The sequence below is a fragment of the Diadema antillarum genome, unplaced genomic scaffold (assembly GCF_040938485.1).
Source record: "Diadema antillarum isolate AM-2024a unplaced genomic scaffold, OU_Dant_1.0 scf00000028, whole genome shotgun sequence".
In the NCBI taxonomy this organism is placed as follows: Eukaryota; Metazoa; Echinodermata; class Echinoidea; order Diadematoida; family Diadematidae; genus Diadema; species Diadema antillarum.
This window is the reverse complement of record NW_027270917.1, coordinates 856,338-998,801: the sequence shown is the minus strand read 5'-3', so window position 1 is coordinate 998,801 and position 142,464 is coordinate 856,338. Positions and strand designations below refer to the sequence as shown.

At 39.0% G+C, this 142,464-nt stretch overlaps 2 protein-coding genes across 2 annotated transcripts; one reads left to right on the top strand and one right to left on the bottom strand.

Moving 5' to 3' along the window:
• Positions 1 to 42,640: 42,640 nt before the first annotated feature.
• On the top strand, positions 42,641 to 114,985 carry LOC139735587 (multidrug and toxin extrusion protein 1-like). The gene is made up of 15 exons (XM_071646347.1): positions 42,641 to 42,943; positions 44,024 to 44,125; positions 53,774 to 53,842; positions 73,771 to 73,919; positions 75,317 to 75,359; positions 90,130 to 90,272; positions 95,889 to 95,986; positions 99,822 to 99,935; positions 103,835 to 103,902; positions 106,895 to 107,003; positions 108,074 to 108,149; positions 110,827 to 110,896; positions 112,294 to 112,426; positions 113,137 to 113,231; positions 114,368 to 114,985. The coding sequence occupies exons 1-15, from the start codon at positions 42,641 to 42,643 to the stop codon at positions 114,983 to 114,985; spliced, it is 2,190 nt and encodes a 729-aa protein (XP_071502448.1).
• Positions 114,986 to 125,559: 10,574 nt separating this feature from the next.
• LOC139735577 (uncharacterized) lies at positions 125,560 to 135,983 on the bottom strand. Its single transcript, XM_071646337.1, has 12 exons — positions 135,963 to 135,983; positions 133,871 to 133,952; positions 133,097 to 133,218; positions 132,550 to 132,738; positions 131,703 to 131,781; positions 130,860 to 130,908; positions 130,341 to 130,433; positions 129,325 to 129,461; positions 128,753 to 128,898; positions 127,027 to 127,546; positions 126,166 to 126,620; positions 125,560 to 125,640 (listed from the first exon to the last, which is right to left on the bottom strand). Exons 1-12 carry the CDS (start codon positions 135,981 to 135,983, stop codon positions 125,560 to 125,562), a joined length of 1,974 nt encoding a protein of 657 aa, XP_071502438.1.
• Between the last annotated feature and the right edge of the window lie 6,481 nt (positions 135,984 to 142,464).

Below are 142,464 nucleotides of genomic sequence, written 5' to 3'. Positions count from 1 at the left end.
GCAAAGCACCGCATGGCTGAAAATTAGGACAAGATTGACAAATGAGGAATATATTGATATCGTATGAACCTTGGCAAGTCATCCTCATCCTCTTATACCATTCTATGTATGCGGTAGCTGTTTTGGTCCTGTGACTTAGTTATCTGTCATGTGGACCTTATCATTTGCAACATACAGAACTATTAAAAATATTTTCTTCGAGCATCTGGTGTAAAAGCTTTGGCATCTTGTATCTTTGAGAATATGTCAGAATGTACCATCTTTGAAATTACTTCATGTAGAGTCTTAGGAAGCTAGGGGCGATGTTTATTTCAGCTACTTTTCACCAACATTGGAAGAGGAATAAAGACACACAGAGTGATAAAAATGTATTACTTTACTAATGATCTAGTTTTCAGTCGACTTCTTTTTTCTCAATGCTTTGATCTAGTGCAAAACTATTTTGTAAGGTTTCCATACAGGATTAAATTTTGCGAAAACTCCTTTAGTTGACACCTTCGCTGGAATAATTTATGGATGTGATGACATTTTGACAATACTGCAAAGATTATTACAGTGTACCATGTGAATCTAAAATACAAATTGGAAGTGTTGGATCACCTGCATGAGAAGGTCATCAAATCTCTATTAGATATTTATGGAAGGGGGAAAAAAAAGTTTGGCCATCAAAGATGTCTGTCACATGCTATTCATTGTCTTTGTACTCCACAGAACACAAATCAATTGCCCGCATCTGGACTCAACATAAGCAGTGGCCTGGGGGGAAGAAAATAAATAGATAAATCTTGCAGGCTACCAAATTTCCAAAAAGGCTATACGATTGTATTTTGGTGGTTCAGTCAAGCTCTTAACATTCAAAATGAATTGTTATGTTTCCTTTTATTTCTGGCCACTACATTTCTTTTTCAGGCCACCAAAATTTCAGATTTAAAATTCTTAGTGGCCAGAATGAATTACCAGATTAAAAAGATGTAGTGTCAATGCCTTGGTATATGTGTGAATGTGAACTCTCATGTTTAGGAAAACCGGTTGTACCAATTGTTTTTTGTTTTGTAGGAGCTGTTTCCATGTGGAGTGTTTACATGAAAAATTTCTGTGGCTCTTTTTTTTTTTTTAAATGCATTTTATCAATAAGCAGCATTGTTCAGTATAATGTTTCTTCAAATGTTCTGGAATAAGTTCTGTGTATGTTGTGTGAATCGTCTGTGCTACCAGCAATTACTTTTGTTTGTGCACACATCAGTCCATGTGCTAAATTTGCTACTTAAGATATAACATATCTCCAAACATTTACCACTTGGGCTTCTCAATCCACAAAGCTTTATTCCAGCTTTCACACTTGACGATGATACCTGTGTATGTTTATTCTAGATGAAAATCAATGACTGTCAGTACATATGTGGGAAAAAAACACAATTCTAATACAATGTATTTGAGGTATGTGAAATTACAGATGTCAGTGTACATTATGTATTTTGATTTTGATGATAATTAGATTTTCTAGAATCATTGCACAAACATTGTGGAAGTGATGCGATTTCCTAACCTATTGAAATGCATCCATGCAAAGTTGTTGCCCAACACTGTGTTAAGACCAAACACAGTGTAATGAGTACAGGTTACTCCCATTATATCAAAGTCCTCAGGACCAGCAGTTTTCTTTTGTTTTATCAACATTTCTTTTTATTGGAAAGGAATGTTGCACCATAGACTTTAATGATTGTGATTTTGTGACCTGAATTTTTACATTGTTGTAACAAAATGTCATTATTACTGTCTTAGTTATAACAGGAACGCCCTGTATTGTACCAGGCAAAGGTCTCAGCATCCTTTTGTTATGTGTCTGTGCATGGGATTGTGTATGGTATACTACATGTAGTGTGAATTAATAAATGCCATACTCTAGTATGGATCCTCCACCTGCTGAGTGAACTTCGCATAGACTTTTTGTGAATACAGCTGTATCAACAGAGTAATAGATAGTTTGTTGGATCATGTAAGATGCAACGCAAGTCTTTGTGAGGATATTCAGTGAGTATGTTGAGTGTTTAAATGTGTATCTGTAGTTGTGTCACATTATTCAAAATGGATTTGTCAAGGTGAATTGAGATGTGTGAAGTGGTACAATGGTTAATATCTGATAAACCTTTTACTGTACAAGGAAAACTTGTTCATCCAGAAAAGTGCAGGCCACGTGTCACTCCTGTACATTGTCGTAATGAAATAAAGAGCTAAACTATCTGAGAACAATCAAATCATTGGAAGTCATTTCGTACTGTGCTAATAACGTCTTAATACCAATATAGCAAATATGAAAGAAGTCACACTCTGTCAACATTTTCTTCATTTGTTTTGCCTCCACAGGTAATTCTGTACAATACAATGCAATGCAATACAATACAATACAATGCAACGCAATTTATACAATACAATATATGCAGTACAAAACAAGTGCATTCTCCCTCCTATTGGAATGACTTTCATGATTTTGCTTATATAGTTGTGAACTGGATCCTTAAAGGTGGACTCTTATTTAGATTTCCCTCAATGATGAATGGGGGGGGGGGGGGGACACTGTACATGCGCCCCTTTAATTTTTTTTTTGAAAATAAAAGAAATAAAAAGAAAAAATAGGGGCGCATGTGCCCCCCCCCCCTTTACTAAATTCCTTGATCCATCCTGACCATTATATCACTGGAGATACTGACACATACAAAACAATATTGTTTTCAGGGGAAGGCAATGAATTTTTTTTTCTTCTATGTTTGGAAAATCTACCTAACTTATCATATTATTCATAACATTGAACATGCTTACAAGATGTGTAGCTATGGTACCTTCAATAAAATGAAGGCTGTCTGAGTTGTTCTGGCTATGTAGAAACTCAACTGCTTTACTCATAAACGTGCCAACAAGTTTGCTAAACCCTATTTGATGAAAGGAAGGATGGCCGTCAGAGTTATCATGGTTATATGGAAATTAACTGCTTGCCTCGGGCTTCACGTCCAACACCCTATGAGTAATTTCAGGGCATCCATTTGGAGCAGAACCCGAAGAAAGTATATAGTCAAAGATCCTAGAGTAAGATCTTTGGTATAATATACTGTAGTATACATGTATTATGTTTCCCACCCCCCCCCCCCCCCCCCACCCCCGAAAACGAACGTTACCATTGGGGAAAATGAAACCTGGGAGGAAAGTCCAAAGTCTCCGGTCAATGACCAGCGAGTAATTTGGGTCGTCCAATCAGGCCTGTGTATCCAGAGGTCAACCATATCTGATCCAAAAGATGACTTGCGTCTGCCCTTGTACATTAAATGATGATTTATCGCGATGGTTATGAAGGCTAACTTTAATAGTGGCGATCAATCTATTCTCTCCGGAATTCGAAGTTGTGACGAAGCGTTGAGAAAACACTCTCGGCCGTACTTTTCAATACACTTTACTTTACACTCGTGTCTTTGAACCTCCAAGCATTTTGGACCAAGTTTGGCAGGTGGTCTGCCTGGGATATGAGGTGATGAAAGTTCTGTGTGTGTGCGTGCGTGCGTTTGTGTGTGTGCGTTAGTGTATGTGTGTCTTTTTGTTTGTTTGTTTCTATTTGATTTGTTTAACATACATTGTAGGTCTTCCAACTGCAACCACAGAGGATCAACCCAAGACTCATCACTCTGTTGTACCAAAGATACTAAAATAAATCGGGGGAAATTCAAGCAGTAATTATATGCAGTTGAAGTAATGAAGAGGTGATTCGTCTCACAAAATCCAACTCATTTGGAGACTGGACACGGATTCTTTAAGAAATAACGGGGACCAAGTTTTTTTTTTGGTGTAGACAGAAAAAACAAAACAACTCATATTCTGTAGAGTGGTGGTACAGAAACCGCAGTTTTTCTTTAATCATCTCTGGGCTGGGTTTGAGCGTTGTAAAATAGAATTCTTTGCGAATTTAAGTACTAAAGCGAAAATGGTTTGATATGTGAAACACGAAACACTTTGATTGTATTGTTTATACACATTTTGTTTTCTGACAAGACCCGTGCGTATTGTCTATCAGGCCTTCCTTGTGTTGATCGTAGAGGACGCTATTCCACCGATTGTCAATAATGATTGTCAACTTGGCGTGGCATTTATTATAACACATCTCTCTTATGAATAATAAGGGCCATCTCTATTATCATATCCTTGTTAAAAACACGACCTACTGTATTTCCAAAAGGAGTCAGCTCTCTCAACTGCATACTGGGATCTCTGAAATATTATACAGCCGTAAAAGACGTTAAATGTAACTCCAGTTACTTGCTAAAACACACAAACATTAACTTGAGAATAGAATTAATGAATCAATAATAAATAATCATGTTTACATTGTATAATGTATTTTTGCTGTCTTCCAAACCTTTTACTCCATCTACACCGACCTCCGAATCCTAAACCGTCCCAGTCTTATACCGTCTCCACGTTAATAGTGCAATCTCGACTTCCATCTCACCACTGCCCTATCAGTGGTGAGACTGTCACTATTTTCCTTCCTTACAAACTACCTACATCGCCTTCCCTCCTTCATTTTCCGTTTGGGGTCTTCTTTCACAGAACAATCGTCAGGTGATGTTACCGCAGACCTCTCTTCCTCAATATTATTGCCGTCGCCCGCCATTTGAAAACAACCTGTCAAATTTAGGAGGGAATGATCCATACATCGAGAGAGTGATTACTATAACTGGCGTTAATCGAACCGGACCGAGTAAATCTGTGACACCAGGGGCGGATCTAGCTTCTTTCCAAGGAGGGGGTTTTATGGGCTGAGCTGTGTATTGCGAGGGGGGGGGGGGGGGGGGAATGACAAATCTACGGTAGAGATTTTTCATTTTTAGAGCTGCCAGCTTGCATGCTCTATTTTTTATCTTTTTTTTTTTGCCCAAATAATGGGGGGGGGGGGGGGCTGCACGCCGGAACACAGCTGTGTTTTTTTAATGGTTTTTTTTATTTGTTTGTTTGTTGTTGTTGTAGTTGTGGTGTCTTTTTTGGGGGGTGGGGGTGGGGGGGGGGGGTAAACCTCGACGAGGGCACATTCATGTGACTGAGGGATACTCGGCGAGGGAGCGAAGCAACCGAGCCGGGGGGGGGGGGGGGGGGGAGGGTGTGGGGAGGGGGGATACCCCCTCCCACGGTAGGGACTTTTTTAAAAAAAACCGGAGAACAAAAGTCGCGTTTATAAAGCATTTAAAAGCAAATTTCTATATAGGGAATTAAACAGTGGAAAGAATCATTGCGAAGGACTATGATTATAACATACGGGGGTACATTATGTTTTGTGGCGGTGTGAGATCCTCGGCGAGGGGAGCGAAACGACCGAGCGGGGAAGGGTGTGATGGGAGGGGAATACCCTTCCCACGGTACGAGGGCCTTTTTGTAAAGACAGAGTATAAAAGTCGCGTTTATAGAGCATTTAAATCAAATTTCTAGGGAATTTAACATAGTAAAAAATATCACTGCGAAGGACTACGATCATAACTTATGCAAACTATTCATTTTACTATTTGCCATTCGTCTGAAATGTATTAATTAAAAGCTAAAACGTAATCTCATTGTTCGAGAAATAAAAATCATTCTTATTTTATCCTAGAAAGCAGAGAAGAAAAGGAAAATGTAGGGTTTACTGAAATTGTTCCACGTGGCACACTCGAGGACACGTATGAGGCTACCATCTTGATATAGGCCTATACTAAATTTACTCAAAAGTAAATATTAGTGTATAGATATAATAATGTATATTGTTAGAGTATTTGCATTTTCAGTTATGAAATTGACAACTTTTTGACAAGAAAAGTGCCTCTATGTTCATTTTGGTCTTAAAATAATTGATTATTTGCTGTTTGTGTGTTCTTTTTTTCACTTGGCAACCCAAGGAGGGGGTTTAAACCCCCTAACCCCCCCCCCCCCCCTGTAGATCCGCCACTGGACACATAGAGTGGAAAGCGTGCGACCATATCTAATGCTCAGTTTATTTTGACGGCTTATCGTGCTTCACGCAAAACATAGCCAACATCATGTTCAACTTCATGTTTTATTAATTGACATTACTGAACAGCATAAAGTAGCATCAAATTACTATAGATGGAAGAAACATTCAAATCAGACAAAACGAAGTTCTAGTTGTTGTTTTTTCGCCATGCACACAATGTATGATCATTCACACTCACGTGATGTGTATAATAAGATGAGACGGTAATGTCAATCCCCGCAAAATGTCCTTTTATATAAGATTATAAAAGAAAATGCAATGTTGTAATGTGATAACCTTGCGTGCAACAAAGACTTTTAGGAGGTCGAAGGGGCTGATGTCGTTGTTTAGTTATACAGACAAATGATATCATGCAAAACATAATTTTATAATGCATTTGTATCAGGTGCATACAGACCGGCGGGAAATCTCTGAGATCACGACATCATGGAAACTAGTATTTGCAATTATACTGTTCATCGTGACAACACAGCAAACCTTAGGATAAAACGCCGTGACCTTCATTCAAGATGGATTTAACATAGGGCCCCTATATATTTTTCTCTTTTAAATCATTTGGTTAACTTGCCCTTCTCCGTACTTTACTTCATTTATTTTAATGAAGTCAAATAACGGAGCTACACTACCAGGCGTTTATAGGAAATTGAATTATTTGATGACTCTAACTTTAATTTAATCGTGCAGCTTTTGACTTCTATATAAGTATCAAGAAATTTGTTGTAGGGCCTACGTCAACAGAGTGACGGATATAAAATGAAATAAAGATTGCAATCTCGCATTTTTATGACAAGCTTTGGTCGTTATCAAATTGGTCTCTTGAAAACGTTATAACATTGTATTTCCAAAAGTTCCAGTTCCGTAGTTTATTTAGGCCTATTTCATTCATTTTGTTACTCATCGTGTTGATTTTGCCTTTGCCAATGTGTCTGCTCCTGAAAATAGTAAACTGTTCTTCGCATGGCCGGCGCAGCCGTGGGGGCCGGGGGGGGGGGGGGGGGGGGCGGGGGGGGGGGCGTGGGGGAATAAAGGAATACATAAGGTGTCATCACTTCGGGCCCCCACACCTTTTTTAACCCGGAAGTACGCAAGTGGCACTAAAATAGAAAATAGATAGGGATCTTGAAGTATGGCGGCGGTAAGGTTATGTTTTTTTCTCTGAAGACCTCTTTTTTTCGCTTGTCAGGTGAAAACACCGGGAGAGAATGAGCTGAGGACTTTTTTTTTTTTAGCTTGTCAGCTGAAGAAACTCGGACGTGGACGGGTAGAGATGAGCTGAGGATCTAGTTTGATCTGAGAGAGAGAGAGAGAGAGAGAGAGGGAGAGCATGCGACAATGTTGGTGGATAATTTTTGTTTCGACTTCCTAGGGCTTTTTACACTTGCAAATCTTTGCTTAGTCCCGTACCAACGGTGGGGCTAAGGGGGGGGGGGGGGGGGGGGCTTAGCCCCACCGTTGGTACCGGACTTTCCTTAGCCCACTTTCTGTTTACACTCGTTTTTGCCAAAGTGGGTTAGCCCCACCGATAGTCCCGTACTATCTGGCCCTGCAAAATAGCAGGGTTAGCACCGCAATTGCGGTGCTAACCCCGCAATTGCCGTGCCAAGCAAACGAGTGTACAGAACGAAAAAATAATCCGGGGCTAAACGACGGAGACGAAGTCCGACCCCCACTGACCAATCAGAAACGATGATAATCAAGTGCTGCCGGTGCGCGCGCGCGTGTACGTGTACAGTGCACAGCGTAATCATGAATATGCATGTGGTTTGGATAGTATTACCGGACTAAGAAATACGAGTGTAAAAAGGTCAATTTTCTCCTTAGCCCCGGACAAGAGCTATAGCCTATAGTACGGGACTTATTGGCGAGTGTAAAAAGCTGAAAAAATTGGTACGGGACTAACGATAGTCCTGGGTCAGAGAAAGTACTGGGTCAAGAAACACAAGTGTAAAAAGGGTTTCAGATGGCGGGACTGCGTTTTTTTAAGCATTGTCATCATGGAAAGTCAATTGTAAAGCGATGGAGGTAAAAACAAAGCATTATTCCGCTGTTATGACATTGATGTAGGCTGTGAAGCTAAGCTGAATATGAAGTGATTGATGCGTCTGGCTCCCATTGATAATATAGTCCCATAAATATCATGAAAGTAGAATAGAATTATTGTACTGTTCAACATTGACGACTCCACTGGACAACAACCAACTTACGTCTAGTGTTTAGTCTGTGCGCGTGATATTATGACAACTGCTGTGCAGGACGTTCGACTCAAGTTTCTTCTTGAATACTCTGCCCAAGTTATTGTTGTCTGGGTTATTTTTCTTCCGCAGCGTGAATACAATCACTCCCCGTGCCGGATTTTTGCTTATACGTATACCAGGTACTCGCAGGTACATTGTATCTAATCTTCCGTCACAACGCTGCGGCGTGCTATTGTAGATACTCGGTGCATCGTTCGGGGCTCCCCAGTGCATCCCTCTGTCATGTTGCCTAATTCTGATTGGTTGAAAGTCAAGATGTGGCCCGCCTGCGTCTAACCCTCACCTTCATTTCCATGAAATGGTGCCCATGTACTTAGTATTATCTCGTCCATTTAGTGACCCGTTTTAGCACAGGCGCGCCTATGACAAGCTCCCTCGGGTCATTGTCCTCTCCATGCCCCTCCCCCCCCCAAGTTCTGTGATGCCCCCGCCCATCTACCATGTTGCCTAATTCTGATTGGCTGAAAGTCAAAATATGGCCCGCCTCTATTCCCCCTCCATTTCCATGGTATGGTGCCTGTGTATTACTAGTTGATTGGTTAGACCACTTTAGACCCGTTGATAGATTAAACCCATTTTCGATTCTTCTTTCTGTTGAAATAAACGAGTGAACTATTGAATGAATGAATGAATAATTACATTGATAAAAACTAAGCAAATGTGTAAATGTATACATGAAACAATAAAAGAGTAAATAGATTCAAATCTCTGAGTACATGCGCACAGACATATACATCAACATCCAGTAGGCTACCCCGTTTCTCACAAGAATGACGCTTGATTTCAACTTGCGATCAAATTAAAAATATCTGTCCTAAAAAATGTCAAGCTCAAACTCAAATTACAATCAGTCCGAACATAATGAATTCTTTCCAAAAACCCAAATAATATGCGTGTCTGAAAGCGGAAGAAGAGCAAACGAAAGAAAATAATAGCATGGTGAAGGACAGTGATCACACTATAGAGCTTTTCCAGAAATGAATTACATCTCATCTATATGATAATATAATGTTCATAGTTATACATGTAGGCCCTATACGATGATCGAGCCCCGCTGCATACTATAACCTTATCCTTGGTTTGTTTTGATTTTATCACAACTTTATTGCCGCTTTCCAAAATGAATGGGCACTGCGTCCAGTCTGAATATCATGGTGCTACATGAAAAAAAAAAACACCTGAGTTTTATTTTTTTTTTCATTTCCCAGAAATTGCTAAATTGTAAAAATTTACAGGTAGTTGTTGTCCTTGGGAGCAACGCAACAGATCTCCGTTACTGGCAACAAGAGAACAGAACGTGGTGCTCAATTCGTCGCCACTTGCCATCGCCCCTTTTTATTTGACGATCGTCTTGTTGTCCATTGAGGTACAGTCATTAGCTGCTTGTCACATACTTTTCGTGTGCTGGCTTGTAGGCTGACGAATACTATACACTGTACTACTAAGCGAAGGCCAGCTAGCTACGCACAATTCCGGAGCCACGGTACGGAGAGTCTTTCGTGGTTATCATTATCGTGTTTTGGGATCGCTGCTATCCAATCGGCGCCGGCGGATCAGCTGTGTGAGCACTGTCGTGTGTCGCTCGCGGGCCCTGGTTCACGGTGTGTGGAAGAACAAGAGCAGGAGGAGAGAGACTCTTTTTATCATGTATATTTTTGTCAAACAAATGCTACATTGACAGGCTGCATCGACTGCTCTTGAATTATATCATTGTATGGAGCACCAAGCAAGGTAGGTTACCTTTATTTACGTGTGTATTGTAGGTATACCAAGTTCAGTACTACCCCTAGTAAAATGTAGCTGCCGGTTCCTCTCGTTCATCATACTGCTGATTTGTGACCGGGAGAGACTGGGCAGCGCATCGTTTGTGATCAGGGATCAGCTTTCTGGCGAAAAGATGAGCTCGTGTTGGCGTAAACCAGCCGCCGCGCCTGCGGTTCTGCATTGAGCACCAGTGCGATTTCGGGGTTTTGCTTCTCCTTTGCTTGTTTGCTATTATCTGACAAGGATGTATAACGGCGATTTGATCATGACATTGTCATTGATATGTAACTGTAATGAATTCACAGCACAGGTTCTCAGTAGAGGCTCTAATCCCAGCACCGCTTTTCTTTACCGGCTGAAATCGGTGCACAGTGATGAATTAGGTAGGGGCCTACTCAACAATCTCACGTCTGTGACTGTGCCATGTGGTGATTGAAGAACAAGGCCATTCATTCAAATGTGTATGATAGAAGCGAGCGTTGATCACCAAGCTAATTGAAAAGCGGACAGACAATAGCATGAATGCTCTCTTTACTCACTTAGTTTAATGCCAGTGGTATGCTTCTCTGATACAATGAACAGAATGCCAGAAAGGGATGGATCGTTATCAGGCCTGGTGGTAGATCGATTTATCCCCTGAACAGACTGCAGTCACTTTTGTTTCTTTTCTCTGCTCCATCGACCATGTTATGTAGGCTTACAGGCTTCAATGATATAAAAAGGGCTGTCGAATGTCCCCAGGGAATATGTGATCACCCTATGAAACTTGTTACTTTGTCTTTGTAAATAGCAAGATACTATGCACTATGGAGAAGGATGTAGCACTTTCTGGTACTATTACCAGTTTGTTTTATATACCTGGTAGTTAAGGTATGTAGTATTACCATATTAAATGACTAGACTCTACTTGCCTACTTATAAGTTGTAGGCCTACTTCCCAACTCTACAGATTTGGGCAGTAGACTGATTTTTAACTCTAACTACCTATTACATGATTTCGTTGCCAACCTTCCATAATTTAAAAAAGATAAGAATGAAAATTGTCTCAATTCCCCTCCTTGTTGGTTGATTCTCTCAAAAACAGCTAAATGTTATGTTCATGCACCAAACGAACCGCATATTTTGAAGTAAAAAACAAACACCCCCCCCCCCCACCGCCACAACGATAATTTCAGATGGTCAGGGATTGCGCAAGAAAGTGCCATTTTTTGTTCCATATGGACTTTGAGTATAATGTACAATTCTTGGCGGAATGTATAAATTTTCATTAGTTTTGTAGTTGTGTTGTGGTTTTCACTGTGATGGTGAGGCCTCGTTTGTCTGACGCCGTGCTGGTGCACAGAAATGCTGCTCGTCGTCTGGTCAGGCTATTTGTACATGTGTTGGTGTGGGAGGGGTTGGGATAGCATCTGGTATGGATTGGTCATGGAGTCAGTGTTGGGGGGGGGGAGGAAATAGCATTTGGTATGGAATTGTGCTGGGGTCAAAGAGGTCATTGAGTGTTCGAGTGTTATTCTTTTAAACAATTAAGTTGAAATTTACTTTCTAGAAAAAAGAAACGCTATCAGTTGACCACACTTTGTTGATTTGGTAGCTGAAAGCAGGTTCCAAATTCCATCCTTCCTGCAAAGAGGATATTAATCATATGATGTACTTCTTTTTTAACCATCAGTTTTACCAATTAAAAGGGACTTAACCTGTCTTTATTCAACAGTAAATGTCTATGTTGTATCAAAATACCATGGTATGATTCCTGTGCTCTTTTCATCGGCGTGTGTGCAGTCCCCATCTTTCTTATCTGGAGTCAATCATTCTATTTACACTTGCTTGGGATACTTCACTGAGTGCCGGGTCATTCATCAGCAAACAGATTTTATCACTTGTCACACTATCGATAACACAGTAAATGCAATCAGATCTACAGGTCTACAATTGATTCAAGGGCATCTCAGCTTGCACATGCACAGGATGGGTTCCATGCTATGTACAATGTAATATGAAGCCTGTAGGCAGTGACATTTGTGCTACTGAACAAACGAAGAGTTTGTTCGCAAAAAACGATAAGTGCATATTTGCCAAATGGAGATATTTGCGATGAAAGGGCAAGAAAAATAACTTCAAAAAAAAAAATGATATTATACAAATGATGCACAGGATAGAGTGCGTTCGCCTCGTGCATGTTTCACAATTGTAAATACCCTCGAGTGCACTATACGCCTCCACTAACGCCACGAAATAATTCTGTGCATCATTTGTTTTATAAAATGGGTCGAAAATTCGAAAACTAACAGCATTTTTCGGCGTTTTTCACGAACCTTTGTGGGTCAAGACGTCCGAAGATGTTCGTCCCAAACATTTACGCACGTCGCACTCGGAAATCCCGCACATATAAGTATGATGGGGGGTTGGATTCCGGACACATAAGTTCCCGCATGAAAACTTACTTATTTTACATAGAATATGCACCCTTTACCTTAAAGACTTGGATAGACTCCTCATATAGGCCTACTAGACAACATACTTTGAAAACGGCGTGAGAATGAACCTGCTAAATCGTTGGATTTGCCCTTCAAAGTGACCCCATGTACGCGTCCGGTCCCACAACGCTTGGTCTACTGTACTGTACGTATAAGAGTATACGTACGCCACACATGTTATGCACAAGGGAAGAAAGGCCGGCCGCCGGCCGCCGGCAGCCCGAAGTAGAAGTTGTTTACAGGATTGACAGCGCGTATGCATGCAATTCAAAGGAGCCGCCGCGCGCACAGACGATCGGCAATAGGATTTAACACGCAGTGCAATGGGACTGAGTAACCAAAGCACACGTGACTCATTTCAGCGCTTCCTATTGGCTACATTCTTGAACCCATTTTATAAACCGGTATATCATTTAAAAGGTATTATTTTGTACTTTATGACAGAGACCGTACTTATCGGTTTTTGCAAACAAACTCTTCAAACATACTTAGACCTAAACACTTCATATTGGATGCATACATGTTATGACAAAAGATGTTTGTGACAACTGGAATTACTTGCCTGAGGCTTGCAAAAATATGTGGCAACAACTCGTGCATGCAAATGCAATTCCAAGGAATTTGTGCATTTCATAAAAATGATCACAATGATAATTTTTTCTTGTTCACACAGATGAATGAATGTTTTGTTTTTTTTGCAACACGTTGCAAAACTGGAGCTTTAAAAACATGATTTCAAATGAGTGTGAATGTGACTAAATATTGTTTCTTTGAATTAGCCATGTTTAGGTTTTGTAACTCCTGACAAATAGACACTTTCAGGCTTCATTACTTTGTTTCACCATTGAGAAAAATGAGAGAATGATATTGAAAAAAAAAATACATTGGAGATCATGCGAACTTAAATAATGAACAGCTAAGAATCACAATCCGTAAAATTTGCAGGCTCCTGTGCCAAAAATGTTCTCTCAACATTGCCCCCTCCAAAAATTAAGGGAAAAAAAAGAAAATCACATTTAAAGTGTGATTTTTCTAACTTTGTGTGAAGTTTACTGTCATGATTTGCTATGTAAACCTTCTGTCCAGAAAGCTTATTATTTTAGGGTAATATTTCCATTTAATGTTTTCCTGTACATTGTCTTCCTCTATGTAACACAAAATATGTACGGTACCATATAAACCTACATGTAGTTAGCGCTGGTGAGGCTTTTGTTCATTCACTTTGTGTGCAGTGGCAAAATCCAATTTTTATTATTTTTTTTAATGTAGAGTAACTGCGGCAGTAAGCAGCCGTGCAGCCGTTCGCGGCAGGTACAACATACACGGATATACCGCTAAACACAGCATTGCACTGTTACATGGACACTACACATATACTAACACACTAGCAATCAACAAAAACCAACCGATAAAATAGGCATGATCTCTGACGAAAGTGAAATTTTCTCACCTAAATGACAACATATCGCATCCAAAATAAAATTTTCGGTACTTCTTACATAACAATTAAGAAATAATGGTCTAAGAAACTTGATTTTTTGTCGTTTTCCCGATGCTCATGGATTTTGAAAACATATCCTCACATAAGACAGAACTTTTGCGTGCCGATGTGGGCCGCCATTTTTGTTTGGAAAGTGGATGTTACCATCGAAAAAATTCAGAAACACACGAGAAAGACATCATCAACACCGCCAGAATTGCGATCTTGTTTGCGGCCAATGCATGTGCGCCCACTATTTTCACGTGCTTTCGCAATGTTCACGAGACATATGAAGGCGTTCAGCTAAAGATCACGGAGCACACGCGTATTGCATAGGGATTGTACATCGTGCCACAAGCCGAAATACTACGTCGCATATCGCCCTTATCGGCGAAAATTGTTTCGGGTTTTGCCCTGGTAAATCATGAAAACTGCGTTGGTCAATGGTAAATTTCTTTTATGAAAACAATTGCATTAAGTTGGAAAAACCCTTAACAATGCTTAAACTGCCGCAAACGGGATATTTTACTCCAGTAGTGTTGGTGTAATTTCCCCTAAAGTTGGCCATTAGATAAGCAGTTGGACCCAGGTTGAGTAACAGCTCACGGTCCAACCCTGATGCCATTATGACGCAATACAGTTCAACTGAATTGCATAATTCCTGTTCCTTGACAAATTAAAGTTTCAGGATATTTGTGCCAATGAGGTTTAACAAAATTCGATGAGCAGTTGCTGTGATGATTGAGTGATTTTTGTCTGTCTTTTAAGATATCTGCACTTGGTTCTCACCCAAGGGACTGTGGGAGTAGAGCAGCAATTGATTTGGGCATTAGCTGTTGGCATAATGGAAGTTTCCACTGTAGTAGTCCAAATGAAAACGAAAGTATGTTCAGAATACGTGACAAGCTCCACCTAAACACACAAAAAAATATTCAGGCACATGCCTGTGAAGGGCTTGGGTTCAAACATTCCCCTAGCCTACAGTTGTAGCAAATGACTATATCACGACACAGAATACAAGTTGATAAAGCTGAGAACTCTGAGCTGCCATGCAGCTAAATGGTCACTTTCTTTTCTTGGACTTACTTGTCATAAAACTTACTGATGGAATATAATGAATATTCATGTGGTGAATTATCCTAATCAAACATCTTATGCAACAACAACACCAGCAACAACAACAAAATAAAATGAAAAATAAATAGATAAATGAATGAATGAATGAATGAATAAATAAATAGATAAATACATAGAAAAATAAATAAATAAATAAATAAATAAATAAATAAATAAATAAATAAAGTAATGACTAATCACCAAATGCTGATTTCATTATACAGTTAGGGTTGTGTAAGCTGGGTGAGTTTTGTATATTTCTGATATTATACAGACCAACTTTGAACACCCAAATAATTGTACCTTCTAGCATGACAAATGATGAAATGATCAGATGAGTTCAGTTTATCGTACATGCACAATGTAGTCTGAAGTCAGACAGTAGAATGAAAGTTTGTTTATTATAATGTCTTGTGGGTAATTTAAAGGGTATGGCTAGTAACTGATCAGTGGGAATCAGTGGGAAGGCTGGGGGATGATTGTCCCATCCTTACGGGATTCATTTAAGGGTACATTATATATCTATTGTTGTGTGAAAATTATTTGATTCAGAACAGTCTCATATTCAAAAATTTGCATTTCAATGTTTCAAGATAATCATTCCTGTACAGTAATGGGGCACTAAACTGCACATTACTTGAATATGAGACCATTCTGAAGCAAATAGTTTTTACAAAACAATAGATCTATAAATAATGTACTTTCAAATGAATCCCACAAGAATGGGAACAATCATCCCCCAGCATTCCCACTGATTCCCACTGATCAGTTACTAGCCATTCCCTTTAAATTACCCACAAGACGTTATAAACAAACTTTCATTCTACTGTCTGACTACATTGTGCATGTACAATAAACTGAACTCATCTGATCATTTCATCATTTGTCATGCTAGAAGGTACAATTACTGGGTGTTCAAAGTTGTTTGAACAACCTAAACATGTTTAGGTTGAATCCTTTGATCATTCCTTCAAGCCGTACCAAGCATTTGAATAACAGAGTTATTTATAGAAGATTTCAGAGAGGTCGTAATTTATTGTATTCCTATATATTGCTCTTATTCTATAAACATAGTTCATCTTCATTTGTATATATTGGAAAAAAAGGCCTGTTAAATTTTAGAGTTACTCATAATGAAATGAAATACCAGTATATTTGGCATTTTATTGTTGTACCCTATGTGTGTTTATGTGTGTGTGTGTGTGTGTGTTGTGTGTGTGTGTATGCTTGTATGTATGTGGGTTCCATGAATCATTGGGAATGGGGTTAGATAGGGAGGAGTACATGAGATAATACTGGGGAAAAATGAGAATGTGTACTGGTAGTCAGAGCTTTTTGTTTGGTGACTCAGTCATAGCTCACTGCTGAAAGGGTCAGCTGGATTTGTTTACTATAACTCATGAGTGCATTCATGTTTAGGTAGTGCTATGTGCATCTATGCCTACAATGTAGGGATCTATGTATTCTATAACCCTCAACCCTAGAAAGTCCAAAAATATAAGAAAATTATATTTAACAAAAACACTAAGTCAAAAAGGCTTGATAAAACACATTCTTTAGAATAAACAGCACTTGCTGATTGACATCGGAGTTACAAACTTGGTTCAATCAAGCGTTGGTGTTTCATTGCATTGGGTCTTCTTCAGGTAAGTGTTGGAAAGTTGCTGAAATGAAGTGAAAGTGCCTTGAAGCACCTAACAGTTATTATTTTAGGGCTTCTGTATGGCCGACTTCATGGGTGTGTGGGGGGGGGGGGGTTGAAGAAAAAAGGTGGCATCAAAACTTTTTGCATGCCCAATTAATACATTGTAGAGCAAACTTTTTTTTTTTCATTGTCTTAAAACACTTGCTCGACTTTGATTTCCACTTGCCTCGGGCAAGTGCCTGCAACGTATGTAGCACATTGGGTCAAGTAGAGCTCTATAATCCATATATTTTCTTTTCTGGAATCCCTCATAATTCTATTGGGATCTGCAGTTGCTATTTTATGAAGATGATATGACTTTTGTTATCTCTAACTCAGTTGCAGTTCTGTTGAGATGTTATACTCAAAGAAATCTGCTCACAATGTTAGGAAGTGAATCCACTTTTGTTTTGCTGATCTGTAAGTTTGCTTTTGTAAAACAGTTTTCTGCTTTTCTTATTTATATATATCTGTTGAAGAAGATTTGAGATAGACTTTTGGTCTATGTCATTGTATTCTGTGAGGGAAAACACAATCAGGTCTGTGTTTATTTTGTCTCATAGAGACAGAACATCTATATAGTCCCACATCTTGTGAGCTGCAGTAGGCTCCTTCACCACATAAGGGCCATTGTGAAGAGAGACAGTGTAGGGGGGAGATGTCTCTCCCACAGACAGTCATGAGATCCTTCAGTGTTCTGAAGTGGGATAGGATTGATGGACACATAATGTCAGATGCTCGGGGATCCATCCCCAGATTTTGTGTGGAGGCGCCGCATTGGTGCAGTAGATGTCAAATGATCTACAATAGAGTTGAGAACGGTGATTGGATTGAAGCCTAGTCACTCTTTGTCTCTTATCATCATGTGGCAATACATGTATAGAGGGTAGGGTAAAATATTGTCAACTAGCATTCGAAGCTTGAGTCTGCCTTCTATTCCTTCATCTTTGTACCATAAGCTTTTGTATGTTTATATCATAAAGAGTTTGAATGCAAATACGGTACAGATATATACATCATTTTCATTTCTTTTTTAAGTGAGGCTGTCATCATCAATAGGGGGAAAAAAAATTAAATCTTTTCAATGATACTGCACTCCTTCAATAATAAGAAATATTTTCAATATAATAATAAGCTTATCACATATTATTTAGTAATAATTGTTTTTCAGCAGTTTTAGTGTACATGTACTCATACGTTGGGAAATTTCTGCTTGTCATTTTTTTTTCTCCAATGGACTTTCACCTCCCAAATCATTGTCTCTTCTCAGTATGTCATGCTGTAGAGTAGGAAATGAGAATTCCCAGGGGATTATGTGAAATCTGTAAAAATGTAGACTTTATCTTTAAAGCTGCATACTTTGTGAAGATGAATTATACAGCCAGTCACACTGAGTGGTAATGGAATTTTGTGATGTTAGGAGAGTTGCTAATTCATGGGGAAAGTTTGCTGAGACTTTGTTTCACAAAAACAACCTAGAATGTTGACAAAAAAAAAAAACAAATACAAAAAGAGCACACCAAAACTGTTCCAGTAGGTTGTGATAAACAATACTGGAATGACGAAGAAACTTAGATTTCTATGTACACTAGTCCAGCATGTATGGCTTTTTTTCTTATTTTGTTCCCTTTTTTTGTTCTAATTGAAATAAAGAAAATGGTTGGATATTTCTTAAATTGCATGTCATTGAATGGTATTGAGTTGGGTGTTTTGGAAGTCATCCTTGACGAGAACATACACGTGTATGTCATGGATCTTGGTACCGGTATTCTGAGTTCAGTTGCAGACATATGAAATGAGAACAGCAAGGTGAAAATCGAGGTAGGTACAATGTAGAATTTGGAATAGTCAAAATCAAGGTAAAACAAATTTGTCCTAATATAAGGTGGGACCCATCTTTTATTAGAACCATTTCTTTTTTAGATATCGTAGCCATTTCTAAACCAAATTTGATCAAATAAACTTTACATTCCTTTTAGAATTGACTGCTCTTTGATATACAGCTGTATGTCATGTAAGTAGTTTCCAATTATCTCGCAAAATGTTAAAATCTGAATCCTCATCCCAACCAGAACTATGCCATCCATTTAAACCAGTAGCAAAATCATCTCACACTGATCAAAGCTAGAATTCAGTGATACTTCATATCTGAGATACAGTCTTCAGACTGTACATGACAAGATCACTCCCAAATCAATAGGGAAATGTCACAGTTCATCCGCATTACCTGTCTGCACTCGCCGTTAAAGGCAATCTTCAGTGTATGCATCTACAACCTAGCCTTCATATTGAATGTAAACACTTACCTTTATACACTCAATATGGTGCTGTTGTAATAATGACTGGACTGGCAAATGAGCTAACACTATTTGCACTTGAATGTCACAAGCATTTCATCCAATAAGGTTGACCTACAAACTCATACTTGTAGATGGTAATGAGATAAAATATCCTCCTCCCCCCCCCCCCCCATGCTCTTGATGGAAAACTACATGTACTTTAGTACATGTATGCAATGACACCAGGTTAGTATTACTATTAGAGCAGTTGTGTGACTAATTCCACCTTTGTCTTCACTCACTTCTCTCTGTATATCTGTTGTTACATAGCAAATCTTCCCCATCACATTTAATTCCGTGAGATAATTGTCTCAAGGATGCGTGTTCTATTCTCTCTTTGTAATGTGTGACATTCTCTTCCTTAGCAAAGCGTGTCGTATCTGCCTTTTCACCCACCATAGACTGTCAACGGAGCGATGCTACTTTGTACTTCTTCGCACTTTGTGAGAAGCACCGAGGCTGTGCAACAAAAGTGGGAACACTTATCGCCCAAAAAACTAAAAGCCCTTGCTTGTAAAACAGCTGACGATGGCCTTTGTGCTCTTTTTAAGCTCAGATGTATGTATACAGTGACGCACGTTACATAGTGTATGTCACTCGGTAAAGCCTTTGCTTTTTCTATGTCCCATCTGCGGTATGCCATTACTGGTAGCCTAGCAGGAAGGTAGGGATAATTCAATTTACTTCAAATCTTATTGTGTGAGGTACAATTCCTTGAATTATCCATCTCTATTTGTGAAATTTGTGGCTGCACTCGTGTGTCAGATTTGCAGGATTATGTAAATGTACAAGAGTAGCAAAATCTAGGAAGCCTTGCCACAGCTTTTAAGTCTGTGGATTAGAGTTGGTTCGATGTGGTTTAACAGTGTGGAATATTGCCCATGAGAGAAAAAGAAGAAAAAGAGAAGATCACCCCCAATTATTGTGTTGAGGCTAAAACTTCATATTTCTTTGAAATGCAACCCGTTTGTGGACTCTATTGAGAGGAGTTTTTGTGCTGCCAGTGATTGCCCTTTTTATGCCAGCATTAAGATGTCCCTGCAGTTAGAGGGTAAATCCAGCTTAAACTGGTAAATGCAGAAGATCAGAGCCATTTTAAGCTGCAATTAGACACCAACTGTTCAAATCCAGTGCTACACATGTATCTGAAGGACCCTGTTCCACTGGGATTGGCCTTTGTCATTTTTTTTCTATTGTTGCATTAAGTCGGCAGAGTTGTATGTCAAGAAAATACATTGTGTTAAATGGAAATGGGGACTGGAATCCATACCGTTGAAGTGCCAAGTTTTTGCTGACATGGTACATTTGTATGTAAAGAGTCAGTTTGGGTCAATTTATCTACATCCTGTTGCATTGTCAGTTAAATGTTCAAGACGTGACCAAATGAAAATTAACAAGGTCTTTTAAAAATGCTTTCATCTTGAGTGGCTGAAATTCAAGCTTTGCTTGGAGGCTTGTAGTTGTTTGCACAAGAAACAATAAGTTTTGTGCAATGATTTGTAGGTGACAGTGGTAACTAAAACAGCACTACACTACAGCATAAAATTTGAAAAAAAAAAAGTATTTGCTTAGGTGAACATGTCACTGTGCTCTGCTAAATGGATGTGAAAGTGTAAATACTTTTAGATACTGAAGTATACAGAATAACTCATTTGTGAATTCATAAACAGGTGAAGTGCACTTCTACTGTCCTTGTATGAAAAGTAATGCCAAAATTCCTGGTTGTTACAGTGTACATGACATGGTTATAATTAGCTCACCTGAGCCAAAGGCTCAAGTGAGCTATTGCGATCGCCCCTCGTGCGTCGTGCGTAAACTTTTTACATTTTCATCTTCTTCTTGAAAACCCCAAGACCGATTTTCATCAAACTTGGCAGGTAGCATCTCTAGGGGGTTACGAACTCAATTTGTTAAAATGGGCACCATGCCCCACCCAGGGGGCCCCCAGGGGGGCCCAAACCCCCCAAAATTAAGGAATCTGTGAAAATCTTCTTCTCTAGAACCAGAAGTGATAGAGCTAAGTTAATACTATGAGTTAGTACAGTGATGACTGTAGTTTCAAGTTTGTTCATGGCAGAATCAGGGGTGCCCCCCTTGGGACCCAGGGGAGGGGGGGGGTGGGGAGGGGTTCTAATGGGGCCTAAATTGTACATTTTCATCTTCTTGAGAACGCCATGACCCATTTTCACCAAACTTGGCAGGTAGTATCCCTAGGGAGTTAGGAACTCAATTTGTTAAAATGGGCACCATGCCCCACCCAGAGGGCCCCAGGGGTCCCCAATCCCCCCAAATTAAGGAATCTTAAAAAATTGGGCCCTTATTGTACATTTTCATCTTTTACGTGAGAATGCCTGGTCAAATTTTTTTCGCAGAAACCGCATGAACGCAACCGTGATTTCAATCATGATTCTATGACGTCATTGTGCGTTGTGCGCATGCGTGTCTCGAGTGGTATCCCACAGCTTCTTGCTCTGTTCGCGCGCTTGTGTACGTCTTATGAATCGTGTGTTTCGGTACCATACTTGCACTTATTTGTTTACATCAACGCCATACACCGATTCTATGCTAGTATCTAACGTTAGCTGTGTAAAATAATACATGTAATTACTCTCCGATTGAGTTGATAAAAGTAATGGCTGCAGCGCTGTGTCTACCTAAGGAAACAATTGGAGAGACGAAGAATTAGGATTATTCCCTTCTGTGGGAAGAGCCAAAATGTTACACCTTAGTACTGGAAAGTATTCACCGAAATTAAAACGTAAAGGCCTATAATAAACTGACTGATCAGTTGGCATTTAGGAGGTCTGGCTCGAGTTGCAGAAACTGCGCAGTGCGCTGCGCAATGGCAAAGGATGAGCAGAGCCAGAATCAGCGTTGCGAAAGCCCGCATGAACGCTCTTCCGCTGAGACCGTGATTTGAAACGCCGTTTTGAATCATGATTCATGTTTGTGATTCTGGCTACGAAATTTGCATGAACGCGGCCTTAATCCAAAAATGAAATTAGGTTTGTAAAGCTGGAATTTTCATATTACCAGTATTGAACCTTAGGAATAGCCAACCTTATTCCATTGTCCTACCAACAAACCCTATTTCATTCTTTGGATTGACAAACCTTTGGAATAATGAACCTTTTTTTTCAAATTATCATGAGGGTTTGTAACAAAAAATTAACATGAACAGATTCTTGCATTCCTCTGCTCTTTGGATCAAGATAGTGATTATTATTATTATTTTTGTGTGTGTATGTGTATGTGTGTGAACGTGCGTCCACACACCAGAATTTGAAAAATTTTGACTACTCAGACATGAGTGAATGGTGCTACTGTTTGGCTCTTTGCAGTGAGAAAAACGATTTTGTAAGGTCACAGTTGGGAATTATACAAATTGCACCGGATGTGATGGTCATAGGCCTATGTAAACTGAGCGAGTAGAAACTGGATTCAAGTTCATTCACGGTAAAAATATACAGTGTATGTCTGTAGATAAAGTTCAATTGCTGGTACTGAAATGGTTTCTAAAACTAAAGGGACCTGCAGTGGTCATGTAAAGGGCATCAGCTGGATGGTGGAAATGAGATTTTTAAAGTCCATGTGTCCCATTTCCAACCCTAAGAATTATACTAGATTCCTTTCATAAGCTGGTGTCCTGTAGGTAATTCAGACCTTTGCACAGAATGATTTACAAATTGTAGCTGTAAACTTGTTTTTGTTCTGTTTTGTTTTTTAATGATGGAGGAGGAAACAATATAGATTCCCAGTGACTTTCTTCCAACCCTGAACAATTTCCAATCATTATTTTTGGTACAAAAGAGGAGTGTATTCTCAAGCAGCATGGGGTTACTTTTCACATCTGTCTTTAAGTCTGTAAGATGTATTATTGAATGTAAGATTTCATACATGAAATTGGGGGACATTATTCTTCAACCATGCAAAATTTTGTGATGTTTGCAAAAGGGATTACCATGACTTTTAAAGGACAAGGACACCCTGAAATATTGTGGATTGAGTGAATGTAGCAATATTAGAGCATGATAATGAAAATTTGAAGAAAAGTAGACAATCTGTTAAGAAATTATGAATTCTTCAAAGTTTCTGTGCAGCAATTGCTGGACAAAAAGACTACTACAGTATGTGATGTCACATCGATATGCAATGATATGAAGAAAATGTGAAGAGAATTCCACAAAATTTAATTTTTTGATGAAGAGTACACATTCCCTCGACTTGTTACTGACACATGTTGAGGGTAATACTGTTCCCCTACTTTCTGAAAGAGGTAAATCAAGCACTCTTTCATTTAACTAGAAATATGAAAATATGTTAAATATATTTTATATTTATTTTAAGACTCAAGAGCATGTTGCCAATTCTTGAGAATGTTGCATAGTATGTTGCTGGCTTTTTGAGGATGTTGCACAAGAATTTTAGTATGTTACAGCTATATGCTCAAACCCCTAGTGGACCACCCTGCATATATATTTTGATGAACTTGTCACCTAGGGCAAAGTTTTCTCTGTGAAGCATTTTATAAGCTTATCAATGACAGGAAGAGAGGAGGAAGTTATTTGAGAGGGCACTGCACGATTGACTGTCCCTACAGCCTGGAAACAACCCATGGCCATTGTCTGCTTTCGGTGTTTTCTCCACATTGGCTCTTCCTTGCACAAATCGGTGGTGACAGTGAACCACATGCGCAAGTCATCGTTAATTTCATGCAATTACAGCGAGAGGGGTCGAGGGGGGAGGGGGAAGAGGGCCCATGTCAGAATTGGAGTAGAATGTCTTCGGTGAAATGTGTCTCTGTGTGTGCATGCTTGGATGTGTGTCTGTGTGTTTGTGTGTTAGGAAGAAACACAAAGCAAGAGATTGAAAGAGAGAGAATACTTTTCAGAACATTAAAAACAGATACACAGAGATATAAAGGAGAAAGATAGGGAGAAAAAAACCAAATATATTCAGTGCATGGTCACTAACATGCTCATCCAAATTTATTATCTGATACTGTTACAGGTCATTGCTGTCACGCTGTCAGCCTTTCAGGAATACTTGAACAGTACCTGGATGTAGCATTGGTAATTTAGTCAAGTACTGTATTCTGTCTGATATACCTGAAATAAAAGTTTTTTTCAATCATAATGCTAATGCATCAATTCAGAGCAATTACAGCATCACCAAATGCAACTTTGTCCTAGTTCTCAGTTGGCTTTATTTTAACACCATCTTTGTTGTAAATCTATAGTACTCTTTTATGCGTTATTATGACTTTGTGTCAATTCTATAATTTCAACAAGTGTTTGGACTTGTTTCTGTAAGAAGGCATACCACTGCTAGCTCTGAAACTTTGTTCAAGGACATCTGTTGAAAGGCAAAATTGCAAGCTGTGTCCATGTTCTGAAGTACATATGTAATAGTAGGGAACACAAGTTGAGGTTTCACACAAGAAGACAATTCAGAATTCAGATGTTTACTTCATATACTTGATTCACCTTCACTAGGAAAATTGATGTCCAAGATCGAGAGAGGTTTGATGATAATTCCAAAACCTTCAAACAGAAACCAAGCACTGCCCGACAATTGACTGATTAAGCTTAAACTGTGGTTTATTCCAGAAAGGTGTGCACACCTCAACAGACATGGATGAGATCCAGCAGGTACTAGGCAAGTATTTACCTCCTTGATGAGATGATGTGGTTTCCATGGAGACATAGTTGTGGGGATAATGAGATTTGATTGGTTTGTTTTGTCTGCAGTTGATTTCCTGTTCAATGATTAAAGGACAAGTTCACCTTCATAAACATAAAGATTGAGAAAATGCAACATTGTTAGTAGCACACATCAGTGAAAGTTTGAGGAAAATTGGACAATCGATGTAAAAATTATGAATTTTTTAAATTTTTTTCTTGGAACCGCTGGATGAGGAGACTACTACAGCTTGTGAGTCATATGCGTACAACAGTATAAAGAAAATGTAAAAGAAAATTCAACATATTTTCACTTTTTTCGCATAATAAAAGAGCACTTGACTTGCCTCTTTCTAAAGGCAGGGGGAATAATATTACCCATAACATTTGTCGGTAACGAGTCAGGGGAATGTATACTTTTTTCAACAGATGGAATTTTGTGAAATTCTCTTTATATTTTCCTTATATTGTTGTACACATGTGACATCTAAGTTATTCATACACTGCAGTAGTCTTCTCATCCAGCGGGTACTGCACAAAAACTTCAAAAATTCATAACTTTTGAATGGATTGTCTGATTTTCCTCAAACTTTCAATGATGTGTTCTACTAATATTGCTACATTCTCTCAATCCTTATGTTTATGAAGGTGAACTTGTCCTTTAAGGTATCAGTTAAGAGATACATTCATACTTAGGCTTATCATTTTAATGATAGCATAATCACTACAATGTATCTCTTAAAGGATGATCTTTCCAACCATGGAAAGCATGTACATGACATCTTATCATTCTGATTTAACATTTGAAAGAAAGTCCCATTTGATTGATACCACAGAACCGGAAGAATTACGTACAAGTTGTACATGCTGGCACCACTAGTGATAACCCTTGATGATTTGACAAAACAGAAGTGTACTGCACACATGTGTATTGTATTTTACATTCTGGACATTCACATAGAAGCTGATGGGGAATGGGGTTCATGGAGAGACCACACACTACAGTATGTCCCCCCCCCCCCCCCCCCAAAAAAAAAAAAAAAAAAAAAATTACAATGGGACCCCCCGCAATGATATCTTTAATGATAGTGAATCAATCTAAATACAAATTCAGGGTATGAAACTCATTGCCCACATCTTACAGAAAACCCCATTCGATTTGCTTCAGTGGTCAAAGAGAAATGATTAATTTTGTTGAGGATGTCGGGAATCTCTTTTGTCCAAGTTCTGTCTATTATTCACGCACTAGAGCACTGAATTGCTAAAATTGGAAAAAATTGACTAATGACATGCTTTACAACAATCTGCATTGCTCTGTGACCGCTTAACCAAATTGAATGAGGTTTTCTGCAAAATAGAGCTAAGATGTTATATTTTAAGGCCCCGAAGTAGCACTTAGACAGGTTGGTCATTTTGGATGTTATCAATTTGAAAATTTGATTGTAATTTTTGAGGGACATACTGCAGTATGTCCCACAAAAATTACAATCAGATTTTTGCATTGATAACATCCAATATATGATTTTTTTTTTCAATGCTACTTCAGGGTCTTAAAATATAACATCTTAGCTCTATTTTGCAGAAATCCCCATTCAATTTGGTTAAGCGGTCACAGAGAAATGGGGATTGTAGTAAAGCATGTCATGAGTCTGATTCTTCCGAGTTTAGCACTTCGATGATTTTATGTGTGAACAATAGACAGAACTTGGACAAAAGAGATTCCCGACATCCTCTACAAAATTCCTCATTTCTCTTTGACCAATGAAGCAAATCGAATGGGGTTTTCTGTAAGATGTGGGCAATGAGTTATAGTTTCAAACCCTGAATTTGTATTTAGATTGATGCAATATTTTTAAAGATATCATTGCTTAGGGTCCCGCTGTAATTTTTTTTGGGACATACGGTACATGTAACTCTAGAGTTTGTGCCACGAGTTCGACATGACATCCTGTCCGTGCATATTGACAAGATAGTGTGAACAGAGCAACTCTTTCTGGGCATTTCCTTTCTTCCTGAAGTCCTCTCTTTCGATGCTACAAGATACTTTAACCATTTTGTGCTGTTACAGAAATTGGCACTACATTGCTCTGTTTGGGTAGTGTTTTTGAGAAGGAAAGGGGGCATGAACTTCGTAGACTTTGATCAGTAGCATTGCTCTTAACCCTAAAAAGACTGGGCTATTTTGGTAGCTCGAAAGACTGGGGGGGGGGCCTAAAGGGCCCCCCCTTAAGATCTCGGCCGTGGATCGCGCGATCGCCGCGGAAATTTGCACAATGGTAGTGTGCGATGTAATCTACAAGATCGTATATTTAAATTTTAAAAAATAGTCTTCTTTTATTTCATTTTGATTAATTATGCTAATTTATGTAAGAAATCAGACTCTTTGATCTAAATCAGTAAATAAAGCTCGAAAAGTGCTCATTTTTGGTCTAATTATTCTTTGTGGCATTCTTAGCAAATGCACTTGAAAAAAAATTCGGTATCAAAATTAATTTCTTATGTATTTTATTGTTTTATGAATTTCTTATGTATTTCTCTGTTTTTTCGACCTTTTGTTTTTCTTGTTTTTTTTAACAAAATTTGTGGCAAACACTTTTTGAAGCATAATACTCCTAAAACAAAAAATTTTAGCCATTGAGAGTAAAAATAAGCATATTTATATGAACCATGTGAAAAAACTCAATTTGCATTGACTTTGTACACAAAATCACATTTTTGAGCCATTTTCGGCCTCACGTGCATGTACAAAAAGTTATGTAACTTCAGAACCGTACCCCCGGGCGTCACAAATTTGGTGTCAAAATGTGCGGGAAACTCGAAAGAAAAAAGTCATAGAGCATCGCTGCGAGAGCATTGCGCGTTGCAGAGTAATCGCGCGAAATGTCGAGGGGGGGGGCCTTTTAGGCCCCCCCCCCCAGTCTTTTTAGGGTTAAGCTTCCCCTCAAGGCATATGACTGAGGACGTACTACAGTCTCCTAGTACCTCCTTGAAATGACAATGGGAAGTACTTCCAGTTTGTTTGTTTTTTTCATGTCTCAGCCTCAAAGGGTGCCAGAGGCAATGCGATTTTTTGCATTTCCCATCCCACATCACATTATTGTGATGCAAGGAAAAATCCTGAATCAATTATCTTGATACCTAGCCCAGGTACGTACATGTAAGAAAAAAAAAAAAGACTACTTAAAGACTTGGCAAAGACCCTTATTAGGGTAAACATCCAAGATCCCCTTATGCCTCTTCCCTCCTCAATTCTCCTCTTTCTAGGCTCCTCTTTTGCCAAGCAATGATCCAGATAAGGCTACAAACTACATACACATGGTATTACTGCAAACCTTTCTCCCTCGTTTACTTCAACATGCAAACCTTAACAACACATAAACATCCAAGATCATGGAACTTTAGTAGCAAAGCATGGCATATTCTATCTGGCAAGGTGTGAATGCAGACATCTTCAGTTTATAGTCTTGTGCTGATCTTTGATAGCTTTTTGATAGCCATGTAAGATTACTTGAAAGAATGAGTCAGTTGCGAAGGCAGGTAATTATTAAAGGGATCGTATAGTTTTGGTTGAGACTTAACTTCAGGTTTTTATCATTTTTTGGTGAGAAAGTGAGAAACCTCTTATGAAATATGAAAGAGCATGTAATTCCATGAGGATTTCAATGTTTATTTGATGAAAATTGATTTTGAAAGGCTGAGATATCCAAAAGAGAATGATCCTACTAAAGTGTGGGACCCACATTCTATTACGATCGTTTTGTTTTACTTTGTTTTTGGATGTTTCAGCTATTTCAAACCAATTTTCCTCAAATAAACTTTGAATTCCTCTTAAGATTTTATGCTCTGTACTATTTTATAAGTGTTTTCTTGGCATCGCAAAAAAGTTAAAGCCCAATTTTCATCTCCACTGATAATGTACCATCACTTTAAAGGGCAAACTCTAGCCATTGCATTTATATGTGATTATTGTGTGTCAGGTCATCATGTTTGACATGATCTAGGCAGGAACCGTCAAGCATAGGTGATGAAGAAAGGGTAGGCCTATATCTTTTCCAAGTGATCCAGATACCCTGCTGTGAGCTGAGTTATCTGTGGCTCTCGAGTACCTCGATCAATGATTTCTTTTACGATATGCGGTGTCACCAACTCTGGACCCTGCCAACTTTCGGTTGTTGGCATTTGTCAGCTTCTAGAACCTCGTCCAGCTCCCACCTGTCTCCAGCCTGCTTCATTTCCTGTCTTCAAGATGCCCTGATTTGACTGTTCTCCTCCCACCCCACCCCACCCCCATTCTACCTCATTCGTTCCTCATCAGTCTGATAATTTTACCTCCTTGGTTTACACAGATATCCTATCATCTTTAATGAATAATAGTACTGTCCAGTCATAGACGAAATGATGCCCCATTCACAAGATCTGTCTACAGTACACATTGCTTATCATTAATAATATTAAGATAAGAAATATCAAGATAAGAAGTTTTTGTCAATGAGTACCACTCTAACAGAAGTGGTGGCTGGTGATTATGTTTCCACTCACAGCTTGTGTTCCCTGGAAAAGAAAGAAAAAAAAAAGATTCTTTGTGGCAAGTGCATTCACCTTCCACAACTCACAAGCATGAACAAAAAAAAACAAAACAAAACAAAACAAACAATCAAACAAGCAAACAAACGAACTAACTAATTAGATCATTTACTATGTAACTAGCTAACTTACTAACTAACCAACCAGCTCATTTACTAACTAACTAATTCACTAACTTAATAACTAACTAACTATCTAACCAACTCATTTACTAACTAACTAACTTACTAACTAACAAATATTTACACACGTTTCTCCAATCATAAAGCACAACAATCATGTAAGTATATAGTGTCAGCATGTGTACAAACATTTTATTGGTATTTATTTATCAGGATTATAGTAGTATCCAAAAAGCTAGTCATGTATTATGTTCATATGAACTATTAACCACAACGCTTTGCAGCATACTGGGTAGCTGTTATTGAGCTATCAACAGCTTTGCCATGAGACTTTTGTGATTAGTAGTATATAGTTAACTTTAACAGAACTTAAAAGTGAATGGTACAGGACAAGAGTGTTCCAGGAGGCCCTGTAACTTAAGTTTTAATTCCCTTTGGGCTCCATCAGCCATTGAAATAAGCTAACCTTGAGATACCATCATGGAGTAAAGCTTGCTTTAGTACGCTGAACCTCATTATCCATTGTGATTATAATGCTTTCGATTTGGGAGGGGGTATATATAGAGGAGTGTATATGAGGAAGGTACATGTAGACAGAATGGGGAAGGATAAAAACCCAATTGCCAATATTTTTATGTCTTTTTCTTTGACCTGTATTTGCTTGTTTGTGAGTGGCTGCAATCCACTTGTGAAATGCCTTCTGTTCTGGCATGACTCTCACGTTCTGACTAATTTTGCCATCAGTCTTATGTGTGATGACTCAAGGGGTAGACCTCCCTGAAAAGCCAGTTAGTTTCATGCAAAAGCTGTGGAGACATCACTCAATTATCATCATTAGATATAAGTTTAGCCTGCTTATTAAGCAGGTACAAATGGGGATTTAGACCCCTTCCAGTACTGTAAAAATGAGGAATTTTCGTGTGCATTTTAATTTCGCTAATTTCGCGAGCGCCAAAATTCGTGAACTGAAAATGCACGCGAAAGTTTTTGTTTACACTACATGCATTGAACGCCAGTGGCAATTCGCGAAAATTTCATGCCACGAGAAAGGCTGTCAGCTCCAATTCGTGAAAATTTCATGCTGCGAATATATCATGTTTTACAGTATCTCATACATTTTTTGGCCAGCTCCTGGCCCGAACTAAATTAGCCCAAACCAAGCAGTAAAAATTGGGTTCAATAACTTAAAGGACAAGTTCACCTTCATAAACATAAGGATTGAGAGAATGCAGCAATATTAGTAGAACACATCAGTGAAAGTTTGAGGAAAATTGGACAATCGATGCAAAAGTTATGAATTTTAAAAATTTTTGTGTTGGAACCGCTGGATGAGGAGACTACTAAGGCTCGTGATGTCATATGAGTACAACAGTATAAAGAAAATGTAAAAAAATGTCAACATATTTTCACTTTTTTCGCATAATAAAAGAGCACTTGACTTGCCTCTTTCTAAAGGCAGGGGGAATAATATTACCCATAACATATGTCAGTAACGAGTCAAGGGAATGTGTACTTTTTTCAAAAGATGAAATTTTGTAAGATTCTCTTTATATTTTCCTTATATTGTTGTACGCATGTCACATCATACACTGCAGTAGTCTTCTCATCCAGCGGTGACTGCACAAAAACTTCAAAAATTTGTAACTTTTGAACGGATTATCCGATTTTCCTCAAACTTTCAATGATGTGTTCTACTAATATTGCTACATTATCTCAATCCTTATGTTAATGAAGGTGAACTTGTCCTTTAAGCAGAGCCCCGCCACTTGTACAATGACCCATTCACGAATTCGGCCACACGAGGGATAACTACCATGGTAACTGAATGCATGCTCAGGCAGAGGCACAGCCAGGTAATTGTGACCTTTGACTGTGCAAGGAATTTTGGCCAGAGCCTGGCGCTGCTGTCGTAGTATGATTTTAATGAGTACCATACAATTTTTTTTCAGATTTCAGTCATGTGAGGGAAAAAAACTTCTTCATCACATTTTCCTTCATGTCTCTCAAGCTCCAGACCATAAACCTTCCTACCAAACAAGTATTTTATGTTGTAACAGAGTGTCTTGCCACAATTTCAACACATAAGTTCAATGAAATTCCCACATCAAATAATGCCTCGCCAGAATGCTGTTAACGTCCACCCACAAATAGTTTTGAATGAAGTGCTCCAGATGGTGGTTTTTGTGATATTTGAAAGTCAAGGTTGGCATCTCCGTGATTGTCCCATGTAATGTGAGTATGGCAACCTCTCCCCCACCCCCCCCCCCCCTTAGGTTTTCCTGATTTCTATACCAATTGTCAGAATTTGACCTCCCAACCATCCCTAGGTGGTCCTTTCAGCTTACTCCTGTTAGTGTTTCCATGCAAGGCTTTGAGTGTAAGTCTAGTTAATGCAGAAGATAAAATACTGTAAATGCAGAAAAGAAATAATGCTTGCATGTTTTATCTAGGCATGTTTTTTTTTTTTTCAAAGTGCCAGATAATAGATCCAGCTTTATGTTTGCTAGCAGATTATAGGTTTGCAAGGCTGGCTACAGCCCAAAAGGCAAAACCAGTATAAAATTTGATGGAGTGAAAAGGGTGGCACTACCTGCGTGAACTCGGGGAACATGTGATTTATGCGCACGCAGCACAAAAAGTGCCTGGGGTGTAATTTGTGAAGTGGAACATCATGTGAGTGTGCTACAAAATGGCCACCTGTGTTATAGGGGGGAAATCTGTCTTTTATTTTGCAGTGACCATGGAGGTCACACTCCTGTACAGGTATTAATTACGGGTACACAATAATCATCAAAGCTCTTGACCACGGTTTCATGTAGTATGGGGATTTACATGTGGCTCAATTCATTCACTGCCCACTGGGATACATTAAAAAAACACAAATAGCACAGGTCAGCGAATACAGTGGCGGATCCTGGTGGGGGTGCACCGGGCACACCCCCTCTTTATTTTTTGTTTAAAAAAAAAAGGGTGGTGCGCATGCCCCCTCTTAATTTTTGTAAAGGCACCCCCCCCCCCCCCCATTACGGAATTACTGGACCCACCCCTTGAATATTATGGGCATGACATTGAAATGTACGTTCATTGGTAATGGTCAATTCCAGTGGACACTATTCTGCTGTGTGTGTGCTTACATGAGACATCAGTGATAAAGCTGTAAATAATTTGTTACAGGGATATTTAATATCTATGTCCAAGGGTGCGCTCGAGCGCTCTCCTACAGCGAACTGTACCGTACCGTACCCGCGCCAGAGGAGCGCTCGAACGCTCCTAAAGTGTACCGTACCGTACTGTACCGAGCCAAAAGTGGACCACTTCCCGATGTGCTCCAAAAGCGTACCAAAAGCGTACCAAAAGTTCGCTGTAAAGCATGCACGTATCATGCGCATACGTCACAATGCAAAGACATCATTCTCTTTGTTCGGGACAGCTGTAAGTAGTTCAAGCGCCAGGTGCATGACATTCTTGCTACAAAAATGTGTGACCTTTTCTAAAAAATAACTTGTGAGGTACACTTTCTCGACAGAGCACTCGAACGCTTCAAATCTGGCACAGTACGGTAGGGTATGCTTTGGTTCAGTTTGCTTTGGTTCGCTTCAGAGCGCTCGAACGCATCCCAAGTCTGGCTAGCCTTCCCACTCCATGGTATCCCCACACTGCAGAGTCTTTAAATAAAGCACAGTGCAGCCATGATCTGTGTTATTCATAACTTTGTGTTTAGGTACATATCTAATATTTATGGGCATTCCAGTGTCATCTTTGTTGACATTGTGTGGAAATTCAGATAGTTGATAAAAATGGGATGCTATTGAACATGTAAGGAAGGCAAATCACTGCTTATAGTGACCTCTCAGTCTACTTGTACCTCACCCCCACCCCCCCCCCCAAAAAAAAAAAAATAAGAAGAAATAATTGGATAGGTTTGATGGTGCAGCACTGGTTTGCCAGAATTTTGTATGAAAATAAACATCCTGAACATCGTGGAATTGTGAAACAATAAATGTATGATTTGATATCATCAGATGAGCTTCAGATAATGGTCACTGGGGAAAAGAAGAGGGCTTCCCAGCATAATTGGTTTATTTGATGTGATGTATAAATGTTGGTGGAAATTGATGTTGTCTGAAGAGAAGTAAACTGCTCGAACTGTTGTTTGGCATTGTGTTGTTCAAGAACTGACTGTGTCAGTAATAGTCTTGGAGTCTTTAAAATCAAGCCAGGGTACTGTATACGCCGAATATTTCATGAGGTTTTTATTTTCGCAAATTTCGCGAGTCAGCTGCTATTTGCGAATTAAAAACAGGCGAAAATATTGACTCTAATGCCGATATGAATGTGACGTATGCATATACATTTCTCCATTCAGTACAGAACTCCACGATCGCGAATTTTACCACTCGCGAAATTGTCGGGAAGTCCCGTTTCGCGAAAATTTAGACTCGCGAAATTTATGGCGCATGCAGTATTCTATCACAGTGCTTATACCCTCTGTTGCCAGGAAGTATCATCTGCATTTATTCAAGATCGGTAAGGAATGCCGAGCAATACCTTGTTTAGTTATAAATTAATTTCTTTCAGCTTTACTTTTTAGAGTAAACTGAAACAAAATGAATGGCAGAGGTTTCATCTAATTTGAATTAACAGTTCATAGCAATCAAGTTTTAGAAGTTTTTTAGTTTTTAGAAACAGTGATAACAATAATATGCGCATACATAATTATAGGTGCATTTAGAAATTATATGGAAGGTGATGATGTCACAGCCTTAAAAGTTCCCATTGACCTGAACACAGGTCTTCACTATCATTTCCTTATTCATCAAAAAATTGTATTCTCTACATCAATGTTCTTTTCTTTTTGGCAAAAACATGAAAAAGTACACTTGGGTTTCATAGAGGAAAGGGTGGTAGCTGCAACATTGTTGACCAGAAACATAATTTTTATGATATTTCTGTGAATGAAGGAATGGGAGAGTTATGACTAGATCACACCTTGATGACAACATGAACATGGTGTGGAATTTTACCAAGAGTACATCATGGTGTGGCTACAAACTGTGCATTATCTAGGGGCACCATCAAAATTAAGGGAAGTAGAGTATCCCTTGCTTAATTAGGATAGGTTGATAAAAAACCTCTTCTCTTTATAGTTTTTACCTTACCATCAAAGTAAAAAAAAAAAAAACCAACTGTAAGGGCGTTGCCCCACTTCTGAGTCATACATGTCTCTTTAATATTCCTTGTTGAACTAGATACATGCGTATGTTGCAAAGTTCATAGAAGTGAAGCCGCAACAACGCATTATTGGGCGTCTTGCCAGTGATGTTGATGGCAACAAAGGCATGCACTTTCATGACATGTATTTGATACGCCCTGGAAACGTCCTGTTCTGCGAGATAATCCCAGTCTGAGCTGGGATAACTGTTGTGGTAAGTAGTTGCGTGAGCTGTCAAAATTAATCGAACTCCGGAGAGGGAGACATGCATTGTACAGCAAATGCATCCTGGGGAGTGCGCTTTTTGCACATTAGCCCTGTCAAAGGCCCTCATTTTGTTGTAGTTGTTGTTGTTGTTTTTATGCCTCCATCAACGAAGTGGCCGGAGGCATTATGTTTTCGGGTCGTCCGTCTGTCCGTCCGTCCGTACGTCCGTCCCGTTTTGTTTTTGTCGATATCTCAAGAACTGTGTGGTGGTTTTACATCAAACTTGGTATGAGGGTATATCCTGGGGGGATAATACTTTGTTTGGATTTTAGGGTCACGGGTCAAAGGTCAAAGGTCACAGGTTATTTTGTGAAAAAAGTTAAAAATTCATGTTTTTCTGCGTATCTCGCAAATGGTTCAAGGTATCTTCATGGAATTTAGTATATATGCTTGTTCCAATGGGCAGTGATTATCTAGGGAAGTTGGGGGTCATGGTTCAAAGGTCAGGGTCAAAGGTCAAGGTCAACTCCTCAAAATATCACTACTTTCCTTATATTTGTGCAATGCCTGAAGGTTTTTTTTTAAAACTTGATGTATACATGTATTATCTGATATATATTCTGTGGGAAGTTTCTTGCCAAAAGGTCAAAGGTCAAAAGGTCAAAGGTCAAGTGAAAGTGTTGAATTGCACTTTTCCTCCATATCTCAAAAGTAACTCAAGGTATCATCATGAAACTTACATATTTATGCATGTTCAACCTAACAGTGATTCTCTTTGGAACTGTGAGGTCAAAGGTCAAAGGCCAGGTTTAGATAATGCTATTTTCCCATTTCATACTGAAATTATACTTTTTCTCAATACCTTGAAAATTACTCAATGCATAAACTTATAAAAGGGTCAAAAGTCCATTAAAAATCTTCAGTTCCCCAAATACCTGCACTCTGACATTTTAATCATTCATCCAATTGAACCTAGTTCTAGGAAAGTGAACATTCAGCACATTTGTGGCAAACCTGTCATTTTAATATTTTGCCAATTGTGTGAAACTGTCAACACACATTGTCAAGACATTGTACTATAGACCTATTAGGAGAACCATGCATTATGGCGGGGAGGCATATCAGTCGCCGTAGCGATATATCTACTGTAGTTTATTTGTTGTTGTTGTTGTTGTTGAAACACTGAATAATAGCGGAAGGTAAACACAAGGCAGTCTATGGTAGGAACAAATATTAAGAAATACTAAGATACGCCACCAATCATACTTTACACATACACACACACACACACACACACACCTATCTAAACACACATGCAGACCAACTATCTTCTGAGATTTTACTATTACAAGCTTTTAGAACTCTTGGCAGGATAAAGTTATGCCAAGACCAGATGTCTTACAACTCTGTGGTCCATTTCTTAAAAATGAACATTCCATTTGTTCTTCTTTTGAGCTACAAATGTACCTTATACCAGATATTAAACTTTAAAGGGATCGTGTAGTTCTGGTTGAGACCTAATTTCAGGTTTCTTACATTTTTTGGTGAGATAATGAGAAACCTCTTATGAAATATGAAAGAGCATGTAATTCCATGAGGAATTCAACATCTATTTGATGAAAATTGATTTTGAAATGGCTGAGATATCCTAAACAGTGCGATTCTAATAAAGTGTGGGACCCACACTTTTTTACAGTCGCTTTGTTTTACCTTGTTTTTGGATGTTTCAGTCGTTCCAAACCTGATTTTCATCAAATAAACGTTGAATTCCTCTTAGAATGGTATGCTCTGTGCTATTTCATTTATAAGTGTTTTCTTGGTATCCCGCAAAAAGTTAAAAGCCCAATTCTCATCTCCGCCAATACTGTACCATCCCTTTAAAGTCATCAAGCTGTTGTTGATACTGAACAATTATGGATGGTGAGCTACAAAACCACAGTTCAGCGCATTGATCAGCACTAGGGACTTTTTAGATATGCGGTTGTTATTATCATTCATGACTGATAGAAGGCCTGTCCTGGTCACCACTCCTGATGAATAATTCAGTTAGTCACTTCGACCAACAAAATTGATTTTTATCGCCTTTAGACCATTGTAACGTGAGTGATTTTTGTTTCTTTTGAAAAGAGTTAAAGCTGTTATTCGGTTGCATTTACAATTGCTGTTGAAAAAAGAATATCATGATAATTATACTAGCAAAATATATGGCATATACAGTATGGTGAATCATGGGTTGTAGAATGTACGCGTAAATGTAAATGAAGGAGAAATGTTAAGCACCGAGCTGCACATGGGGATAACAAGACAACACATCAGCGATATGAATGGCGAAAGTGAAAAATGAAAGCAATTAAAGGGAAATTATGGTTGTTGAGACTCAATTGGATGTTCATTCTGAAAACACGCCTTTCATGAAAAGAGAATACGATACCCCCTGGATATTTAAAAAAAAATAACATCTGGAAAACCAAAGTGAAAGCCTTGTGAAAATTTGAGGAAAAATATCCAACAACTATGCAAGTTAACACCACTGATTTCTTAGATATCTCTGTGTTTGATCAGTTTGATTGGATGTCATTTCAATGTCTTAATTCAGCCATCTTGCACCTGATCTGACTCTTGATATTCCCTGCAATGTATTCTCAAATTCTTCTTTTTTTCCCCGTGATCACGGAGCTCTGTGGAAAGAGATCTCTTCCCACCTCGCTGCCGTGATGTTGCCCATTGTTTCCACTTCTAGTTTGTTACATAGCAACTTAAAGGGATGGTACAGTATTGGTGGAGATGAGAATTGGGCTTTTAACTTTTTGCAAGATACCCCAAAAACATGTATGATATAGTACAGAGCATACCTTTTTAAGAGGAATTTAAAGTTTATTTGATGAAAATCAGGTTTGGAATGACTGAAACATCCAAAAACAAAGTACTGGTGAAACGAAGCAATCGTAATAAAGTGTGGGTCCCACACTTTATTAGAATCGCTGTTTTTTGGATATCTCAGCCATTTCAAAACCAATTTTCATCAGATAAACATTGAATTCCTGATAGAATTACATGCTCTTTCATATTTCATAAGAGGTTTCTCATTATTTCACAAAAAAATGTCAGAAACCTGAAATTAGGTCTCAACCAACACTGCATGATTCCTTTAAAAGTGCAAGTTTGTGATAAGGTGCCCAAAGCTCAAGTGAATTTGCAGACTCTTTTGTATCCTAGATCTCCTTGATATATGAATGGGATTCTGTTTTAGACCAAGCATTGTTGGCTCCACTATTTATCTCAGCAGGACAGGGGGGAATCCCCCTCAAGGTGTATATCAGCTAACTGTCAACACACATGTGATAACCTCTTGCTATCGTCTATTCTTTTTTCTTTTTTTTTTTGCCTGCTTAGATTGTATGGATTTAGCAAATTGAACCATTGAAGCAAAGTCTGTAGGATATCATCACAGAAAATATTGACATCATCATGTTATGCACATGGATACTATTTCTTTTATTATTTCTTTTCAAAGAGGAAGGCATTGTAAGTTGATGCAAACTAATTGGATCAGAGAAGAGTGAAATGGTAGATTATAGTAGCATAAAGGAGGACAGTCTGACAGTTAGAGTGTTGATGAATTAAGTAACCTGTTATCATACTTCACGTTTGTAAAGTTGCCTTCTTGTGCAAGTTTCTTTCTTTCCTTTTTTTTTTTTTGTTGTTGAAACGGGACTTCCTGACAATATTGCGCATGGTTAAACTAAATTTGTGATCATAGAGTACAATAATGAATGGAGGAATACATGCTTGCATGTTGTGTTCATATTTTATAACAGGTATTATTTTTGTATTTTGTTAGATTTGTGAACAGCACCCAAATCATGAAATTAATGAAAATGGAAAGCCAGTGAAACATATGGGCTAGATCTCTACTCTGCTTTGTGAATAACTGAGCTCTCTCAAATTCCCTTAGAAAGTGGGCTTCTTATCGCAACTGATTGACAATTTGCCTTTCATCAACGTAAAATAGCACCAATTATTCAGTGTTTTAGGTGCAGCCAAGATAAACAACTTGATGCAAGGATTCATGAATTTGAATGAATGTCCTTCTCTTCTATGTTCCTGATATGTCTTGAGCTGAATCATGCAAATCAATGGATGTGATTAACAAAATTTGATGGGAGAGATATCAGTTGTCTGAGGCACATCATAAAACTTCCTTTATGGCTGCCATCAAGGTGCCTCGAAGGTATCACTCACTAACTTTCAATTCACAATCACTATATCCTACTCTATGCACCTGATGTGTTTGGATGTCCTAGGTCTGTGTTTGTTTAGGTGCTTTCACGCCATATAATTTTATTCCTGTACCTTATTTCTCTCCTAGGGATACTCCATTCCGTTAATAGAGACAAACGTCAAAGCTGTCTAGTCAGTAGTGGCTACACGGAGGTTGTTAAGCTGAGAGGTCATTGCAAGGTGTCCCAAGAGAGAACAACTCAGATAATTAATTGGCACTCGCACAGTCTTGAGGCTTTCATTTTCATTGTCTGCGTCCTGCTCAGACCATTTCTCATTAGGCACATTCACATTTGATTTTTTTTTTTGAACACTTCTCAGTGGCAAAATAATATGGTAATAGCTAGTGCGATAATCCACTTGGTACCATTCTCACTCATGAAATATCTATGGTAGGTCCTATATCTGGTATGCACTGCAAATGGGCATATCTCCTACTGTGAGGACATATGACAGGAAATGTGTCAGATCACATCACCGTTTTACAATTGATGGTATTTCTTTAAATGACTTACACCTGATTCTGCTTGTGTATTTTGTGCAAAGTATGAATTACCACTCTTGAGTTATGCAGTTTATTGTGATGTTTATTTCTGTGGTGTATTTGCATTCACATTAGGAATTACTGCACAGAATACTGCAGTATACAATGTATGATATATCATATATGGTAGTATCCCATCATCAATGTGAATGTACCTGTTTGCTGCCCTATTTGATGGCTGGTCAGAATTAGCAGGCGGGTAAGGAAATGTCCTTTGATAGACTCCGCAAGGTAGGGGCAAACTGCACAGCTCAGTCAGCAGGCAAACAACACTGTGTAGTCCAGTATTAAAGGTTCTATAGTTGAAAGCCCAGTTTAACCCTGTTATCACCGATGGCATTACATTGCATTCAAAGGGAAAGGCCATCCTAATATTATGTTCCTCTGCATGAAAACAGAAAAATCAATGAAGTAGATCAGTGAAAATTGTGGGGGAAAAAAATTAGGCACATAGAGAAGAGTTATGAATTGTAAAAGTTTAGAGAGTATAGACAAATTGGCTGCTCTTTTCGATCTTGGTGGTGAGCAGCTCTCCGTAAATTTGATCTGTACACAAAAATTCACGAATTTTCTCTTTTCTCCTGAGAAGCTATCAGCCCTGTCTTGCTATGTATTCTGAGTGGAATGTTTTTGCATGTCTTCATCGGCAGAAGAAAGGAAAACATCTGAAAAAGACAAAAATTCACGAAATTTTGTGTGCAAAACAAATTGAGATCTGCCCAACAGCAGTATTATACAAAGTTGCCACTTTGCACTCTACCTCTTCATAATTTACACAACTATTGTGCAATGTGTCCGATTTTTCTCAATAATTCACAGTCCTGCTTCTCTGATTTTTCTACTTTCAAACCAAGCAACATTACAAGTGCATACTATTTGACCTGCTCTTTAATTTCTTGGTTACCTCTGCGTTACCTCTGTGTGCTAGATTTAATGCAAGACTCTCACACTCATCTTTTGTGTGAATACCCCAAGATTGAAACTAGCAGGATTCCACTGCTTTGTTGACACTCGTATCAAAAGACTGTAATACCCCAGAATCTCACGGCATCACAGTCTAATCCTCTCTGTTACGCCCTGCGCTCAAGAAATCTCTATTTGCTCTGCATTGCTGAGAATCATCTAATTCTTGCTTTGCAAAGGCCCTAAAGTGCTGCCATGCATTGTCCCAAACAATGGGGTTTCATACAAAGTTCAAATTGACCGAAAGTTATCGAGTGTGACCCATAAGCTCTCAATGACAACTGGGGCACTACCTGGTCTATCATTGAGCAGTAAACTGGAGTACTCAGATTACCATAAACTGTACCACACAGGGCTATAAAATACAGTGTACCGGTACATGTATGGACACGTGTTGGTTGGTTGAGGAAGAAAAGGAAAAAGAAACAGGGAAAGAAACAAGAAGGAAGAAGAAGAAGAAGAAGAGAAAGAAAGAAGGAGGAGGAAGAGGGAGAGGAGGGGAGGAGGAGGAGGAGGAAGAGAGAAGCAGTATATAACTACATGTACAGTTTTGTGTGAGGTGTTCTGATTGGTTAGGAGGGCATGCAACAGTTGCTTTTTTTTTAGGCTTTGAAAGGAAAAACAGTATTTATCCTTTTCTTCCCCTAAATGTTTGGTGGGTATTGACAGACCTGAATGATGCCAGTCAAATACACCTCAGACTGCATGCCATTGGCCCTTTGATTTATGCTGTCTTGCGTGTTTGGCTTTTATACTGGTATCTGTCTCTATGCAACAGTATTGTATACGCCGTTATTTTCGCGTATAGATATTTTCGCGAATGAGGAGGTCACGGACATTTTTGCATGAGGAAGTTTTTCGCGAATCGACACAGAGGCCTTCATAAGCGCACTAATACCTCAGCGCATGGTGACATTTTCGTGTGTTGTTAAATTCGCGGTCCAACCGTGATTCGTGAAATTCTTGAAAAATTAAACCCTCGCAAAAATAACAGCTTATACAGTAGGGCCTATATGTTATGAGTCACCTTGTTTTCAGACTGCCATCCTTACTGATCAGAGAACAAAAAGACACATAATCTGTACACAATGTCGCTGTTGCAGACAGAAACTAGACATAGTGGATGCACATTTGAATGCACACATTTCTGTTTTGCTTGCCTTGATTACAGCTGTGTCTTTCCTAATGTGCGGTTTCGGAAGTTGTAATCAAGCCCTTTTCCCTGTCAGAACAGCACAGAGTTTGCTAACCCCTTTTCAGACCAATTTTCACCTGCTGTGTGCCCATTAGACTCAGAACGGTGATTCAATATGGTGAATTCTGCCTGTCATCAGCTATCAATTTCTTCACCTACAACACTTGTCAGACGAGAATTGTGACCAAGGCCCATTTTAGAATGCAAAGATAAAAACATAAATGGTCAGTCTCGGTTATGAACAGTCTCGGTTATGAACCCTTTGCGCCTCATCACATCAACCACCCTGTACTGTATGCATGAAAGCACCTGTCTGTAGTACGTTCCTTGCATTTCTGATGAGGGTTACCCTGGGACCGTAGAGAATGCTCTGTTTACTCAAACTCTGTGGGCATTTCATCACTGTTTCAGCAGATGGTTACTGGAGCATGACTCCCATGCCAAAAACAAAAACGACAACAACAACATAATTTGGAGGGCCTGGTTGCACCAGCTAAAATTTGTCCAGTTTGTAAAGGGGTAGTCATGCCCTAGAGTACTGACCAGTGGTGTGAAAATATCGATGAGGAATAAAGATTTTATGATAGATGTTGACAAACCGAGCAGTGATATGATCATTTATGCCTTTATCTTGCTCTGTACTCATCCAGGTTGACAGCATCCCATCTCTACCCAGAAAGCATCTGTCAAAAGTCCATTTGACGCGGAATCATGGATGGATGCCGTCCAGCTGAGGCGGAGGAGGCGAACGAGAATGCCAACTGCCTCTCATCGATGTCGCTGAAGGACGGAGAGGAGGTGGACGACTTAGAGCAGGGACAAGAGGCCAAAGATGATGTGGAAGCAGGAGGAGAGCTTGGAGGAGAAAGAGGAGGTAGGGGGGAAGGTGATGAAGAGACTGATGAGGCTGCAATGGAAGTGTCCTCCGGAAGAGCCTGCTGCCACAAATGTGACTTCACTGCCCGCGAGTTCCTCGGGGAGATCAAAGTGATCCTCAAACTGGCATGGCCAAACGTGAGTCACAAGAGTCACCTTCATTCAATTCAATTCAAACTTTATTTTCATTATTTCTTCACCAGAATGTGTAGAGCAAGGGCAAGTGACAAAGTTTTCTCCATCACTTGAAAAGGATATTAAAGCATCCTCTAGTATTTTTTTTTCACAGGAATCACAGTGTTTTTGTAGTTGTATATGATTCAATCACTGACAATCTGATGTTTCATGTATAATCTTTGTAAACCTCTCTCTTCCTATGATTGACACACATGCTGAAGTGCTTCCTGTGCTTTTTGGCAAAGATTTCTGGAAACCAGTTGTCAATTAAAAGAAAATACCTAATTCCCCTAATCCCTATTGTGTCACCATGGCCTTCCTGTTGGACTGGGGCATTGCTGCACCTACAAGGACTTGCTCAGTCCACAACTTCAATAGGTCAAGTTTTGATGGCTTACTAAATGCTGATGAAAAGCTTGGCAGATGAAGCCAGGTGCCCGGATACATAAGGGTCAAACAAGCAATTTTTCTCTGGCAAGACTTTATGGCACTGTTATGATTTAAAACAGTTCAGTCGTCCAACATTCAACTGGTCAGTGTGTTATCAATCAATTTTTAGTATGCTTCAACTCTGAAAAAAAAACAAAAAAACACCACCAACTAAATTCAGTAGCTCCAAACAGATCATGAAAGAAGAATATCACATGATGTATTCTGGTAACCTGGAATATTTGTCATCATCTGGTACAATGATACAATAGGCCTGTTTCATACATTTAGCCTGCAAGTAAAGGGGAGACTTGTAAGAGCTGCAAAGATTTCACTTTATAGAAATTGCATGCATGTGACTCTTTACCACTATCACTCTCCCTGAAACAAATATGAAACTTTCATGAAATTCAATTCCTTTTCCATGTTCGTTTTAACTTTCCATGATTCATTTGTCTCTTTTCTCTACCTGGAGTTTATCATGGTCAATTGTAATATGGAATGAATTTTTGTTTTAAGTTGTTTTAAAGTAGTTGTCTTAAAGTATGTGCTTCTGATAGCGGCTTACATTTGTATCATCTCTGCATTTATTACCATTTTACGTCTTTGTAGGTGGTGTATATGCTTCTGGAAGCGATGATGACGATCCTGGCTGTCCTGTTTAGTGGTCACCTTGGCAAGAACGAACTGGCCGCCGCGTCTCTCGCCAACTCAGTGAGTAGATTCGATTTATTCGTAAAGTCTGGCTTGAAGGTACGAGCTAAGAAAGGAAAAAAAAAACTGTGTTGCTTATGAGGAGAATGGCCTTTGAGAAATGCAGAATTTCTTTTTTTTTTCTCTTTGTTGCGATCAGATTATAAAGAGACTAGTTTGCTGATATATTCATTAAAAAAAAAAAGCAAACCAGTTTTCCATCACTATTGTCTGATCTCCATGTTATCTTTGTAAACTGATTGACAAATTGCTCTACATTGACGTCGATGTACAGTAATTTGTCAATCAGTGAGCAGTGAAAACATCTCAGATTTAAATGAATTTCCTGAATTTGAAAGACCATGTTATCTTGCCTGATATTTGCCCTTCATGACTTACAATTGTAAAAATAAAACTTAATTTCAGTCTGGATTCCAGTTAGTCAGATTTTTTCTACAATATTTAACAGATTTTGTACATACATTGTTTAGTAGGTACTTGAGCAAAACAAAAAGACCTCCCCCCCCCCCAAAAAAAAAAAAAAAAAATAAATAATAAAATAAATAGTTGAAAACAATTATTAAAAAGTTGAATCCATTATACTGTAGATTTGGAAATCAGTTGATTGGGTCATGGTATATTGGAAGTTCTGAGAAATTCTTTATCCTGATGTTGATTTGAGGAGACATAATGTTGGTATTTGTGGTGAGAAGGACAATTGCCCTCAAACTTCTCTTTGGCATTGTCAGTTCAAACGTGACCAATCATTCAAAGAAAAGTCACGAAGGATTTCCTTGTAATGACAAAAACAAAAGGTCAGCTTCTCACTAGATGATGGCCAATACACCACAAAGTGTTGTGAAGTGTTGGTCAAAGCAGTGTCAGATTACATAAGTCTGGAGTACCTTAAGACATTATGGCATGTTGAGTTTATGTATGCATGCATGCATGTCCATTTTTTTTTAATGATGCTGGTACAGAAAACACCTGGTAATTTCTCAAGACAGGTTTCAGTAGTGTGCAACATATGTTATGCTGACCTTTGGATGGGGTTACATAGCCAGATTATGTGACATTCTGCATTGCAGGTAGTAGTGGCCTCTGTTTTGTGGCACTTTCTTGGAGATGTGCATCTCTCAAAACAGGAACCGGTCAGACAACACTGGAATCATAGCTGACCAACAAAACATGCTGCATTAAGAAAGGGGTCTATGATATCACCTGACTATTTATTTATTTATTTTTTTTTTTGGGGGGGGGGGGCTCTCTGTATTCTCGATTGTCACTTGAAGAATACTAAAAAAAACCCAACAAAACAAAAACAAAACAAACTCTTGAGTGTTTCATGAGCACATGCATGACTACAATGTATATTATCTGAAGATTTCTACTTCAGCAGTTGAAGTCATGAACTGGATGGTGATTTGGCTTGGTCAGTAACGTGTCTGCCTCCAGATCCAAAAGATCTAGGTTTGATTCTTGCGTCTCAATGAGTAATGTTGTGTGTAAGCATTATATTACATCTAACTAAAGAGGCAAAGCACTTTATAGACAGGACATTGAATGGAAGTCCTGTGTGTGAGTTTGCCGTGATTCACGTAAAGATCCCACTTCATTCATTCATCGCAGAGAGCAGGGTGTCAACCCGCTGAAGGGGTCCAGCAACCTTCCCACACAAGAAAATCGATGCAGACCCCATGTGGTTTGCCCCAGTTGACTCTAGCAATAGGCCGCAAACAGTATCAATTAGGCACATTGTGCCATACGCTTGAATGAATGAAGTCATATAATACCAGAGGTATTTTTCTGCTCTACACCTTTCATTGCATTTTACAATTATACAGGCTGCTGCCCATGATGAGTATTACATTATTCTAACTGGCAGATTGGCAAAGTGATTAGGAGTGATAAATGCTCGTAGATTAATCATTCTATTTCCTCATCCATTCAACTGCTTTCCCATCTTCCTTGGAAATCTACAGAAGTATATATATATTTTTTAATACTCTGTCTTGATCCTCAGTAAATGATTTTGTAGCAACTTCTGTGACAAGAAGTAATGCACAGTATGTGTTCGAAAGAAAATTGAGGGCATTATCTACATCATGAAGACATACAGCCACCAATATAGTCACGATTATTTGTGTCTTGATTCAAATCATGACACAAAAATCTTAGTCGTTGTTGTTGTTGTGTGTGTGGACATGCTAATCGCGACTGTTATTAAAATTCAAATTGCAATCCAAACACCACTATTTCAGGCCAAACTCCGGGACTCAGGCATTATGTGCATTTTGGCCTTGCTTGAATTGGTGCAAAAGAGCATGATTTGAATCTGGATTAGAATCAAAGTGTGAAGCACACTCTTTCATGGTGTGCATCACCTTCTTTTCTTGTCCTCTGGATATGAAACCCTGATTTATTGGAAGTAAGGTGATATCAGTAGCAGTGGCGAGGGTTTTGGCTAATACATGTAAGTGATGGCCATTTCGGTGGCTCAACTATTCTAGGTGTATATGATTTGAGTCTGCAATTGAGAGCATGTTGGAAAGTGTTCTTTAAGGACAGGAATGGTAGATCTGAGAAATCTTTACACTTCCAAATGGAGTAGTCATGAAAATGAAAAGACACCCCATTTCCATGAATCATAGCTTTTATAAAGGACGAATTAAGAACTTTACACAGAAAGGATGTGTTCTGTTAAACCTGTTTTTTAACTTTAAGCAGGTGTCACATACTGATCAAGTTATTTTTCTAAGTCTGGAAACAAAACTTAGTCATGAATGCCTCTCTGTGAAGCATGTTCCTTAAATCATGCTTGGCCATGTTGTCCTTCTCTTCGTATCAAGTAATATGCTTGATTCTGGGCATCCTCCACTTCCACCATAGCTCATGCATCATGCATGCATAGCAACTTACAGACAGTTGTGCACAGGGGCCCTGGAACGTTTTCTTTTAGGGTCAGAATGTTCTTCTTTTACCTTTAAAGATATAATATTTCTCTGCAGTCAATGAGCTGTCAATTAGGAGACTAAATACTGTAAAATGAAGAATGTTCGCGCGTGCATTTTAATTTCGCGAGTGCCAGAATTCACAAAATTAAAATGCATGCGAAAATTCTTGTCTACACTATATGCATTGAATGGCAGTAGCAGTTTGCGAAAATTTTGTGCCCCAAAAAAGGCTGTCGGCTCCATTTCATGATAAATTCATGCCGCGAATATATCATCTTTTACAGTAGTGTATCTGAGCACTGTGACTCTTAACAAATTGTGCCAAAAAGACCTTATTACAAAACAAGTTCTTTTGAAATTGTGACACCCCACATTGTAGTGATAACATCAATCAGAACTTTGCTATCATAGAATTCAGCAGTCATTACCGGTCATAAAAATGTTCAATGTGCTACCACCTTGTGGGACTCGAATGAAGCCTTGTGTGTGAGTGTTTTTCCTGTACCTGACAGAAGTGCCGACTATCAGTGCTCAATGGTCCATGAGATTCCAACATTAAGGCAGTTAGCTGTTCAATGACTCGCAGTATACATTTATTAGGAGCAATTTCAGCTTTTATTGTGCTTTCAGTTGACAATGTTAACTTTAATGAAAAAAAAAAAATTAGTTTATAAAAGTCATGTGGTTGAAAATATACAGGGCATGTTAAAACATTATTTACAATATCATGTTTTCACTGAACTGCCATTGGTACCAGTCCCTTTCTGCATCACATCAGTACGGGTTTGGGTGGGGTCTAAAAAACAAAAGATGGTGTCTTATATCATCATATGAATACAAATACATCAGCAGTGTCACATAATGTTTCATTACTACTGGGCCATTATCACACTGGCATACAGTGTACATATTAAAAAAAGGTCAAAATTGTTGTTTTATTCGTCAATGTGCAGTGGAGCCCAAAATTCAAGCCCGCATTCAAACAAAAATCAATTTTAGTGGAGGGGACAATTATAGAATATAATGGTTTCATACAACTCAGTTTCTACCAAAGTTACTAAAATCGCAATACACGGTACCTTCAGCATTTTGGAGATCGTTGAATTTGCAAAACTTTACTAGTGAGAACTTTGTCCCATTGGCAAACATTTTTATCAGTGTGATTTCAGTGTCATTTAGATCACGTATTGATGACCTTACTTGAATAGAGCACATTGAAATTAATTGCAATGGAGTGTTGTTATAGATAAAATCTTGGCAGCTGCTTTTAAACAGCCATTCTGCCATGAATGATAAAAATTGTTACCCTGCACAAACTACAGTCGGTGATTTTTTCTGCAAACCTCAATTCTTGAATCAGAATAATAAACTGTTACCACGACAAGACCAAGATGGAAGAAAGCAGTCAGCAAAGAGACTCATACATAAAGAGTGTGTGAAGACCATGTAGTCTAAACACAGATGTGAATGTGTGTTCAAAAATTTATTACTTGTAAACATATTCTTCTTTGTTAAAGGACAAATTTACCTTCATATACATAAGGATTGAGAGAATGCAGCAATATTAGTTGAACACATCAGTGAAAGTTTGAGGAAAATTGGACAATCCGTTCAAAAGTTACAAATATTTTAAGTATCTGCGCAGTCACTTCTGGAAGAGAAGACTACTACAGTGTATGATGTCACATGCGTACAACTATATAAGGAAAATAAAAAGAGAATTTCACAAAACTTTACTTTTTGAATAAAGTGCACATTTCTTCGACTTGCTACTGACGTATGTTAAGGGTAATATTATTCCCCCTGCCTTCTGAAAGAGAGAAGTCGAGTGTTCTTTTGTTATGCGAGAAAAATGGAAATATGTTGAATTTTCTTTATTCTTTCTTTATATCGTTGTACTCATGTGACATCACAAGCTATAGTAGTCTTTTCATCCGGCCGTGACTGAGCAGAAACTTCAAAAATTCATAACTTTGGAACGGATTGTCCGATTTTCCTCACACTCTCACAGATGTGTTCTACTAATATTGCTGCATTCACTCAACCCACATGTCTATGAAGGTGAACTTGTCCTTTAAGTTCTTTTCATACAGCTGAGCAATGTCAGAGCTGCTTTAGGATTCCGCTCTTATACATCTCCTCTTTCCCTCCTCTCCTCCGCCTGTCTCTTCTCCTTTCCATTCTCTGTCCTCCCTTCAACCCATCCCTTCCCACCCCTTCCTTCTCTTATTCATCCTCTCTTTATTGATTCCCTCCCATTCTTTCTTTCTCCTTTCCCCTTTTCCTCCACCCAATTTTAAGAATACTCTAAATCATGGAATGTTGGGGTGCATTTTATTTTTGTAAATTTTGTGAGATCCAGGTTTCGAAATTAAAATATGTGCAAAAGTTCTTTTCTACACTATATATGCATTGAATGTCAGATAGGTACTTCCCGAAAATTACAGTAAGCATACCTGGGATCGAATCTCACTGAATCCCTTTCTGTGCTACGGACTATTGACAGTGTGTAGGCCCTACAAGGTTATGGGGTTTTCTCTGCCAGTCAGCACTCAAAGTAGGCAAACTATAAGGGTTAAAAAAAGGGGGGGGGGCATCCTACCGACTGTCTGTAAGTAGCCACAGGCGGATCTGTCATGCAGTGAAATTTTGGATGTCTGTGTCCATTTATACCTGCCCTTTGCCCATGGATCCATTTATTGCATCTTGTCCCATTGTGCCCATTCCATTGTACTGCAATTCCTCACTGAATGAGACGTTCTTGATTCATGGCTTCATCCAGAAAATAAAAGAAATTACAAGGCCATAAAAGTGTGTTTGTTCTCTCCTGCAGCTTGTGCTAACCTCTGCAATCCAAGCTGTAATCTGCTGTTATTTTGGACTTCAATGACTCCCACATTGTTGTGTATTCTTGTAGGGAGATGAACCTGTTAAAGGACAAGTTGGCTGGTTGATTGAGTGTGAAAGGGGCTGGTGGATCTGTACATTTAAAAGGAGAATGACACCTATGATGATTTCACCGTCGCGGAATCAATGTGGACTTGTAGCTAAAGTTTCCCATGTTATTTTGTAATAGATGATTTGTTAAAATGTTTCAATAAGTTCACAAGTCTACTATCCAAGGATATTTGAAGTTAGGAACTCACACATCAATAATGTTATTTACTGGAGAAAGTTAGAAAAAGAAAAGAAACTCAATTCTGAATTTGCCAAGACTGCAAAAGAATGTTTTTTTGTGTGATGTAATTTGCAACTCATTTGTAGGCCCTAATACTTGCAGGCAATAACTTTTTGTAAGCATGCATTTCTTCTTTTTTTCTTAATGAGGGGAAAATGCCCCAGATCCATGCATGTCTAGATGGTATACATAAGTTTATAAAAATGTGGAAAAAGAAAAAGAAAATCCTGTCTGGCACTCTTCCAGTTACCACTGCCACTACCCTGTAAGAACTGAGCTTTTCATAACTATTGCCCTTGGTGCAGGATATGTTTCAATTTTCTCAGCACACTTTATATACCAAAGTATCACTCCCTGGAGATAAAACATTATTTTTGTTTTCCAGCTGCATAAGGACATTAACCTTAGAAGCATTTGGCCATAGCTTGCAAAGCTATGGCATTCTGGTAATGTCATTCCAAAGTCATCCATGAAATTAAAGTTTGCCAACCTACTTGGGTGTTACAGAGGGTTTAAAAGGATTAAAGGGCCAGACACTGCCAGTGGAAAAAGAAAAATCAGCCTCACCAGAAACATCATGAATGGACCAGTGCAATTCTAGAAATGTGTGAATAAAGTTTAGTGTTTAAAGGGATGACATAGTTTTGGTGGAGATGAGGACTGGGCTTATAACTTTTTGCTTATGAAATAATACAGAGTATTCCAGTCTAAGAGGAATTCAAAGTTAAAAGATTAAAACTCTGATCGGTTTTGAAGGGCTATGACATCCACAGATTAAGTAAAATAAAGCAATATTTGTAATAAGAGGTGGGTCCCACCTTTTATTAGGATTGCACTGTTTTGGATATCTCAGCCATTTCCAAACAAATTTTCACCAAATTAGCCTTGAATCTCTCTTGGAATTACATTCTCTTCCATATTTCATGAGAGGTTTCTCATTATCTCACCAAATAATATTAAAGGTCGATCTCAACCACAACTATACAATCCCTTTAATATGTTTCAAAACATACTTGTAAAACTAAGTTGTCTGTGAGTGTGAAACCCTTCGTTTGACAGCTGTAGTCAGCTGTGTAGTTCCTGGCAGTGTTGCCTGTCTGATCTGTTTTGGAGCCCTGTCTTTAAACAGGGAGGTGTCGTCGTCTCACCTCCCTGGTTTAACCCGTTGAGGACAAGTCCCGAGTATACTCGGGCAGGTGTCTATGGAAAATGCGTGGTGTAGCAAAATCAGTCTGTTCTCAACAGGTTAAAGACCAGGTAGCGTAACAATACCATAGAGTGGGAAGGCTGGCTCGCTAGGACATAATTATGTGACCTGCCACAACAAAAGGATCCTAAAGTCTCTGACGACTGAAGCGAGAAAATTGAGTTTGAAGTCAGATCATCAAAATCGGTCAAAACGATAGGATTTCTGTTTTTGCCATAATTTTGTAGTCTATTTATGCATCGTCTATCTTCTGCTGAAGTTTCGAAGCTAAGAGATCAAAGGATAGGCAAGAAAATTAATTTATAGCATTTTTCTGGTCCGTGATTTTCTGACTTTCAATGGCACAGAAACATGTCCGAAGATTGAGATTTGGCACCGCAGATAGACCCCGCCCCTAACAACGAGTGAGTGATCTTATTGGTCAGTGCATGGCACCCTGGTTACTGATTGGTTGTGCGTAGACCGCTGGCACTAAGCTTGAATGAACATCGCGGCGGTTGCTATGAACAGACCTTCTATTGTCAAGAGGTGAACATTGTCTTACCTCCCCTTGATCGCGATTGCGTCAGAAAGACAACTTTGAAGGTGGTTTTCCCGAAACACTGATTTCCTAGACCACTCAACATGGTCTCATAAAATCACCAATATCTCCGCAACTGAGAACTTTTATGAATTGTTTATTTATACGAAATTAAAAAGGAGGAGAAGGGGAATAATATCATGTCATTTTCAGAAAATTGTCCTCCCCGACTTTCCGATCCTTCTGTTGTAGCAGGTCACATATATTTCAGAATCCCCGTAACGGATTGAATACAGCTTTGTCATTGATCTCTATTACAAAACAACTTGTAGGGCCTATAGATGCAGCTGAAGATCTCTACTGGAGTAGACCTTTCCAATGGGCGTATCTATATCTAGGAAACTAATATCAATCTTCCTTCACTGCTCACCAGGGTACATTCCAAAATCCTCTATTAGTGCCCATCAGCAAATGTGTGCATCAAAGCATAGGTTCCTAGATATATATATGTTTTCCACGCTACGAGAGAGTGTGTGTGTGTGTGTGTGTGAGTGTGTGTGTGTGTGTGTGCACATGTACAACTTTTATTCTAAAACATGATATATGTGCAACGCATCTCATTAGATGCATTTAATTTGTTTTCTCACTTTAATATGTTGTCACAAGTCACTTTTTTGCACTTTCACAAACAATGTCTCCTGTTCATCCAAGTGTGAACACATACACAAAAATAATACCAAATGATTCCAGATAAAACACTCTATCAAGTCATGTATAATCATTCTTTTATGACTCTTTTTTTTTTATAGAGTACTTGACCATTCTGTGAGTGTAACCTTTTTCTTTTTTTGACTCACCCTGTAGAATGCCATGTAATATGATTTAATATCCTAGGGAATGCTTTTTGAATGTTGTGGTTGTGACACATTAATGTTCAGATGGAGTTCATGTTCAGATGGAGAGGTTCCAGGAATTTAAACAAGCAAACAAGCAATCTATGAGACAAATGTTACAGGGTTGTGTAGCAACCAAGGTTAATCAAGAAAGCACCTGACACACTGGAGGATGAGTAGCTCTGCATTTTGATAGTTCCTCCATTTCTGGGATCCCATCAGCAAATCTGAACGTATCAATGCACTGCTATTAGTAAGGTTCACACAATGTTTGTAATCTTAAAAGATGAACTCAAAGTTTTAAACTTCTATGGTTGGCTCGTAGTTTAGAACCTGGCGGACACACTCAAAGGTGAGATAGCGGTGATGAAGATTAATTAGCAGAGATGATTAGAACCACAAGACATCCTAGGGTTTATACTCTGTCCAATTAAAAGGGGGGGGGGTGGGGGGAGTAGTTTAGCGTTGTGTGGACATGATTGTTACAAACTCTAAAGTTAGTGCAACCTCTTCTTTAACCCTATTCTCCATCATGGGGGGGGGGGGGGGATCAACCTCCAGTGCATGCTGTACACTATTGTTTTGTTGCACATTAATAATTGAGTGGGAATCTTGCTCAAAAGTACATTAATCTTCAAAATTAGGTGTCGTGTTGATGCGTTTCATAGTTTAAAACTGCAAGCTAATCGTCAAAGTTTAAAACTTAGTATTAATTCTAAAGATCAGAAGCATTTTGCGAACTTATCTTTTGATTAAAAATCATATTTCTCTTGATATTTATACAATGGAAGCAGTTTCTCACAGGTGATACAATACAGCTTTACAATCATATAAGCCTATGTGTATGTTATGTGTGTGTGTGTTTTGTTTACGAAACAGTTATAGTCTTTGTCAATTTATTTTTCATCATTCTGCAGATAACAACAGTTTTCACGAGATCCATTGGACTTGGATTTGCCTCAAGCTGTGACACTTTATTTTCTCAGGTGAGCTTCAGAGGCCAAAGTTATCACATAATAATGATGGTGATAATGATGCTATTTGCTCCTGATAATGATGATACTGATAATGATTGTAATTATGATAATGATAATGATGATAGTGGTAGTAGAGATGATAATGTCTTCCATGATAATGATGCTGATATTGGTATTGATAATGACAATAATGATAACATTGAGGTTTTACGATGGATTGCTAACTCCACCCATAAAGTTGCTGGAGGTACATGTACATGGATGCATAGAAATGGAAGTGTAGGCCTATATTTGATAATTCTCATCCACACTGCTGTTGTATGAGATGCTCTGTTTTGTTTGTGTGTGTTATGGCTTCCTTTGAAATGTCATGAATATGAAGACTGCTTCCACAGACTGACGCTATCTATAGAGATGTTTTATTAGTGATTTTAAATTGACCTGCTTCATTCTCTAGGGAAGTCCACTAGAAGTACAGAGTATCCAACAGATTGAGTTCAAATATTTTTGCCTTTTGTGAGTAGTTAATTTGGACCTTGGCTCACTTCCCCCTTCTGACCCAAATAGACAGATTTGTGTGGTGGCCAACATATAGCTTGCAACAGTTTTCATTTTTTTTTTTTTTAGATTTATGTGATGCCAGCTGTTATTGTTCTGTCTTGATTTGTTTGTGCAGTTGCCACATGTTGAGTGAACTGACTGGAGTTCCTCCTAAACAAACTTCGCATAATCTTTTGATGAAAAAAAAAAGATGAAATTATGTGTATCTAGGGACGTCTATGTTGACAGGAAAAAAGGAAATGGTTGTGATTTTAGGAAATCATGACATTCCAGTGAAAATTGTGAGACAACTCTGACAAAAGCCACCCAGACTGCTACTAGAACCTCTATGTCTATGTCTATAATGTACTTTAACTTTGCATGAACTTGAAATTTGGTGTAGCAACTTGCAGTGAGAACCTCCCTGTAGAACACTTACTATTTTTTGTTGTTGTGTGACACCAACCTTTACCAGAAAAAAAGTCAGCTAGTATATACTCAAGGAGGTACTAGGTGAGTTTAGTACATGTACCTCCTTGGTATACTCTGCTCAGCCACACATACAAAATGTCATTTGTAATAATTAAAGTTTTCTCCAGTGATTTAACATTTTTAATTTTTATTGGGAAAGATCAAACATTTTCTATTTTATATCCCCATTTTTCCCATGAGTGAAAGAGCCTGTTGAAGTCCTTTCACTCAAGTGTCTTGATTCAAATTATGTCCTTGCCGAACTTCTGTGTGCCATAATCATCATTTTGAAAGATGATTAATGCAAAACATGGTTGCATCTGATGTTGACATAAACACTGTTTCAGAATGCACTACAGGGCCGGCGGAGCGTTTTCAAAAGTGTGGGGGCCCACTTCCGGGGTTTCATGAGCTAACAAGCAAAAAAAAAAAAAAAAAGGTCCCCAGCTCATCTCTACCCTTCCATTTCCAAGTTTCTTCGGCTGACAGGCAAAAAAGAAAAAAAAAAAGGTCCTCAGCTCATCTCTCCCCTTCCATTTCCAGTGTTTTTTTTCAGCTGACAAAAAAAAAAAAGATTTGTTTCTATTTAGTGCCACTTACGTACTTCCGCCGGCCATGCACTAGAAGATGCATTAAGGATCTTTCTTTTCATGATTACTGCAGAGAAATAAAATCATGCTTACCATCAGTGATTCTCTTTATTGGTAATCTCGTTGACTAGGGAAGCATTTAATGAAAAATCAGAATACTTTTTCAACAATGATTATGTAGTGCATGTTCATGAAATCGGATTGTTCTAGAGCTAAAAAAAAAAAAAAAAAATGAGCATAACAGTACCCAGGTGAATAGTGTTTTTGGATCAGCATTTCAAAATTGATGCTGATTCTGCTAATTGAGCATAAATGCACCCATTGATGTGAGAGTGCCATAAGAATTTTTCCCTTTATGTCAGCATTTTGGATAGAATTCCCATGCATTGAAAATATTGATATTGATTGTAATTATCAGTTATTTTTACAAATCTGTTTAAAGTAAAGCGTGAACAGCGTGACAGTCCAAAATAAAGAATATTGTGATACATCATCATCATGTGGTAGTCGCTTTGCGATCATGTCTGCTTTCATTTCTCTTTTATCCAACTGCTGCTCTCCATTCTGGGGGGCATTTCGTGATGCATTTTGGTTGGATATTTTTCTGACAATCTGTTACAATCCACTGAAATCCTTGCATCGGATTGGCTGAGAGCAAATTTGTCCGACAACTTTATGGGACAAAATGCTTCATGAAATGCCCCCCCCCCCCCCCCCCCCCCCCCCCCCCCCCCCCCCGATCTCAGTTGTGAGAGTTTTGTCCAAGACTCTGTCTTGATATGTGTCACCTTCATACAGGTCTCTTTTTGATGATATATTTGAACCAGAGGCGAGGACATCCTTTCCTCCTACGTATGACCAAAAGGCAGTTGAGAGTTTTAGGATACAGCAGGGGATGAATAGGATGGCAGTGATCCCAATTCATTGCCAATTTAATTGTTTTTGAGATGGCATTACTCATTGTCCGAAAAATAAGGCCAGGGGATGTGTCAAACAGCAATGATGGCACTGCTAGGGCTGGATGATTTGTCATCATAGTTTCCCTTTCCTATTTTCCCCTGGACTCTCAGGGATTTTCCCTTTTGTCTGCTACACTTTGTTTGTTTGTCTTAATCCAGCAAGTGATCCTCAGGCCTATGCCAAAGGCCATGAGTTTGAAGTAATATTGCATTCAAAGTGACCAGTAAGTCATCATGAGATGGAGCCAAACAGCTGCCAGTGGGAATCAAGTCCCAGTGAAAGGACTTTTGAATGACCTGTCTGATTTTTGTGACCGACACCAGTAGGCTTACTATTTCAGCAGAAATTTTCATGATATTGCACAGAATAGAGCTAGTGTGAAAATAAAAGTGCATGAATTTCTTTGTGTACTGTAATAGTGTTATTTGATATCTTTGATTCAAGATCCATGTGGGTATGTCATAGGGCTATAGCTGTTTTGTTTTTGTAGTTTTCTTTATGATCATATGAAGTCCTGTAGTGTGAGGGAATTTGCTGTGGCAATGTGAACTACTTACCTTTACTTTAGTTATATGCTGCCAAAACTCTTAGCCACCATGGCAGAGGTGAGCTGTTTGGAGTGCTTGCTCAATTCTCATGATTCTCTGCAAAATTCAAAACATGCAAAAGTCATCTTACCTGGTCGAACTGAAAAAAAAAGAGAAAAAAAAATACGAGCAATTTTTTTTTTCACTTTACCAGCACTGTAAACAATTAAAGAAATGCTCACATACATTTTAATGTCACAAATTCCGAATAAAGAGCCAAGATTCGCAAAATCGAAATGCACGCAAAAGTTCTTGTCAACACTATATGCATTGAATGCCATTGGCCATTTGCGTAAATTTCATGCCGTGAAAAAGGCCATTGGCTACAATTCGCGAAAAATTCATGCCGCGAATAGGCCTATGTCATGTTTTACAGGTACCAAATTTTGCTTCCAGCCCTCAAGTAGCAAAAAAAAACAGCCAGTCAACTCATGGCTCAATTTGAAGAAGCTTTGATATGCATTTGCATTTCACCCTCATGGACAGTGGGCGAAGATAGCAATTACCAATAATGTTGGTCAGAGTAACTGACCTATAGGTATATTCTGGACCTAGGAATGGTGTGCCAGCAAATACAGATATAGGCCTAGGTTTAATGACCGCATTTGTCGATCCTGAAAGTCCAACTTGCCAACTAGCTGTACAAGAAGCTTCTACAGCTCGGTCTACTCGTGATTGTCAACACCAAACAGCATGCGTAATGTCCTTTGCAAGAAACTAAAAAATCCCAGTTTACCAAATCCTGCATACCAATGGTGTCATACTCATATCCATTTTCTGACAAGTGTTCCCGTGATGGATCACATCTGGTATCAATTTCCAGAAATGTCGTGAGCATTTCTTGTAACTCTCCATACAAGCCTTGCTGTCAGTGTGTCATATCCATTGAGAGTTTTTGCCACAGGTGCACATCTTTACTCTTGCTATAAATGTAGTTTCGACTGTCATTTTCAAAATGCTGGATTTCTTGGATTTGAAGAGTTTGATTTTGTAATATTGTTTGAGGCATTTGCCAGGTATGCCCCTGAACACATGCTGTGTGGCTTTCACCTGCCACTTTCATGCCAAGGTTCTAAAGAAATTTCAAAGGTGACTGTTAACCCGACTTGTCCCACTGGTACCTATGAGGTGAAGCTCCAATTTATTTTGTTTCTAGTTCTTTTAACCAGCTGGGACACCATTAACCCATTTGTTACTGAACCACCTGTCTTATTACTCCCTAAAATGCCTGAAACCATCAGTCTGTTTTTTCATAGTTTTATGCTTTACCATTTTTATTGTTTTCATCTGAAATATATACTAACATAATTTGAAAGAGGTCATAAGTCAACAAAAGTGTGTCAGAATTTCTTCTGTGACACACCATTCTCCTCCTAAAGTCTTACTTGGCTTTCAATTAAACATAGTTTATAATAGACACAAATAAACATGCAGTGAGTTATTTTACATAATATAGAAAGTTGTAGAAATGAGAATTAAATATCGCTGTACCTTCTAGGGAACAATAGCCATTAGGTCGTTATGTATAGAGTCTTCAGTTGCTAGAGGGTTAGCCTATGTAAAGGATCAGGTTTTAGTAGGTTTGGGTCAAAGTTTCAATCAGTCTGTTTGTCGTAGGTGTTTGGAGTCAGGTACAGTTGTAGGTCGGAGTTACTGAGTGGTAATGACATAGGCCTAGTTGTCAGTTTTGTGGCTTCCAAGCATGCGCTATTGTATCTTGCTTTAAACGATGATTATTGACTTGTAGACTTAATAAAGGTGCGGTAATGTGGTTTCAGAGTTCAAAGAAAGGGGATAGGGTGTTATTTATCCTTTGATTTTGGGATCACCAGAGGATCCTGTTCAGAATGTGAGTTCAGGGAAAAGCTTTGTGGATATCTTTTTCAGATGAACAATACATTATTTATGACACTGTGCATTTGGTCCCATGTTGCTATTATATCTTAGAAAAGAGTAAATTCCAGAACTATGATAACAGCGTGTAGGGGCCTACTTTCATTTTCCACTGATTAAATTGAATTTTGTGAGGAGGTAAATGATTGAAAGCAGATTTTGAACTCAATTCATGATATGCTTCATGTGCATTTGTATTTTTATTTTCATTTAATTCTTAAACTCGTATAAATTAGGATTCTGTAATAGGAATGCATGTTATGAATAGAGTGCATAGAATGAGCTATTTAGCTGAGCCAAAGTACAATTGAAAAAATGGTAAAGGACATGGAATCAGAGCAAGAAGAAGATTGGATCATGTAGCCACATTTAGAGGGTTTTTTTTTTAAGGGATCATATAGTTTTGAATGAGACCTAATTTCAGGTTTCTAACATTTTTTGGTTAGATAAATGAGAAACCTCATATGAAATATGAAAGAGCATGTAATTCTATGAGGAATTCAACATTTAATTGGTGAAAATTGGTTTTGATATGGCTGAGATATCCAAAAAAAAGAGCTATTTTGATTAAGTGTGGGACCCACACTTTAATTACGATCGCTTTCTTTTACTTTGTTTTTGGATGTTTCAGTCATTCCAAACTTGATTTTCATCAAATTAACTTTGAATTCCTCTTAAAATAGTATGTTCTCTACTATATCATACGTGTTTTCTTGGTATCTCACAAAAAGTTATAAGCCCAATTCTCATCTCCACCAATACTCTACCACCCTTTTAAAGCTCCAGTTTCTGTCTAGCAGTGTCGTCTAAAAGTGAAGGACAAATTCACCTTCATATACAACATGTGGATTGAGTGAGTGCAGCAATATTAGTAGAACACATCAGTCAAAGTTTGGGCAAAATCTGGCAATCCGTTCAAAAGGTATGATTTTTTTTTTTTTTTTGTGCACACATATTCACTGCAGGAAGAAGTGACTATTACAGTTTCTGATGTCACATGCATAGAAGAATATAAGGAAAATATAAGGAAAATTTCACTAAAATCACTTTGTAAAAAGAGTACACATTCCTGCAATTTGTTACTAATATATAATAAGGGTAATATTACCTCTCGGTCTTCTGAAAGAGGCAAGTCAAGTGCTACAGAATGTACTTCATTATGTTAGAAGAGTGAAAATATGTTGAATATTCTTTAGATTTACTTTATGGCAGTCAATATGTAAAGTTACAAGCTGTAGTAGTCTTGTCATACAGCAATGGTGGCAGTAAAATTTCCAAAATCATAACTTTTGAATGGAATTTCTGTTTTTCCTTAAATTTTCACTGATTCATGTTCTATTGATATTGCTGCATTCCCTCAATTGACATATGAAGATGAAGGTGCCCTTTAAGTTGAGTCTGCATTGCTTGTCCATCATCCTTGGGATCCAGAAGGATCTCTAAATGTCATTTTAATGACTATCCCAAGAGAGAAATTGTAGGCAAGAATGATGATGTACCCTGATTGCAGAGTCATTGATAAGGTTGTTAGAAAGGCTGGAGTGTATTAAGTGTTTTGGATGTTACGTGTATATAAGGGGATAGTATAGTTTTGGTTGAGATGGGGATTCAGCTTTCAACTTTTTCTATGATGATAAGGAACCACTTATGAAATATTAAAGAGCATACAATTCCAAGAGGAATTCAAAGATTATTTGATGAAAATCCATTTTGAAATGGCTTGAGATATAAAAAGCAAAGTGAAACAAATCAATCCAAATGAAAAGTTGGTCCCACCTTTTGTTAGAATTGCTGTGTTTTTGATATCTGAGCCATTTAAAGACCAATTTTCATCAAATAAACGTTGGATTCTTTGTAGAATTGTATTTGTATGCTCTTTCATTGATATACTTAATCTAAAGGATGCCGTCTTGTTCTCAACATCAGTTATACTTACATGTATAGCAGTCTCGTTGTTGGTGTTATTTTTATCACGGGATATGCTGCTTGTGTATTTGCTAGTGATATTCAAAGTTGTTCATCCATTTGAATCCTTAGTCTAACTAAAGATTACATTTTGTGATGTAAATATTCATGTAATCCTTAGAAATGATGTTTGCCAACACATATGCCTGATAGCAGCAGAGTGCTCGTTGAGCCTCTGCTATTTGGTATGTTTGGCAATATTAAAAGAAAAAAGTTTTTATTGCATTTAATATAAAACAATGAAATACTACGTGTAGATGCCCACTAAAATGTCAACTGACAGACTATTCTGGTCACCTGGTCTAAACCAGGGAGGTGAGGAATCACACCTCCCTGTCTAAACACAAGTTCATTCTTTGTTTGAACACGAATGCCATAAATTTTTACGTCAGGTAAGCTTATGCATTATGCTGCTTTGAAAACGAGTGAAGTGACTAACCAACTGAGAAAAAAAGAAAGGTCATTTGTACCAATGTGTACATGAGCCAATTACGAACTGGCTTATTATTCCGGTAACCCTGGGCTTCGTAATGATTTCTCATTGCCACGGCCGCATCATCACAAACGACCTACATTGTAGCAGTGTAGAATAACCTGCAGAGAAGCACCCGTAGCTGTGTACACCATTGATGACAGATCAATATCTCTCCGTCAGTGCAGATCAGCCTATAGTTACCACTTATTATGCAGTGTGTGTGTAATATGCATTATTGAAATCATGTGTGTGTGTGTGTGTGTGTGTGTGTGTCTGTCTGTCTGTCGATGTGTGTATATTGTCCTTGGTAGTGGCTTTGATAATGCTGTTTATCTAAACATAATGCTAAAACTACACTACTACTAATGATAATGATTAAGATAATGGTGATAACAGTAGAAATGATAATGATAAAGAATAAAATTCATATAGCACTTTAAACAGGCAATACTAAGTGCATTGATACGGAACAGAAATAGTGAAATTAAAGTACAGAATATAAATAGGACATTCTGATATAGCAAAAACAAAAGATGCACGGATTGATTGTTATAAATGAGTTTTATGCATGTCGTGAGCAATAAACAAGAAGATCAACAACAAAAACAAACAAACGAACCAACGAAAACAGAAAAGTGAGAGAGGAGAAAAGGAAGAGAAAGCAGCATTTGCATTGGATGGCATTACTTTTCTCATGCATTTCATCTGAAGTTGGAGTACATCAATCCTATGTGTGCTCTGAGTGCTACTTGGCACAGAAAACCCCATGGTAGCACTGTGTACACTGTCCAAAGTCCCTGGTGGAGAAGGGGTTAACAAACTAAGGTATATCAGAGCTTCATGACCTTGTATCATAAAAAAAAATAAAAATGTGAGAAAATATTGCAAGGCCTTCATTTGTGCATATGAATATCATGTGACTATGAAGAAGAAATGTAAATTATATACATATTAACATATTATATAGATATGAATGTATAATTTTTTTTTCCTCTGGGGAGAGGGAGGGGATGAAAGCCTGTCTGCAATGATCGCCTGTGTTCTCATACTGTATTACATATTCTGTTGGGGAAAAAAAAATATTACGATGAAGGAGACGTCATGGCACCTCATGACTCAAAAGACAAGAAATGACTTGTACTCTCACCAAGAAGGTGACTCCAGGGCAATGTCCAAGACATCTCCAAACAAGGCTACAACTTATTTGCCAGGAAGTGTTGGAAATGTCACCATGACATCTACGGCAGTCGCGGGGACTTCTCCAAGACGTCTTCTCAGTTGCAGAGACATCTCCGGCAGTTTGCAGAGACTTCTCTGAGATGTCTTGGAAGTTGCAGAGACATCTTTGCGATGTCTCCACATTGTTGCTAGTATGTTGCCAGGGGTGACGTCATATCTAGAACAGCTGGAGACTGGAAAAAAGTGTCTCAAAGACATCAAACATGTTCCATTCTTCCTGCAGAGGCACTGCTAGCCTCCAGGAGACATCTCCGCAACCAGTGGAGACTCAAGTTGCCACCAGGTTATCACCCAGTCTCCAGGCCAATATGATACCCATTTTACAGCAGTCTTTGGAAAAGACCTGTGTGCAAAATATCGTGCACATACATGTACACCTGTGTGTAATAATGTGTTAAGCACATGCGCAGTTCACGCGCATGTCATTGTCAATATGCGCCTCACTTATATACGCAACTATGGTAACGCGTATTGTGGAATGTTATAAGATCTTGCAATGCCCTTGGGCCGGCAGTTTGCAGTATGGCAGCTGGGAGAATAAAAGCCATTGTATCATTCACATTGAATGTTGTTATCTCAAACTGACTGAGTCATGACTGGTTCTTTGAACGCTTGTTTGACATGGTGGCAGCGGCTAAAGACGGAACCAAAGAAACGTAATTTTATCATGAATTGGACAGATTTGTCTCATTAACTTCGCGTTAATTGCACGATAAATTACAGCTGCATCTACGGAGGACTAACGTTACGTGTTTATGGATTTACGTAGACTGTCTACAGTGCCTACATGTGAGACGGATATGGATCGGGCGAGTCTACGAATAGATTCTAACTATTACTTCGAGTTAGACCTAGCCTAGAGGTCTAAATCAGAACTAGATGTCAACATCTACCAGAGATGATTGAGGACAGAACCGGATGTTCAAACTACCGTAGCTGATCGACGTCTGGATCAGAGCTGAATGTTGTGCTGACTCCTCGGAGGCGACCGGGAGTGATTTTTCTTGCTACACATCACACGTTGCAGAAACGACCGTCCGCAGGCCTACTACAGTAGTGACAACGGTGACTGGGCGACCTAGGAGGATGTGATGACCTATCTACTCAATGCGATAAGTTAAATTGCAAGAATTAAGAGCCTGATAACAAACAAGCAATCTAGAGTTACATGAGTTATTGAACTGACTGATTAACGCTAACCATTGCATTATAACTCACAGGTTGAATATCAAGTTCATCAGAAATACAAGCTGTATTCAGTCTGACTCTGAACTAAATAGGATCGTGTTAAACCTAGCTTAGAGTTTATTTTCGAATGAACGCTATGCTGTGAAATCCAGAGCAGTTCCAGGAACTAGCAGCAAAAAATCTGGATAGTTTATCGGCGATGATGGACTGAGTGATGAAACTGGGCTCGTGAAGAATCTCTAATTCTACGAACTTGAGTTTGATTTATTCATTTCATATGTGATTGCCATGTTTGATGCTATTGTATTGTGAATTGTCGATACATGTGATGCAAATCTGGTTTGTCAAGACTAAAGAATCCGAAACTAATAGTCTAGAGCGTATTTATAGCTATCCACTAAGGCTATGCTATGGTCGTATGCATAATTGTTGAAGAAATGTTCTAAATGCATAGATTTATTGTGGAATTTACGCGTATACGTAAATTGGTCTACAGCTATATGTGTAAACTGAAAAATGTTTACTGTACGTTCGATTTGCATGACAATTCAGGTATTTGCACATGATCTGTAACATATGTAACAAGTCAAAATTACTATTGGAGTAATAGTATGACATTTCTTTAGAGAGATAATTGTTACAGGATTTAATACACCATGGCAAGTGGGTCTATACCGTGTCCCAGAATGGACTGGTCCAACCCCGACCGTTCCCAAGCATTGCGAGAATTCAAACAGGTTGCTGGTTTATGGTTCGCAATTAAGAAAGTTCAAGAAGAAGAACAGCACACTTACATTATCCTGTGGTCAGGAACAGAAGGTCTTCGCATGTTCAACACATGGAAGCTGTCTGAAGAACAACTCAAGGATTCAAAGAATATTTGGGAGGCATTTTCTGCCCAAATAGAGCCCCAGGAGAATTTTCGGATCCACAGGTTAGAATTCCAAAGATACAGGCAGGGGGCAACAGAGACCGTAGATGACTTTATTCTCAGGTGCCGCACGAAGGCAGCAAAGTGCAATTTCAAGACTGATGCAACAATCGAGGAGAGGATTATTGAAGTCTTGATTGCGGGAATCAGACATCCCGAAGTACAAAAGGTACTACTCAGCAAAGACGAAACATTGAAGCTAGATGAAGCTGCAACGATTGCCAGGACACACGAGGCCAGTGACTCTCATATGAATCAACTGCACAGTCTAGATAGAGCCTCGGTGCAAGAAGTGCACAAATCAAAGCCATGTAGGAATTGTGGATTGCGACATCTACCAAAGAAATGTCCTGCATTCAAATCAAAGTGTCACAAATGTGGTAAGACAGGACACTGGAAGAAGCAATGCAGATCTTCACAGCCGAGACACAATAAACAGGACAGAGCACACACAGGTAGCTCTCACAAAGGAGGTTTAAGGGGACGCAGTAGAAGCCGTAGCCCAGCCTCAACAAGGGATCTCCATCCTATTGCAAGCCAAGATGATCTTGAGAGAGGGTTTGAGGAAATGACATTTGAATCTATCACAGTCGGCGATGTGCAGGTTGACAATGTTCCGGTGGAACGTGATGAGATTTTTGCCACTCTAAACATTCACTTGAAGGACACTCCAGGAAATCATACCCTGAAAGTGAAGGTGGACACAGGAGCACAGGGGAATGTGCTACCACTTCGTCATTTCAGGCAGGCTTTTCCTAAACTTCTTGATGACAAAGGATACCCTCTAGAATATGCTGTTGGACAGCAGCACGTCAAGTTGTTTGCCTACAACGAGACAGTAATACCTCAGTATGGTTGTGTCGACCTTCCCTGCAGGTACCAAGATGGAAAGTGGTTCCGCAATAGTTTCTTCATTGTGGACACAAGAGGACCTGCTATCCTCGGACTACAGAGTTCAGTCAAGATGCATCTAGTCCAGGTGAACTGCGAGTTGCACCAGAAAATTGACAACTTGATTCAATCCAAAGATGATCTGACGAAGCAATATCCAGATCGATTTGACGGCATTGGACGTTTCCCAGGTGAATACCATATCACTCTAGAGGAAAACGCTGAGCCTGTTGTTCATCCTCCAAGAAAGTTCCCCATCCACCTAAAAGAGGAACTGAAAGAAGAATTGGACAGGATGGAAAAGATCGAGGTCATAGAAAAGGTGACCAAGCCTACCGATTGGGTCTCATCACTTGCTTTTAGCCGAAAAAGCAATGGAAAACTACGAGTGTGCCTTGACCCAAAGGACCTCAACAAGGTGTGTAAACGCACATATCACGAGACTCCAACACTTGAGGAGATTACCCACCAGTTACATGGAGCCGAGGTGTTTTCGAAGCTCGATGCCAGACATGGATATTGGAGCATCGCGCTTGACGAGGAATCAAGTTACCTGACGACATTCAATTCTCCTTTTGGCAGGTATAGGTTCAAGCGTCTGCCATTCGGAATCAAAGTGGCTCAAGACATATTCCAGGAGAAGATGGATCAGATCCTTGAGCAGTGTCCAGGTACTATCGGCATCGCTGATGACATAGTTGTCTTTGGGAAGAATGAGGCAGAACATGACAAAGTCCTCCACAATCTCATGACGGTTGGACGGAAGTATGGACTTGTCTTCAACGCAGACAAATGTGATATAAAGATATCACAGGTGAAGTTCTTCGGTTGTCTCTATGACAAAGAGGGTGTACACCCAGATCCTGCAAAGATTGCAGACATCACCAACCTTCCTACACCTAGTTGCTAAAAAGAGTTACAGCAGTTCCTTGGGATGGTGCAGTACATGTCTCCCTTCATCCCAAATCTCGCAGAGAATGCTGAGAACCTACGAGCGTTGACTAGGAAGGACAGTGAATGGCAATGGACGCCATCACACCAGAAGTCGTTCGAGCACATGAAGTCTCTAGTGTCATCCATGTGTACTTTGACGTACTTTGACCCCTCGAAGCACACTACAATACAAGTAGATGCCTCCACCAGAGGACTTGGAGCCGCTTTACTCCAGGAGGGGAAACCAGTTGCTTTCGCAAGCAAAGCATTGACAGAGACCGAGAGTCGATACGCAAACATTGAGAGAGAAATGTTGGCAGTTGTGTTTGGCTGCACAAGGTTCCACACATACGTGTACGGATCACGATTCACAGTGGAATCTGATCACAAGCCATTGGAAAGTATCCATAGGAAGAATCTGGCCAACACTCCACCTAGACTGCAACGGATGCTTCTCCGTCTGCAACCGTACGACTTTGAGCTCGTGTACAAACCAGGACCACAAGTTGCCTTGGCAGATGGTTTGTCTAGGATCAATCCAGAGAAACAACCAACCATGGAATTCGACAAGACAATTCATGCAATCTATGTGTCTCCCACTAAGCTAAGACAGTTACAAGAAGAGACAGACAGATGCAGTGACCTCAGAGCACTGAAGGAAGTCATCCATACAGGTTGGCCTGAAGATGTGAAGAAAGTCCCCAAAGAGGTGCGTCACTACTGGTCGTGTCGGGACTCCTTGACAGTAGAGGATGGTCTCATTATGAAGGGGGAAAGAATCTTCATACCCAAGCCTATGCAGCAAGAAGTTTTGCAGAAACTTCATGCAGGCCACCAAGGAATGACAAAGACACAGCTCAGAGCAAAGACATGTGTATACTGGGATGGACTATCCAAGGACATTGAGAATATGGTGAGGTCTTGCAGAGCATGCAACGAGCTACAGAATGCTCAACAGAAAGAACCACTCCTTCAACACGATGTTCCCAGACATCCGTGGGAAACTGTTGGAACGGACCTTTTCCACTTTGACGGTGATGAGTATCTCATAGTGACAGACTATTGGTCGAAGTTTCCTATCGTCCGGAAGATCAGTGGTAGCTGCAATAGCTCGAAAATTGTTCAGATCACAAAGAGCATTTTCAGTGAGCAAGGCATTCCTATGAGAATTGTCAGTGACAATGGACCCCAATTCTCCAGCAGAGAATACAAACAGTTCACCGATGAGTGGAACATTGAACATGTAACATCAAGCCCACACTATCCACAGAGCAATGGATTTGTGGAAAGAGCGATACAGACAGTCAAATCGACACTGGGGAAAGTGAAACTGTCTGGAGGTGATCCACATCTTGCCCTGTTGTGTTTGCGAACAACATCAATTGACAGTAGTTTGCCTTCACCAGCAGAATTACTACAGGGGAGGAAATTTCGGAGTGACCTACCCGTAAAGATGAGCAACTCATCGTACCATCATGAGGTCAGCGAGAAACTTCGAAATCGACAAGAGAAACAGAAACGAGACTTTGACTCCAAAGGTGTTCGTGAATTACCACCACTCTCTGTGGGTCAGAAGGTCACAATGCTTGATCATGGATCTGGAACATGGAATCCTGCAACAGTAATTGGACAATGCCAGGAACCCAGATCATACTTTGTGCAAACTCCCAACGGAGGTGTTCTACGTCGCAACAGAAGACACCTGCGTAGTCTTGGAATGCAACAGAAGCGCGTTCGATTTGCAGATCAATTTCCAGATGATCAGGAAGATAGCAGACTTTTGCTTCCACGAAGCAACATGACAACACGTGAAATTGACAAGCAAACAAACAAAGCTTACCGCACCAGATCAGGACGCCTGATCAAGAAGCCTGATCGTCTAATTGAGCATAAATAACTTATACACTGGTTAAACAGTGGTAATAACTCGGATTAGACATTGTATATGATGAGTTTGTACAATTCTGCACTTATGGTGTTCATCCATTAGACGTATAATTTACAGGTATTGGTTTAGCAATTGACAGGATTTGATAGAATACATTCTGTATCAGAATAAGTAATATGGATTGCACAATATTTACAATGTATAACTCACAGAATGGTTTCTCAAACCACATATATTGAAATGTCTGACAAAAGCATGTGAAAACATCCATGATTAAACTTGCGTGTTAATTTCAAATAAAGCATGTATTCACACAGTAACTGAAAGAAAAAATGAAAGAAGTTCAAAAGAGTGAATTTAAGTCATATGTAATTATTGAAGATAACTGTGTGCATGCTATATTGAAATTCTGTACATTTCCAGTATGGTTGATTATATTCCTGCTCAAGTAAACACGTTGTGTGATAAAGATTTCTCATGCACAGTGTTAAAGGCGTTGTTACAATTTCATTGTACATAGTTAAGATTTGCATTTGTTGCACGAATGCTATTCCAGTACATGCATGCTAAATGTTCAGTGCTTATAACTGATATGATTGTATTTACATACATGTATAATCTTTTTGGCAAAGGCTTTGAATTTTTCGATATCCAATTCAAAGTTAGAAATGAACGTGGTAGAAAGGCTACAAGTGATGTATATTTCTGAAACGCCTCAGGTACACTTTCTTTTTTATATGAAAGGAGGGATGTAATAATGTGTTAAGCACATGCGCAGTTCACGCGCATGTCATTGTCAATATGCGCCTCACTTATATACGCAACTATGGTAACGCGTATTGTGGAATGTTATAAGATCTTGCAATGCCCTTGGGCCGGCAGTTTGCAGTATGGCAGCTGGGAGAATAAAAGCCATTGTATCATTCACATTGAATGTTGTTATCTCAAACTGACTGAGTCATGACTGGTTCTTTGAACGCTTGTTTGACACTGTGCATTCATTCAAAGTACATGGAACTTTCGTCAGCTCATGAAATGTCTGATAAATTCAGAGGAAATAATAGGCACTTTGACAATTCATCAGTGAATATTTGATATGTGGGAAAGGCTACATTTATGAAGCGCCAAGGTGTTTAAGGCCCCCCCCCCCCCCCCTTAAATCACGCATACACATCACACTATGCACAAGCAGACAACTTGGCAGGCATCAGATACAGGTTCATTTAGAAGGGAAATGAATGTAATTTTCACTTGCTGTACCTTGTCAGTTTTGGTTACCTCAAGGCAAGTATAGGTATGTTGGTATGTGGTTTACTGAGAGCTATCTTTTGTTCACCTGACAACATGTCTATGTTCGAATAGAAATGAACTGGAAATCATTCATGAGGCAGAAATTGATCGTAATGTCAATACTGTCATAAATGCTTACTTGATGTGAAAGAGGAAAGTTCAGCAAATATGCCCTTTTTCTTGCTTCCTATTGTCTTATTCGAAATGCCATCTTCAGAGCAATTCCGTAATGGTTTTGCTGGACGATGGATCAGTTTTGATGCATTTGACCATACCATACTTAGGATGGAAAATTGAGTCTTCTCATCATTCAGCATACCCAAGTACTTGAAAAAGACGCAGAGATCTTGATATTATAAACGGACCAAAAAAATGGGGGGGGGGGGGGGGGGGGGAGCGCAAACACAACCCTTATAGCTCTTTGAACCCTGATGTCCCATACCAGTAATGTCTCAACTCTAATTTGCTCTCACCTTGCTGATCATCAGGGAGGTGTTACTCATTCTCAAAGCCCTGAAAAAGGAGAAGAAGATGGAAGGTGACTTTGATATGGGGGTAGCAGGTGAAAACTGGGAATGGGGTTCATTCATAGTCTGCATTTCATGTGCTTTTAGAGACTGATGGGAAAGAAAGTCAGAGACTGTTAAAGTAAGATGTATGTGAATTGAACACAATATGAGTATTGATGAAATAAAAACAGCTTCCAGCCTGGAAGGCAGACCATTCACACTAGACATCTTGTTTTCCTTTTGTTTGTTTGTTTGTTTGTTTGTTTGTTTGTTTGTTTTTTTTCTTTACACTTACACACAGTCATAAAGACACTCTCGTCTGGATTTATACACAGCTCAAAGTAGTAAAAAAAATGAAACATTATTAACCTTTGAAATCACCTGAAGTGTAAACACCTGTCTCTTGATCTTTAGGTGAACTCTATCTTTACAGTCTCACCTGTTACTTGATTCCTTAACCCAATTCTGTTTTCCTCGTGTCAATTTCCATGGGAAACTGATGGGAAACTGACATCAGGAATTGCCTGGAAAAATGTTTTCGCATACTTGATCCCAGAAAGAAATTTGACTGAGGTACTGTTAGGGATCAAACTCCTGCTTTCTCAGATGCTCTGCCAAAGCACCAAGATTTAGACCACCTGGCCTGGCACTTTATGTTTTAATTTCATCTATTCTTATTTGTGTATGTGTGTGTGTGTGTGTATGTGTGTAGAAACTTCTTTTATTTTCTTAGAGCATTTTTTCCCTATGGTATTCTAAGAATACAGGAGGTGCATATCCTAGAGCCAGTTGGGATGGAACATTCCAGGAGTCCTGATTGAACATTTAAAGCAAGCAGTGGGCTTCGAGTCTGAGCAAGAATGTCATACCTTGTTTATTTTTTTTTTTTATTAGAGTACTTTTGTTATATACTTTAGATGTACTAATGAAATAAGAAAATGAGAGAGTTTTGTAGTACATAGGGATGTTACACTCACTTGACTAGGACTGCACACATATCATGCATTTTCACCTGAGAGCTTGTCAGATGTTCTTTCTGTTGATATTTAAATTGTGAGAACTTTGTTAAGACTTCTCTGTCATGCTTATATCAAGTCTCTTTCTGGATCTTTTCCCTTGTGTGGGACAGATTTTCCTTTGAAGTAATACAAGAGTTGACTTCCTCTACAGTAAACATGCTGATCTGATTTCCACATTGCCTGTGCATCAAACTATGAAGTTGTTGGATTGCGAGGTCTCTGCAGGTCAGCATTGGGCTCTGCGTGATTGAATGCAGTGTTCACCGATATTTCTTCCTTTTTTTAGGTAGTTTATACCAAGACATCACCAGTGTTGCTTCATTGGAATACACCTTTTCTTTTCTTTCGTTCTTTCTTTCTTTTTTTGGTGTGTGTTAGGAAATCATGGCAGTAGAATGACATAGTTGTCATAATTTTAATGACCTTACGATACAATACAAATATAGTTAATTATTGTTTTAATGTTCACTGCAATGTGACAGAACGTATCTTGATTATATGCAAATTTAAGTAGGGCAAAATTCAGATTCATTTTCAGTCAGCACATTCAATATTACTCAAAAGAAAAAAACAACAACAGAATTTCCATACTAAGTTATACTTCTGGTGTAATATAAAAAGGGGAATGTCTGTGTGATCGTGCTTTTTAGTGCAAGGGTGAGTCAACTAAAATCCGCTTGTATCAAATTTTGTGGATTGTCGACACACTATTCTTTGACAAAAAGTCATTTAGACAGTATACTACACTTTAGTTGTTGCTTTTTTGTATTTGTTATTTCATTAGTTACCATAAAATGTGTGAATAATTTCTGCACTGGAAGATATACCGCATTAGTGGCAATGGAAGGTGTGAGTTATTGCCATAAAGTTTGTTTGCGATTTGCTGTTTAGTCTCATCAAACTGGAGAAGAACTTGAGTAAGCGACCAATCCAGCAGAAATTTGGGATCTATTTTGTAAAATAAAGAGAGTATTTAAAGAGATGATAATGAGCCGTGACTTTGATGGCCCATTAAATAATAGCCGGCAATTGTCGGGGGAGGAAAGGGGATATTGCACAATGTCTCTGAAGTCTAATCCCTTGCCTTCACAAACCTCCGAATATGGTCGTGATGGTCACAATTTTTTAGCAGACAGCAGTGAAGAGCTCGTAATGGAAAGCTTTCGATAGTGCCTCCCAAGGGAGGTGTTGTTGATATAGTATAAGGATAATGCACTCTCTCTAGTTGTGCTAGCTGCTTTCCAAGGTTCTTGCATGCATTTGATAGCACTGAGAGTTGTGAGTGAAGAGCTACAGAGCCAAAGCTGAGTGCGCCGGTGCAACGCAAGGGCCTTTCGTGATATCTGCCATTTTAATTATTATTCATGATGGGAGAATGCCTGTAAACCATGCATGCACCACTCTGACAGAACAATATATATCACCAAATTAGTCAGTTAGTCGCTTTGACCAATTAGATTGCTCTTCTCGCAAATTGGTCATCAGTGCAGGCTTGTATGCATGAATGCCCTTGGATGATTGTTTGAGATTTTTGCTACCAAAGGCTCGTAGCAAACGCACATGATCTTTTTATCATCATTGCCAGTAGGTTATTAAAACTGAACTATTCATAGACAGTGAACATCAAGATCCAGTGGTGTTAATATACAAATGATGCACAGGATAGAGTGCGTTAGTGTAGGCGTATAGTGTACTCGAGGGTATTTACAATTGTGAAACATGCACGAGGCGAAGCCGAGTGCATGTTGCACTACATTGTAAATACCCGAGAGTGAGCTACGCCTCCACTAACGCCACGAAATAATCCTGTGCATCATTTGTTTTATAAAATGGGTCGAAAATTCGAAAACTAACAGCATTTGTCAGCGTTTTTCACGTACCTTTGTGGGTCAAGACGTCCGAGGATGTTCGTCCCAAACATTTACGCATGTCGCACTCGGAAATCCCGCACATGTAAGTACTGTACGTATAAGCGTATACGTACGACACATGATTGTTGTGCACAAGAAAGGCCGGCTGGCAGCCCGAACGAGAAGTTGTTTACAGGATTGACAGCGCGTATGGTAGCGCGCGACGCACTTGTAACAACTGATTAAGTGCGCACTGCTAGTGTAAACATTGTGACGTCAGTGACTTTACGCTTTTGCAAGGCCGTGCATGATAGTAAAAATTAATGCACGCACACGTGACTCATTTCAGCGCTTCCAATTGGCTACATTCTTGAACCCATTTTATAAAGATGTAATATGTCATGCACTGAGATACACACACTGCTGCTGATAGTACTGATCATATCATTATTACCCTCATCACAATTATCATCCCAATCATCATTATCGTTATTCTGATAGTGATTAGCACCACCATCATCATCATTCCTATATCACCTCTAATACTCCCCATCATCTTTGTTATCCTCACTATAAACATCCATATCATCATTCTAATCATCAGAGTTATGGTAATTCTAATAAGTAAGATATGAAGAAGAATGTTAGAGAATGACAAAAAAGTTAGGATTGTAAATGATGATTTTTTTCCCCTCCCTCCATCTCTCTGATTCTACAGTTGTATGGGAGTCCAAACAGACATCACATTGGGGTGGTCCTCCAGCGGGGGTTCATCATCATGTCGCTACTCTGCTTTGTCTGCTGGGGCATCCTCATCAACGCTGAGACCATCCTCCTCCTTGCCCAGCAGAACAGCGAGGTTGCTAGGTAACGCATCTTGTTAAGTGGTCACCGTCTCGCTGGCCGCTCTACATTTTAGTAGTAAATGCGATTGATGGGAGAGAAGTGGTGCGTCAATTAATCGGGGTGCCCTTCATGAGTCCAATTTGGTCGGGATTTTCCACGCATGCTGCCTGCCGATTAAATGATGCGGAGGATCCTGAGGGAGGGTGCAAGCATTTGAGAAATGATCTCTAATGACATGATTAAATGGAAATCTGGTAGACACATCAAGGATGTGTGCAGAATGGGGAAATGAATCCTCTAATTAGCATCTTCGTCAAGTGTTGAAAAACCGCGACATCTGCACAAACAGTATAATTCGTGCGAGCTCAATTCATCTCTTGCAGGTGGTTTTGTTTTTGTTTGAGAGTTTTATTTGATTAGCATTTCCATAAAAAAATGCCTTGATTAATGAGAAGGGCTGTGGTGATACATCTATGCAAGCATTTGAAACTTGCAGGACTGGTGTGGTAGTGTATTGTCTAAAGGTTAAACAGTAGTGGCTTTATGTATTGCTATAAATGGTATAAAAGTAATGTTTTGTAAAGGGGTTTGTCAAAACAGTGAGTTGTGACACCATTCAAAAGGATAAAAGTTCCATGCACTCTAGAAATTAGTGTCAGAAGCACTTTGACTTGATGCATTCATTTTCTCATATATGATGTGTGTTGCAACTTCTGGTTTGCATGCCTGTGATGGCATATCAGGCTTTTCACTCAGCATGCTTTAGGAACTTTGAACCAAACAAAGCGTGTGAAGAATTTCTTTTTAAGATGACAAATTTGCCAACTTGATGCGAGATGTGATGTATATATCAGTTCTGTGCCCGTTGTAGTAAAAACCTGAATAAGAATTTTCTTCAGCAAAGTCAGGATTAAAGGATGTGCCAAACTACCAAACCGAATTTCATGAATCCCGGAGGAGAGTCGACGAGACTGGATGAAAATGTCATAGATGACTTCATCTGCAGACAGGAAGCTATCTGTCACGATTTATCCCCTCTTTGAATAAGAATAAGTCTCATTTCGTGGAGATGATATAATTTTGATATCATATAATAAGACAGGTAAGTTGCCAATGGGGTCAAATTACACTCTTGACGCATTTATGGTGTCATTTCAATGCGAATTTGTTCAAAACCTCAAAGGAGATTTATACAAAAACTTAAGGGGGGGGGGGGGAAGGATCCTTGTCATGGGTTTGGAGTTTACCGACCACTTGTGAACTCCAGTTGCAGAGTCTGTTCTGATCTCACAAGTCACAACTTTGGGGTTTTTTCACTTATTAACTTTTGTGTGCTTAAAAAAAAGAGAGAATTTATGGATATGGTAGCAAGTATACTGGGGTATCGTTTTTATGATATTTGTATTTTTCATCCACAGACTTGCTGGAGTCTACTGCCTCATCTACATACCAGCAGTGCCAGTAAGTTCAAATCTCTGTTTACAACTTTTCTTTCTTGTCATCATGCCCTCCCCTTCCTCATGATTTGAGTTCAATGAACTGTCAAAAAAGAAAGAGAGAGACCAAGTCAAGGCATTTATTTCTGTCTTTTCTTTTCACGGAGAGTAAACCTCTTGGCAGAGAATGAAATGTTGTTATCTTACCCTTGTTTCTCCTGTCTTTTTATTTCACTGTTTCTCACTGTCCATCTGTCGGAATGTGACATTTGCCTTCCCCAATGTTTCCTATGTGTGTATTCAGTACCTGATGCAGTGCTTTTCCTGTGGTCTACTGCAATGCAATTGATTTTTTTTTCTCTCTATAATAAGAGATTTATGTTTCAATTCCTTGCTGTCCTACAGTTTACCAGCCAAACTATTTTACCTATTGGTTCGTATACATCGCAGCCATGTTTTGAGGTAGCCAGAAAACAAAGAAATGCACCCAACGATTTAAACATGTCATGTGTTTTTTTTCCTATTTAATAGTCAAATACCTAGAACTGTGAATTTCAAGTCTCTTTAAAAAAGCACAGTAGAAGCTAACAAAGTTGCAATATTGTGATTTTTTAAATGTTGTTAGGCATTGCATCAAAATTATGACCAGCAGGATCCTACCAGCAGGATCCTGAGGGATCCTGCTGGTCATAATTTTGATGCAACGCCTTATGGAACTGGGATAACAGAAGTAACTATAATGGATTTTAAATGGTTTTAAATTTGAATGTGAAGGCATGTTGATAGAAGTTCATAAACTTTACTAGTATAATTCCATACCATCTTCAAGGTGCATCTGTTTAAAATAGAGTAATATCAAATGCATATAATTTTTAAAGGAAAGAAGGAAAAATATTAAGATTTTGATCGCAAACAGGTTAAGAGCCATTTTAAACATCTTAAAGTAAGGGTATCATCACATAGAGCAAAATAAAATCTTTCTAGTGATATTCTTCAATTGTTGAAAGCAAGAAAATTTTTTTGAAGTGATAATGAATATCCCATATTTTCTCAATACTTTCATTGCTCTTAGCAGGTTTAATCACAAATATCTTAAATTGAAAAAAAAAAAGAGTTGCAAGTACTAACTCATTTTTCGATGAAACCCTTCATATCTCTTGAAAGCATACAGTGAAATATATGTTTTTATTTGCCACATTTGATGGCCAGAGACTCACAGAGAGCATTATTACTGAAAAATGTGAGTTCTGTATGGTTTGTGGTAAATGTATCTAGAGCTTGTCCCCTCCCCCCCCCCCCCCCATTATTTCAAGAGTCTGATTTAGAGTTATATACTTTTCTTTAGTTATGTCTGAAAGTAGGGTTTAGGAGCACATTGAAGTAAAGGAACAGTCCATGTCAGCTTTGCACTGCTTTGGCAGGAATGGTGTGACACAAATCTTTCACAATGAATGAGGAAGGGGTTTTGACAAGCCGGAAAATTTTAGATCTACAGAATGTTTCTAGTACTGCTTAAGAAATCAACAAACAAAATGATCTTACCAAGATAAAGGCTTTAGATATCTTGCTTAAACTTCCCTACGGCATTAATGCAAAGTAGTCGGAAAGGAGGATCTTCATGTAGAAATCCCCAGCGGCAATTTTAATGTATTATTGTCAACCAGATTTCTGGACAAAAACAGGCACAGCAGATAAAGAGAATGTTTCGAAGAATTCAATGATGTAGTTTGAATACCCTATGGAAGTATATCAGTGAGTCACCCATTCTTTTCGTGGCCCCCTGGTAATGCCTTTTTACAATAGGGTTTCTCCTTCTCACAAAGAATGTGTGGGAGTTTTGCATGTTTGTCTCAGTCCTCTTCTTCTTTGAGAACTCTGATCTTATAAAATTTCTTCTGAGATCCACTTGAAAGAGAATGGAAGTGAGAAAGATGTGGCCTTTTCTCTGTGATCAATTGTGGCAGGGTGGTCTAAGCTGCAGCAGACATGTGTTCTGTAGTGTTTTGTTGCAGTTTGGTTTAGTCAAACTTCAAAAGATTTTAAAAAAAGGAGGGGGGGGGCGATGCTCCAGACGAATTGATCTAGATTCTTAGCGTAGCCTTCGCGTGTTCTGTCAATAACATTTATCCCCTTCCCCATATCTGCAGCCCAGTAGATTATCTCAAGTAGGTGTGTTGAATACGTATGCATCATCCCTGCCAATGCACAAGGTCTTTTGATTGCCCTGTGAAAGAAATCAACGAAAATGTTCTCTCCGTGGGTGTGACATTCCAACATATCAGCAGGCAGTATACCCATGTGTATGGACCTGATTTGCCTTTGAGCTATATGATTGCCCAAGTTAGCGATCTTACAAGATTCTACTTATTTTCTTTTCCTTTCTTTTTGACAGTGATGGATTAAGGTTTGGAAACCGTAGTGATCATGGTTAGATGGTGATCATGATGATGGTTGCTTGTTTGTTTGTTTGTTTGTTTGTTTGTTTGCTTGTTTGTTTCATTTTATCCATCTGAGAAGATGGCTGGATAGCCCATATTCAGCTGCACTAAGCTGGTCTTCCATGGGGTCCAGTTTGATGTGAGGCAAGATCACTTCACCATGTTATGCACCCTGCTCTTTTCGATGAATGAATGAATAGGAATAGTTTTGACACACGGGACCTCCATTTAATGTCCTATCGGAGGGACAGAGTGTTTTGCTAGAGGGGATGGTATGATCACACATCGCTCAGATAGACTCACGAATCAAGCCCAGGTCCTTTGGATCTGGAGGCAGACCTCGCTACCAACTGAGCCACATCACCGCCCTTGGTGTTAAATAATGTTCAGAGTTGTCATGGTAGCAGTGATTTAGCTGTTGCTTGTGCAGGATACATGCTTGGATATGGTTAAAATCAAATTCTGAATAATGTTAGTTTCATATTAAAGAATAATTCTAACCAGTAATGATGTGTGTCAGCAGAATGGAAGGTATAGTGAGAAGATATCGTTGGTTTTGAGTTTTCCAGTGGTAGATATTTCAATATTCTGGGCATTTTTTTTACTGCTTTTATTTTTTTGGCAAAAATAGCAAGTCAACTGATATTTACAGTGAAGAACATGCCAAGATATTGCATCACCAAATAGATTGTGTTTACACTCATCTTTTGCAATAGTTTGAATTGATGAATTAACTTTACGCTGTTCAAAAGTCACAGCAGTCAAAAGTCTCATTCATAGTACTAAGACTTGTTTGACTATTGCTGGTGAGTCTTCCAAGCAGTGATCAAGCACATGCAGAATTGAAGGAGGCAAATTGCATGTGGACATGCATGCTTTACCATCTGGGCCCGCCATGGCAGGCTAGTTTTCTCTCAAAGGCTTTGCATGCCATTATCAGCACTAACATTCTTGAGGGAAGGGAGCTGGACCTTGATGCTTCAACCTGATCTTATGGCATTTTAAGGTTACACTTACAGGAGAGATAATCATGAGTCTGACGAATTCTAACCCAGCACCACTCATATGTACTATTAAAGCAATTCACCTCTGAATAATTCAGTTGGTCACTTTGACCAATGTAATAGCTAGATTCACGTATTGGCCATCAAGTACTGTGTGCCATGCAGTATATGCATGACTTCTGTGAACAGAGTTTTGCAGATTTGTTACTACTCAGTGATGGGAGCAAAAATGGGTAATTCAGAGGTGCAAGTTAAGAAGTTTGGACAGGTCTCTAATACCCCTTTCAGTAACTCTCTGGCGCGGGCCAGGCGCGGGCTAAGTCGTAAAATTTTGAGTTTATGAATGGGTTGGGCCAAAGTGGTCCGCGCCAGGAGCGGGCCAGGAGCGGGCTATTTTGGCGCTGCTGCAGCTAGCACCAGGTGCGGACCAGGCACGGGCCTGGCGCTGATTGAAGAGTTTATGAACGATAGCAGCGCCAGGCGCGGGCCAAAATTCCTTTCACAGTCAAAGGTCACAGCTTACGCTGCTCAGCTCATAAGCACGCGGTATGCACATCAAATATCACGCAAAAATGCACTTCCGCTCTTTCCATGACGTGTTCAGTTACCATGGTACTTATCCCTTACGTGGCCGAGTTCGTGAATGGGTTATCGTAAAAGTAGTGCGGCTCTGCTGTAGTTACTGAACGCAATTTTTACTGCTTGGCATGGGCCAAATTAGCTCAGGCCAGGAGCTGGCCAGAAATGCATGAGTTACTGAAAGGGGTATAAAAGACTTCTTGCTGGGGCTTGCCTCTTACTGGTGGCTTTTGTATGTCTGACAGTCTTCCGTATCAGCTCTCTGCTTGCTTCTCTGACAATTATTACATCGAGAGAGTCTTTAACAAAGACTAGTGATATTCCTACACCTCTGTTTATATGTGTTCAGCTAAGTTTAGTGGCATACTTTCTTTCTTCTTGTTTTTTTTTTTTTTTACAAGTGTGCCACTCTTTCGGCATGTGACTGGTTTCTGTCAACGTGTCAAATTGCCTTTCCACGAAATACACATTTCATCAGAGGGTCTCTTTAGTTGTGTCTGTATCAATGATAAAGGTTGCACAGATGGCTCTCCTTGACAATTAACCCTTCCCCCCCCCCCCCCCAGTTAAATTCACGCTTGCGAAGTACAGTAACTGAATGGAGAAATGTACATGTATCCGTGCACGACAAATTCACGTCTGGACCAGAGTTGATATTTTCTCATGTTTTTACATTTGCAAATAGCACCTGACTCGTGAAATTCATGAAAATAAAAACCTCGTGAAATTTTCGGTGTATAGATTTGTATTACTTTCTATACTGGTATAGGCCTATAATGTTATATCAAAATTATATATATGCAGTTTAAGAAATTTGTGCACGTATTGGAGGAAATTCTCTGATGGAAAGTTCAGACTTGGTAGGTAATTTTTTAACCCCCCCCCCCCCCCCCCCCGGGGGGGGGGGGGGAATGCTTATAATGGCTTTCCAAACTTTTTCTGCAGTTTATCAGTGGCAGAAGTGAGATTGTGTGGAAAGCTTTAGGGCGTGTGATTTTCCCAGTGTTCCAAGACAGAAACAGAACACTGCGGCATTTGTTGTGGAGGCATATGACAACGCTATGGCAGGAGTGCTGTAAAACGATCCCTACTTGGGATTGCCCTGATACTTGGAAAATTGAATCATACCGGTGGGACAAATGACTCCTCCAGTCATTTCATTTCGGTCAATTCCAACTTCATCAGCTTTGAAGTATCCCTGGGGTTTTCTATAACGAGATCTCGCTCAAGTGGTAGTCTACATGGAAAAGACTCCACACAACTGCCCATGCTGAGGATTAGGAGAGCAGTCCTGGCATGTATACCAGAGATGTGAAAGTTCAGAGTTTCATCTGATTTCAGACTTTTTATTTACTCTGCCCAAAAAGCACTTTTCAGACTTTTCTTTTTGCAATTCAAATGTATTGAAATGTTTACAGTTTAATGCACTTCAGACTTGTTTTTTTTTTTCCAGAAATTTCAGAATTTTTCAGACTCTTTTCTGCAAGTACTCTTTCCCACCCCTGGTAATGCACAGGTATACATTGGTATTCATTGGTAGTGGTGTTGCAAATGCCATGTGAATTAACATGTGTCTCTCTTTCCCTTTATTCACTGTCACATGACTTCAGCTGAGAGTCATTGTTTCAATATTTCCTTAGTCAGGAAAGGGATAAAAACGTATGAGGGTATATATCACATGGGTACATTAATAGCAGGTCAGAGCCATTTGTGTGTGTGTGTTTGTGTGTGTGTTTCCTATAACAAATGGCAAAATTAAATTTGCAATGAAGACTCCATAGTAACTCACAAGGTTTACTGAGCAGCTGTAGAGCCCATTAAGTCTTTCATGAGAGGTCAATGTTTAAGTCTGTGTTAAGTCCTGTCAAAAGACCAGGTCCATGAAATGCAGCGTTTGCACAAAATCCTGTACTTTTCTTTTCTATTGAAAAAAAAAAAAGTAGATGAAATACGCTTGAAAAATGGAACACTTGCAAAATTGAAGCATGATGAATCCATTGAAGACAGATCAGTTTTCCTATTTATTTGTTCATCTATCTATCTGTCTATCTCTCTCCCTCTCTCTCTCTCTCTCTCTCTCTTTCTATCTATCTATCTATCTATCTATCTATCTATCTATCTAATCTATCTATTCAGTATTCTTTACCCAGGGTAGCCCCATCAGTGCATTATACACTGTTATTCTTGGGGGCCCGGCAACATGCATTTCCCATTTACCCCAGCCCAAGAATACACAGGACTAGGCTTCAACAGGTTAAAAGCACTTTCAGACCCACTGAGTTATCATACAGCTGTATATTAATATGCTGTGTGGATACTTGATACTCATTCTGCAGCATCAGGCTTTGGATTGTGCCTTGTCATTTGTCATGAGAAGCTCATAAATATATCACTTGTGTCTCTCACTTGCACAGTCCCTATGCATCGTGATTTTACATTGCGTTTTATTCAGTTGGTGGTCGCAAAAAAACCACACCCATTTGAAATACGATATGTGGATACAAGAGCATTCAGACATGAATGTGCATTACATGCATATCAAAACAATACTCGAACCATTTTGTCGATATCTGATGTATATTCGTATGATGTATTAGTATAGGACCATTCAGACACTTGAAAAATTATATCCATACAAGAACTCTATAGTCTGAAAGGTGGATATTAAAAAAAGTTAAAGTAGCCAGGCAATTAACAGTCAATGGTGCACCTCTCCATCTGAACCTGGTTTGTTGTGGCACAGAATTCAAGCATAGAGGGATGATGAGGTGAAAATGTTCTTTATTCTTGAGAAGCAAACAAACAGACAAACTACCTTATCAATATTGAATCCTACAGCACTAAAGTCTTCCTCTGTAAGTCCTAATCTATTCAACCCTAAAAAGACTGGGGGGGGGGGGGGGGGAGGGGGAGGGGCTTTTTGGGCCCTCCCCCCTCGACATTTCTCACGATAAATCTGTAATGTAAAAATCTTGTGCCACAACGTTTTATGACTTTTTTCTTGTAAGTCTTGCGTAACTTTTGAGACCAAATTCGTGACGCCCGGGTACGCAGTTCTGAAGTTACACAATATTTTGTAAGTGCATGGCAGACCCGAAATTGCTCAAAAACATGATTTCATGTACAAATCCAATGCAAATTTTGTTTCTGACCAAAATTCATAAATGCATCATTATTTATACTTTTACTGATCAAAATCAATTAATTTCATGTTGTTTATGATTGGAATAGTGTCGTCGATGATTTCCATAGAAAAAAACAAACAAACAAAAAGTAAAAAACAATGAAATACATAAGAAATTTTTAAAACAATAAAATACATAAAATCTTTGATACCGCTGTTTATTTGATGTACATTCAATAAGAATCCTACAAAGAATACGTAGACCAAAAATTAGCAGATTTTGACCTTTAATTACAGATTTACAGTCATTTTGTAAAATTTCATGCATAAATTAGCTTAATTAATCTATAGAAAATAAATTTGAACTAGAAAAGCACTCTGAGAGCGCAGACCTCTGCCAAGCATGCAACTCATGTCCACCACTGATCTTGTTCTTCCATAGAGATATCAGTGATTTCTACCCATAAGTACTTACTGTATAGCGTTGTGTGCTGAAAGTCGCCCAATTTCCCAATATAGAAGCCTTTGTTACGTCATAAACCCTCAGCTGCACGGCGCACCTCGCCCTAGCAGAAACTAGAGCATGCACTTTAGTGCACGCATGCAAACCTCAAATACGCGCAGCCTGAACTCTCAAGTTCATTGACCCTACCTACCAAAATGTCAAAAATCCTTCATAAATTCCCCCAAAATTCTCGGATCACTACCAAAAGTTAATCGTTTGGTACTTGTGTCATTCTAAACCTTTCCTGCAAGTTTCATCCCAATCCGTTAACTGCTTTTTGAGTTATTTTGCGCACGGACAAACGAACGAACGAACAAACCAACGGTAACGAAAACATAACCTCCTCCCTTGGCGGAGGTAATAATTGTGAAATAATTGCCTATTCAGTTTTGTAGATTACATTATTGGTGACGCGCATGCCAATTTTCCTTGCGATCACACGGTCAGCAGCCAGTCCTACGAGGCATCAAAATAGCCCAGTCTTTTTCGGGTTAAACAGAAAAAGAATTGTCCAAGTGTTGTCCACCTTAGAAGCTTGCTGCCATGTCTAAAATGGGCAAAGTATGAAGCAGTTGAACGTGCTTTATTGGCTGGTGTCTTGTCTTGAGGAGAGGAGGCTATTAAAGGTAAAGCTTAGTTCTGGTATGCCTGCAGAACTGTCAAATTTTACTCCAAAATGTACATGTATGCCGAAGAAATGTGTGGAATAACGCTGTAATAACAAGATCATTCGTTGGGTAACATCAGAAATGCAAAATATCAACCAAAAAGGTTAGCTTGAGTCGCAATCTCAGAGTAGGGTCAGGCTAACTCGGACTCTGGGACAACTCAGCCTCGCTTTGACAGTGGGGCGGAGTTGTTCCGCTGGATTGTAAAGTGTTGTACTGTGGGAGCGCTTCTTGTTTTGGCTGGTCGCAGTTATGGGCAGAGTTGATAACACGCACGCATCAAAGAACCTCTTTGACGTGAATACAAAATGACTGTGTGTCTATGTATAAAATATGGCAATCACAAACTTTGTGTAAATTGTCTGAAATAGGGCAGAGTTGTCCCTGAGACCAAGTTAGCCTGGATCCTTCTGGAATAAAAGTCGATATATCGACTTTTATTATTGTATACTTTTGATCTCAAAATACTCCAAAACAATTCATCATCCTGGCAAATCCCGTCAGCCAGCTAAGTGTCTTGGTAGACTCTTTAGATAAACATTGCAAGCAAATATGAAATGGTGCCAGACGGGTTCTCACACCCTTACCAAAACTATGTTTTCACTTTAAAGGGGAAGTGTTAGACCAATTAAAAGTTATTGTGATAATAAAAAAGACAGAGTAAAATTTTATAGGCACAACAGTGAAAATTTGAGCCAAGTATATACTGCTGCCCCATGTTCTCTTTATGAAATCAAACATCACATTTTGGTTGATGTGTGCTATTGTGCGCCATACTGTATAGAAAGTTTGTGATAAGTGTTATTGAAATTTTGTAACCAGGAGTATGTTGGTCGATTCTAGACTCTTGTTGTTTTTTGATAGTGATGCTTCCCTCAGTGTTCCATTTTTTAATGGGTCAAAGGTCATACGTAGGTTGCTGATACTCTACTGGCATTTTGACTGCTTTGTTTTTCTCTATTAAAGTATGCAGGTCCATCATGATATATAGCTTTATAACGACCCGCGGTCTACATGTAGTTTACAAATTGCATAGCAGCAGATATTTCTAGGTTTATGGGGCTTCGAAAAGAATCTCGTCAGCATTTGGGAGCAGCAGAAATTCATATTTCGACCTTGACCTGTGTTCAGTTTCAAATTTTCTAGATGGACAAATGGTAACTGCCAGCATTGTACCTATATTCCCACACCGGAGAGGTCACTTTCAAGTAACACAACACCTAATCAAATTAGTTATTGTCATGGATATTGTGATCCATATTCCGTGATTAAGTGCTTCATTAAAGTGATACACTTACTGGTCTGCACCATTAAAAAAATTTGCAGCGACCATCGCCCTTGCATTTCTTATAGCGTACAATTTTCATATCATTTTGCTTTGATGTTGCTGTATCATAGTAAACAATTTTCATATTATTTTGTTTTGATGTTGCTGTATCATATCGATTCACTATCTACCCTGTAGGCCCTACTTAATAGTAGTTGTTGTGTTGCACGGAAGCACTAGAAATGTATGTGTCAATGTTAGGGCATCATATACATGTACTAGTAGATGGAGATCTTTGTAAGTGTTCTAAAAGCATATTTTTAAGCTGTTTAAGTAATTCAGTATTTAAAAGCTCTTGGGAATGCATCTGGAATTTATTCATATAGTCTATTCTTTTATGTTCCTATAATGTGTTTCAGTTCTGTGTGTTAAAGATAATATAAAGTTTTGGTACCTCAAAAGTTTCCCTGAATTTCCTTGTCTTAGTTTGTGTTTCAGGTTAAATTACCTTTCATGTAACTAACACTGTGAGACTTACTCGCCTCAAAGTGCTCTCATGTCTTAGTAATCATGCAATTAACTGTGACCAGCAGCCCCATACGCATAGCGACCAGCAGCCCCATACGCATAGCGTAATGGGGCTTTGCATTGTAGCATTCAGGATCATGACAGATTTAGTATGGCGGGTAAATATCAACTTAAAATCAAAAAATTTCTTCAATTTGAAGACTTACCAATTAAATATTTAAGTTGAAGTATTGAAAACAGGCTTTGGGCAACGTTTGGTTCTGCCAGTAGTCACTTTCTGTTCGAATTGATGACTGAATGTGACTCGGTCGAGAGGACCTTGGGAGAGCTATACTGAATACTACGGCCAGCGCATGCCCACACATCACATGCGCACAAATTTCAAATCCATGAACGGATAAGATGTTTGTGTGTGCATGCGCTGGCGGTAGTATTCAGTGTATGTAGCTCTATCTCCCAAGGTCCTCTCGACGGAGTGACATTCAGTCATCAATTCGAACAGAAAGGGACTATTGGCAGAACCAAATGTTGCCCGAAGCCTGTTTTCAATACCTCAACTTAATTGGTAAGTCTTCAAATTGAAGAAATTTATGGATTTTAAGTTGATATTTACCCGCGATACTAAATCTGTCATGATCCTGAATGCTTCAATGCGAAGCCCCATTACGCTATGTGTATGGGGCTGCTGGTCGCAGTTAGCTACTGTATGCATATGGGGCTGCACGCTGCTGGTCGCAGTGATCATGCAATAATGGTTTCGTACAATATGTGTACTACCTCGCCGCCGTACGGCGGCGGCTCTGGTACGAAACCATTATCGCATGATTACTAACACATGAGAGCACTTTGGGGCGAGTAAGTCTCACAGTGTAATAGTTATATGAAAGGTACTTTAACCTGAAACACAAACTAAGACAAGGAAATTCAGGGAAACTTGTGAGGTACCAAAACTTTATATTATCTGTAATTCATTTGTTTTTGTATTCATTCATTTCATGATATGATAGCCTTTTGTTTATGTCATTAGTTTCCAGCTGCCCGGCACCTCGCTTGAGCAAAGCATACATGTATAAACTTTGGTGCGCGTATGCAAACCTCAAATACATGAAGCTACAACTTCCAAGTTCATTGACCCCATGGATACTTGTTTGCCAAAAGATGAAAAAATCCTTTAAAATTCCTGGATCACTATTAATCATCTGTACCTTGGGTCATTATCAACTTATCTTGTAAGTTTCATCCACATCAGTTCACAACTTATTTTATATGTTTCAACTTATCTTGTAAGTTTCATCTACATCAGTTCACAACTTATTTACTTTATAATAATATTATTATCATTGATGAGTTAGTTTGCAAATAGACAAACAAACAAACTGACGCTGACTAAAACATAACCTCTGTGGCAGAGGTAATATTACACTTCAGTGTACTGTGGGCAGTTATCTCTTGCTCCAAGTACTTCCAGTACAGATTTGCCTACATGCATTATGTGCTGCCTTCCATAAAATCTATTTGCTTGACTACTGGGGTATTCCTGCCCCTTTCTATCTTGGTTTGTACTCTAATAGCTGTAAACTGTGATTTTGATCGAGTGACTCCACACCATTACACTTCAAAGTCTTGCAGGGGGGTTCGGATGCCTTTCATTACAGCACGGTTCAGTTACCTTTATTCACATGCATTTTTTTCATTTCGCAGCATAGAAGCAGTCTACCCTTTTCCAATCCCAGGTTAGATTGTTGAGACAAATTGGCTGGATGCATGTGGATGCTTTCAGGTGATTCCAGCAGGCTAGGAGAGGCTTTTAACTGATAAGATCGAGTTTGGCATAAATCATCTCGATCCCTTTGGAAAAACAAGAATGCGAGCGGCCTGGAATCCAGGCACGCATATACGTCTACCCTCAATCGAAAATAGGACCATGAAAACTGTGAAAGGAAGTAGACGATATTGTGTCTTAAAGCGATGAGTTATGCCGTAAAGATGTTAATGTTCTGTAGGTATTCTTGGTAACAATAAGCAGGTTCTTTGTGAAATTGGCCTTTCTTTCTTTTTTTGACAATGAGATCCTCACTCATGAAAGAAATTATTCTTCATTCTCATTTCCTTCATCTTTTTTTTTCTAATTTCCTGCTGCCAAAACTATTGAAGCTGAAATCTTGATATGCCACTGGCTATTGTGTCAGCAAATACAATCTGATTCCAATGAAATCTGAGGGATATGTGGATATTTACTTACAGATACGGACAGAAAACCTTTTCCTTTAAAGGGAAATGAAACCCAAATGTACAGCACTGGCTGTACAGTTTAAAGGAGAATGAAACCAAGTGTGGACTGAGTGAATGCAAAAATATAAATGGAACACAACGGTGCAGAAGTTTGAGGGAAATCAAACAGTCCTTTCAAAAGTTATGCGTTTTTAAAGTTTTCTGGCTGCCATTACTTGATGACAAGACTACAGCAGCTAATGATGTCGTGTAGTGCAGAACAATGATATGAAGGCAATAAAAAGAGAATTCCACAAAATTTCATTTTCATGCATAGCATGCCTTCTATCGCCTTGTTACTGACATATGTTAAAGAGTAGTGGATCATTCCCCTGGTTTCTGAAAGAGCTAAGTCCAGGATGTGCCCTTTCATTGTTAAAAGAGATAAGGTTTTTATACAATATTCAATGTTTATGAGTGCGATGGTTCCAAATATTACATGAGCATGCAAGTTTAGCCACTCTTATTCAACGAGGCGAAGCAGAGTTGAATAGAATGGTTAAACTCGCAACAAATGTAATATTCAAACTGTCGCACGAATGATAAAACATTGAATATTTGTGTTATACAACACATGATATAGCCTGGTCTAGACCAAAATAGATCTAGTGTTAAGCTTATATTGGAGGAGGATTAACAGTTAGGCCTAGATCTACGTAGATCTGGCTCTAAGTCTTTTTAAAAAAGGTCTAAAGATTCAGATCTATGGCACATCTGGCTTGCTTGATTTACCATTTAATAGACTTATTAAGAGTGAGCGTAGAATAGCTGATTCTTCTGAATGTCATGTGACCAGCATTCATCCAATCAGATTGCAAGGATCAAAACATGTGTTGTATATTAACATGTATATCTTTTTTTTTAATGTATAAACTACAGGGGGAGATGGAAACACTCGTCTTCATCATCTTATTTATCTTATACCGGGTGTCCCAAAAAAAGCGGAACGGTGGATTTTCAGTACCTTGCGTTCTAAAAGTGATAGATTTTTTGACATTTTTAGAAAGAGCATCTTCCGCAGAAGACCATGATACCAAAATCATTAAATTTGGTTCAGTACTTTTTATTCTACGCTAATTTCTGTAAATGCAGTCATTTTCAATTTTTTGCGACTTATGAGATAATAATTTGGGCGCGACACGCGTTCCATACGGTGAATTGTGTAAGCTCGTTGATCCATGTCAACAAAAGATAACGCTTTCATATTGGGAGCGCGCACACACACACACACAGACACACACAAACACGGTTTTTTCCTGGCCCGTGCCTAATGTGAAAGCTGTATCTTTTGTTGACATGGATCACCGAGCTTACACAATATTCACCGTATGGATCGCGTGTCGCACTCAAATTATTATGTCATAAGTCGCAAAAATCCGGCGAAATTTGGCAATGACTGCATTTTCAGAAATTGGCGTAGAATAAAAAATACTGAACCAAATTTGATGATTTTGGTATCATAGTCTTCTGTTGAAGATGCTCTTTCTAATGATGTCAAAAGATACATAACTTTTAGACCGCAAGGTACTGAAAATCCACCGTTCCGCTTTTTTTGGGACACCCGGTATATCTGGTTTTGATTGTAATATTCCTTTCAGCATATCATGTATAGGTTTAGAGTTTTGCCACTTTCTTGGTTTATATTGAACTCTAAATGAAACCGCTGTTGTTAACTCTCCATTTGTGATTTGCTCTGGTTATTTAAGTCAACTGAACATGAAGTGTCCTTTTCTTGTGAGGCTATTTTGACTCTCAACAGTTCATAGGTATATTGATCTGTTTCCAAGTGATTTTTCTTTTTTCTTATATCTTGCGTGTTTAATGCATTACTTAGGCTGCATTTATCTAACTCGCGAGAGAGAATCACATTTCAAAATGTGTTTCGAATGGCATTTACAAACGTGGTTTGAAACGCGATTCTAGGGTGCCGCGTTTATCTAACCGTCATACAATTGCGATTCAAGTGTTGTCACTGAACAGCTGCTTTGCGGCGTCCGACCCAGGAAGTGGAGGTCAACTGCGTACCACCAAACATGCCTTCATCATTCATGCACAAGCAATGGGTGGAAAACTCAAATGGCGCACGATTTTCTCTGCAACCAGAAACAGCTGGAAATTGACCTTGGCAGGTCAGAGATATAAGTGTATTTTAAAACGGCATTGCATTTATCTACTTGCAGAAAGGCAATTGTGGTCTCAATTTTCCCTTTGAATGGCGTTTCTAAATGCATTTGAAAACACAGTTGCATTTATCCATCACCAGAAAATGCTTCATATGTGTTTAGGATTGTGATTCTGCCTAGAAATTTTGTTAGATAAACGCACCCTCAGTTGCATGTGTACATCATGTGAGTCACTCTACACATTGATTTTCATATTTGCATTCTCTCTTGGTCTGTGTGTTCTCCTAGGCAGACTACTACTCCATGCTCCTCATCAAGTACCTGCAGTGCCAGAGCACACTGATGCCCGTCGTCATAACAACCTTCATCACCAACCTCATCAGCATCGTCATCTACTATGTGCTGATATATCCTTGCAAGTTGGGACTTGTGTGAGTAGTATGAGTTGTAGTCTTAATCCCTAACTTTGCCCTTTTTCCCCTCAATCCCTGTGCCCCTCAGTAATAGTGATTATAGACTTCAAAAGACCAAGTTAGGACTTTAAAGGGAGTGTACAGTTTTGGTTGAGACCTAACTTCAGATTTCTAACATTTTTTTGGTGAGATAATGAGAAACTTCATATGAAATATGAAAGAGCATGTAATTTTAATTACATTTACATTTTAATTTTGAGTGAAAATATCTATTTTCACTCAAAATTAACTCCAATTTCACTCAAAACTCACTCTTTTCTGTAATTCACTCCTTCAAGAGTGAACACTTTCACTCTTTCTTTTTTTAGAGAGTTGTGCAGCATAAGAGAAATAAAATAAAGAACAACAAGAAAGGAAGAAGAAAAGAAAGAGAGTCAGAGAGTGCTTGTTGCAGAGGACAGACTTTAGTCAATATGAAAAGCTTTTGAAGCAATTACAATCATGATGGAGATGTCAAGAGCTTCAAGAACTTTCTTAGAGTGGAACCTTGTCTGTTTCAGAAGCTTTTATATAGGAACCATGTGGTTACTTGTTCGCTAGCAGTGGCGAATCCTATAAAAACGTTAGCGACACTGTATTACGACCGTTTGCGAATTCTTACGAGTGTTTTGCGAATGTTTGCGAATGTTTGCAACTGTTAGCGAAAATACAAATTCGCAAAGGTTCGCAAAGAAATTTTGAACATGTTCAAAATTTCTTTGCGACAAGAAAAACTGTTTGCGACAATAAAAACCGTTTGCGAACTTTCTTGCGAATGTTAACGAATCTTTTGCAACCGTTTACGAACCCTGGCGAATTCCCAAATTCGCCATGTTCGCAAGCGTTCGCCGCTCAGTGAGATACCCCCTTTAGGGGGTTAGGAACTCAATTTGTTAAAATGGGCACCATGCCCCACCCAGGGGGCCCCCAGGGGGCCCAAACCCCCCAAAATGACGGAATCTTTAAAAATCTTCTCTAGAATCAGAAGTTATAGAGCTAAGATAATACTATGAGTGAGTACATTAATGACTGTAGTTTCAAGTTTGTTCACAGCAGATCCAGGGGTGCCCCTCTTGGGGGCGGGGGTGGGGGGGGGGGAGGTTGGAAAGGTTCAAATAGGGGCCTGAATTGTTCATTTTCATCTTCTTCCTGAAAACCTCGTGATGGATTTTCGTCAAACTTGGCAGGTAGCATCCCTAGGGGGTCAGGATCTCAATTTATCAAAATGGGCACCATGCCCCACCCAGAGGGCCCCAGGGGGCCCCAATCCCCCCCAATTAAGGAATATTTAAACTTTGGGCCCTTATTGTACATTTTCATCTTCTACTTGAGAATACGCGGTCAAATTTTAGTAGAGCTGTGAATAATTGTCCCCGCCGAACGAGTTCGAGCAGGGGACTATGAAACGGGCTCCGTACGTGTGTGTGTCCGTCCGTCCGTGCGTCCGTCCGTGTGTCCGTCCGTGTGTCCGTGTGTGCGTCCGTGTGTGATCAAAATCTTCAATTTGCTACTTCTCTGTCATTTATGAGCCAATTTTGATTCTGTTTGCTTTATATCATAGCACTACATGGGAGCTTTGAAACTTCTACACAGAATTTCAGTCGTGACCTTTGACCTTGACCTTTGACCTACATTGTACATTTTGCTACAAAATGCTACTCCTTCGCCATTTCTAACTCAATTTCGATTCCGTTTGCTTTATATGATGGCACTAGGTGAGGGCTTCAAAACTTCTACACAGAATTTTGACCTTTGACTTCTTTGACCTTTGACCTTGATTTTTGACCTGTATTGTACATTTTGCTACAAAATGCTACTCCATCGCCATTTCTAATCCGATTTCAATTCAGTTTGCTTTATGTGATGGCACTAGGTGAGGGCTTCAAAACTTCTACACAGAATTTTGACCTTTGACTTCTTTGACCTTTGACCTTGATTTTTGACCTATATTGTACATTTTGCTACAAAATGCTACTCCTTCGCCATTTCTAACCCAATTTCGATTTCGTTTGCTTTATGTGATGGCACTAGGTGAGGGCTTCAAAACTTTACACAGAATTTTGACCTTTGCCTCCTTTGACCTTTGACCTTGATTTTTGACCTATATTGCACATTTTGCTACAAAATGCTACTTCCGGCGGGGACATATATTACGCACCGCGTGATTTCTACTTTTCCTTGTTTTGATTAGTGACTGCGTGAAAGGTGAACTTGCGATACTCAGGTGAGCGCTAGACCCGCGGGTCTCTTGTTTGATGAATTTTTTTGTTGAAATGGCTGAGAGATATTAAAAAAAGAGCGATCCTAATAAAAGGTGGGACCCAGCTTTTGTTACGATCGCTTTGTTTTACTTTGTTTTTGGGTGCCTCAGCTGTACCAAAACCGATTTTCATCAAATAAACTTTGAATTCCTCCTAGAATGGTATCCTCTGTACTATTTCTTAAGTGATTTCCTGGTATCTCGAAAAAATTTAAAGCCAAATTCTCATCTCCACCAATACTAAACTATCCCTTTAATCTTGGAGTAATGCATGTTGAATGAAAATACACTCTTAAGGTAGCAGCAGCATGAAATATGAAAATGAATGCATGAATGTCTTCTGACTAACACTGAATTATTCAAAAAGAAAAAAAGCAGAATTTAAGAAAGAAGAAAGAGTTGAAATGCAAGGATATTTTGTGCTTGCTGCATATTCAGATGCAGTCACTTTCTGGTGAAATGTATGAGCTCAATAAAATGTCCTTCCATCAAAAAATTAAGAGATTGAGGTCATACACCCCACATGTGTTTTCACACTTTCAGTAGGTTTTGATTGCTGTCACAGCAACCGTTGGGATCAAATGTCCCTTACACTAGCCGCAAATACCTTATGGTTCTATTGTGCATTGCCATATCACCAAAATATAGATGGATTATTGCCAATTTCCAACGTGATAATGAACAAAATGATGGACTACCTAGGTCAGCAGTTCTGGACATATGATATTTTCATCGTAAGAGGTTGTCAGTTATTAGATCCCGCCAGAATGTGTTAGGAGCTCATGGACAGATAAATATGTTAGTAATTATCAAGTGTTTCATGAAAAGTAAAAAAAACAAACAAACAGGAAATTGATTGTCTTGTTACTTGATGATCCATCATCTGGCAGCTTTTGGCTTTGGGCTGACACAGCAGATATCAAAGCCCTGGTATGGTTGAGGTAGCACAAATATCTTTGACAGCAAAATGTCTATCGTTCATGCTTGAGAGACAGAAGCCCTTTTTACACTGAAAACCCCGTACTTTCTCTGACCCAGGACTATTGTTAGTCCCGTACCAATTTTTTCAGCTTTTTACACTTGCCAATAAATCCCGTACTAAGCTCTTGTCCTGGGCTAAGGAGAAAATTGATCTTTTTACACTCGTATTTCTTAGTCCCGTACTTTCCAAACCACATGAATATTCATGATTACGCTGTGTACTGTACAAGTACACGCACGCACCGGCAGCACTTGATTACCTCGTTTCTGATTGGTCAGTGGGGGTCGGACTTCGTCTCCGTCGCTTAGCCCCGGATTATTTTTTCGTTCTTTTTACACTCACTTGCTTGGCACCGCAATTGCGGTGCTAACCCTGCTATTTTGCAGGGTCAGATAGTACGGGCTTATTGGTGGGGATAGCCCACTTTGGCAAAAACGAGTGTAAACAGAAAGTGGGCTAAGGAAAGTCCGGTACCAACGGTGGGGTTAAGGCCCCCCTTAGCCCCACCATTGGTACGGGACTAAGCAAAAATTTGCAAGTGTAAAAAGCCCTTATTATTATTGAGCTGAAGGTAGAAAAACCTCCAGGATGTCACTTTTAGTAGTGAGTGCCATTGTCAGTGTAGATTTATGATTGTTTGCTGTTTATGGTCAAGACTGTGTCAGACATTTGATCATCAGTGAGTTTTGTACATCTGTATCTTGCTGTTGCAAACTCACAAAGAAGGCTTGATGCATTCTATTCGGGAGGCCATACACAGAATGTGTTTATTTTCCTCCACAATCATATTTACAAAATGATGAAGCAGATCCTAATCAGATGATTGGTTATGAGAGCATAGTTGTGACCAGACATTTAGTTTGTCCAGCACTCAATTTTGATAAAGATCAATCATTAGCACTTTTATAGTCACCATCGCATTGGTGATGGTGTGCGATTTCATCATTTTATTTACTTGCAAAAATGGCTATTTTTGAAATTCTTTTGACTGAAGAAGTAAAAGTGCTGTTAAGTGGGACTAATGCTGCTAGTAAGTGAGAATTAGATACAGATCTAGTAACTTACAGACTTACGGAAATGAGGGTGATTCACCAAACAACAAGGATCTGCTTACTCAATTTATAAAACAGATAATACACATAATTTTAATTGAGCTTTTAACAGTATCATTATCCACACTTAATAACTTTGAAACAGTCCAAATGCCATCGACTATTGCATTGGGCGTGTTGGACTGCTTCAAGGGTTTCTTGTGTGGGTAATACTTATAAATGCCTTCACAAATGTGTAACATTTGTATATCATTCTCCCAAGTGTACATTAAGTGGTTACATAATAGGCCCGTTCACACACAACGGAAATCGAAATTACAATCGCGATCCAAATTTCGATTTTTTTTTTTGACCGTTCATACACAGGGAAAAATCGCACTTCGCAGCAAGGAAAGAACAATCAGTGGCCAAATTGCGCATGCGCGAAACTTGCATGACCGAAGACTGACCCCTCAGTCCCAATAGAGTTTCGCGCACACGCGATTCAAAGAGACTCGATTTTGTAAACAAGCAAAATAATCGCGATTATTCTGAAAAATCGCACTAATAGTGCGAGTTGGATCGCGATAAGGATCGCGGTAATTAGTGAGATTTTTCTGTCCACACAAAAAAAAATTTCGAAATTTTGATCGCGATAAGAAAATCAATTTTTAAATCGCACTTTTTCCCTTGTGTGTGAATGGGCCTAATAGCACATGTTGGCATGGGAAGGAGGGAGATAATGATGAAGGTTAAAAAAATGACCACAAATGATGGCTATCATAAGAAGTGGTAATGAGTGAGTAAGAGGGTGGAGAAAGGAATGTCAGTTGTTGACCATGGGAAAGTAATAAACAGGCTGATTACCCAGAATGACAGGGAAGTATGCTATTTGACCATCCACAACCTTGTAGTTTTAAATATTCCTATAAAACCAGAAACATAGGCATGAAACTTTTGCAAATTTGAGCCGAAGGCTTTTTTCGCAGCATGAAACTTTTGCGAATGCCCACTGGCATTCAGTGCAATGTGTAGACAAGCACTTTTTCTTGAATTTTGCTGTCTTCTCATGAAAGTTTTATGCATGCAGAAATTTCTGGTTTAAGAGTTATGTGAAATATATTTAGAATTTATATTCACATAGTACATCAGACATACACATTGCAGATTTGGTTTTTATGATGATATGTGTGTTTACTGCCCTGTTTCTTTTGATTGTATTGAAAACGTGTTGCATATGTATGTCTGGGTCAATTACACATCGTGGCTAACTTGTGTCCATCTCTGTCTCTGACTCTGTCTATTTTTTTTTTTTCTCCCAGAGGTGCTGTGATTGCACAGGTGTTATCTCACTACATTCTCAGCCTCCTGATCACCATCTACATCTTTTGGAAGAAACTTTACAAGGACACTTGGACAGGTATTGAAAGATATATATATATAAATGTACAGTAGACTCTCCATAGGGTGAAGTCGCATTAGTCGAGTATCACCTAAGTCAAACATCTTTTACCGATCCCATTCCTTTATTTTCTTTTGTTTTGTATCCTACATTAGCTGAAATTTCTCAAAGTTGAAGTTTTGTTTTCATTCCCAACAGATTTGTCTTAAATAGAGTTTATAGTATATATACACTCATATATTTATATTGTTTTGTTTTTAAAGAACATATTTGTCAAGAGTCTAGTTCCCTATGTAAATCTCTCAAATTGAAATAACATACATTTCTGTCTTGCACAAAAAATTAAAATGACAAAATTTTGATTTAGAGGTTATACAAATAATTGGAACATTAGTGCATTATCATATCCTCATGAAACCAAACATGAAATGTCACTTGGATGTTTACCTCTAGAGAGGGAGCGAGTTTCACTCAGAATGTATCATACCAATCAGGTTTTAAATGCTATACAGAGTAAATGTTTGATAGAGATGTCAGTTAGGGATGAACATAGCTTCAAAAAAAAAAATGTCTGCAGTGTAAACTATGGGATCATAACTCTGTGTGATATACTCGACATCTAGGGACTATTTTCCCATTATTTGATATGCAGTGGAGTCTGTATGAAGTCTGTAGAGCATTTCACAGAAAATGGCCTATATGAAAGAAGAAAAGTCTTATCTACTTTGATAATAGGTTTTAGTTTGTGAGCCTGGCAAACGTATATTGTAAGGAAAATAGGTCATGTGAACAAGTTTTAATTTGCCCGTTTGACAAACATGAGAGCAAGTGGAAAGTTCCTGCTCCAGATGTGTCTCTTCATGACATTGAGATTGTGTGCTCTCACAATATTAACCAGAGGAATGTGGATTCTCTGTCAATATGAATAGCTTCTTGGTGTATGCCTTCAAGTAGAACAGTGCACCGTTTCCCTCATGGCCACAGACAATATTCAGTGGGTGATAAGTCCTGCCATTCTTTCCCATACATTTTATCAAGCAAACAATTTCCCCATTTTTTAGATGAAATTTGGCACATATGTTGGTTGTAAAGTCTTGATGTGTGAGACATTCTATGATAGTGGCAGAAAGTGTGTTGCAATGGTAACAAGACATTATGGCCAACAAATCACAGAAATGTCTGTGCTGAAACAGCCTCCTCAGTATCAGAGCAATACATACGAAGTTTGGGACACTTATTGGCCCTGATGTATTAATGTGCGAGACAAATTTAAATGGGTGTCAGAAAGTGCATTGCCATGGTAACATCATATCATGGTTAGAATTCGAAGGAAGGCCCTTGCTGAGAGAGACGGTGCTATGCCCTGAGTTATTCCACCAAGGTGACTCTGCAGGGAAGGGATATTACTCATCACCTGCAATGATGTTTCTTATTAGAATGTGTTCATGTCTCAGAGTTGACTTTTTACTGACAAGGACATCTCACAGTTTTCAATTTTCAGCCGAGAATCTCCCTACTCCCAAGTGGCGGATCCAGGAGGGGCGCACGTGCCCCCTCTTTATGTATCTATTTTTTTGTGAAAGTAAAAGATATAAAAAGGAAAAATGGGGGCTGTCCTCCCCCTTTGATTTTGTAAAGGCACCTCCCCTTTCCTGGATCTGCCCCTGCTCCTGTATTTTTTTATTTATTTTTTTTTACGGCTGAACATGTATTGAAAACAAACTGTGAGTTCATGCCTTTGAGTTGATACCAAACTGCTAAAGTGGTTAATTTGTCTGCTATCTTCTTCTTTTTTTGTTGTTGTTGTCCTGCCACATATTTCTGCACATACCCACAACTTTGTATTTTATCATTTACAAGTAGGTCTCATTTTTAACTTTTATAATCTACTGCTCAATATACTTAGACTTTCTTTGTGTGTCTGTCTGTCTCTGTCTGTCTTATTTTCTTTCTCTCTCCTTCATACTTTGTAATGATATTCTGAAAGACTTTATTACCCCCCCCCCCCCCCCCCCGATGATTTTGAGTACTTCAGTTTTTGCCATGTGTGCTTTGAAGTAAGCCAGACACTTGTGGATTAGCAACCAGGGGTCCATTTCATGAAAATCTTATTAAAGACTTTTTGCTCAGAGGACACACTTTTGATACATGTATGAGAGACTTTGTGAAATGGACTTGAAATCACACATGCAGTGACTTCCCTATGAGGGACTTTGGCCATTCTGAGATTTATGTCAAGACTTTTATATGATGACTTCATGAAATGGACTTGTGTTGCTTGTGCCATCTGTATCCATCAGATGATCCTGTTTCAGATTCTGATTCATCGGAACCTGCGACGGGGCATCTATAAATGTTGATACTGCTCTTTGATGAGACAAGAAAAAAAAAAGAAAAGAAAGTGTGGAATACTGTTGGGAATTGGAGCATGTTTGTGGTACTTTAACCAGTTGAGGATGGACTGATTTTGCTGCAACATGCATTTCCCATAGACACCTGCCCGAGTACATTCAGGACTCATCCTCAATGGCTTAATAAAGCAAGATAGCCTTCTGTGCTGGGACTTTAACCAGACTGCAATTGCCCCAAGAAAGGCTTGTCTTTCTTGTGTTGGCAAACAACATTCTTGGAACCTTTGAATACAGCAGATTGAGCTGAATATCTATCCCTGGAAAATCACCTTTTTCTGTTGACATGCCATGAATAGATCATGTATACGTCGATGAGTTTGAGTGCTGCGAATGTTTAGCCTCAAAGAAAGGGCTGCCATTGAGCACCAGCCAGTATTCCATTGATCGGTGGAGCTCGGAAGAGACAAATGCAAAGGGAATAATGAGAGGAGGTCAGAATAGGAAAGTCTGCAATAACAAGTTGATTGGCCTCTAGGTATCCCTCCCCTCTCCCACTTCCATTGAATTCCATCTGTTTAACACCCCTTTGTCTCTGACTCACTCTTTAAGAATTCTCATTCTTTGCCTTCCATTTGTTTGATTGCTTGTTTGTTTGTTTGTCTGTTTGTGAAAAGTTTGTTTATTTGTACGGATAGGTTACTATTTACCAGTCTAATGACAGGTTATGTCTACTTTCCAATGGAGGAAATCAAATTAAGTTGCGTTCTGCATTCATAACTAGTCACCATACACAGAGTTTGGGGTCACTCTTAAAAAAGGCAAGGAAGGACATTAGGACCCATCTTTTCCAAACACCACTCTCCCATGCATGATGGCTGTGGTATATCTTTTGAAATTGGTCCTTAAAAGCAGATTCATAATTCTCGTATGCCATGCAGAACTAGTGATTGTTGCTCTGAATGTACATATATGCCAAAGGAATGTGGTAAATAATGCTGTCATAATACAATGTCAATCACATGATGGCAAAAATGCAAAATATTAGCCAAAAAAGCTTCGCCGTAAGTACTACAGTCTCGGCGCTTACCTGTTCATGGTTGCTTTGTGATTTTTTACATTTGATTACACCAATTGTAATATCAGGCCACAGCGGTATCCATTGCAAGTGAGACTACAAGCAATTCATTACGTGGACGTGATTGGATCATCTCATACTAGTACCATTCTTCATACCCACTACTTAATGGGGAGGGCGCTTTAGGAATAATTATAGTTGGTAAAGCGACTTTTGTCATTTCACACTTGTGATCTCAAAATACCGCAAAACAGCTCATTATCTCGGCAAATCGCGTCAGGCAGATAAGTTTTTGGTAGGACTTTCCGATACATTGCAAGCAAATTTCAAACGGTGGAAGGGGAATTTGTGAATCTTTTCCAGTACTATGTTTTAGCTCTAAAATGGTTAATCTTCATGTGTACACCTCTCCTCTCTTGTGATGCAGGCTGGACCAAGGCGTGTCTGGACGATTGGTCACCCATAGTGAGACTGGGCATGGCCGGCTGCCTGATGGTCTGCCTGGAGTGGTGGAGCTTTGACGTGGGATTCTATCTGGCAGGTATGACCCTTGACCCTTGACCCTTGACCCTTGACCCTTGACCCATGTCCCACACCTCTCAGTTCCACTATGGAGTATATCTGCTACCCTGGGCTTGGAGAAGAAATTGTGAGGGACAGACTTTCGCATGCAGGCTCTTCCTTGATTCTTGTGTGTTAAACAACAGTTCAGCTTTTACGCAAAAACTTGCCTGCAGTGTTGTAATGTCAAGAGTTTTTTTTTAAACTGTACTTGTGATCATTGCTGCTCTTTTTTTTACTACAGCTCTTGTTGTAAAGATCGGTGTAAGTTGAGTATAGCTTCTACACTTTAGTTTTCAAAATATGTTTGGATGGTTTGAAAAAAAATAGGCTCATTTTGTAGCTTCAAATGAAGACTCCTTTCAGCTATCCAAAATTCCATTCATTAGCGGATGGTCATATTATGATATTTACTCAAGAAATACATATATTTAATCTAAAATCTGTGTTTTGACGTGCTATTAAAGGGATCGTACAGTTCTGGTTGAGACCTAATTTCAGGTTTCTAACATTTTTAGATGAGATAATGAGAAATCTCTTATGAAATATGAAAGAGCATGTAATTCTATGAGGAATTCAACGTTTATTTGATAAAAATTGGTTTTGAAATGGCTGAGATATCCAAAAAAGAGCGATTCTAATAAAGTGTGGGACCCACACTTTGTAACGATCGCTTTGTTTTACTTTGTTTTTGGATGTTTCAGTTATTCCAAACCCGATTTTCATCAAATAAACTTTGAATTCCTTTTAAAATGGTATGCTCTGTGCTATATCATAATTGTTTTCTTGCTATCTCGCAAAAATTTAAAAGCCCAATTCTCATCTCCACCAATACTGTACTATCCCTTTAACACATCAAGGTAAAGAAAATAGCATCAACACTTGATTCTGAAATTTTTATCAAAAAAGATAAAAATACCACATAATATACATACATGTATTGTCAAGTATCATTTACATCTCTAGATTGTTTATTGCAAAAATAAGTCACTTTTTTGTAGTAAATGCATTGCAGACAAATTTTAATTCTCATCTAAAGGGGAAATGAGATTCTGATTATGTAACTTGCAATATACATTTAATAGTAAAGGGCAGTTTATCTTATTAGGTCAATTTATGATTAGGATTAACAAGGAGATTCACATGCTAGAGAATGCTTGAACTGTGTGGTCACATTCCTAGCTGTATATAAAGTGAAAGTGTATTATCACTGTGATAGCATTTGACACAAAAGCAATGGACAAGGGAATAGGATTCAAACTTATCATTCCACCTTTTATATCTTAATCATCACAGCATGATATTTCCTCGATGGTGCAATTTGACAGAAAATTACTGGTTGTGTCCTCGCAAAATCTAGCTGGAGATACAAGCAGTGTGAACCAGCCCTTCCCAAAAGTAATTAAAAAAAAAAGATGGTATTGTTATTTAAGCACACTAGATTATATAGTGCCAGAGAAGCTGCAATGGCTGTAATGTGCAATGGTCTCATTGCCATCAGAGTTGATAAGTAAGGAAAGAAGAAGAAAACAGCAACAAAAAACAAGGTAGTTTCATTGTCAGAGTTGACCAGCACAAAAACAAAAAAAAGGCAAAGAATATAAAATTGTCATTTTTTTTTCTACTGTGTCAGGCTTTTGCAGATGTTCACAGTAAACACTAGTTTTTAGTTTGACAGTGCCTAATCGGTATCCACAGAGTCTTCCTTGAATTGAAAAAAAAAAGAAGAAGTCAACTTTGAGCAATCATCTAAATGATCTAATTATCTCATTTAGCTGCTTTGGCATGAATAAACTGGAGCCTGTATATAGAGGAACAACCTTTGTTAGGTCTCCCGCAGTCTTTGGGTAGGGATTTACATTGACGGTGTTATGTAATCTTTAAAAAATGCACAAGAAGTTATTTTTCTGTAATGAAGAATTAGTTTTCCCCCCTTTAATAGCTTGTGGGAGATTGACCTCTGTGTCCAGACAATTGAAACTGATAGCGAGGGGCACTTTGAGACTCAGATTATTGGTACCAAGTTGGTAATAGTCCCCCCCCCCCCCATCTTCCTCTTATGTGTAAGCAGGACTTGCGTGATCATTAGGTAATAGTTCCCCCATCTTCCTTTTCTATGTTATGTAAGCAGCAGGACTTGCAGGATTGTTTAAGTACAATGTAAGTAGTACATTTTCATGGGGGTGTAGCAGCATCGGTTGCATCACCTCTTTTCATCCTTATGTGTTTGTTTGTTTGTTTGTTTGTTGTTTGTCCATTTTTTGGGCCCCTTGAGATCCAGACAGACTAATTCACATGTCAGCACTAGACACGATGGCCTCTTTTTGAAATGTCACACTTCAATCTTTCAATCTGTTCCAAAGATTAAATAGAATATTTGTCTGTTTGCAGTTTGTGTATGTTACCATGTAAATTGTTTGTTTTTTTAGGTTAGCTGTCCCTTTAACACATCAAATTACATGTTGATGGTGACACTGCATGCTTCATTTAACCTCAAAATGCTTTCTCTGATTGTAGTAGTTTTAGAATTTGTTCAAACCTGTGTGAAATTTTTTTGTTGTTGTTGTTCTAATACTGGTAGACTCTTTTTCCAGGAGATTCATAGCCTATAAATGAACGCTTAAAAGAGGGTTTCACCTGATAACTCTGGAACTTTTATTAGGCTTAAAAGACATACATACGTACGTAGTGACAATTTTACAATTGTACATGCAAGCTGGATTACTTAGTACTGAATTGCATTTGACAGACAGTGGTTAACTACAATTGTACTTTGGTTGATAGTGTGCTCTTAGGTTAAAAATAAATGAATAAACCTGCCTATTGCTTGATGGTGCAAGCATTCCAATTGACCTGTTGCAAAACTCTCCTGGAGATAAAATGTAGGTCACATATTCTAACAAATCAGTACAAAACGTAGGTTTGGAATCCCATTGAAGAGACACAATTGACCTTGACAATGGGACAGAATGAGATGAGACTGACTAGACTAGAGATTAGACAAGTACAATCTGTAAATACAATAGAGACAGCAACCTACAGAAGTTTATTGAGAAATAGTAGTGAAGTGTGAAAAGTGTGGAATAACAGAAATGACTTGAAGAGAAACAAAGCCAGACAAAAGCTGTGACAACTCATACTGCACTCCGGTATTAAATAGTAGCAATAAGATATCGGGCAGTGCAAATTCAGTTCAATTCAATTCATTTCAGTTCAATTGTGTGTTTATTTCCATCCAATAACAACAAAAACAACAACAATGCAATACAAAGTATACGTTCTATAAACCTTACTGTTAAAGATCCTGTTTACCTTTTGGAAGAGTGATTTTAAAAATTTTCAAGATATGACATTTAATGCATATGTGTAGGTCTGTTGTACCACAAAACATCTCATCATAAAATTTTTAGCGATAAAGCCTAAAATATAAGTAGATGTCTGTATTTTTCTCAATAAACCATAACTGTAGACGGTTCAGTCTGGAAACATATTTGTATTATAGCTATTGTTCACATTTTGTAATTTTAACAAGACTTAACATTGATTTTTACCAATTCAAATTTTCACAGTGGTTGTTTCTATCCCTAACTCACATTTTAGAATTATTTTAAAGCACTAATGCTGGGTTTTTGTTTCATCTGCAAATGGTAAATTATGCCTGTAACAGTTTGTAAAAAATATAAATCATAAACTTTAGAACAAAGTTTATGAATGATAGATGAGAAATGATAACAGATCTACAGGCTAATTCAATTCTGCAGAATGATATAAAGATTGTAAATACTGATTGATTGAAATGTAAAAAATGCTAAAGATATCTTACTCTTGTTTGATTTTCGTATTCTATTCATTTTTGCCCTGATTTTTTTTTTTTCGAAGGATTACTTGGAGAGGAGCAGATAGGAGCACATGCTGTCATCATGTACACGGCTACAACCGGATATATGGTGAGGAGATTGTCCTGTAATTACCTCTTTGCATTCCTGGGATTAATTCTTGGAAATGCCGCCAAGATCAGAGAGTATCGTGTGCCAATTTGCGCTTCTTGTCTACAGCCATCTGTTATGCAATCTTGAGTGACTGAAGTTTTTTTTTTTTTTTTTTTAAAGCACCGTGTGGTGCAATCATCAGTCAAGTAAAGCTTCTCATTAAAGGCTGTAATACAGAGCGATAAAAAAGGGAGAAGGACTCTGAGGAAAATGGATATATCAAAGTACCACAGGAGATAAGTAAGGCCAGTTTTTTTTCTTGTTTTAGGTTTCTCAATTTTTTGCTGTAAAAATTATTTCTTGCATGTTCCCCATGGAACTGAATCAAAGGACACTTATCTGTAATCCACTCCATTATACCTGCTGTTATTGTCTGTCCGCTAGTTATGGTTTTAGTAAATTATTTGTGCGAAAAAACTACTGAAAAGTTAATCCATGCATTTGTTTCTTCTAGAATTGATTTTTGTAATTCCCTTCTATTTGGCCTGCCCGAAAAAGACATAAGAAAACTCCAAATTGTTCAAAATTGCGCCGCCCGACTTGTAATGCGAGCAAAAGGAAGAGATCCCATAACACCCTTGTTGTCACACCTGCACTGGTTGCCTGTAGATAAGAGAATCATGTTTAAGATCCTTGCATTATGCCATAAAACATTGATAAATAAGTCCCCAACATATTTGTCTGACATGATCATTGAATATATTCCACAAAGAAATCTACGATCTTCTAGCCAGAATTTATTAGTTATACCAGCAACCAAAACATGTTCATATGGGGATCGGGCTTTTCAGTCAGCAGCACCTGTACTCTGGAACAAATTACCAAGTCAACTTAGGGCCATCACATGTACTCACACTTTCCTCAAGTCCTTAAAAACATGTTTGTTTTGTTATTAAACTTTTAGCGTAAGTTTTTTTTTTGTGTGTGTATGTGTGTTATAGAAACATCAGACCAGGGCCCTGTTGTATTAAAGTTGAGATCAAATGTACATTGTAAGTCAGAATATCAAACATCCCAAGGTCTCTGAATACTCAATTCCTAATGGCTGATACGTACCTGACTGACATTTGATGTTTGATTTTCCACACTTAGGTTTGATTGCAGTTTTTATGCAACAGGACCCTGGTTTTATATATATGTATTTTTTATACCCCCGCCAAACAAAGTTTGCCCCGCCAAACGAAGTTTGAAGGGGGTATATAGGAATCAGCGGACGGTCGGTCGGTCGGGCGGTCGGTCGGGCGGTCAGTCCGTTGCAAATCTTGCGTCGCGAACTACTTCCTCAGTTTTCAACCGATTCCCATAAAACTTGGCACAGATGTGTGCCTTGGGTTGTAGATGTGCAAGACGTATTTTTTGACAGTACCCAAAAGTACGTTGCCATGGTAACGGCATATTATGGGCAAAAATGGGTACAAATCTTGCGTCGCGAACTCCTGACACATATTTCCGCAGTGGCAAAAAGTGCGTTGCCATGGTAACGGCATGTTATTGGTAAAATATAGGGCAAAATGCTTCATGGCAAAACTGCTTCATCAGTGTTCTTCCAATTCTCATGGAATTCATATTGAATGTTTGTCTTAGGATATAGGTCAGCATGACACATTTCTTGACAGTGACAAAAAGTATGTTGCCATGGTAACAGCTCACATATTATGAGCCAAAATGATGGAGAATTTTGTGTTGCAAACTACTTCCTCAGTTTTTGCCCAATTTCCATGAAACTTGGTACAGATGTGTGCCTTTGGTTGTAGATGTGCAAGACGCATTTTTCGACAGTACCCGAAAGTACGTTGCCATGGTAACGGCATATTAATGGCAGAACATCAAGGAAAGATCTTGCGGATTTAACTAAAGAAGCCAGAAGCTTTCAAGAAAACATGAGCTCAAAAGGAGATAACAGGAATCATTAGACAGGCAATAAATGAATCAGGAATCAACTAGAAAGAAATCACCAGAATCAGTACATTGATCATCAAAAGCCAGAAACTGCTCCTCAATGTTGAAGCAAAAACTCTGGTAAGATTACAACTTTTTGACGAGTACCAATACACATTAACCTCTGTTATTGCATGTATTCTGTTTTTGAAATAAGTTATCTCAGTGTGTGTTATGCCATGTCATATACTGTCTTCAATGCATGTTTTCACCAAGTGCTGTAATTTCCTTGGGTAAGACTGTCGTCACGGGGCGGGGGTATTAATCACCTTCAGTGATTTTTTTTTTCCAGTTCTTACGTACCAATGGCATAAGTTTGATTCTAAGTAGATGACCAGTTCTGTACTAAGATCAAAAGCACAAACGACTATGACATGTTAATGCCTGATATTGAGAGAAAAGCATAAATGCAAAAGATCGTTTTGCGATTGCACATGTTCTGTTCTTCGATCTTTTATCTCTTTTTTTTTCAGCTTGTTTGACAAAGTGATAGTAAGGAAAGGATTGCATGTTGTTTTCTTATGTTACATATTTCCACATCAAGGAATACAGTTGGTATGAGAGTAAAAAATGCTCGCCATTGAAAGAGTTTTATTGTTTTCCGTATGGGTAATTTATGTAGCTACAGACATCCAAGACAGTCGGGCGTAACAACAAAGGACTGTTTTTGCGGCTGCACTCTTGCGAATGAGGAAGGTTATCTTTTCAGCGTATTTGCCAAACTTTCTGTAGAAGCTGCTCATGCAGAAAGGACGCAAGAGACAGTGGCAAGTGGGGGGAAATTGCCACAGATGGTGCCAGCAGATAAATGCTTTTTTGGCGCAGGAATTCCATCTGAGGTCTGTCTCAGAGACCTTATTTCATGACCTCTCTTTTCTTGAGTCAAACTCATCTTGTTCTAGGTGGCGCCCATCTCATTAACTAATAGTGTTACTTGTTTCCCTTCCCCTCTTTCTCCCCCCCCCCCCCCCCCATGCCTATCTCTACCATGGTCTCTCATCTCTGCTTACAGTTTCCCTATGGCATAGGCATCGCAGCAGCCATCAGGGTGGGAAACAGCTTGGGCGGGAGGCGGCCCCGCACCGCCTACATTGCCTCAATGGCATCTCTCTCCTTAGGGGGTAAGTGATCCAGTTGTTGTGTGGCATTAATTCCTTCTTCATTTTACTGCAAAAGAAAAGAAAGGAGCAGTGTCATCAACGAATGTATTCCCCCCTGTACTGTACGATGACAGCATGCAGAAAATATCTTTCATTCTGTGAGGAATTAATGGAAGACTTGAGAATCGTGGACATTTACTTCATCCCCAGAACATTAGCAAGTGAAGAATTGTGACAATTTTGAAATCTGAGTGCATTTTCATGCCAGTTTGATGTTTGTGTGTCCTCTTTTGCAACCCTGAAAATTAGATTCATTTCATAAGCAGGTATATTGTAGAGATAGGTAAGTCAGACCTTCCCTCAGAATGATAGTACTGAAACTTTGATAGTGACATGGGGTTTTCATTTCTTCTTTAAAAACTGTGTGGTGAATTACTGTTAGGGTTTCATGCATGATGCTCGGAGACATTCTTCAACCACGCAAATTTTTGTGACTTGCAAAAGCAAAATGTGGCTTTTAAATCTAGAATAAAAAGAAAATTCAGGAATTCCAAGGTTTCACAGGTTTCCGCCATAATAGTGATATTGGTCATTGTCATATAGGCAGATAAGCTGAGGGGATGGTGTCATCAAATCATTAATCTTCCTCTTGTTAGTGCATCATAACAAGTGCATTTATGGTCAATAATTTGAATAGAAATACAGTCCGTTCTCCTTAAATGTTGTCTGTGCTAGCTTGATACAAAACAGTCTAATGAATGATATGATGCTGAGGATACAAGAAAAGTCATAGCTATTAAAGACTGTGTGCATGCAAGTGTGACGCGATGACATCATCATTATCATACCATCTAATTTGCATACCGGTGTGTGTTTGCAACAGACATGACTGTCAGATTAGTGTCTTGCTAGATTTATGTCAATTCTCACTCAATGTCGATCCAAGCACAAAATAGTTTCACAAGTTTTGGCGACTCTCTCTCTATCGCTGGACTTCCGATAACTCTTCCATTATTTGCTGATTGCGGTGTCAGTGTCATTTCTTGTTTTACTCTCAACCGTTTTATCCCTCTTGTGTTTTTCTTTTCCAGTCGTATCTGCCACCATCCTGGCTGTTATCTACTCCAGTATGAAGGACGTCATTCCATACCTTTTCACCTCTGACCAGTAAGTATGCAGAAACTGATACGAAGTTTAGTCTCAAGGTGTATACTAATACATGATATATGTCTTGTATGGGGCTGGTCATAATGGTGACCAAGTTACCTTCTGTGCCTATAGCAGAGGGGAAGTGAAGGTTAGACTGCCTTCAAAAGACTGCTATAGTATTTGCCTTTGTATGAACACATTTCTATCTATCAATATATCTGTATCTCCGAATTCTATCAATTTTTATATTTATATAGTATATCAAGTAATATGGTATAATGTAATATTATTTAGTACAATATAATATAGTGTATTAAGATATATGATATATGATATGATACAGTCTAATATAATATCATCTCGCACATTGTATGGTGTGTCCACATATCTATCACTAGATTTGTCTTCTGTGAGTTTATCATCAAGAGAAAATTTGTATCCTTCACATTAGATTATTCCAAATATGGAGTGAATTAGCAACAGTGACCTTTTAAGGGTTGTTGTATCAACAAAAATGTATAAGATATATTGTATTTCTATGAAGAAACTAACCATCTAATTTGCATAATAATGTGATTCAAATTGGGACTCATCTCTTTCACATTTTATGAAGGGATGTAGAACTGAAGGACTCCCAAATACCGTACCCTTCATAACTGATTTCATCGACACTTGAACTACCAGTAGTCTATATGGTCGATTATACCTTTTTGGAAGAGCCACCATGCACAACAGATTCCCCATTTTTATCGAGAGATGGAAACTCCAAGGTCACTGTGTAATGTCATTCTGTGATGGATACAAAAAGAGAGTGACCATGCAGTGTCAAATTGAATGATGATTCATATGTTGACGTGGTCAGTTTTGACCTTGATCTGACAGACAAGAGCAGAAAATTTGAGCCTGGGGAGGTGTACTTGTGGGGTATAGGAAGTCGGCTGCCCACGAAGAATTTGCCGAGTCAGAAGGCCCAGTGGTGCTGTCTATAATTCAATTAATTCTATAATTGATATTTTTGTACAAGGTTGCTAATCAAGTTCACCAGCATTTGCTTGAATGCATCTTTCTTTTTCTGGTATCCCCCCCCCCCCAAGTGCTTAATGAGTAATAATGGATGGAAGAGTATCTAGCTGTAGAAAATTGTGACATTTTATTTTTGACTCTTATCCATCTTAATTCAGTAGTTCTATAAATACAGAAATCACTGTCTGTTCACTGTTGCGTTGTGATCGCAGTCATAGTGTCTCATTTTAAAATATGTTCAATGTATTTTCTTTGACACCATTCCCTAATTTACATCGTCTTGACCCACGCGTGCACACATGCACACACACACACACACACACACACACACACATGCGCACAAAACAGTGCAATGAGAGGTGTAATGTAATGCAGTCAAACCTGTCTATAGCGGCCACCCAAAGGAGACGGAAAAAGTAGCCGTTATAGACAGGTGGCCGCTATAGACAGGTAATCTAACTTTGTATGCATTGCTTACATGTACATGTATCATCGTTGTATCCTTACATGTACGTTTATGTGTGTACGTATGCACACACCGTGTGTTTCATGCGTTTAACCATGTCGGTGTATATGAAATTGTTGCACAATAGTATGTGTATTGTCGTGAAGAAAGCTTAAAGGGATCGTACAGTTCTGGTTGAGACCTAATTTCACGTTTCTAACATTTTTAGGTGAGATAATGAGAAATCTCATATGAAATATGAAAGAGCATGCAATTTTATGAGGAATTCAACGTTTATTTGATAAAAATTGGTTTTGAAATGGCTGAGATATCAAAAAAAGAACGATCGTTACAAAGTGTGGGACCCACACTTTGTAATGATCGCTTTGTTTTATTTTGTTTTTGGATGTTTCAGTTATTCCAAACCCGATTTTCATCAAATAAACTTTGAATTCCTCTTAAAATGGTATGCTCTGTGCTATATCATAAGTGTTTTCTTGGTATCTTGCAAATATTCGAAAGCCTATTTCTCATCTCAACCAAAACTGTACTATCCCTTTAACACCGGTGTTTATTAAATTGTTGCACAGTAGCATGTGTACAGTCGTGAAAAAGCTTAACACTAGTGCATTATTGTGACTGAATGAGTGATGACTGCAGCGGTGGCAATCACTGAACGTTGCCCAGGAATGACTGGCATGACTACAAAGCAGAAAAACACGCTGAATTATCGGCTCGGCTACGGCTCCATTGGGTTTTTGGCCACTATAGACAGGTTAAAATCTACCGCGGGAAACAGAATTTGTGGCCGCTGGCCGCGTTAGACAGGTGGCCGCTATACACAGGGTCTTTAACAGGGCTTTTCTCTCGAGGGGGGGGGGGATTTTTCAGTGGCCGCTATAGACAGGTGGTCGCTATAGACAGGTGGCCGCTAAGGCAGGTTTGACTGTATTTCATACTGTGTTTCAGCTTCTCATTGCGAAATTTGTAAACAGTTCATATCTTTATGATTAGATGTCATTGATTGTGTATCATTGATTCTTTTTTTCTCCTGTATTTTTTACACTCCAGGAAATCCATCGAAGATCACTGTAATCTCATTCTTACGTATGCAGACTGACAATCATTATGTAGGAGTTAGACAAATGAACTGTTTTACTTGATTCTTTTGATATCATCAATTCAATGCTTTATTTATCTATTTATTTTTACATTTTGTGCCAACAGGAAAATAGTGAATTTGGCTTCCACCATCTTGCCAGTCTGCGCCCTATTTTCTGTTCTTGATGCGACAGCTGTAAGTTCTTTGGATGCAGTCCTTTCTTAATATATAGCCTCACATGGTCTTACGTAGATAATCAACCATGGCATGATCACTTAGACAGCGTCGAAAAATTTATTAAAAAAGGTAAAATTCACACTCATAGTAGTCAGTCCACTGATGATTGGGTAGTGAGAGTTTGATTGAAGTTCAAGATTTGTTGTTTGCTATACATACCTTTCCTGTTTTTCATCCCCTCATGAATTGGGGAAAACATTTGAAAAAAAGATTGTAGTATACAAATCATTTATATGTCTTCTTTCAAATATTTTGGACTTTTCTCTGACCAAAAATGATGAAGGTGGGGGTTGTATTATGCCTCACTCTTTTGCTAATTTCAACCCCAAAAAAAGTATATGTCGTTGACAAGGCCAAACGCAACAGGTGTGATGGTAATTGCAGGAAATAACCATGCTATGACATTGTTTGCTCTCAATTTTTAGTTACATGTGATGGAAACATTTACACAGAAGAATTGTACTTTCTTTTAGTTATATTTACAACCTCACTTGTTTATAATGTAGTTTAAATACAGGTACATGCTATCATGTTTTATGACCTTCCTTCTCCTGACATTAATCTTCTACCGTAACATTCTGTTCAATATACATGTATGATTATTGCCTTACTGTGTTACATTTTGTTATGCGATTTCATACTGTGATCACTGTTGTATATGTGTATCAGTTTCAGTTCAATGACATTTATTTCCAGCAACAAGTATGCACAGGTACATAATTATAATGATATAATGAATATCTTGGCCATGCTAGGGCATGTCTTAGGATGTTCAAACTTTGTGGCAAGTGTGCCCTTGAATAGAACAGGTGAATGTGATATGCAGTAATTAAACAAACTCAGGGTGGTACCCGAGGGGTTCCAGCATGTCACTGCAACATGCTGAAATTCTTGTGCAGCATCCTCAAAACTTTGCAACAAGCTCAAAATAAAATGTATTCAAGCATGTGAAAAACATGTGCAAAACATAAGGAACATCAAACTACCTGGTACTTAGATATTTGTGTGCAGAACATGAGAGAGAACAGTGATTGTAAGCAGCACAAAGAGAGATAAGCTGCAAAATATTGCTTACAACGTGCTCGTGATGTGCGCTTTGCACACATACAATTTCTGCAATATTCTTAGATTAATGGTCAAATTTCAAGTTGTGGACCACCCTGCAAACTTACATTTCCATTTTATAAGCAACAATCACTGTTCCATCACAACTAAGGAAATGAGCCTGATCAGAGTGTAGTGAGCATAGAGGTATCTGAGCCATAAAACTTGACAAATGGCTGAGGTACAAAGCAAATCGTTGATGAGTTCACTTGATCATGGAATCCATCTGAAATCCTTATCCACCCACACAGACTGTGTGCGGAGGCATCATCCGTGGGACGGGGCGGCAAGCAATAGGGGCGGCGGTCAATCTCCTTGGTTACTACCTCATCGGCCTGCCCATCGCCATCTCCCTCATGTTTGCCGTCGGCAAGGGTGTCCACGGTCAGTTCTTGTCACGCTTTGTGCTTGTTTTATGCCACTATCTCCGAGTGAACATTCATATTAGACAAAATTAATGGACAAGTCCCTTTAAAAATTGATAGACCTGTACATGGCTTTGAAAGGACTGGCTCTGCTGCATGAGAATGAAAGGAAATGGTTTAATCTGGTGTAGGAAACATGAGGACCAAGAAACCTTCAGTGACTCAATTAGTAAATGATTGGTATAATAATGACATGAGCTGGCGTGAGTTTTGATAGTAGTCCTTAATAACAGTTTTATTCCTTCTGACAGAGAAGCAGTGAATCTTAATTTTGTGTAGATTGTGGTCTAGGTCTCCAATAGTTACGCTATGTTTCGCATTCCAAACATCACATACATTGTACATGCATGTATTTTCCTCATGTAAATGCATGAAACTTTTGAATAAACAGCCAGTTTCGGTGAGCATTCACAGTAAAAGAGTCTATGTACTGTAAAACATGATATATTCGCGGCATGAATTTTTCGCAAATTGGAGCCGACGGCTTTTTTGCGGCATGAAATTTTCGCGAAATGCCACTGGCATTCAATGCATATAGTGTAGACAAGAATTTTCGCGTGCATTTTAATTTCGCAAATCTTGGCGCTCGCGAAATTCGCGAAATTAGAATGCACACGAACATTCCTCGTTTTACAGTATTGTGTCTTGTATTGATCTTTTTCTGTTCAGGATTCTGGAGTGGAATGACCCTGGGGCTCCTAACCCACGCTCTCTTCTTTGTCATCTTCATCTTTAAACTTGACTGGAGAAGAGAAACAAAAAAGGTAACTGTCTGTGGAAGTCTAGGAATGAAGGATTAAAATGAGTCCTGGTCAGGCCACGCTAATACTATGCATCATTTCCCTTCTCAGTACTTTGCTTTTCATACGTAGTTTGAAGAGTCTGAAGACAAACTTCTTGAAAAGGTACCAGCAAAACTTTTCACGAAACTTCCTGCTCGCACTTTGGAAGTTTCTCACTTCCCGCGAAACTCTGCATAGTTTTGTGTAGTGTGGCCACACACGACTGAAACCGTTACAAGTTTGTCACATGATTAGATCCACTTCATGTTGGTTATTCACATTGTGATTACTTTGCTCGCTGTATGCCTTGCATTAGCATTTTTGATACACAGTCAAATTTCCTCCAATGGGTTGAAGGAGGGCGCACAAATTTTGCGCAAAACTACAAGTACTTTCACATTTCTCAAACTCCACATGGTGTGTCTTTAGTGTGATCGCGTGCTCCAAACTATGGAAAGTTATTACATAGTAGACTACACATGGTTTCTTGTACTCTGAATGGGGCCATGGAGAAGTAAGAATGATCAGAAGTTTGGAAAAGTTTGTGTGTAGTGGGCAGAAGGACATTCAGCTTGCATTCTAATCCCAGAACAGGCTTGTCTTCAAATATTTGCCAAACACTCTTGTGCAACAGGAGCTCGGAGTCATTATTGTGGGATCCTGACCCTCATGCATATGACAAAATGTGAAGACTTTATGCAATTTGTCATCATATAGCAAATATTATTTGGATTCCAAATCTGAACCATTTGCTTGTTCCAGTCAAGGGGCGTAAAGTGGTGCAATGGAGAAAGCTGACAGAAATCCCCATGGCAATGATAAACTTATAAGAAGAAAAGCTTGACTGTTACAAGAATGACAGAAAAACCTGAAATGACAAAAAAAAAAATCAGTTTAACTCCTGGTAAGAGACTACCACAGAGATTGGTGACATTTGGACTATTTTGGGAAAGCAACACTCTTTAGCAGACAGCGAACATGTCTGAGATGTAAACACTAATATTTACATTGTTGAGTGATAACATAATTTCCTTTTGCAGACAAAGGCAATGTTAATTGTAGCAAATTAGTGTCATCCAGACATTCATAGGAACTTTGTACATTCTTATTTTCTTCAGGCTCAAAAGAGGATTGGGCTTGAAAAAACTGAGCTGAGCAATGGGAATGCGCCGCCGCTGAAGGTCGGCTATGATTCGCAGTCAGAAGAAGAAAGCAGCAAGGCGAGTTGCAGTAGAGACCCGACGTTGGCACGGCATCGTCTTGACAGCGATGCACTGTCATCGTCAAATCTATCCAGCCCCGTTCACAACAACAATGAGACCGATGGCACGCCAAGAACTTGTGAGATTGGTAGTCAAATGGTGCCATCCAAAAATGGATACCTGCTGGTCAGTTCTGTGGAGAGCAGTCCATCCAAAGTGTCCGCCTACGGCACGGACGTAAATGGCAGTGATAGTCGAGCGTTGTCGAGCGCTGTTGTAAAGGCCGCGGAGGGGCGGGAAGAAGGGTACGTGCCGGCCAATTTTGGCAGGCTGGTCCGCCGGTGCTTGTGTCTCTTCATCATGGGTTCGGCGTACGTCGCGCTCGCCGCCGTCTGCCGCCAGCTCACGGTCCCCCTCCTGCGAGTCTTGGCGCTGAATCGCGAGCAGCTCTATGCCAACGAGACGAGTACAAGCATCCCGACTTCGCCGACGGTGTTCGATGGCGGCGACGCGCACACGTCTCTGTTCCTCTGAGAGATGGACCCGTGGGAGATTGTTCATTGCCAACATTTTGCATCGTAGTACAGACTTGCAACCAGTTCACTTCAGTCTGCCGCAGATGGGTGAACGGGGAGAGAGACAGAGAGAAATTAGGAGAGAAAGATTAAGAGAGAGAGAGAGAGAGAGAAAGAGAGGGAGAGAGATAGCTGGAACTGATTGCACAAATTTTTCTTCTTGAGCTGCAGTATTGTAAGGGATGAAGAAAGCGATTAGTGCACCCGCATGTTATAGCGGGGAATATAACATGTCAACAATTTATGCATCAACATGTGGTGATGACTGCTGAAAGAATGCCATCATTGTAGCTTGCATTGGGTGGAAATGTTAGAAACAGATAAAGGCAGGATTTGTGTCATTATATGTCATCATTCATTCAAACAAAGAATAGACCCAGTATAATTGTTGTAATGTCAGGTATGTAATTCCACATGGAGACTGCAGTATTCTTGAAGAATATGCTGTATTCGTCATCATTGTTTCTCTGCATTTTTTATCGTGAATTTCATGAATCACCTGATTTTGCGGAATTCACAACACACAGAATTATTGCCAATATTCCTGTAACTCAAATTCAAAGTTATACAGTGTATAGTGTATACATATTTTCACCAAGGTGGGAAACTGCTCACTTTGCTTCAGGAAAAGGGATGAGGCTTATTTCTGTTTCTGTCCCTTCGGTTGTCATTTGCAAATCTAACCACTTGCAAAATTGTCTTTACAAGTCCCAGTCCTCAAACTATTATATGCTTGCCCAATATACACTATTTGCACTAGGCAGTAATGTGAAAGATGTATTATGGCTATCTCATCAATAGCCTGTACAGGTGTCAATCTGTTAGGACTTATTAGAAGTCAATGAATAATCGTGTAGTACTGTTGGCACTGCTAATTACTAGTGATGGTACAATGTTGTACCATATCCGTATGTATGACAATTCACCTGTTTTGCTGAAAAACCAATTGTGAGGTTGAAAGATTGTAAGAAAATGTTATGTACTTTGCTTCAATTTCACAACTGTGCTGGGAAGAGAGCTTGAGTACTGTCTGTGTGCAAATTATGTTTAGAAGAAAATTTACCAAGAGACAAAGAATTTTTTTAGAGTTAGATTCCTGATGTTTTCACAAACAAGAAGACAGATTATGCAACTCTGTGTACATACCAGTGGGCTTGTATATTCTACATACAGTGTCTTCAGTGAGGGTTGATAACTTTGTAGTGTGTCATGATATGCCAATGAAAACAGTGATATATGCAAAGTGGCATAATCACACTTTCAAAACAGAACCAATATCATTCAAAATGAAGCCTGGTTTTCAATGGATATCATTTTGTTTGTTAAGTTTTGCATTATAACACACCACTGCACCCATTTTGCATTTGACCGTGGAGGGCCTGTTAAAGCATCATTGATCATTATGAGATGGCCTCTGTCCAAATAATGAGATTGTAATGCATATGATTTGATTGTACATTTGTGTGTGGCATAGCCACATGAATATTGGTCATGATAGATATTTCTAGAGGTTGATTTGCCCATTTTTATTCATTATTTTTTGTACATGCAAACACTTTACATTTATGTGTAATATGTATAGAATCAGCTTTGAAAGACCACTTTGATTTCCTAGTGTTTTATTGCATTTTCATTTATGGGCAGAATTAGAACATTATGTTGAAATACTTCACCATACATGCAGAAATGCTGTTCATCATAAACATGACCATGTATTCCTCAATCAATGACATTGTGAAATTCTGTGTAGATATATATATGAGCTATGTAAATGAAATTTCAGCATGCATCTCTTGATTGTATTGAAATGGCCACTAATTTTTGTGTAGAAGTTGATTATGCAAATGACACAAATGGACTCAGTGAGATATTATATAGTGTTGATGTTTATAAATCTAGATCAAATCTATATCTTAGATATCAATCTATTTTTTTATAAATTTGTGTCTGTATGTCTGTCTGACTGTTGTCTTAGAGATACTTCCAGTACTAGGTTTTTATTTCTACTCTTGTTGTATTATTACTAGTTTCAAGAAAAAACAAAACAAAACAAAACACACTTTCAAATTCTTATCAGGATACCATTCCACTTGTGTGTGCCACAACAATGTCATGCAAGTTTTTGATAACCTGATATTAGATATATAATATAAGAGAGTGTATGTCTTTTTGCAGTGCTGCATGGTCATTATACATGTAGAAATGCAAGCTGTATTTGAGCAACACATGCTGTATGTTTGGTATTGCGGCTTTTTTGTTTTGATTCGCAAGGCAACTGATGCACTTGCAAAGTTAATGAACAGCAAAATATTGCCTCCCATACCACAAATGTGCTATATATATCTCCAAGGCTGGCAACCACACACATTTTACCTGACGATTGATAATACCTATTTATCATTTCATCTCAGTGGTTCTTGATTGGAACTTCAACCACTTTTCTAATATTGTCGTACAAGTCCCAGTTTGCAAAATATCATACTCACATGATGTATGGCGTATGCAGTAAAGTTTTCCTTGTGAGGGCAAGAAGGACTTATTAAGCATGTATGAAGTAATAAGCATTAATGTCCTTTTGAAAACAGTGTCACCTTGAATGTGCTGTCATGTGGACCTTGTGGTATCTTCATTAATATGTTTGTTATGTAACAAACTGTGTGGTGGTAGGTCTGCATAGCTTGTCATTTTCAGTCGGCCTCTGTTGGCAGATTTTATTGGACTCTAGGGCTTTTAAAATTACTATTTTATGTGTATATTGTGCTGATGATTCTACCGATGTACAGAATGTACAGACACTGTATCAAAAAAAAGTAATACATTGTTTCATATGCTTGCTTAACATTGTCACCATCTGTTTGCTTGCCAATTCTTTCCAAGATGCAATGTAGTTTTAAATGGACAGTAGGCTAACACATCTTTCTTCTTCATGTTTTTGTTCTTCTTCTTTGACTGTGGTATCATGTTGCTACTTCTCTTCTGTCCTGTGTTTGGGAACTTCTTGCATTTCACCCAATTGAGGTGACACTTTTGTTGTTGTTGTTGCTGTTTTTCGGCCCTCTGTTCCTGTCTCATAGCATCGCAAGACTTACACTAGTTATGCCCTCTGCAAAGATAAGAAAACATTTACCCTAAGTTCATTTTCACTCACACTGTTTCACTGGTATAGAAAAACCCATGTTCATACCATTTGATGTTAAAAGTACGTGAACCCTGGACTCGGAGAAGGCACTGTTGAATGGCATGATGATCACTGCTATCATCATAATGATGATCGACTATGTAATGCTAGCTTAGTACCCAAATTATTACCGTCCACTCAAAGTAGATCATGTATGTGCACGCTAGTTTGTGCAACCAGGCCGCAAGCAAACTTTGTCTTTGAGACGGATCCATATGTAGTGCAATGTGGATGAGACCAGATAGGAACAACGGCTGAATCAAGAGACAGCCTGAGATTTACATTTTTGACATATGTGCTGTAATTATGAATTGGTACTGCAAAAGCTGTTATATTTTCATGAGGGTTTAAATTTCCACAGATATCACAAATCACTGGTGGACTGCAAATTGAATACTGTGCTGTGACAGCATGTGAAAATATTGCTATAAGGGTATTTGTAGACTAAATGATAACCTCAGTGTCAAATCGAGAAAACACCATCTTGCAAAATTGTCCATGACCTCATTCACAAAGATATCTGTACGCAAAAAAGAAGAAAAAAAGCAAAAAAAAAAATCTTTTATAGTATTATTTTGACATTGAAAATACTATATACGCTATAATTTTCGCGTACATAAATTTCCGCGAATTGCCGCTGTCACACATTTTCGCGAGTGGTTAAATTCGCGATTGGGGGACCAGAGAAAATACGAAGTGGCAAAGAAAGTGTGAATTTTTAACTTACTAGCAAATAAGAGTGATACTAGTTATACACTGCATGAAAAAAACTTACCAAACTCTGCGAACTAGTAAGTTAGAATTCAACTTTTTTGAAGTTGTGAAGTCCATCGCGCTAGATTTCTGATGAGTGGTCCCCTTGCGATAATGGATTGGCTCTCTACAGTATTCGTAAGTAGACGTGGACGTGCTATATGTACGTAAACAAGCTTAGCCAGTATGGTCTGTTCGGTAAGCCGTGACATGGTATACTAGTACTGAAATGTTCGTATCATCAAGGCAAGGGATTCATTTTGGAAGGTAATATTTTCGTGTGTTGTTAATTTCGCGAATAGCTCCCGACTCGTGAAATTCGCAAAAATAAAACCCCCGCGAAATATATGGCGTATACAGTATGGCAGATGACCAAGTGTGGGTCCATGTAACAGCATCCCTCTGGAATTGTGAGTCCATATCCCTTAATAGTGTACTTCACCTTTTTGGAAGAGATGACACAAAAAAATGATGAGATTAGTCATCAAGTTTGTGCACTACCAATCTCCTGATAACAAATTCCTGCATGTCAGGCGAGTGAATGTGTGCAACGAGAGAGAATGAGAGAAAGAGAGATTTAAAAAAATTGCCACAGGTGTACCTTTGTGTAGCCCTTAAAAATATATGATAGCTGCACTACCTTCAAGGCTCTGCACCAAAATGCATGATTCCCAACTCAAAAATTTATTTTCAGCTGAAGGCAGATGTATTTCACGTGCTTGTTCTCTAGCTGCTGCTCTGTTTATGGTTTGCTGTACATGTAGGCTTTCCTCACAGCTGCGAAAATGTCTCTATGTCTGCAATAAAAGTGCAAATAAAAGCATACAGTGGAGAACAACTTCAATCAATTCAAAGTTATTGACACGAAGATATTGCAGTTATAGCAGGGCTCGACACTAACGGTGGCCCGGTGGCCCGGGGCCACCAAAAATGAAAGTCGGGCCACCAAATTTGAAAAAAAGGACAAATTTGGTGGCCCGCCTCGGGCCACCAAATTTTTTTGAAAAGTATGTCAATAAATTCGTAACTTTGTGCGCCGGAAATTAGCAGTTAAATTTGTTTAAAGGATGGATGAAAAGGACTGAGTGAGTGCCTGAGAGTGAGTGTTGCAAGTTTGTTGAAGTTTATTTATGAGTTAATAGATACGTCCAACTTCTAATTCTTACTATCATGATTAAATATTTGACTCATTAAAAAAAAGGACTTTTAATGTTTTTTATTGGTTTTTTTCGGGACACCAAATTTTTCTCTCGGGCCACCAAAAATTTGAAATTTAGGATTTTGGTGGCCCCATCGGGCCACCAAACAAAAAAAGTTAGTGTCGAGCCATGGTTATAGCATTTGAAATAAAATGTTCCAGGAGAAATACTTTATTGCAACTTTTTTACTATACGGATGATACATAATTATGTGTATGTCATTGTGTGATAATGATTAGGCAGAGCATATGTATGAATCCCCATTCAGACGATCAAGAGGTAAAGGGGGAAGGGGTGTGAACAAGATCTAATGAACATACTACATATTTTGTTTTGGATTTGTTTGAGTTTATGGGCTGGGTGAGAAGCAATGGGCAAAAGAGTTTCATGGCAATGTGCATCACGTTAAGTGATAGCTTCTATGAAAATGCATCATGATGCTTATTGTGTTGAAAGTTACTTGAATGTGTCAAGTAAAGACAGTACATTTCCTATATTCCCAGTTTGGGATTGGCACTAGTGGCCAAGGATTTTACCACAAGTCATGTTGTGTCCAACTGCATACATTTTTATGCGTCATGCACTCACATTTTTGCTATGCAACTATGTATATCACAGAATGGTTAACATACTTTTAGTTTTTATCAGTGCAGAAGATGGGCAAATCAGAAAATTCAGAATATGCAGGATTGCTGTTTTTAGAAAATATTTTGGTTAATACACCTCTTTAAATTCTACAATGTACAACAATACAGTCATAAAATGTTTAGTGTTTCAAAGTGTTGATGCTCTCCAAAGCCTCTTCCTACACCAATGCCAAGTGTATAGAGGTGTACTTACACTGGTGTGCCTAATTTGCAGAGATTAGCTGCTAATCTCAAGATGGAAATCTACTGAAGTGCTGCTACAATAGTTTGGAGAAACCTTGTTTAAATCCATATTCATGGCAGCCATGTATTGAGTGTAAAGAGAATTGCAAAGTCTTTGAACTGGATGTGACAACTCTTTAACTGTTTGGCAAGACTTGCGGGCTACATACATGTACATGTAGTATGCATTCTGTGGTCCTTATTGTGATGTCCTGTTCTTGTTTTGTTGGGAGCCAAAAACTCCTCTTGAATCTCTCATCAATCATCTTGTAGTCACGCACATGTATAAAAAGGATATCTACCTCCCAAACTATGCCCAGTCTTTTTGTCTGTCTTGCTATAAATACATGTACTGTAGTAAACTGCAGTCTACCTTGCTTAAGTTGACCTCGCATAAGTCGAATAATCGCCCCAGTCAAAGGTCTTTTCAAGTCCTCTGCTCTCTATATTCATATGTTGAATTATCTCCAAGTCGAAGCTATTTCTTCAGTCCAAATAGATTCGACTTAGGCAAGGTTGACTGTATTTGTAAATTGTGTGCCATCTGATCAATTTCGGTGGTGAAACATGCTTTGCTATCTATGAAGTACTGAACAACCTGGAAACTTGGGCACTGTGAGCCTCCCACTTGCTATTCAAATTCCAGGGTTGGGTTCTGTAAAATTATCTACTATCAGGGTGTGATTACAAATATTGAAAAAACAAACAAACAAACAAACAAACAAACAAACAAAGCTGGAATGTGACTTGTAGGAATGTAATTTTCAGGAAGAAGCAACAGTATCGTCCAAATTGTAGTCTTTGTCCAGTGCTTCTCTCATATTATTTTTTTTTTTACACTACTACACGTGTACTCACTTCTCCCAGTGGAAACCTGTTTGTGAGCTACTAAAAGTTACTTGCGTTCAACTCCGAAAAGAAAGAAAGAAAAGAATCGGGATAGTGGCGCAGAGCATCCTACAACTGCTGTGTGTCACACAGTTTGAGAACTAGTGTCAGAGTTGAAAATTTTGATATCTTGCACTTTTCACTCTTTCTTGGGTCATTCAGTGCAGTCTATAGAAGTTTGCAGTTATTAAACACATAATCATGTGGTATGTGATTGATGGCTGTCATCTGCAAACACATGTTGTGCAAGTTATCATCACTTGAAATCTTCTGAATGCATATTATCTGTCTTTGTAATTTTGCAATTTTATACATTGCATTCTCTACATGCTATCCTCTACGACTATGAAATATATCTTTATTTGTTTATTTCTATGTATTGTATGTGTGAATCAATTTTAAAATACAGGACGACGAATTGGTTTATACGAATGATTGGCGTGGTGTTGACTTTTCTTCACTGTCTTGTAACATTGTGAAATAAACAAAGGAGAGGTTGAATGATACATTGTATGTTTTGAAAGAGGCGCATATGCACAAATACAAATGTTAGTGCACTGATATATACTTTATAAGTAAAAATAAAACTGTTCATATGACTTCTTTGTAGAAGTCGATACAGCTTCTTAGAACAAATGGTCTTGCAGCGAAATGATTGGGATGTCATTTCTGCATTTTTTTTCCTTCTCCATAAATACTACAAACTTCAAATTTTGCTACACATTCTGCACAAGACATGTCATCTCATCACAAACATTCATTCATTCACTCAGTTGTGACTTCTCTACTTCAGAATGAGTTTGTTTTTGGTACAGATTTGCACATTACAATCTAAAGGTACATGTACATGAGTTTTATTTCTTCTTCCTCTTCCATTAATTTTCTATCAAAACAATTGCAGTTGAATTGCTACCATGGTACAGGAATGTGACTGAGTCAAGGTATTTGGTTACTGTGGTAGGCAGCATGTAATGACTCACTGATATTCCAACAATATCCTATAACACCAAACAAAACTGATATTCTGGTTCTGTTCATGACCATGAAAAAAAAATTCTTCAATTTTAATTTTTGTTTCAATTTTACATTTTGTCTTCATGATGCCCTCTGGAACTAGCATTTTAACTAGAATTTTATTTAAAATACAAAGAGAAACCCGTTTGTTGAGAACGGCACTGAGCATTTTCTCTGAGACTGGTATAAGAATGCAAAGATGTATACTTCATACTTAGCAATGAAGCAAAAAAATGATAAAATAAAAAATGAAAAATACAGAAAACTGAAATAAAATGCACACATTTCCAAACATTGTTACCTACTGAACTGGTTATAATCAGAACTTTAAGACTATCTATTGCTTCTTAATCAAATTTCAGTGGTTCTCATAAAGTAGGGAGATTAGAAAGAGCAAAAAAAAAAATACAACGGGACACCACTAAGGCCTAGATTTCATTATCTACTTTTATTTGTGTAGTATGAAACACAGGGTCAGGGAAAACATTGATATGTAGGTTAGCAGTCGGCCAGCATCCATGATGAACTGTCACAAACTTCTAACAGTACTGGATGACAAGTAAGCTATATAGCATCCCATCAGGGCACATGAATCTAACACCGTGGAACCTCATTATAACGAAGCCACAGATAGCTACATGCCTGATTAAACGAGGTAATTTTGCAGGTACCATTCCTCTTTATATTCTTTTGTATTTAATCCCTGTTATAAGCATGTACTCGATATAATGAGGAAATCTCAGTAGCCCCATGCAGCACTTAAAGAGGTTTCCCTTGTGCAATCAATCCGCAGCTCTTCAGGCACAATCAAAGTAGGTTGAGAGCGGCAAAGTTTGGCTTTGACCCGCTGAGGACCAACTGGTTTTGCTTAAACACGCGCTTCCCATAGACACATGCCAGAGTGTACTCACGACTCGTCCTCAACACGGTTGTATGACCATCATGTTAATCATGCAGTTGATGAAGTCAATCAATGAAGTCTCCTGTCCGCATTTGCCACTTTTTAATCACAGTCTCACCGGGTCAACACTGACTGCTGTTTTCTAGAATCCGAGCTTTGCCAGAAAAATGTTGGCCATGAATATCATATCTATTCTTTTTTTTTCTTCTTCTTCTTCTTCTTTTTTTCTTTTTAATCTAGTAGAAGCAGATTACTGAACTGACTGACATCCACACTGAATGAAACACTCCTGCCTGCATTAACCTAATTGCACCTTGAAAAGGGTGTAAAGGGAAACCCTGTTATAACAAGCATGTTTGCTATGACAAGCATGCACAGGGTGTATATGTGACCCGCTCCAACAAAATGATCCTAAAGTCGGGTGAGGTCGATTATTTGAAAATTGCATGAAACAATTCCCTAATCTTTCTGCTTTAAAATGATATATAACACATCTTATAAAAATAATCGGTTGTGGAGATATCGATGTTTAAAAGAGAGCATGTCGAGACGTCTGGGAAATCACTGTTTCGAGAAAAGCGCCCTAAAAGTTCTCCTTGCGACGCAATCACGATCAAGGGACACGCAAGTCAGTATTCACCTCCGGACAATAGAAGGTGAGCCCTAGCAACCCCCAAAATACTTATTCAAACACAGCGTCGGCGGTCTCCTCACCGACCAATCAGTGACCAGGATGCCGGGAGAAGCGGCTGGGCATAGCGCACCCCGCCAGCACGCACCCCGCCAGCACGCACCAGTCAACAGGGCAGTGTGCGAGCTTCACACTTCGGTTAGCGGCAAGCAGCAAACTGACCAATGAGATTACTCTGGTCGTTGTTAGGGGCGGAGCCTATCTGTGGCGCTCAATCCAAATGTTCGAACCAGTTTCTGCTTCGTTGAAACGCCAAAAAACATGGCCCAGAAAAACGCTATTTTTTGGTCTTTCCTTTCATCATTTTGTTTCAAAATTTCGACAGACAACAGAAGACATGTCAGACTCTAATAATATGTCAAATTCAGAAAATCGTAAGTTTTGACCAATTTTGATGGTCTGACTTCAAACTCGATTTTCACGGCTTTGACCGTGCGCGACTTTAGGACCATTTTGTTGTAGCAGGTCACATATTGCTTGTAATGAGGTGAATTCAGCAGTCTCAATTTTCCTTTAGTGTGCTGTGTTCATCGAGTCTCTATTTTGTAAAAACATTAACAACTAGATACCAGATAGAATGGGGTAAAAGAGGTGGTCCTGGTGACCATGCTATAATGCTGTTTACCTGTATTAGCAATCCAGAGACTCCAACCCCAAGCACCTTCTGATCTGGAGATTCTCCCGCTTGAAACCCCTAGCAAACGGGAGACTCCAACTTGATGTGCGCGCGAAGCGCAAAGTTCCTTGCTGCCGGGGTCCAACTTTAGGGTTCTAGATGTTATCTTGTGCTACCCAAGGCTTATTTTTCTGCATACGATACGGAAATCATTTCAAGCGGGAGAAATTAAATCTCAAGCGGGAGAACAGGAGATTCTTCAAAAATGGGCTTTCGGCGGGAGATCTCCCGTCGAGAGCGGGAGAGTTGGAGTCTCTGGCAATCTTACAAGATTTCAATCATGCTTAGAAACACTGACCTGTGGATTTCAACCATAAAAATAAAAAGCTAACTTCATTCTTTAGGTTTAACAAAGGAGAAAATGTCATGTGACTTCAGTGCCAGTGCGGTTGAAATGCTCTACGGCCCAAGATGGCATCGGTGTAGTGAACTCAAAGTCTGGACCCTGGAAGGAAAGATAGGAAAGAAGATGTCAATTTCAACAAAATATTCAATACAATGGATTCCTATTATATAGTATACTGCTGTAATTGACATATAACAAATAAGATAATTTTCCTTGCCCAGAAGTTCAAAGTCTCAAAATGTATTCAATTGTTTTTCCAAATACTACCAAAAAAAAAAAAGAAAAGATTTTTACAAGACAGTTGCTGAAAGTCTCGTATTCACCAAATTTACCAGGGGATCTGTCCAGAGCTACCCGTTGATAATTATGACCATTACATGTCATTAAATGGCAAGTTATAAAATCATATCTAAAAAAAAATGTCTTTTATCATGGTTTTGACTCTGAAGTGCTATCATTAAATGTACTAGAAGTAAAGACAAGGTAGTGAGGGTCCTGTTAAAGATTGTATAAAGCTTTTTTAACATCTACAACAAGACCTTGCTGCACAAACACTTCACTTTGAGTAAAAAACAAACAGAACTGAAAAACGAGTGATTTAAAAAAAAACTGCTATCCACACACCTTGTATGTCAGAGCATGAAGATAGATGCACATCTCATGGGGCTCAGGGTCAGGCATGGGGTCACGACACTCCCTGCAGAGGGTCACCACTAGCTTGTCTGTCCTCTCATCCTCCAGCCGCTCCCTGATGTCATCATCATCATCATCATCATCATTAACCTTGTTGTCCCTGGCAACCGCCTCTTTCACACCTCCACCACTGACGTCCTCTGGACTGACAGAAGCCCGGCACGCTGGCGGTGATGATTTGTCCGTGTCCATGGCATCTTTGTCATTCCTGCCGGTTTTGATGTTGGCATTCATCAGCTGACTCTTATGACACTCCGTATATAGTGCCCCTCTTTCAGGCTTTTTGTAAGCTTGGGTGGCATCACCATCTCCATCATTTTCCCCGCTCCTTCCTTTGTCAACGACCTGATCAGGCTTACAGTCTGTGCTTGGTATATGTGCATCTGCTGCATGGCAAAAAGAACAAAAGCAATTCACACAAGAGGAGTGCAAATGACAAGTATAATGGGAATGACACCAATGTGAATCCTATACAGGAAAAGATTTGATATTTTTGATGAATACCCCATGACAGTGTGAGAATACAAAACAGTGTTGGCAATTGTAGAATCACTTCAACATGTAGGAATCATGAAAGTTTTGAGAACTGTGCAACCACAACGAACAATAATGCATGAACAACAAAGAGCTCAAAAGAAAGATAATTTCTATGTCACCCTATGACACACTACCAATGAACAGTACAAATTGCAATAAAGAAATAGAATGCCAAGTCACAGATATGTGATATCTGGGAACTGTCGTGGTTAATAGCCTTAATTTTAGTATGATGATCAATGTGTATACCTCTACCATGCAGTGAACCCGAGGATTGATGGCATCTGGTTTCCATCAGGACAGCATGATTAGTCCTTGGTGTTTCCTGAGGATTATTTGTGGCAGCATCACTGGACAAAAGGCTTCCACGGGTCTCCTTTGAAGTTTCCTCTTGATTGGTCCTATCATCGACTGAAGCTATACGCTGAGAGGTGGCTACATACGTGGAGTCCACAGCAATTAGTCCTCGATCACTGCTGGTGATATTGTCTGGCACAGCACAGTTTGGCAGACGATTGACGGACAAAACTGCCTCGCTGTCTCTGCCGTCTTGTGATGAGCAGCTTGGGAAATTGTCTCCACCCTGAAGTCTTGTGACCCGACCATCGGTCATTTCAAGATCATTGTTGCCATGAGTGGTGCTGTCATTGACATGGGCAGTACTGTCACCTCCCTGATCACCCGTCTGTTTGACATTCATCAAGTTCTGGATTCTGGCTTTCTCCAGGGCAGCATCGATCTCAATGTCGTGCTGCTCGATCAGATCCTTCAGTAGCTTCACAAAGACAAGCATCAAAGAAACCAAGAGTTCCCAAGTAAAAAATTTTGATGATCATAACAGTTCTACATGAGGCCTGAAGAGTTACAAATCTGTTTTGAAATTGCCTCTTCTTTCCCACACTTAAGACTTTAGACTTTAGAATTATTGATATACACAATTCTAATTCTATGTTTTTAACATAGCTGACTGATGTATGTAGTTCAAACAAATGTGGTAGAAATATTCAACTTTCAACAAATCTTCACTCTGTGAAATGGATAAGTGCAGTCCATTCTGATGTGTTACAAGCCTTGTGACATACTCAAATGCTGACAATTTATGGCAATTTATTCCACAAAGGAATTAATGACTGCATCCTTCATAATCCTTGATGGTTTGTTTATCCAAATTCTGACAGTTTTGTTGATCTTGCAGTTTACATATCAAGCTTTACTCCCAATGTGTAGGCATAGTCCTAGTCAGGGTACACTTCTGCTTTTCATTTTTATGAAAACATAAGATTCTCAAGAATTCTGACAAGTACTAATATGGGAGTCTGAATCGTTTTGTTCTCTTTCTTTCTGGGTTCTTTGATTTCCATGTATTGTTTTGCAGATACAGTAGTTATTTCTTATCTGTCTGTTTGTTAGTATGTGGTGGTGAAGGTGGTGTGTGTGTGGGGGGGGGGGGAGGGGGGGGTGATTGCACAAAAGTATATACATGTATGTATGTGTGAGAGGGAATCTTTGCATAAACAGGGCTGCTAACTCTGATGCAATTAGCAAGAGTCTCACACAATTCACCAAATTTTTACTATCTCACTCTGATGAAAGAATTTTCATGCTGAGCTCCACAAACAGAAAGTAAGAATGACATGTTCCCCAAATCCACGATTATCCAAACATTCAATATGCCCACGCCCAAACTTTTGAGGTTTTCCCACAGGCACACTCTTTCCATGCACCAGAGTGCACCATATAATAAAATACGAATTGTCAAAAGCTTTCCTCAGTGGAAAAAAAAAGGGGGGAGGGGGGTCACTTCTCTTCCATACTATCCACCATCCCACCATCACCACCACCATTACTTCCATCCCTCAGGTCTGGTTGCTCGCTCCCTCAAAGTCTCACTCCAAACTCTCACTCAAGGTTGGCAGCCCTGCATACATCTTTCTCAAACAAGACACTTGTAGTTTTGGCAAAAAAGGGATCAAGCTTCTACCTGCTCGTCTGTGCGCCCCTGGAGGCCCCCTTTCCCCTTGTCTGGCCCCCAGACGGGGTTGTTATAGAGGGGATCATTGATGATGGGGAAGCCCAGGTACTGCAGGTGGACTCGGATTTGGTGCATGCGCCCTGTGAGGGGGTAACCTGCAGGGGAAATCAAGTTTAGGGTGAAAGAAAAATGCAAACCACATGAGAGGTACACTTGCCAGAAAAATTATCCTGAATCTAGTTTGATTGAGAAGCATGATTTTATACTTTTATAAGACCATGTCAGGATTGGTGGCAAAGATGCTGAAAAGTTGCATGTGATCAGGATTAACATCAGATATATAGTTTAATATTCAGTTTCAGTCATTGTGCTACAGTGATTCTAGGCATAACACATGGATTATGATAAATAATGTCATGGCATTACATCTGCCATGTACTTCAATAAAGCTCTTTATTCCATCTACCATGAGACTATGCTTTGCATTGCAATTTGTGACAAAATTCATACATTCAAATGGTTTTTCATAGTGTTATAATCTCTATTCCACTGCATGTTACATCTGAGAAAGTTTAACTTACATTTAATGATACTGGTTTCTCCATCGTAGCTGAGCCTCTCAAATCTGGTATGGCATGGTTTTCCATCGGTCTTCACTCGACATACACCAATCTTGTGGGACACGATGAAGATGGGTTCTGCGCATTCCACTGGCTCACTGCAAACACAGAATAGATAGGATGGGACTATCAGATGAAGTCATAAACTATTTCTTCTTTTCAGAACAATCTATACATACCAATTTTGATATCTCTAACCTCATCAAATGATGTTGAGCATTCGAAAATCGAAATATTTAGCCTCTGTGTGATATTCAGCACAAAAAATGAAACACAGAAAACATTCACTCCATAAATCACTTCAAAAATTACGGTCTGTTTTCCATTCATCATATCTTGTTCGGTGATGGTTTCAGTTTAACGTGGATCATTACAATGTCGAAACTGAAATAGTTGCATATTGGACTCCGATGTTATTCAAGAAAACTTTGCTCTTTCTTCTTCTTCTTCTTTCTTTTAACTATTCTGATCTTCACCTGTAGATTTCTAGCATCAGGAATGCTACAGTCAAACTTAAAAGGAGAACAGAATTGCAGCAAAGGACTTCTCATAACCTCCAGGACACAAAAAGTAAATTTCTCAATAAAAATTCAACAAAAAAAATTTGGGGACTATAAGTAAATAAACCAAATACAGAATCTTAAATATAGAAATAAAGAATTGAGATGCAATCGTCATATCACAAAAGTGTCCATTATGTTGTGTTCACATGCATTTCATGATGGGCTAGCATCTAACCTGGTACTAAGAAAACAAACATCTTCCTTCATCTGATTTTGGCTCATCTCTTAACTTTAAATATGTATTTCTTTTTTTTCTGGGGGGGATTTGTCACTTTGTTTTAAGACTTCATAATATCAGAATATCAACCTACATATTAAAGAATCTCTGATCAATATGTTGAGCTGTTAAACACCTCCCAGCTAGAAGAGGGCCTAATGAATCAATGTCCCTTTCACTTTGACCTCGTCTCTCACCTTGAGAATTCCCCCTGGACCTTGCAGAGGTAGATCTTCTCCAACCGTCTGTCCCTGACGTAGGCATCCAGACGGAGCGACACTTCCCTCGTTCTGAAAACGGCAAATTGGGAATTACGGTAATATCATGCCACCTACAATATTTCTTGTTGCATAATGATGCTCAGAATGTTCTATGTGATGCCCCAAGTCGAGATATTCACCATTCTTGACACTGTACTGACAAACATTGTTAATTAAATTTTCTCAGGTCTTGGGGGTTAGAACCGAACCGGAGATAAGTCTTGTGCTCTTTGTGGGCCACTGAGCACATTTATGCCATAGTTAGTGCGTACAATTCACCTTTGTTCTGAGGGTTAGTGTCTTGTGTCCAATAATACGCACTTTTAATTAGCTGTACATCAGTGACTTTACAAGTACTGTAGTACGACTCAGGTACACTTGTAAGAAAGTAAAATCCACCAAAGAGGGATTAATAGCATCATGGAAACAACTATTTATGGAGAGTTTATGAAATACCTCGCAAAAAGGAGCAGCCCAGAAGTCAGTCTGTCTAAACGATGAATTGCTGATGAAAATCAAAACAAAAAAAGTTTTTCGAAGGAAAATAGCATTACAAGGTTATCACAATGAAAGGAAATCCAGATATGTGAATATTCTTTTTCAGCACTGTATTAAGTTGCAACTCAGTTCAGGATGAAAACAAGCTCTCTCACACTTGGCTCTTTAACTCAAACTAATGAGTCACAAGAAATGCTGTCTACTACAGATAATTCATCATATCTGATATGCTGCACAGTTGAAAACAATAGTAATCCAGAAAAAGAAAAAAGTCATAACAAATCACAATGACCTTGCATGATAGAAACATTTCATAAAATGCTGAGATTACCATGGCAGTATACAATATGCTCTCATCGGATTCTCAATTACTGTAAAAGCTCTTATTTTCATGAGGGATTAATTTTCACAAATTTTGTGAATCACTGTTGAGCCATGAATTTAACAACACCTGAAAATATTGCAAACGGCAAGGCATTGGTGTACTTATAATAACTTTGGTGTCAAATCTCAAAAAGAACATCTTGCAATAATGTTTGTGATCTCCTCACAGAGAAAATATCTGTAGGCCTACGTGAAAATGATTGATTTTACACGACACTGCATTACTTTAAACGATGTTTTGATGTTGGCTGACAGGTCTCTGCATGATATCATCTAAAAGCATGTGTTGTCCAAATCAATCATATGTATATTTTGCCTAAAATTCTCTGTTAATCCTTGTGAAAACAAAGCTCAGAAATAGAATTGAATTGAACTGAAAAGAACTAGAGGAGGACTAGAAGCATTGACAACACTCACTATGAAGACCACGAAAGCCATACTCCCGACCAAGAATGAACACCAGGGTGTTACGCCGATACTTTCCACAGGGGTGAACCTGTAAAAGGGTGGGAGGACATGAGAATGATATTCACTATTGCCCAGTAACAGCTCTCTCTGGAAAATTATAGTTAGGACAAATTTATTACATTGACCCACTGCAACAAGGATGAATATTAGTTCATGTTTATACAGAAAAGAGAAATGTCGCTTTGATAGGGGCATATTAATGCTATATCTCCATTGCAGGACAAAGCTACATGTTATTATGATAAAACTTACTCTGGCCTCAAAGGGCACACAAATATATTGCCTGGGCAAGGACCATTTGTTTCTGTCTTAAATGTGCTCCATAATATTTCTAGTGAGGGCAATATTTTTTTCATACTGACAAATATTGTGATGTGCAGTTGAGTATATCTTGTGGCGGCAATGACATGGTAGAAATATCTCACTTTGTCACCACTTTCACAATTATTACAGCATTGCAAGGTCAAGAGTTGTGTTTTACCACTTTGTCACGGAGAATGAAAAAAACAAAACAGTAATGGCCATTATGAGATATTCACAAGAATACTTACGAAAAGGAGTGTATCAAGGAATGCTGCTGTTTACAGTTAATAGCAGGGGGAAAGCTAATATTATCTTACCCAATCATTCTGATAAAGATGTAATGGACAATAGCACATGAACTGCACATTTATCTGTCCATACTGAGTGTTCATCCACATTGGGGCAAGCACTGGTCAGGGTGAAAGGCTGGTAAACAAAAATTTGAAAGTTCTTCAAAATATTTTATTCTTCAAGAGCATTCTGCCAAACTTACGGGAATGGAGGCCGGTTTATTGATGACCAGATAGTCTTCTGTGTCGGCGATGATCTGGATGGGTTCTCCAGAAACCGGTGGCTCATGACGGTGTACCTTGGACTGCATGAAATCGTTGTTCCGTAGGATGCGGTCTGGTGATGCGGCACCCTTGTTGACCCTAATGAGGCCCTCCTTGATGGCCACTTCCTGGAGATGTAGAGAGGGGTGAAAAACTGATGAACACTCTCTCACATTTAGAATCATAATTCACCAGAGACAGGATTTACTGTGCAATTAGAAAAGGACATGAACATTTTTCCCCCACTGGGATATTCATTATTCTACATCAAACATATATTCATCTGAACCCATAATACATCATATTTCAAATAACATCATAATATTTCAAATAAAATACTTTGAAAAACAACCAATAAAGTATCGTGACTCAGACCATCACATGATACATATCAAGAAATCAGGTGTCTTAAACAGACACTTGACATTGCTGCTATATCAGTGATGACCATGGAGGTGAGGTGAGGGGAGGGAAAATTGGACTCACATAGTACTCGGGAGTCTCCAGTCGAAATTCCTTCTTGAAGACATCCAAAAGCTTGCATCCAAACCATCTCCCTTTGGCATGGGTCTCAAACTTGTACACATATGGCTTGACCTTCCTCAGACCTGGAAATTGGGGGGGGGGGGGGGATGGGAGGGAGGGATGAGGGTTGGGAAAAATTACACAGACATGGATGTGTTGGAAGGTTAAAGGTTTCAGCCTTCATTCGTGTTTGACAAATAAGTCAAAAAGTCCAATAAATGACAATTAGTGGCCTCACAAATGTGTAGAATGAATGCTGGTATTAATGTAGCATCTAACCTTATCCAACTGTGAAAGAAAGACCTGTATGGCAAGGATTTACAGAAAAATAAGAGAATTCAGAGGAAAATTTTTCACAATCAATCCAACAGGCAGTTTGCAGAAATCAGGTACATCACTCTGAAATCAACTCTACATCATCAAATCTACATCAATTCATCAGAATATGCCTTGCCTATCTTTTAAAATTTATATGATCCTGACAAACAAGCTGCTGCACTTGACAGCATATCATTTTCAAAACATGGTCACTTTGTGAATTTTACCTTTTTTGATACCTGCAGTCTGCAATTCACACAAGACTTATGCTGGAAACATGAGGCTATCAATATATCTTAGAGAGTGGCAGTCTTTATTTCTACACATTTCATAGCCCACTAAAATGTAGTTTAGAGTCAACAGTAAGTACTGTGTCCAATCTTTCATAGCTGTCAAATATTGATTCTGAATGATTACCGTTCTCAAAGTAATATTCCACATTGCTGAACTGGTCTTCATGGGCAAACTTTTGCACCTTTTTAGGATGATTTCCCTGCTTCTGTAAGAAAGTAACAAAGAAAGAAAGAAAACAAAAGCAACAGAATATTTGCCTTTCATGTAGGTTCTTGGATTCATTTGGCCTTTCAGCTCAGGTTACTACATGTTGTGATACACTGTAGCAAAACCAAAATGAAATTTGATTTGTCTGACCAAATTGGCTCAATTTTGAACAACTCTAAATCCTCTGCCTTTTGGCATCAAGTGATCCAATTCAATTTGGTGATAAGCCTAAAGCAGGGTCAGTAGGGGTGCAACATACATAGAAATACATAGGATGTCACCACTTTGGGCCCCCCCATCTTTTTTTTTACCCCAGAAGTGGCACTAGAAATAGGGACCTTGCTTGAAGTGTGAGCGCGGTACAACAAGGGTTTGTTTTTGCGCTCTTTTTTTTTTTTGCTTGTCAGCTGAAGAAACCTGGAAGTGGCAACACAAGTCGGAAGGTTTTTTTTTTTTTTTGCCTGTTATATGTTAGCTGATGAAACCCGGAAGTGGGCCCTTCCATTTTTGAAGAGTGGCGCCGCCATGTAAAGGTCTATCCAATTAGCCTATAGTATCAGGTACATACATCACTGCTTTGCAGGGAAGAATGCCCATATTTAAGTGGCGGACTCTTGAATTCATAAATCTGTACACACTCTTGATTAATAATAGCTAATACATCATATGAAAGCAATATGGCTGTCAAAACATACATAGCATAGCAGTTCGGGAAACCCACTCACAAGGGGGGCCCCTCCTTATAAGTAACCCGTCCCCCTTATAAGTAACCCCGTCCCCCTCATAAGTAACCCCCGGGGCACCCCTTATAAGGAGTCTCCACGCTTTTTGCAATGCAACGCGAAAATGAAAGGACTGCGGCAATTCGCTTGATTATGTCCATAAAGCTTCACAAGTTTCCTAGTTACTCACGAAATTTGAGCAAAATCGGTTCGAGGCATCATATCTAAAATCATGGATTTAAATGCGATGTCAAACGACCCATGCGAATGCTGAAATGCGAGCGATTACTGGCGTGAGTGTCGCCAGGCGCGGCGGCGCGGCAATGCTTGAGTGCAGACGTGGCGACCGAGTACGGAGACTTTCGTTCGTTCAGCCACCTGAATGAACGAAAGTCTCCGTACTCAGTCGCCATGTCTGCACTCAAGCATTGCCGCGCCGCCGCGCCTGGCGACACTCACGCCAGTAATCGCTCGCATTTCAGCATTCGCATGGGTCGTTTGACATCGCATATAAATCCATGATTTTAGATATGATGCCTCGAACCGATTTTGCTCAAATTTCGTGAGTAACTAGGAAACTTGTGAAGCTTTATGGACATAATCAAGCGAATTGCCGCAGTCCTTTCATTTTCGCGTTGCATTGCAAAAAAGCGTGGAGACTCCTTATAAGGGGTGCCCCGGGGGTTACTTACAAGGGGGACGGGGTTACTTATAAGGGGGACGGGTTACTTATAAGGAGGGGCCCCCCTTGTGAGTGGGTTTCCCGAACTGATAGGGCCTACACACAAACACACACACACACACACACACACACACAATTGACTTGAGGTAGGACAACCAAACTCTCACCCTGTCCCAAAGTTTCTAGGAACACTTTCTTATGCTTAGGATGCTTTTGTAATTTCAAAGAACATTCTCATTAATTTCCCAGTTTGCACATAAATCCATGAAACATCACTCCATTGAAGATGATATAAAGGGGAAAAAAAAGTCTGCTTCAGTCTATTCTACGTCAGAAGGATCCCATCACAGCTACAATACAAGCCTGGCATGTAGAGAGTCTAATGTTTATAAATTAATTGCAAAAACAATGTCATTCATTGCTTTAAATTTACAGCATTTTTTCTAAACTTTGTGATTCAAAGACCAACTTTAATAACTTTACAGTGCAATATGGCTATGAATTATTTGTCTCTCAAATATTTGCCTCCTTCCATTCCCTTCGTTGTACACCAGGACAAAATTTATCAAATATATCAGACATAAATGTCTTCTGTTCTGCTCACCTTTGTTTTTCGTTTCGGCATCTTGTTCTGGAAGTCCGAGACCAAGTCAAAGTGATCACCTGTAAACTTAGCTGTACTTGTACTTGCAAATCCAGTACATTTGTTCCACATTACATTACACGAAGGTCTGGTGCGAATCCCGCTTATGTAATCAAAATAAAATATAGCACATCTCGATGTCGAAAACAACAAACTATCGTCCAAAACTCTGGATCTTCCCGTCACCCTGGGCCTACGGGCGACTCTAGATCTTCGTGAAACCCACGATGACAAATCTCTGACTAACACGGAAAGGCACACCTGGGACTGAAGTTTGGGGCAAACGTTTGTCACATTTCGGCAACAATATATTAGTTGAATTTGACGAATCTGAGAGCCAAACAACATTACATTACTGACAAAGGACGTGTACAGTTAGTTGGTTATTTTCACTAAAGAGTCAAACAATGGCATTTCGATCTTGAGTTGATACCTGTTTGGAGGTTTGTTGCGCAATACAAACCACATGTACTGTAGGCAGCCTGCGGTGATTCAGCTGACAGCGTACACGACGTACGTGCACAACGTTATATGTCAAGTGGCGGATCCAGAGGGGGCGCCCTGGGCGGCTATACCACAGAAGAGTTCTGTGGGCCCCATCTGTGGCTATACCAGGGGCGCGCCCCTCTTTATCTTTATCTCTTTTTTTTTCTTTATCTAAAGAAATAAAAAGAAAAATGGGGGGGGGGGGGGAGGGCGGCGTGCACCCCCTTTAATTTTGTAAAGGCGCCTCCCCTTTACAGAATTCCTGGATCAGCCCCTGAAAGTAGGCCGATAAGTATCGTCCCACGATGAGACTATACTCCGAGTATAATACTCGAGCTCATTCAGCAGTGCTAGCACGCTTTTTTATTCAAATTTAATGATACATGTATAAGAAATTCAACGATTTTATATCAAAAATACATTATCAGCATTTCATTTTCACAGGGTTCTATATCAAGAATACAATTATTTATGATATCAAGAAATTTTTTTTTTTTTCTGCAGGGAACTAATCATCGAATTCTTGATAAGCAAACATTGAATTCTTGATATTTAAAAAAAATAGAATATTCTTGATAATAATGTTATTATTATTGAAGGGACTGTACAGTTCTGGTTGAGGTGAGGATTTAACTTTAATGTTTTGCGAGATATTCAGAAACGACTCTATGAGATGCCACAGAGCATGCAATTCTAAGGGGTATCAAAAGTTTATTTGATGAAAATCAGTTTTGAAATGACTGAGATGTCCAAAAACAAAGTGAAACAAAGAGATCCTAGTAAAAGACATGGCCTGTCGCCTTTTATTAATATCACTTTTTTGGATATCTCTGCCATTTGAAAACCAATTTTCATCAAATAAACGTTGAATCCTTCTTGTTACATGCTCTTTCATATTCATAAGAGGTTTCTCATTATCTCACTTAGGAATGTTATAAACCTGAATCCCCACCTCAACCAGTATACTGTACTACAGTCCCTTTAATATTTTTAAGAAATGAGAATATCAATGAAGAAAAGGAATAGATATTGAAAGGGCTTGCAATACACTCAGCTCGTTAAATCTCCGGGAGGATCTATTCCAACACCCCGGTAGAATCATTACTAGTATCATACGTATGATCATTTTGATATGAAGGAGTGGCACTTTGTCGAATGCTCAGATTTATTCCTCTTTCTTATCATTTTTTATTGTTCATGAAATTGCACTAACTTCACAAACAGGCCTACAAAATGAGATGACATTTCACATCCAAGATTACTTCAATTTAGAGAAGAAACATAGAGGGAATGAATAACAACGGAATATTTTGATGGTTAAAATGTAAGGTTTTGTATCACCACACATGGGCGTCACCAGGGGGGGTGCGTTGGGTGCGAACGCACCCCCCTTCAGATCCTTAAAAAAAAAAAAAAAAATCAGTCTGCGAGCGACATCAACGCCGGACGCTAAATAATCATTCTTTTCTATTTTTTTAAATGTTTTGCACCAGGGACACACACACACACACACACACACACACACACACACACACACACACACACACACAAATGAAATCGTCAGCAAAAACAATTCGCACCCCTGGTTCTGGCAGCACTGATTTTATACATATCTATTAGTGTTTATATTTCTCGACCGTACTGTACATCCATACGATACGGAGCACTTATACATGTTTGCATGTACGTGTGCTACTTACAAGTATGTAGGGTCTATGTACGTTACTTCTGACCAATCCATATTGCCAGCCCAAGAGCGAGCCTTAGCCTCATTAAAAAAAAATATTCAAAAAAATGGAGAGGCAAGCATATTTTAGTTTTGCCCCCCCCCATAATTAATAATTCCCGAAATGAGAAGATTTTCTTGCTTTTGAAAGAAAACAAAAGTAGTTGCCCCCATAAAAATATCGGAAGGCAAGCGCACCATTTGTCCCACCCCACATAATCATAATTCCTGCGATGAAAAGATTTTCTTGCTTTTTTGTTAGAATTCAAGAAATCTGTCCAATTATTTCACCCAAAAGCAGTGGCGTAACTATGGGGGGGGGGGGGGTGCGCCCCCCTCCCAATCCGCTGGTAAAAGAAAAAAAAAAGATTTACCGAAATAGCAGTTCAAGTGTTAGTAAACTGCTTCTGAATGAAAGGATGATCCAGAAATAAGATATTTTTCTATGATTTCTTTTAGCCATAATTAAATAGGTATATGGTGTGAAACATTGTTCAAAAAGCCCGGACCCGACAAAAGATTGTGATTCCTGGTTGGCATTCTGCATAACAAGCAGGATGTGCGCAGTGTACTCAGTACATCCGAACGAAGAGTCGCTACAATGTTGCGCAATGTGATGTAGAATGTACACCTTTGTACCTTACGCTTCGTTATATCAAAGCTAGATAATTGATTTTGCAGTGTTGCTGTACATACTAGTCTTTATAAAAATGTCTTACATTGCCAATAAAAAGACTTGACCTGGGCTAATTCCTAACTTGTACCATGTATATAATACACACACACAAACAAACACGCACAATTAGTTAAGGGGATGCTCTAAAGTGCAGATTTTGGACATCCTTTCCCCGCTTGGTCACTTCGACGCCACCTCGCTGGTCATACCTCCCCCAGTCATGAACATAAACCCACACCCTTGACTACCAGTGGCGGATCCAGGAGAGGGGCGCACCGGGCGTCCCCCCCCCCCCTTTAATTTCCAAAGCGAAAAAAAGAAATAAAATAGCTGCAAACGCTCCTCTCGCTTGCATTTAGTGGTAATGCCATTCTCCTGAAGTTGCTGCCAGTAATTGCCGGCAGTTGCGCCTGGTGCGCCCCCCCCCCCCCCCAATATAGTTTCCAAAGCGAAAAAACATGGCTAAGAACGGCAGTTTGGGGACTGTAAAATGTCAAAATTTTCAAGCTCGCTCTCTTCGCTCGCTCGCATTTAATTGTTATGCAATTCACCTGATGTTGCTGCCAGTAATTGCCAGCAGTTGCGCCCGGTGCGCCCCCCTTTAATTTACAAAGCAAAAAAAAAAAAAATATGGCTACAATCGGCAGTTTTGGGACTGTAAAATGTCAAAATTTTCAAGCTCGCTCGCTCCCCTCGCTCGAATATAACCATTATGCTCTCCTGATATTGCTGCCAGTATTTGCCAGCAGTTGCGCCCGATGCGCCCCTTAAATTCTAAAGCGAAGAAATATGCTACAAACGGCAGTTTGTTTGTTTTTTACTGTAAAATGTCAAAAATATTCAAGCTCGCTCGCTCGCTCGCTCGCATTTAGTTGTTACGCAATTCTCCTGATGTTGCTGCCAGTAATTGCCGGCAGTTGCGCCCGGTGCGCCCCCCCCCCCCTCCTTTATTTCCAAAGAGAAAAAATATGGCTCCAAATGGCAGTTTTTGGACTGTAAAATGTCAAAATTTTCAAGCTCGCTCTCTTCGCTCGCTCGCATTTAATTGCTATGCCATTCACCTGATGTTGCTGCCAGTAATTGCCAGCAGTTGCGCCCGGTGCGCCCCCCTTAATTTCCAAAGCAAACAAATATGGCTACAAACGGCAGTTTTGGGACATTAAAATATCAAAATTTTCAAGCTCGCTCGCTCGCTCGCTCGCTCGCATTGAATTGTTGTGCAATTCTCCTGATGTTGCTACCAGTAATTACCGGCAGATGCGCCCGTTGCGCCCCCCACCCCTCCTTTATTTCCAAAGCAAAAAAATATGGCTCCAAATGGCAGTTTTGGGACTGTAAAATGTCAAAATTTCCAAACTCGCTCTCTTTGCTCGCTCGCATTTAATTATTATGCAATTCACCTGATGTTGCTGCCAGTTATTGCCAGCAGTTGCGCCCGGTGCGCCCCCCCCCCCTTTAATTTACAAAGCAAAAAAAAAAATATGGCTACAATCGGCAGTTTTGGGACTGTAAAATGTCAAAATTTTCAAGCTCGCTCGCTCCCCTCGCTCGCATGTAGTCGTTATGCCATTCTCCTGATATCGCTGCCAGTAATTTGTCGTTTCACGCCGTCATTCCATAATCCATTTATAGGGGGTACAACCCCCTCCGGCACTTCCATACCCTCCCCCTACCCTTGCTCGCTCCCTCGCATACTAACCCCCCCCCCCCCCCCCCCCCCCCAAGATGAAATCCTAGCTACGCCGGTGCCCTTTCCCCGCTTGGTTTCCCTCAAAAAACAGTAAAAGTCTAGGGATTGAGAGCTTCCTATATTCCAAATGTCTGTCCAAAAAATCTCGTAAACATTTAGTGTCAAAACGCACCCCCCTTGAAAAAAAGCTGGTGACGCCCCTGCCACAAGATTTAGAATAAATGGAAGAACATAATGACGCAAATTGTATGTTGGATCGTGCTGGAAAGCATCGTCCCCTCTTTCTACTTTCGTATGGTCAGAACATTGGTGATCACTTACTCTTCTTCATGTTGACTAGTCTGTTGTCTCAAAAAAGTGATACTAATAGGTGTCCTGCTTCCATAGGATTTCATATAGAAAAGCCAATAATACTGCCTGCATTGAATACAGTTTTGTTGTGTTTCTATCTTCTCTGTATTGGTGATTGATGCCATAATTCTCCTGACGATTAATCGAATGATTCTTAATTTGTTCTCGATGGTCACCGTCGGTAGAGCTTGAGATTGATTTGTCAGAATCATGCTTCCCGCACAATAGTCATGATAAGGTTTTGTTTGTTTTGCTGGTCTGGTTTAAGCAATTAACGCTATATATTATGTTATTCTCTCAGTTTGATCTCTTGTTTGGCTTCACGTATTGTTCTTTTAGGCCTCAATTCTAATTCGTGTGTGTAGGCCCTATGAAAGTTTGTTTCAAGATGAAGGGACGTAGACTACTTCCCTGTCACTTTTGCAAGAAAATTGCGACACTGGTGTGGTTTCTCATGTTTTACGAATAACAGCAATCGGGTGGTATAGTCACTATACATCAATCTAGCAAATAGGCCTTTTTCTTCATTTCATTTCGTTTATTTCCATCATTCCACAAGGATAAAAAAACACATGACATATAAAAAACAAAACAACGTTAACACAAGGTATTGTTACATTCATATGCTATACAAATCAGCACAAACTATACAACTGTAATGATGAAAAATGGAATGCACAAGAAAGCCTTTAAATGGCTTGTAAGACTGTGCATACCTAATAATGTATAGAAACAGATTTGAACTGAAAAAACAAACAAGCAAAAACATACAGAAACAAACAAACAAACAAATTAACATGGTCAAGATACATAAGGATATCACCCAAAATCTAAAACCGATACTTTCACATTGAACTTCAGTATAAACTCAGAAGAATCTTTTTATACTGTTTTTTAAAAATGAAGAGTTTGTTCGCAAAAACCGATAAGTCCATATTTGCCAAATCGAGATATTTGCGATTAACGGTCAAGAAAAATAAAAAGAATAATAAGAAAATTTTTGCTTCTTTTGACCATAACTTCAAAAATGTACCTTTATATAGTGACCAATATATCATTTAAAAGGTATTATTTTGTACTCTACGACAGAGATCGTACTTCAAAATCTTCAAAAATGGACTTATCGGTTTTTGCGAACAAACTCTTCAAATATTATTAAATTGTACATTAAAAACATGGTTCAGGTTCAAATCATTCCACAATACAGGTCCAGTATACCGTAATGAATATTTGGACCTATCATTTGAGAAAGACCATCGGTGAATCTGGTAACATGATCTAGTATAATGAGTGTGAACATCAGCATTAATCATGAACATATTCATAAAATACGGAGGGAGAATTTGTGAATGATAACGTTGCATCAACGAGGCAATTTGCATCTTATTTATATCTATTAACTTCAGAGTTTTCAATGATTTGAATAATTCAGATGTAGGCGCTTGATATGTAGAGCCAGTGCAGATACGTATAGCCTTCTTTTGTAAAACTATCAACTTTTGCAAGTGGGAAGAATATGTATTCCCCCAGATAG

What these genes read in the sequence shown, in the direction of transcription:
- LOC139735587 (XM_071646347.1), top strand. Translation starts at nt 42,641, where the DNA reads ATGGATGGATGCCGTCCAGCTGAGGCGGAGGAGGCGAACGAGAATGCC. An exon ending in GGCATCTCTCTCCTTAGGGG is followed by an intron (nt 107,004 to 108,073) that starts GTAAGTGATCCA and finishes TTTCTTTTCCAG; the next exon opens with TCGTATCTGCCACCATCCTG. An exon ending in GGAGAAGAGAAACAAAAAAG is followed by an intron (nt 113,232 to 114,367) that starts GTAACTGTCTGT and finishes TATTTTCTTCAG; the next exon opens with GCTCAAAAGAGGATTGGGCT.
- LOC139735577 (XM_071646337.1), bottom strand. Translation starts at nt 135,983, where the DNA reads ATGCCGAAACGAAAAACAAAG. An exon ending in TGGAGACTCCCGAGTACTAT is followed by an intron (nt 132,739 to 133,096) that starts GTGAGTCCAATT and finishes CTACATCTCCAG; the next exon opens with GAAGTGGCCATCAAGGAGGG. An exon ending in ATAAACCGGCCTCCATTCCC is followed by an intron (nt 131,782 to 132,549) that starts GTAAGTTTGGCA and finishes ACCCTTTTACAG; the next exon opens with GTTCACCCCTGTGGAAAGTA.